General features: G+C 43.2%; 5 protein-coding genes across 9 annotated transcripts; 3 read left to right on the top strand and 2 right to left on the bottom strand.

Moving 5' to 3' along the window:
• Nucleotides 1-2,402: 2,402 nt before the first annotated feature.
• On the top strand, nucleotides 2,403-43,391 carry ctbp2a (C-terminal binding protein 2a). The gene is given in 10 exon segments (XM_018749465.2): nucleotides 2,403-4,018; nucleotides 4,020-4,482; nucleotides 29,108-29,262; nucleotides 32,909-33,053; nucleotides 33,239-33,445; nucleotides 35,988-36,202; nucleotides 37,042-37,172; nucleotides 39,120-39,247; nucleotides 40,749-40,860; nucleotides 42,740-43,391. Coding segments are annotated over 10 exon segments (3,252 nt in total). The 5' UTR covers nucleotides 2,403-2,503; the 3' UTR covers nucleotides 42,921-43,391.
• Nucleotides 43,392-48,103: 4,712 nt separating this feature from the next.
• Nucleotides 48,104-69,193, bottom strand: zranb1b (zinc finger, RAN-binding domain containing 1b). Of its 4 annotated transcripts, none has more exons than XM_018749562.2 (10): nucleotides 69,125-69,193; nucleotides 65,896-66,783; nucleotides 59,890-60,077; nucleotides 58,766-58,919; nucleotides 57,430-57,501; nucleotides 55,700-55,898; nucleotides 55,485-55,605; nucleotides 53,509-53,638; nucleotides 50,747-50,976; nucleotides 48,104-48,626 (listed from the first exon to the last, which is right to left on the bottom strand). In XM_018749562.2, the coding sequence occupies exons 2-10, from the start codon at nucleotides 66,725-66,727 to the stop codon at nucleotides 48,408-48,410; spliced, it is 2,145 nt and encodes a 714-aa protein (XP_018605078.1). In that variant the 5' UTR covers nucleotides 66,728-66,783; nucleotides 69,125-69,193; the 3' UTR covers nucleotides 48,104-48,407. The 4 variants fall into 4 exon arrangements, 3 of the variants coding, with proteins under 3 accessions (XP_018605078.1, XP_018605077.1, XP_018605079.1); XM_018749561.2 differs by having other exon boundaries at nucleotides 68,966-69,186; XM_018749563.2 differs by lacking the exon at nucleotides 69,125-69,193 and adding an exon at nucleotides 68,795-68,841.
• A 2,039-nt stretch (nucleotides 69,194-71,232) lies between these two features.
• On the bottom strand, nucleotides 71,233-80,187 carry abraxas2 (abraxas 2, BRISC complex subunit). Its single transcript, XM_018749397.2, has 9 exons — nucleotides 80,082-80,187; nucleotides 76,054-76,144; nucleotides 75,608-75,644; nucleotides 75,139-75,205; nucleotides 74,730-74,920; nucleotides 73,874-73,993; nucleotides 72,534-72,618; nucleotides 72,082-72,196; nucleotides 71,233-71,953 (listed from the first exon to the last, which is right to left on the bottom strand). The coding sequence occupies exons 1-9, from the start codon at nucleotides 80,151-80,153 to the stop codon at nucleotides 71,505-71,507; spliced, it is 1,227 nt and encodes a 408-aa protein (XP_018604913.1). The 5' UTR covers nucleotides 80,154-80,187; the 3' UTR covers nucleotides 71,233-71,504.
• Nucleotides 80,188-80,455: 268 nt separating this feature from the next.
• eef1akmt2 (EEF1A lysine methyltransferase 2) lies at nucleotides 80,456-89,022 on the top strand. The gene is made up of 6 exons (XM_018749389.2): nucleotides 80,456-80,584; nucleotides 81,707-81,772; nucleotides 82,923-83,037; nucleotides 84,522-84,629; nucleotides 87,067-87,283; nucleotides 87,614-89,022. Exons 1-6 carry the CDS (start codon nucleotides 80,514-80,516, stop codon nucleotides 87,709-87,711), a joined length of 675 nt encoding a protein of 224 aa, XP_018604905.1. The 5' UTR covers nucleotides 80,456-80,513; the 3' UTR covers nucleotides 87,712-89,022.
• Nucleotides 89,023-90,099: 1,077 nt separating this feature from the next.
• On the top strand, nucleotides 90,100-120,488 carry LOC108932888 (protein FAM53B-like). 2 transcript variants are annotated; one of them, XM_018749589.2, is made up of 5 exons: nucleotides 90,100-90,298; nucleotides 101,762-102,011; nucleotides 103,587-103,641; nucleotides 106,761-107,503; nucleotides 119,416-120,488. In XM_018749589.2, the coding sequence occupies exons 2-5, from the start codon at nucleotides 101,931-101,933 to the stop codon at nucleotides 119,752-119,754; spliced, it is 1,218 nt and encodes a 405-aa protein (XP_018605105.1). In that variant the 5' UTR covers nucleotides 90,100-90,298; nucleotides 101,762-101,930; the 3' UTR covers nucleotides 119,755-120,488. The 2 variants fall into 2 exon arrangements, with proteins under 2 accessions (XP_018605105.1, XP_018605106.1); XM_018749590.2 differs by lacking the exon at nucleotides 101,762-102,011 and having other exon boundaries at nucleotides 119,416-120,487.
• The last annotated feature ends 23,691 nt before the right edge of the window (nucleotides 120,489-144,179 follow it).

The raw sequence follows: 144,179 nt of genomic DNA on the forward strand, positions 1-144,179 counted from the left end.
TATTACTGGGAGTGTCGTGTACAAGGTCCTGTTTTCACTTATATCTCCAATACAGAAACAAAGTTTCTGAGCTTTCCCAAAGTGCAGGTCAAAGTACAACAGATTCCTGTGTCTATATGATATTTATCAATTAATTATCATAATTAATTTACCAAAACCTCAATTCCTGTGGTCTTTTCCATGCTTCACGTTGGCTGAGAATCATGAAAACTAGGCTGTTGGAAATCATTAATCCCCAGTCTTCCATCTGTTCTATTTCCTCTTTCCAGTATGGTTTAAAAAGTTTAAAATATTCTTTTCTTTTGCGTGGTCATGGAATTTATATTAGCCTGTTTAGAGGAACAGTCCAGTGACGTGTGGTTTAAGAGGAGATTAATAATAAAAGGGTTAAAAGATTGTAATCACGAGAAAAGCTTAAGTGACGTCAGCGAAGGTGAGGTTTCTTTAGTTGCTTGCACTGCCATTAGCTGCAGAGCACCGTGGTGCCATAATGGTTTGCTACTAGTTACACGACCATCTGTGCAGACAAGCTTCAGCTGCAAAGCAACTGCACAGATCTAATTTTTGGCTCGCGTCTGGACAAATAAAATGTTTGTGGTGATATACAGCTAACCTTACCCACATACCACCATGAATATGCATATTTTTATTTTTATGCTGTCGCTCTGTCACTATGGTGGTTCAGCCCATTATCCATACTCTGTAACACATTTCCTCTAGTGCTGGTGCTTATTGCTTCATCAGCTGTGTTTCTCTTTCTTTGGAAGTCTTCCCTAAAGCCTTTTAGGAGATGTAATTTCATTTTCACACTTTTTAAATCTCATAATCATAAAAATGAAAATGAGAAACTGTTGCTCTCATCTGTAGATTTATACCCCTGGCTGGCATCAGCAGACTCTCTCTCCTCCTCCCTCTCTCACTCTCTCACTCACTCTGTTTTTTCAATCAACTAAATTTTCCTGGAAATATTATCCCCTCTCAAAAAGTCAGTGACACAAAATGAGAGGACATATGAAAATCCAACATGTCTTACTTTTGTTACCTTGGTACACCAATCCACAATACAACTGCAGTTTAACCAGTTGTCAACCTTATCAACTTTAAAGTTATAACTTTATATTGCAAGTCAATACATGTAGGACTTGTGAGGTGCAGCAGTGTCAGTAGGAACCTGGAGCTGTGGACACGGTGAACATCTCCATATTGTCATTGCCCTGCTGTCTTTACAACTGTTCTTATAAATAAATGACAAGGGACACCCACCAAAGGCTATTAGGTGTCATGAAAGGCTATGAGTTAGTAGCACTCTCCCAAAAAGAGGTCCCTCATGTCAAAATCTTAAGATGAAGAGAGGTAGGGAGCCATGTATGCAAGGGAGGTTTTGCACAAAATCCAGATTACCACTTTGTTAGCTGTCTTTCATTCAAAGGGGGGATTTGGGTGGGGGGATTCTGGGTGGCAGCAGATGAACTGACCATGTTGGAACAAAGAGGTTTATAGTAAACACAGACAACAAATCTGCAACACATTTAAGGGTTCTGCAAGTAAACATATATATATTTCATTAATTTTGTGACAACAGTAGTGTTTTTCTGAACATTTATTAACACACGGAGGTTATAGCATCAGCAATACACTCAATACAATGCAATAGCAGGAGAACAGTTCATTGGCGCTGTGCTGTGGTGAAATGGTCTTCACATCTTGTAGATTAGTGCCCAATCATAGTGGATTTGTCATTTTTCAACGTAAGGGAGTCACATGGCCTACTTGAATTTTTCGACCTAACATGCCCCCTTCGGCCTGTATATCTCTCCTGCTTTAATGATAGTTTTGACTCGGCAGCACTGGCGATTTGCTCCAGGTAAGAAACATGCTTTGTTTAAATAACAAGGAAGGGGGCTGTCCTCTGTCAGATGGCTCGAGGGGGTGGTGCATTACTGATGCCCTTTATCTAGCTCAAGTGATGTCATGGGGCAGTGGAATTAAGCGTTTTTTTTAGACATTAATCTGTTATTGCAATTGCGAGAGCGCGTAAAATGTCCAGAGAAGGAAAGGATAAACTCTTTGGATTATACCAAACCCCCACCTCTCCCCCAGTTCCCCTCCTCCTTCCATTTTTGCCCCCTCCCTCTCCTTTCCTGTATGTCTCTGCTGCACCATGCAAGCACAGATCCCATCTTTCGGATACAATGGAGTGGTAAGGCTGGCTTCACGAGGTGTGTTCTGTGTCAGTGTTTGTGGTGTCCCATTTCTTTCCTCACCTACTTGTATTTCCAGTGATTAATTATTCAGGGTTCGTCGGCTTATAAGGGGGGCACTTGATAATGGTACCTCAAGAAAAGGGAATAAAAAATTAGAGCCGGAGAACAGGTGAAAAACGATATCTCGTGCTTTGCCTTCCCCCCTTCCCATTCTTCTGATGTTAAGTGTAACTGAAGACTTGTAAGAGAACACCCTGCGTTTTTTTCTTCTTTAAAGCTGTCCTCTCATTTTCTCTCCAATGCTTGTTTCCAGCAAGCAGTTGGGTATCGGCCGCTCTCAGAGCTGGGACACACTCGGATGTAATGAGGGGCAGTGGGACAGGGAGAACAGCTACGAACACCACGCCAGGATTGCGGGGAGAAGGAATTCATTGACATACGGGGGTGACAGTGGAGGGTGGTATGAGCTGCCACCCCCCGGGATCCGTCCCTCTGACCTGGACTTGAAACGGGAGCCATACACCTACCAGGGCCCCTTCTATGACCAGGGCTACCCTGAGAAGCTTGAGCAGCGCCCCTTGCGGAAGAGCTCTGTGCCAGAGCTGACCAGCCAGTACGACAGACAAGCTATGGCTGCCCGGGGATCCATTCCGCCACAGGACTACTACCAGCATGATGCCACTCTGGCTGCCCGACCACCAGAGGACCCCCGAGGCTATTACCGGGGGGAGTCTCACCTCCTTAGCAGATCAGCTCCACATTATGGGATTCCCAGTGGGAACCGGCCCCCATGGGATCAGGGCCAGTGCCGACCCCCTCCGCCAGCTCCTACCCCGGCTGCACCTCTTCCTCCCCCTATGGCTCATGAAATGAGTCGTATTTACAAGGATCCCACAGCTGGCAAGATGATAACAGATGGCCAGAGAATACCCGGCAGAGATGTGTCTCCAGGACGTTATGGAGTTGAGCCACCTTCACCCAGGTATGCAGCTGAGCCACCGCATCTCTCTACTCGCTCGGTTTACAATGACATCAATGGCCGCCCTATGATGCCCCGGCAGGCCTCGGCTACTTGCCTGGTGGTAGACCCAGTATCTCAGGGAATTGATGGGACAGCAACCCGCGGAATGGTACTGCGCCAGGAGGGTCCTGCTGCTTACGCTCCAGTGGTGTCACCGAAAGTACCCTACGATCCCAGCTACGATTCCAGTGCCTCTGTTGCTGCCCCAGCTAGTACACCCATGTCTGCTGGGTTGCCTCACCCCCAACCCCAACCCCAATTGCAACCACAGCTGCAACTACAACCTCAGCCTCACCCTCTACCTCAGACTCAGCCTCTGCCTCCACTTCAACCTCAACCTCAACCTCAACCTCTGCCACCACCTCAGCCACAGGCAGTGGCAGTGGCACCACCACAAACACCTCTGCCTGTGGACCCAAGAAAAACGGCAGACCCGGAGTTCTTGGCATTCCTTCGTGGAGAGGGCATCTCTGAGAGCACCATCACCTCACTGCTCCAGCAGGGTTTTGACTCCACCAGTATGCTGGCCGTCATGGAGGAGAATGATGTGCGATCTGTGGCACCAAACCTGGGCCAGGCCCGTGTGCTGTCTCGGGTAGCCCTCAGCTGCAAACGTCCTCCTGAGACCCCTATCAGCGGGCAGCAGAGTGTGGCTCGTGCACGTTCCAACAGCTTCAGCCACCGCAATGACCTGTACCTTCAGCAACAGAACCTAGACCCTGGTGTCATGCAGCAACCCACCAACACCCTGCAATCTATTTCACCCAGGATGGGGGAGGTAATCGGCAGAAGACCCGAATAGTGCTCCTTCTCAACATCTCCTGGAGACAACTGCCTACCCTGGGGCCCCCTTGCCCGGAGGACCACCTATTGGCTCAGGAAGTTATGGGAGTCCAATGCCCCATACTCGTCCAATGTCAGCATATGCTGGCCAGCCTGGCCTCACTATCCCTCCCATGCCAACCATACCAGTCATTCCAGCTCAGTCGTTGACCTCCATGCCTGCTCCTCCCCCAAAGGCATATTCTACTAACTACACAGTACCCATGGAGCTGATGAAGAGAGATCGGAGCTTACCGCCAATGTCCCCCATGCACAGCTCTCACCACAGCCCCCAGGTGCTGCGTAAGAGTGGACCCCAGGTGGAGAATGCCCTGATACCCGCAGGCGTCATCCCACAGAACATCCCCAACCAGAAGCTTACCCGGCGCACTGGGCCTCCCGTCATTGTGTCAACCATGGCGTCACCTGATTCAAGTAAATTTACAAATTACCCTCCTCTAACTCACCCTCTCCCTTAGCTACTATTTCATAGCCTTTGTTTTATTTGAATGCTTTATTGCATCTGTGAACTTCTCCTCCCCGTTAAGCTCTTTATTTTCTCTGATCAATAAACCGTGAGACAGAAAGTACAAAAAACTTTTATGTGGCATAAGTAATTTCTTGAAATGCAATGAATAGACCATCAGGTAGAGTTATACTGTTATGCTGTTGAAGTTGTGGAAAATTCTTTCTTAAAAATTACCTTTGCTGAATGTTCTCCCGTGTGCATTATGGAAAGTAATTTCTTGCTCTGCAGATCAGCACAGAACAGTATGATCATACAGAACAGCAAGGTAATATCAGGAGTCTATAGGAGGATATGGGACCTGTTGAACTGAAATTCATTCCTTTTTCTTTTGTAACAGCATACTTTGGCTGATCTTAATATTTCTATTCAGACAACTTTTTTTTTTTTTTTTTTTTTTTTTTTTTTGTGAAGCACCCTTCCTCAGAAGGCTACTTCAGACCACTTAGCATGAGATTAAGTGCAGCAGTATGAAGAATTTCAACAAGTAGCACTGGTAATCAGTAATTAGTTTATTACATATTCTAGGATTTTTTTTCATTTGAGGTAATGATTCTGCAAACTGAGCTGATGTTTAAATGAACGGTGCAGAGTATTTTGTGTTTGAATGTGTTTGTTCTTTCTTTTTTATATGAATTATGCTTGCGTGTTTTTTTTTTTGTGGCTCTTCCAATTAGTTTACCCAGGCTGCTTGCTCTCTGATTTAAATTCTCGTAGACTGAGTGAAATCTGGGTTTACCGTTCATCTGGTACTAATGTAACATCTGCTCATTCAGCTAAATGCTTCGGGAAGAGTGGCATTGTTTTGGAAATGGTTGACTTCCACTCAGCTTCACTCCGAATGACCTTTGGAACGCGTTTGCGCTGAGCAAATTCCCCCAGGCACTTTGTGTTATTTTTGTCAACCAAACGTTAACGCAGCAGTGTTCTCCAAGCCCTCTTTGTGGGGGCAGCTCCTGTGTCTTGTACGATGTCAGTTTATCGCAGTTCATCTTTATTTGTAGTGAATGTCAGAAGATGCGGAATCTGGGAATTGGCACCACCGTGCTAAATTAAAGGGTCGATCCCTGTCATTGTCAATCAGATATCCCGGACTCTCTTAGCTTACAATTACATTTGAAGGACAGCCTGCCTTTTACTTGCCATCCATTGAAATGAATATTTGACCGCCATCTCAATTATGTCCACTTCCTTTTAGCTGCCTTTCTGTCATAGAGCCACTTCTGCACAATGTTTTAGAGAGAATGAAACGTTGACACTTGCCAGCATTGCAGATGCACTGCAGCTTGTCAGTTGCTTAATCCAGACATATAACTAGGCATTAAATAATAATAATAATAATAATAATAATAATAACTATTTTTGTTAATATTATTATTTTTTATGTTACATGTTTTTAGGACTATACTATATTATGGATTTTTACAGAGATGACATGGGAAAATCTTAATAAGCAGGATGTAATTTTTACTATGCCACAACTGAATACATCCTAATTTTCAGATTTGAAAAAAGCTGTAGTATATTAACATGGATATAGGGGCTTTCATGATGTAGTGATTTCATATGGGGGAATAGCAAGCAAATGAGAATTTTGGGCCCGAGGATCCAGTCAGATGCTAATGGGTTCAAGTGGCTGTCTCATACTCTGGAAGAGAGTGGCTGTGGATTGCATTAAACAAATTTCCTCCCTTGACAAGCCTGCATGATGTCAGACACATTGCAAAAGCCTTGAAGAGAATTTTAAAGGTACCATCTTTAGCGCTGCCTCCTCCTCATATCCGTTGCGAATCTCAGGCCATCCAAACTGATTTACCTGAAGTTAAACATTTTTCTTCTACCACAACAGGCACATTTGCATGTGCTGACGTTTTGTTGCCCCAGTCATTTTATCTGTTAATGGACAGCCCGCAAAGCTGATCTGAGAGCATATTCCTTAATTGTGTGTTGCTAGGCAACCTGGGTTTTGGTTGTAATCACAGAAAGATTATCTTCTTATTCAACTAACAGGAAAAGGTTTTTCAGAAGAGGGAACCTGTGGAAATTGCTTTAAATTTGCATTTATGTTTTGTTTAATAGAGACAGTCTTGGCATAAGCTTTGTGAAACAAATAATAATATTGCTGCACAAGGTGAAAACACATTTATCTTTGAAAACTTCATTGAGATTGTTATTCATTGTAAAAATGTTGATGAAGCTTATGTGTCTGTGAAACAGTTATCCGTTTGCTTAAAGATATCTACAAATTATACTGAGTCATTAATGTTCAGTTCATTAATAACTGATTGAAGTCTAAACATTTTCATCAAGTGATGCAGTGAATATTTTAAGCCCTGAGCCCTCATTGCATGTTGCAGATACTTGCAGCCATATTATTGTACAGGATAAAAGATGATAATGTTGACAAGGTAAATATTGCTCATTTACAAGGACAAATTCATCATGTCCAAGAAAAGAGATTAATGGACTCATAAGAGTATATTAGTATTTCATAAGAGAATATTAGCTGGTAGTAAAATGATGGGAGGGCTCAAACTCCTCTCCACATCTCCCAACCCCGGGTTGGCTAATGCTGTAAGCAGCTCATTAGTAATGCCATTACGTGGCCCAGTCAGACCTTTTGGCCACAGTTAGTCCCATCCTGCTTCACAGAGAACGAAAACACCATGGCTACAGATACATCCAGAAGCCGCCGCGGGAGTGGTACAGGTCAGTATCTTGTGATGACACCCTGACTGTATCTGCCCAACATGCCTAAGGGAGTCTAATAGTGTTGGTAGATTATTATCCATGAACTGTGATAAGGTCAGCCTGGGGATTAGCCGCCATGGCTGTAGTAGGCCTCTCAGGCCGTAAATATCCTGGAGAATTGTAGCGGTTGCACCTTGCCGTGGTCCACAGCGTTTGCAAGTTGGCGGGAGTTAGGGCTGAGGAGTTGTGCACTGCCTCCTACATCAACGACAGAATCTGTGGGAGGGGCCGGATGTTTAATCCTCTCATTTTCACAGACACTGAAAGAGCAGATCACTTTCTTGGGAAGGAACATATTGCTGAGCATGACTATTGCATAACCCTCCATCCCCAGAAGGCGGTGTTTATGACATGTTTATGTTCATACTCACTCCTCTGAGTTTGTGCAGTATCCTTCAGGATCTTGGTTCTCAGGTCGTGGTCTGGTTTTTGTCCTTGGTTGCTCATTCATCATCATAAAAGCCATGAATGTATATTTTGATCTGGATACTGCAGAAAAAGTCTTCGGACATTCGCTTGTTTGTATGTATTGATCGGCTTATCCTATCATTTTACCATACATGGTGGGACAGTAGGGGCAGTACTTGTGTACCTGAAAGCATTTATTCTTCTTTTGAAAGGGCTTTCAAGGTTAAGAAGGAGTCTCTGCCTGTTTGTGCTGAATTACTTGTGTAATTTTTTGAATACTACATTATTTTGCATTGGGGGGTGCAGTGGTGCAGCGGGTTTGGCTGGGACCTGCTCTCTGGTGGGTCTGGGGTTCGAGTCCTGTTTGAGGTGCCTTGCCACGGACTGGCATCCCATCCTCCGTGTGTCCTCTCCCCCTCCAGCCTTGTGCCCTGCGTTGCCGGGTTAGGCTTCGGTTTGCTGCGACCCTGCTTGGGACAAGCGGTTTCAGCTACCCAGCCATTATTTTGCTAGTTTATAAGCCAACACATACATTACAGGTGTGTGCACATAAGAGACCAAAAGTAAGAGAGATTTGTGTGCTTGTCAGCTTGCATATATGAGAGTGCAGTGGTGGGCTGGTTGCTGATTGGAGTGGGCGTAGAAAACGACAGGACCTGCTGGCTGACTAGGTGGTTAGTGGGTGGATGCTAGGCAGTGTGAGGGCGTACGATGTGGTAACCGGTTGGTGGAGGGGTTGAGCATGTGAAGGTCCAGATGTTATGTTTTCCTGCCACTCCCCATCCATGCTGATGACCGTGTAGGCAGCCAGATCAGCCTGCCTTTGCTAGTGGTTTTTCAAATTTGAGACTATGAGAAGAGCCCTTCCATCCTGCCATATCATATTATAGGTATTACACTGTAGTCTCCCATCCTGCTGGGGACATGAAAGAACTCCATATTATGAGAAATCTGACTCTTCTGCTAGCTTGTCACTTTGCCAGCTGTCATAGTGAATTTCCCCCCACCCCTCATATCGGCCAAAGTCCTGTGTGAGCGAAGTGAAAGGGGTGAGGGGCATCCCAGCTGGTGAAACCTGACCAGGGAGGAGATTAATGCAGGAAAATCCCAGCTGCCATCTGTAGAGGCGCAAGTAGCGCCTCCCTATTGGCTGCTCGCTCACAAGAACAACCCTGCACCACCCCATAATCCCCCCTGAAATGAATGAACTGCATAATCTTCATTCCAGCACCATGCACACAAGTGAACGGTCCACAGTCAGATATTTCATCCGAGCAAGTAATCCCATGGATGTCTTTTCATTCTCATTGTTTTGCACATGGAAAAAAAAAAAAAGTCTGAAATTTTATAAGAAATGCTTTGGAAGCCAGTTGATCATAGGTTTAAAAACAAGGACTTTTATATTGTTCGCTTAATGTACAACATAAAACAAAATCTCGTATTATTTTACAGAATTTTTCCTTTGCATGTCTCTGTAAACTTTAGCAGACATGTCCTCCTCCCTTGTTAATCTCCCCAAATCATTCCTGGGTTTAATATTCAGATTAAAGGCTTTGCAATGCAAGTCAGCTCAGAAATGGGGAAAAGTCAATGACTAAAACCACCAGAGAGCATGCAAGAGCGCTTAGCATTTGCGTAGTGGTCTTACTTCAACTAGGGCAACCCCCCCTGCCATATAGCCATTGCTTTTCCTGTAATAGTTTGTGGTTAGCATCATTCATGTTTAACACTTTGGTGAGTCCAGAAAAAAAAAAAAAAAAAAACTTCTTCTGGTGGTGTGGCTTCTTGTAGCTGTTGTGTTGTAATCAAAGGACCAGGGCTCAAATCCCTGGTCCTGTTGTATTACCCTTATTTGCTTTATACATAATTGCACCCATACAAATTGCGAAGCAAGTTTATTTGTGTAAAAATGTAAACATTGCAAACTTCATATATATATATATATATATATATATAAAGTTTACAATGTTACATGTACAATGTGTGTATATATTATATATATATATATATAGGCTCTGGTTCACTGCCACTCTGCTTGGGACCCATTTATATACAGTACTGTGCAAAAGTCTTAGGAACTTAGATGTTTCACAAAAATATTTGTTTTAGATGGTTGTTTAATGTCTTCTGCATTAGTATAAATGGGAAAGAGCGTATTTTAGATGTCCAAGCAATCCTTTTGCAAAAAATTACAGTATTACAGTAAGGGTTTTGTATGTCATTAAAGAAAGAAAGGGAATACACACACACTGAGTGAGACCGCTTGTCCTAAGCGGGGTTACAGCGAACCAGAGCCTAACCCAGCAACACAGGGTGCAAGGCTGGATGGGGAGGGGATACACCCAGGATGGGACACCAGTCCATCGCAAGGCACTCCAAGCAGGACTCGACCCCCAGACCCGCCAGAGAGTGGGACCCGGCCAAGCCCACCATGCCCCTGCTCAGGACAAGTGGTTTTTGACGATGGGAGGTTACTAAGCTTTGTAGGAAGTTTATTAATTAAGAGCATTATTTTTTGAAGCATTCTCACTTTATAGCTTTTTTCCCCAACCAAGTGCCTAAAAGTTTTCCACAGTGGTGTGTATATATATATATATTGTAGCATCCTCCGATGGAGTTACTGGAGACAGGTTTGGGAGTGAAGGTAACAGGAACATGCTCTTTATTTACAGTGGACATGTCTTTTGATGGCAGTCTTCACAAAGACGCTACAGACAATACAAGCAATCTTGGTGAGTCCCCCTAAGTCACTCTCAGCCCCACTACCACGCAGGTTAGGGGGCCACCCCTAGAACTCCCCCGAATTCGTCTTGTGACAAACTGCTCATGAACAATAAAACAACCAATCAAACAGAACACAAAACTATGTATAGCAAGAAAAACTAATGACAACTGTTTACATTGAGTTACATCAGCTCCTCTCAGTGCCATTACAATATATAGTACAATATATAGCGCGCCTATACCACTCGCTGTGCGCCTGTATGTTTGAACATGGGTTCAGTACCTCCTCAATCTGTATGGAGTTCTCGTCACATTTATAGTGGCATCTTTCCACAGTTGGAAGTAGTGTATTTCAAGTGTACTGATAAATTGTCTGTAACATGCATGCGTGCGTGCGTGTGTGTGAGATTGCCCTGTGATGCACTGGCGTGTTAAGGGGGTACTCTGCCTTGTGCCTTGTGTTTCCAGGACATGTTCACCACCTTAATGAATGAATGAATCAATCAAGGAATCAATCAATGAATTAGTGAATTTTGTTGGCTCCTCCTGACAGAATTTGGTTCTCTGTAGTGTCAGTATCACATAAATGAACTTTTTCAATGGCAGTGTATTGACACCAGCAAAAAATATTTTTTAAAGAAAGAGCAAATCCTTTGAGAACTGCAAAATCCTACAGATGAGTTACCATGAGTGGAGGGTGCGGTGGCGCAGTGGGTTGGACCACAGTCCTGCTGTCCGGTGGGTCTGGGGTTCGAGTCCCGCTTGGGGTGCTTTGCGACGGACTAGCGTCCCGTCCTGGGTGTGTTCCCTCCTCCTCTGGCCTTACGCCCCTGTGTTCCCGGGTAGGCTCCGGTTCCCCGTGACCCCGTATGGGACAAGCGGTTCTGAAAGTGTGTGTGTGTGTGTGTGAGTTACCATGAATGATTCTTGTGCTGAACTCGCTGGTGCCCAGTTGCTATGCTGAAGCGGATGAGCTATGCTTAGCTTCTGTTAAAATTCTTCCCTGCTTTGTGACCAAGGATGCTTTTATATTTTTATTTTATATATTTCTTAGTTATTTAATTGAACAGGACAAGGTGACAATAGCATATAGGTAGACAGTACACTGAGAAAAGATGCCCACATACATAGAGTGTGGCCTCAGGGTCAAAAAGCAACAATAAATCATTGTTATGATCATAGAGCACTTTCTAATAACTTTTAGAAGGGTGTCCAGATATTACAGAATTCATAACAATTGACATGCAAGTCAAATGTTAATTTTTCAAGTGGGAGATATTTAAACACTTTACAGAGGGAACTTCTGGAGTAGTCCACAACATTAAAATACATTTCTTTTCCAAATATTTAAGAATGAACATTCTATGTACCATTAATAACATCATCAAGAAAGGAATTTGGATTCTGATTAAACAAAAGAGGAGCTGGAGAGAATTTTATAACCTGAAAATCTACTGTAGTAGGATATCAACTTTAGTACAGGTGGGGACTGATGTTTCAGAGTTAGTCCCATAAAACAGTAAATTATCACCATGTAGAGAAATGCAATGGTCCTCTTCATCTACCCTAATACCGGATATGTCTTGATTGCTCCTCATAGTTTCTGCCAAAAGTTCAGTCATAAGTGTGAATTGTCGAGGGGGGGGGCAGCCTTGTCAGCACCCTCTTCCAACAGAGAAAGTGTCTGACGGAAAACCATTTGTGTTAACTTGCGCCAAAGGCTTCGAATATAAAAGCTTCATTAGGTTAGTAAAGTTATTACCCATTTTAAGTGTATCCAAGAAAGAAAATATGAAACTCCATTTTACTCTGTCAAACGCCTTTTTGGCACCAAGCGAGATCATTAGTGCCAGTTCTAGCTTTCCATCAATGAAGTTCACAATATTTAAGGCACCAAATACGTTATCAGACCTGAACCTGGCTTTCGTGAAACTAGTCTGATTGGGTTTAATCATGTTTGGGAGCACAGTCTCAAGCCAAAGTCTTGCTTACGATTTTAAGATCTGCATTCAGCAAACTGATCGGATGAAAGGAGAAACATTTTAATGTATTTTTCTCTGTGTTTAAAATTAGACTAATAGAAGCTGAATTCCAAGAGTGAGAGATAAGGCCCTCTTTGAGCATTTTATTAACTTCTGGCATAAGTAAAGGGTATAATCTGGGCCAGAATTCAACAGGAACACCATCAGGGCCTGGTGCCTTACCAGAAGGCATAGACTGAATAGTGTCCTAGATCTCTTCACTAGTAAATGGTGCATTTAGGAAAGAATGGTCCTCATCTGAGACATAGGCAGTTATTAACTTTCTAAGTATGATTGTATTTCAGTCATTGCTCCTGATGGGAGTAAAAGGACCTATGATATTCTTTAAAAGTGTTATTAATTGCCAATGGGTCATTTGTACCTAGGCCTGGCTGTGTACATACGGCCTTAATCGGCTTCTCATTTTGTTGTGATTTTAGCTGATAGTCCATAAGACAATTAGCGTTATTCCCAAGTTCGTAGTAACCCTGTTTCTTAAAGAGCAGAATCTTTTTTATATGATTTGTATAAACCAACTGGTATCTGACCTTTGCCTTAGTTAGTTGGTTCCAGCACTCCTGGGTTGGTAATTGTTTTTGTTCTTGCTTTAGATGCATCATTTCTAAATAATTTTTTTTTAAAATTTTCCTTCTACCGTAGTTTTTTTTTTTTTTTTTCTTTTTTCTGATACGAGGGTTTGGAAATGATTATACCCTGTAGTGTGACTTTAGCTGCATCCCATACACTAGTAGCTTAGGTTGTAGGCTGCTGGTTATCTTGATGATACAGGTCCTTACCTTCACTAGCCACCCTACAAAAAGGTTCGCTATCCAGAAGAGTGGAATTCAGTCTCCATTGTTTCATTGTAGAAAATATAGACTCGCCTGAAATAAGAATTATGGTGGTTGCAATAGAATGTGCACTCCTTAATGTCGGGGTCCAATTCTCTGAAAGTATTAATCAAACCTTGACTGGCGCTCATATTCTTGAGATTATCAGAGGACTTGAGATTTGACACAGAACACATTGATGATTTATCTAAATTTCTGTCGAATTTACAATTAAAATTTCTGGCCAATCAAGAAAAACCTTTCCAATACTTGTTAAATAATAACACTATATGGGATATGAATTGTGGGGAGTCCACGTTTAAGGAAAGTGAGTCAGAAATTAAAATTAACATGCTCTCTGGGTCCTGTTGTTAATAACTGAGAATAAAAGAGATATTCTTGTTAATTAGAGTTACGGTACCTCTTATGTTAGAGCTAAAAGAAGAAAATTAAACTTGACCAACCCAGTCTGTTTTCAGTTTAAAATGCTGTTGGGCAAAGATGGGTTTCTTGCTGTAAAGCAATTGCTACTTTTTTCTTTTTTAAGAATGTTAAAACCTTCCTTCTCTTAAATGCATGACCCATGCCCTTGACATTCCAGTTAATGACTTTAAGTGGACAACTTGTGTGATCGTCTTGCACAGTAACAGTGTAGCCCCTGTAGTACCATCTCCCATATGGATTAAAAGAACACAGTCAGAAGTCTGCGACCCAGTGTGATAGTTAAAACAAAAAATTCTAATTTATTTATTTATTTATTTTTTTTAAATGAAAAAACTCTAACCCCAGAGACTGACAAGCACCCCCCTCCTCACTTCCCCTCCAACCTATAGATCACCACATGCTCATTGTGTGTAGGCTGGAGATGCCACCGTCTTCTTCCTGTATCCCAACACCTCCATAGATTAAATGAGACTGAAACAGTCCCCATACAGAAACTTAGAACACAAGTTAACATACCTTAAAACCCAATGAAACAAAGAAAACTTAAATGGAGCTTCGTTTTGATAAGTCTTCTTCAGTTTCCCAAAGAAGCCAGAAAAGCGTTTTCCTTGTCTGTGTGGTTAAAAAGACGTATCTTTCCTTCATGGACACATCTGAGCCAGGAAAGCTTAATGCTTATGTTTTTTATTCTTCTGTCCTCATTCACATTTTTTCCGTTATTGAAACAATGGAAAGTGAGGTCTACAGAATTTTTTTCTGATCTTTGTTCACTTATACTCCACTTGGTCGCTCACTTTTTTTATTATGCACATCAGCATAGTTAGCACTCATTCTTAGTAGTCAACAAAGCATCTCTGCAGCAAACAGTAAACCTCTTCCACACTCCAGTATATACTCAAGGCAGTACTAAGCCTGTGGTGTAGGTTGTTTTTTACTGTATATACTGTATTAAGTAATTGATGGATTTCACCTCAAGTGATGCCAAACTTTGTTTGTGCTGCTGATGTCATCATTTCAGTGTGATGCTTCATATGATGCACTATTGACCTTGATTAGCATTTGTGCCAGTTATACTTTTTTTTTAGCGGACACTTTTCTCCAAAGAAACTTCCACTGAACTCTATGTAGTGTTATCAGCCCACACACCTTATTCACTAAGGTGACTTACACTGCTAGATGAACTACTTGCAAAGGGTCACTCAGCCATACATCACTGGAACGAACACACACACACACACACACACACACACACACACACACACACACACACACACACACACACACACACACACACACACACACACACACACACACACACACACACACACACACACACACACACACACACACAGTGGGTGAACCTGAACAGCATGTCTTTAGACTGTGGGAGGAAACCCATATACACACAGGGAGAAGATGCAAACTGCACACAGACTGAGCAGGGATCGAACCCACATCATCTCACACCACCAAGGAGCTGTGAGAGAGCAGCACTACTCACTGTGCCACCATACAGCTCTGTGATTATATGCTTTGTAGCATATTGAATTACGCAAAAGTTGGATTTTTATGCAACTATAATTGTTTGGTATTGGCTATGCTTATTTTGTCTTTAGGGTGTTTTCTATTATTTCCCATCAATTGTCTAAGAATTCAACTCCCTGATGAGTGTCTCTTTTTTTAATGAGGGGGATTGGAACTTGGTGTCTCTGGAGAGTAGATTATGAAGGGGGATAAAAACAGTTTTTCCACAAAGGGAAACTTGTAAATGAATAATAAATATGGAATTGTATGGGGAAAAGTGTTTTTTGCCACACACGTACCATGTTACCAAAACCATAGAAAATACAAGCACTTTGTCATTAGAAACAGATGTGCTGCAATAACCCACTTTTCCTTGAATTGTGTTTTTCTGTGTTTTGCTCTCGTTTTATTTGGGCCCAGGCAGTCAGAATTCATTAGGCACAATGGTAGCTTACAGCACTTGGTAATAGCTGATGCACACAACTTTCTAACAAAAAAATCTGTGCTAGCTTCTCAGTTAGGCAAAAAGTATTCTTAGTGCTCTACACCATACAAATGCACCGTGCATTGAGCACTGAAAGCAATGGAAAAAGACTAACATTCATGTGGTTCATTTTCACCCTGCAGCCTTTTTTCTGGAGCTCAAAAATAAAAAAAAAAAAAGAAAATCACATTTTTAAATTGAGATCCAGCTCCAGTCTACATTTTCCTCCCTGCCTTTAATTCTGAATTTGAGCAACGCCCTTTTTCGGACATAAATACATTTTGCACTGAAAAAAAAAATGTTCCTGCAAGCTTTTGCTCTTCAACATTTATCTTTGTCACACTGAAAACTAATCATAAACCGTTTTAAAACCATAATAACTCCTGTATTGTGTACCAGGGTGCCTGTTGTATTGAGGATACTGAATTTAATTTGTCATATATGTGATATGTTAAAATCGCTCCATTATAGTGGACTTATAAACATGACAGGGAACATGTGACTGTCACGGAAAACAAATGCATCATTTGTGACCCTGCCTTCATTTATACTTGTTTAGTCCTTTACCAGAATGGAATGCATTAAGTTTTTATGTCTTGCTCCATCTCTGTTTTTTTAGCACCTGTGCCATGTATAGGCTGCAGCGGTGACATTCCTTGTCTTTGAGTCACTGTTGTCCAGGTGTCGGCAGCGTAACATACTGTACTGTTCACCTCTCTTTACAGCAGGGGGGTGGCCCATCTGTTTGCTGAGTGTTTCTGTGATATCACCTGCAGAGCTTGTTTGCTTTTATTATGATAAAATAGCCAGAGTGTACAGCTGCGCTTAAGCAACTGTCTTTGATGCAGTAATTCTATCCCTGGATCTCTGCTGCGACTACAGAGCCTGGTGTGTGAAAAGGGGCCACCTGTGTTGTGTGAGATGGGTGGAACAGAGCAAGTGGGTCTGGGGTTTGTAGTCCAGGACTGTGGTCTGTTGGATGGGGGTGGGGAGGACATACTGCTGGTTTGTGTCACACGCTTTATGTGGCCAGATGGCTCATGACATGTAGTCGATTTGGGCTCGGGAGAATGGTGTTGGACCAGGGGAATAAGGAGTGTGTGTGTGTGTGTGTGTGTGTGTGTGTGTGTGTGAGTGAGAGAGAGAGAGATGGAGCGGGTTGGAAGAGGTGTTTTGGGAGTTTGCCCATAAGGATGAGAACCTCTCTAAGAGATCTCATTTCTGTACCACTTTCTCTGCCTCTTTCCCCATTCATCTGCTTTCTCCCTCTCGAATGCTGTGACCAAAAAAATTTTTCCGAATGGAAAGAACCAAGAGGGAACTGTGGTTTATAACCACACTGTGATTTGAGGCTGCAAACCACTTCCTTCTCTTTGGCCCGTGGGCCATGGAAGAGGAGTTAGGGGCTGGGTGGTGAGGAGGTATACTGAGCATTTATACCTGAAAAGCAGGACGCAGTGCCATGCCCTCACCTGTCCTGCATGGAGACTCCTTCATCCTAAGCCAATAACAGATGCCACGTATTAGTCACCAGTGCCTTCCCATTTGCATTTCATGGCCCGGTAGTGCTGACACCCTTTCCTCTAACTGTAGAAGAAACTGGGAGGTACAACAAAGAAGCCAGTCAGAAGCCCCTAGGTTGTGTTATCAGACCTGTGAGGGATGCCATGTAAACACACCCTGGGCTCTATTTACCCTCTGCTACTTCCCACTGGAGTTAGCACAGAAACAGTGGGTATGTGTTCCTGGGATGAGATAAAATGGATTTTCTTCAGTCTTTTCTAGGCACGGCCCTCTATTTCGGGTCCCGATTAAACAAAAAAAACAAAAAAAAGTAGAAGAAGAATACTGCTGGGTTGGCACAGAAGTGAAGGGATTTGGTGTAGCCTTGGGGGCATGTTGAGGTCAGAAACAAACCTGGCTTAGACTGTTTTGCCCCCCCGGAGCAACCTGGGGGTGATTCAGATCTTTATATAAGCATTGTTTTGAAAGTTCTGCATTCAACACCTGGAGATGTACACAAACCTATCATTCGGGAGGTCACTGTGTGGGGAACCAGCTCAATAGAATCACTCAGGGATCTGTGCGCACCAGTTAAAACATAACAAAACTTGGTTGCTTTCGGCTTCCCGTTTACCAAATGTGTATTATTCAGTTGACTTGAGCTGAATGAATGGGTGTTTCACATCGCCTTCGACAATCCTTAACATTTTTACGTGAGCCTGGTTTTCTCATATTTTGCAGATCAAAAATATGAAGAATTTAATGGATGAAGTCAGCTTTTTTCTATGTATATTCAACTTCAGTTACAAAAGCAGAATAATCAGAAGGCCACAAGCTAGAGCTGCAATCTGCACATAAAACTTTTAGAGTGTAGTTGATTGTGGAGGCTTCCTGAATCAAGAAATTTGATATATGAGAAGTGTATTTCAGCACTGCACATTCAGTGTCTGTATTTTCTGTCTCTAAGAATGGCTGATTTTTTTTTCTGTAACAGTGTGTCCAATGTTTTGTTATGAAAGCTTCGGATAACTGGTATACAGTGTGTGTTTGTATAAATATACAAGGAGAGATGTACCTGTAGGTACACCTCCATTAGAGCTGACAAAAATCTCTTGTTGACTAAAAAAAGCACCATTCTAAAATTTGCATTCTTTCTTTTTGTCCTGAAATCCTACCTTCAATTTTTTCAGACTCTGTTGTTAATAATGTCTCTGCTTATCGACAGTGTGCACTTCATAGTTTTAATTGTGCTCAGTAATAAACCATAATACTTGTAATAAAAGCAGTTAGTTAAAAATGAGCTATTTTGGTATGTACATTAAATAGGGGCTTTGAACCTTAGACGTGTATGTGAATTAGATCTACAAGCGTTACATACAAGGCATTGTGGTGGGTGATGACATGAGCAACACCAAGTAGTATTCGTTCTCAGCGAATCATTGTAACTGCCCTTTTTTTTTTTCACCAGGAATGAGTTATAAACGTACCTTTTGTGTGTCCAGCGTAGCTCATTAGTTGTGTTGACTCTGTTCAGCATTGAAAATAACACTGAAGTTCTTCTATAGTTTCATGGGGTAGTTTTAGGTTTTATTTAGGATATGAGTCAAAAGTCAAAGTCATCTTTATTGTCATTCTACCTATAGGTGAGTTACACATACAGGAGAACAAAATTCCATTTCTCTTTTGACCTCTGTGCCACACAAAACCTATAGTGCAGTTTGTAAAAAAGATAAATACAACAGACAAGTTCAGAAACAAGACAAGACAGTGCAGTACACAAGCCAGAGTTTGGCAACAATGTATACAACATATAATATACAGAATGGTACAAAAAGATTTACGTAAAATATAAATATAATATAAATACTAAAAAAGGCTACACGGGACATATTATTTAACTGTAAACTAGAACAATTAAACATTGAAGACTAGAGACACTAGACAGCTAGTTACAGTCATTCTGAGGCAGTGAAGTGATAGCAAATGATAAAAGTAGACAACACAGGTTTATTGTCATAATCAGTACACCAGTTAGATGGGACATCTTCTCTCAAGGTTGGGATTGAAAGGTGGATGGGTTGAGTTGGTTTGGGCTCAGTTGGGCTGGGTTGGGTTGTGTCTCATTGTGCTGAGTTGGGTTGGGTTCGGTTACGTTTTGTTTAGTTGGATAGTGTTGCATTGCATTGAGTTGGGTTGGGGTTGGGATATGTTGGGCTCAGCTGGGCTGGGTTGGGTTGTGTCTCATTGTGCTGAGTTGGGTTGGGTTCGGTTGCATTTTGTTGGCTTGGGTAGTGTTGCATTGCATTGAGCTGGGTAGTGTTGCATTGGGCTGATTTGAGTTGAGTTTGGATGCTTTGGGTTTGTTTCAACTGGGCTGAGTTGGGTTGGGCTGGTGTGATGGGGCAGGTTAAAGGACATCAGGCAAAATTAAATCTACAGAGTGACTTGCATACCACATCCCATCAGGGTGTTAGCTGTTCATTTTGCTGTACAATAGCTGTTATCACGGGTAATTAGGCATCATGGTGTAAGAGAACCCTGTTGTTTATCCCTCTTGCCTGTCACACAGTCATCAGAGCACGTGGAAAGTGACTGGGGGGAGATGTTAGTCTCCCTCAGTTGAGACGTGGGAACTTGCAGCACAGTCATGGTTGATTATGAGGAAGTGGTCTCCATTCTGCCATAAAAATTTAAATTTAAAAATGGCTTTTGTCCCAGTCTTCCACATTAGATCATTAAAACTCCACATGTTAGTTGTGTTTCTCTTCTAACTGTAAGAATCCCTGCTGTATAGCTACTGTTGTAACGGGAAGATTGCAATATTTAATTGCGTGTATGTATGCAAGAGCCTCTGTTGTGATATTCTCTAGTATTTCTCTCAGAGGTTGTACGTGGGGAATACCAGACTCAAACAATCGCAGCAGTGTTTGTTCTTCTTGTAAATGAGAGCTTTGTTTGAAGAAAGCCTTGTAAAATATCCTAAAGAAGGAACAGGGGTGGGATATTTCTTTTGGAGCGAGAGGAAACAGAAAGGGGAATTGGAGTGTAACAGAGAGAGAGAGAGAGAAAGAGTCAGCGAGCGAGAAAAGGGGAGGAAAAGGGAGGCTGGGGGGTGGGCTGGCGTTCTTAAAAAGCTGTGGTCAGATCTCAAATTTAAAAAAGAGAGAGAGGGGAGGAAAAAAATAGAGAGCGAGGAGGGAAAATGCACCGCAGCGAAGCAAACGGCAAAGCGTTGTGCGGCAGCCAGGAGTGCCATCACGCACGCTGAGACCACCACTCGCTAGGGCACTTTTATTTATTTTATTATATTTTTTCTCATGGGTTCTCACTCGACCTCCCTTTCCTGAACCTCTGCTTCTCTTCCCTCGTGCCGCGCAAAAGACTGAAGGAGAACGGCCGCAGTCTATGCTGTCGCTGGAGCCAAGTGAAGAGAAAGGCTGAAAGACGTGTATATTTTTTTTAATTTTAATTGTATTTTTTTCCCACTGAAGTCGGGCTGAGGGGGACCATTGCCGCAGGAGGGTTTGCCATTTTTCCCAGGACATTAAAACAAGGAGAACAAAAGCCCCCCTCCTGACCTGTTTCCCTCCACACATGGGGGTCCGTGGGCTTTTTTCGTTCTTGTCCTCCTCCTCATCCTCCTCCTCCTCCTCCTCCTCACAGGGGTATTCCGTCTAAAGATGGTGCTGCCGGGGGCAACGCACGAGCTCGATTGGAGACATCTTCTCTAGCCAACCGGAGCGAGACTGAGGGCAAGAGAAGAGCACCGAGGGGGAGGGAGGGAGTGGGGGGGGGCATAGTGACATAGGGGGTGGGGGATACCCTCAGGATATACTCTGAGAATCTTCTTTTCTCCTCTTTTTTCCTTTTTATTGTCTTTTTTGGCTGCCATGTGTAGTCCTTAATCAGAAGAATGTGGAGACAAAATTTTCCAGGCAAGGAGCACGTTTCCTGTTTTCTGTTCTGTTTGTCTAATAAAGTGTGGCATGCGGGGGGTGGGGGGGTGGAGGGGCTCTGACAGCTCAATTTTTTTCTGAATAGAAGGATTTGGGGCTGGCAGGCGGGTAGGTGGGGAGCTGTCGAGTGGATAAGTGGTTGAAATACTTTTTTAATGCACTTGCAGCTCTACGGCAAAAGCTTTACTGTGAGGTTGGCAAGTAGCCCCCCGCCGCACCTCACCCCCCCCGTGTAAAGTTTGAGCACTGTAACATAGGCAACGCAGATTAACGGGAATTACAGCCGCTGTCCATCGCTGCTGTGGACGCATGCTTTTGTTCCTGCCCCCCGATAGCGTGCGGGAGATGGGGCCACGCTGGGTACGCACAAAGGCCGCCATTTACTGCACAGTTCTCTAATTTTCTTGGCAGGGGAGCTATTGGTGTGTCAGGCAGCTGGGTGGTGACAGGGGTGGGGCAGACGCAGGGAAGACAGGACGCCTTTGTGTTCTGCTGGGGAGGGGGGGATGGGGGGGGGCACTAGGGTTGGTGATGATGGGGTGGGAGAAGGAATGGGGTGTTGTGTGTAGTGGGGTGGAGGCCACCAACAAAAGGAGCTTGTACTTCTTATTGTGTTTTTATTGTGGCAAGTACTGTTCTTTATTTGGCAGAGCTTAAGTGTGTGTGCGTGTGTGTGAGAGAGAGAGAGCGAGAGAGAGAGAGAGAAAAGTTAACCTTCACTGTGTTCTGGACAGTTTAAAGTGTGGGCTGATTTCCAGGAAAACTAAGTGGAAACTCTTGAAGTCAGACACCTTCTTAACTCCCAGATCTGCATGTTGTGGCCCTCTGTTGTGACTGGCTTGATGCAATTGCTTCTGGCACCCAGCCAAGCTCGCGTGCGCACGTGTCTGCGAGCGTGACCACATGTCAGCCTGCGGGCTGCTGCCTTTCTTCCCGGAACCTTCACTCTGTGTTTCAAACCCGATCGGACCAGCAGCGCCAGGGGCAACATCATCCTTTGACTGTGGCTTCCGTAGCTTGGGTGTTGCCAGGCAACCGGAGCCAGCTGTTGATCGCCAGCCTGAGCTCTCCCCTCTCCGGCTCTAGGCCGCCTGTTGGCTGGAGTAAAGAAAACAGTTTTGACAAAACCTCCATTTCGACCGCTGCAGAGCGTGACATCACTGTGCGGTGGAAATATTTCACCATTCCCCCCCCCCACTTCCTTTTGTTTTTCAGAGTTTTATTGTTGGCTGGGCCACGAGACTATCACGGACACTGCATAATTGACTGTGGTTGGGGGGCGTGATAGGGTGTTCTAAAATCAGGATTTCTTTTTCTGCTGTCTTGTTGTGCCAGGCATGGGTGTCGAGTATAAAATTAAGTATTGGGGGTAGGGGCAGAATGTAATAAGTGATCATTTTTCAGCCTCAGTTTCAAAATCCCACATTTCTGCACCCACGCAGTCCATGATGACACTAAAAGAAAAGGATGAATTACTCAATATTGTTTTGGAATATCATCCCATAATGATACAGGATGAAATTATGCAGTTTTTCCCAACCTGGTTCCAATTCAAGCATTTTATAAATATTATAACTGTTTATTTATTTATATTAAGACCCATCTTTGAGATTTAATTTAGCATTCCATGATCCTAATCAAGCTTCCTTGATCAGACTTGATCAATCTTGATCAAAAACAGGAGGCTGCCAGGACCCCATGGGCTTTGATCATTATGCAAATTAGAAATTCAGTAGGGTTTGTCACACTTCATAGGTGCTGTAAGGTAGTTTTTACCAGTAAAGCACCATTTTCGAATAGTTCATTCGTAGCTCTTTGTTACTACAGTATTCACTTGCATGTGGTAGTTCCAGCAAAATATCCACATGCTGATCACCACTAGCTGGGAAGTATTACTTCCAGTATTACTTAATTGTCAAGGTTTGTTTTTCTCAACATTCTAAAAACTGTTATTGAATATTAACCTTATTATTATTATTATTATTATTATTACTTTTGGGACAAGCGGTTTCAGACAATGTGTGTGTGTGTGTGTATTTAAATACAGCAGGGTATTCTTGTTGCAGTAATCTTAGGGTTAATACCTTTCTCAAGGGAACTGGATGTACATCTAGTAGGAGCTGGATGCAACAGTTCAGTTAGGTATCCAAGAGATGAAAACAGTTCCTAGTTTTGTTTCCTCATTTTTAATTGTCTTTGTTGAATCGTTAAATAAAATAACTAATTTACCACTCAGCCCAAGATAAAATTTTATTTGAAAAGTGATCTGGATTTTTCCAGTGTGGAGAAAAAAAGGTATGGGGTGGAAAAATAAGAAACATTCCAGTAATAAGCCAACATGAGCAGCTCTGCGAGTGTAATGATACTGCTGAAGAGCACGTCAACTCTCCAGACTCTTCGAGGGAAGGATGCATGGAAGGGCTACACAACAACAGCTGGCCCAGGTCTTCTTTAGTCCACCTTTTTTTTTCTCCAAGCAGAGCAGTGGGCAGTGTAGCACCGTTACACCAGTGCATTGAATTAGCAGAGTTTGAGCCACAGCAATTGCCCCTTACCCATCAACACATCTCTGAAGAAATCATATTGACTCAGTATGTCAGTGAGCAGTGGTACATTTCTGAGCCATATCTAACTGGTGGCATTGTACTGAGTATCCAGTTAATCAAAACTGGAAGCCAGGGAGGTATTTATTGAATCTACTTTTACATACCTTGAGTTGTATGTGGCTTTGGAGAAAAATTAATAACAGTGACTATTTCACCAAGCAACACGGCTACTGCATAGCAAGGGCAGCAGGGGACATAGTGATTATAGCTGTCACCTTTGGACTTGAAAGATGAAGGTTTCAATCCCATGTCCTACTGTAATGCCCTTGATGAAGGGGCCTTGATCACTTTCCCTGAATTGCTTTAGTAAATATGACCAAGTTATATACATAGGTAAATAATTGCACATAGCGTGGTGTCTTTAGAGAAAAATATCCTCAAAATTATTAAATGCAAGTACAGCCCCCGTTAGCCAGCTAACTTTGATGAGCGTGGTAGTTGAAGTGGACTTTCCAAAAAGACGTATAGTAAAAGGAAAGGATTAAAATCTAATCCCATGCACAAAACTACAAGACAAGGCTCTTCTCTGTGAAGTGAGGAAGTTATCATAGAGAGCTTGTGTGTAGCTCTATCTTCCACATCCTGGAGGCAGCTTTCGGGTCAGGTCAGGTGGCCTACTTTGGAAATGGCAAGAGGGTGTAGGAGTTATTCCCAGGCTCTCGGATTTGTCAGAACCAGGAATGCTGATGGTATAAGTGACACAAGCCAGACACTCAGAAATTCAGGAAGAGCGTTTTAAATTCTTCTGCACATGTGGCAGCATCTGTGTGGTAGGTTTCGTCTGCCGGTCTTCAGACTGCAGCCAACCGCAGGGTGAACAATTGCCAGCTTCTCACAGCTATGCCAGCATGTCCACCATGTCCGCATCGTGAGGCCTGACAAATCTGCCGTGGTGACGTCGATCACCAGCTGTCTGATCTTATTTTCAGTGTGCTTGTGTGGAGTGGGGGCAAACGTCTAAGAATCAGGAACCAGTTTGTTCCTCAGTAGGAGCACAGCCAGAAATCCATTAACCTTGCTGCCAGAGAGCTGCAGTTGAATAGAAGCTCGAGCAAACGAACCGCAGACCCACACAATCCTGCCTTTGCACGGTACTGATATCTCAATCATTGGCTTTGGGAGGAAAGGAATCACTCGGTCACCTTTTGTTAAGTGTGCAGTGTTATTGCGAGGCCACAATGTGACATATACCTTAAGCTTGCGACTCATAGAGAGGAATCATGTGACCTAAGTGGGCCCTGGAACAGGACATTTGATTTGCTCAAAGAGCTTTCTCGAGAATGGAGCCATGCCTCAGGCTTTAGTGTCACCTTCTGATGGTCCTTCATCCACAACCTCGGCTGCACACTAACCAGTTAGTTCTGTTTCCAGTGAACGTGAGGGTTGATCACCTGGAACTGAGAGACAGGCAGCCCAGCCAGCCTGTCCTTGGTAATGGGTGTCCAAGCCCAACGATGGGCACAAGTCCTAGAAGCTTTCACTCACAGATGCGTTCTAGTATCACTGGTTCCTCTCTGGCTTTACTTCTCCAGTTTTTTCTTTCTACCTTGTCCTTAAAAAAAAAAAAAATTATAAGCATTCTGGATACCATGACACATACTGTTCAGAATTTAAAGGTATGTTTTAATTGCACAACATGTGAAAGTAAGGATTAGCATGCATTGCAGCAACCATGCCTTCAAAACTGTAAATGGAAAGGTCAAAACCTTTGAGGGTTTTTTTTTTTAACTGTTCGCTGTTGAGGAGGCTAATTAACCTGCTTCAGTAAGTTATCCAGCCACTTACTGTAAGTGGTTGCAGATGTGAAACTGTGCGTTATGTAGTCCCTGTGGGTGAAAGAGTTTCCTGAGCAACTAAAATGATTTAAGTTAAAGACATCTTTGTTATTGCAAAAGGTGAAAAAGGGTGAGATATCTCCATCAGTGATCTCCATGACAACAGACAGGAGGCAGAGAGCGTATCATGGAGCACATTCACCCTTCGACTGAAGAGACAAAATTTTTCTTTTCCTCTCTTTTTGTTATCTGCTGCGTCTGTCGCTCACCTGTCACTTCGCCTTTCGTTCTGTAATGTTTCACACATTTTAACCCGGCAACCACATTTCCCTCACCCTTCTCATCATGTATGTTTAAAATTTCCAGTAAAACGAGTGATCTCATTTTGCGAGATACCCATCAACGTTATCCCCAAAGGTATGTGCAGATTGTTCTTTGCCTGGTTTACTTGGATCAATGCCCAAAAGTGCCCATCAGTGAGCTCTCTCCACTTAGAGGTCTTGCCATGTCTCTTCTGTTTACTCAAGGAGTCCATTCTTCTCTGTTCCCCTCTGTCTGCTGTTGTTCACTTAGCACTTCTCTTCTCCACCGCATCTGTTTTCTCACCTTCTTCACCACTAATCCTTTTGTTCCCCTGCATACGTTCTCTTTCGTCCCTGTTTCCTCTCCGTCCCGTTTCGCATCCCATGGAAACAAGGATAGACACTTTGAATCCAGTCTTGCTGTTTAAGATCGACTTCTTGCCCTATCCTGGTATTCATTGTCTTTCTACATCCTACGCTCAAGTCTTTGTCCTATTTCAGCATCCTCTTGTTCCCCTCTGAGGTGCCTCTTTGGACCCACGTCTTCTCTTTGTCCACTCCCAACTCTGTCTCCCATCAGCATTAGCAGTAGGAGGGTAGCATGATCCATGTAAACCAAGGTGCTGTCTTGCATTGGTATAAATCAGTGCAACAAGCAGCTGAAACTGCAGTCTTTAACTTGGCAGATGCTTTTCTCCAAAGCGACTTCCATTGAACTCTATGTAGTGTTATCAGCCCACGCACGTTATTCACTGTGGTGACTTACACTGCTAGATACGCTACCTACACTGGATCACTCATCCATACATCAGTGGAACACACTCTCTCTGTCACTCACACACTATGGGTGAACTTGAACATGTCTTTGGACTGTAGGAGGAAACCAGAGCACCTGGAGTAAACCCACGCAGACACAGGGAGAACATGCAAACTCCACACAGACTGAGCGGGGATCAAACTCATGTCCTCTCGTACCACCCAGGCACTGTGAGACAGCAGCGCTACTCGCTGTGCCACCATGCCACCCATAACTCTGACACTGTATGTGATGTAATGCACTGTGGTGGTAAAGCTCATCAATCAGACTGGAACCCGAATATTGACAGCCTCTTACTAAAACATCATGAGATGGTGATAGACTCGAAGAGTGGTATTAAGTGCTAGATTCAGCCGGCGGAGCACTTTGGGGGTCTGGTTTCAGTCCAAAAGTTTGATCCACTAATGTACTGTACATGAAGCCTCTTCCTCTTCTTCTGCCCCTCGTTGCATTAATCTACAGGCTTTGCTTTGTTAGGCATGTATGGCTATTAGAAACTAGTCAGCTGGCACATTTCTCTGTTTTTGCTTCAGTGTCCGGGTTCACGGTGGTTCGGGAGAAGGGGAGTGGTCATAGAGGTTGCTGACCTTTTACTTTCACAGGCCTGCATCAGGCAAAGCGAGCTACCTGGACTACAGAACTTACATGATGGTTAAGAGAAAACAAGTAAAAAATGTTCTCACTTCATGGAGGATATGTATTCCTGAAAATCCCTTCATAAGGTGCATTTTCAAACTGAGATTTCATTCCAAATGGTTTCAGCTGTAAAATTCTTTACACATTCATGAGTTTCAAAATTGGCACAAATTTATGCTAAATCCCTTTAAGATGGACAAAATTACTTACAACAGCTAACAATACTTATCATAACAAACATTGCAAGGCAGTTCCCCTCTGTTAATTACTGTATAATATTGTATTGCTGTTTGCCTGTTGACATTCCACTTTTTCTGAGCTATTTTGTACCGTACACTTAATAAATGCTCATGTACAGAACATACATGCATATTCTACTTAATGTTTATGAATTAACTCAACCTTTAATGAAAAAGAAAACAGAAGATTAAAGACAAAAAGAATCAATGAAAACAATCCATATGAGTTCACATTCACCGAAAAAGTTGACATGGTGTCTCATTGCCCCTGGGCCGTGGAATTGGACATTTGTTCAAATCATTCTTAGTCTGTCTTTGACTTAGTCTGTGTCTTAGTCCTTGTTTGCATAGGTTTCTTCCCAAAGACATGTGATTGATCCAGATTGGTGATTCTAAATGCCCTGTTGTTTACTGTAGCGTATCTTGCATTGTAGGTTACCTTGGATGAAGGTGTCCAGTTTTTACTAGTTAATAATCATTGTAAGTTGCTTTATAGAAAAGTTACTGCTGCATGAATAAGTTTATAAATTTGGTCCTCATAAAAGAGAAAACACCTCATAACTTGAAGCAGAGGTATTAAATTAAACTACTTGTAGAAAAAAATTAATTTTACACTTACACATCTGCAGTGGCTCGCTAGTTGGTATATATTCTAAATATCTGTCTATTGAGTATTAATGTTTCTTTTCTTTTTAAAGTTTAATATAACAGTACCTTTTGCTTATTACTTATTGCTTGTGCTTGTTTGTTTGTTATCAAATTCCCTCCCTGTGCAAAAAAGTGTTGGTTTTTCTGTGTAATGATCTGTGCATCCAGTCTCACCGTTATTGAAGATAGATGTTTTAGCTGTTACTTGTATTTACATGGGAGAAACCAGATTTACTGTAAGTGTCTGGACGTTTGAGAAGAGTGTGTCTGGGAATGTTAGCTCGAGCAATTTTTCCCTCCACTTTGGTAATGCGGCTGAGTGTTAGGATGCGACATAGAGCAGGGGATACACGGTTGCCTGGTAACAACAGGTTGTGGGAGTGCATGTGTGTGTGCAAGAGTGGTCATCCTGGGCCACCGGCCACCTTTCGAAGAGGACGTACAGGCTGAGCTCCAAGAAAGTCCATCTTTTGTCTGTGGATGGTGTTATAGTTTGTAGTGTGGATAGGATCATCTTTTTCTTACATGTAACTGGTTGAACCTTATGATCCTTGATCACAGTCCATCACTGCTGTCCATGTCCCTCTTATTGTTCACCTCCTGAGACTGGTGTTTGTTTCCATCTGGAAGGTGAATCTGCTGAGCTATACTGTATGCCACATTCCTTGTTCTGGGCAAAAAGCCACAATCAGCAGACATGTCTTTGGAATAATATTGTAAGTGATAATACGGGCTAGACATTGGAAGTGCTACTGATTAATTTGTGCAAATGATTGGTTTCTTTCTTCCCTAATATGTTTGGTAATGTAGCCCTATACGTTTTTTAACTGAGCAAGTTGCTCTCTCCCTCCTTCTGCCCACCACAGGCATCCGGCCCCAGATCATGAACGGGCCTATGCACCCGCGACCCCTTGTGGCTCTACTGGATGGGCGCGACTGCACCGTGGAGATGCCCATCCTCAAAGACTTGGCCACAGTGGCCTTCTGTGACGCGCAGTCAACCCAGGAGATCCACGAGAAGGTAGGTGCCGCTTCTTCACTCTCTGTGTGTCAAGAGCCCATAGTTCCACTATAATATATGTATCATCTAATGAGCGGTACGGTGGAACAGCGAGTAGTACTGCTGTCTTCCAGTGCCTGGGTGGTGCAAGTAGATGTGCGTTCGATCTTCGCTCAGTCTGTGTGGAGTTTGCTTGTTTTTCCTGTGTCTGTGTGGGTTTACTCCAGGTGCTCTGGTTTCCTCCCACAGTCCAAAGACATGCTGTTCACCCATAGTGTGTGAGTGACAGAAGGAGTGTGTTCCACTAATGTATGGATGAGCAACCCATTGTAAGTAGTGTATCTAGCATGTAAGTCACCTTGGTGAATAAGGTGTGTGGGTTGATAACACTACATAGAGTTCATTAGAAGTCACTTTGGTCAAAAGCGTCTGCAAAATAAATTTAAATAATAGAGTGAGCACCCAGACAAAACATTATTTCGGAGGTCATCAGAGATTACCTGAAACACACGTATTTGCTCACCCTGAGTCATGGCTGAAACTATGGATCGGTGATATTCTCTCGTATTTTTGAACATTTTATTTATTTAATCATCATTCATTATAAGTATCCATTTATCCAGCTTAATGTCTTTGCTGCCTAGAGCCTACCCTGGAAAGAGGGCACAAAACAGGGTGCAGCCTGCAGCCTGCATGGGGGACCAGTCCATTTTTGAAGAATATTTCTTTTGAATAATGCACGAAAAAAATCAAACAGGCAGAGATCATAACCTCTGTGAACCCTATGCATCTTTGGCCCAAGAAAGCATTTCGGCTCTCAGATTAACTCATTACTTTACCACAGTGGCATCTGGAGATTGTAGAAGCTGCACTTTCTGTGGTCCGCCTAGATTTGCATAGCCGAACCCATTAAAACACAGCGAAACCCAGTCATTAGGGATGTATCAAAATGAAGAAAACTTAAAAATTTATAGTTGCCTTCCCATTTTATATTTCACCTCCCTCCATGCCACTCTCTCTTTAACACGAAACTAATATTAAAGAATATTGGCTTTTATTCTCTTTGCAGTAAAAATAAAGTGGGCTCATTACAGTTTGATTTCAAAGAACAGCTTGCCTTTATCACCTGCATTGTTCTAATAGAGAGGTGCATAATGTGAGGGGAATGTAATTACAGTCCGCTAGCTTGTATTCGTTCTTTATTGCTTTTTATTCGGCAGCCGAGCTGCTCTGAATATATGACAAGAACTCTGAATGCGAGCGATGGTATCATTACAGAAACAGCTCTGATTCCTTTGCCTTATGAAAATACAACCTATGCAGAGCAGCATTTGCATAAAATAATTCTGTCTGAGACCTTGCACTGCATGGCTCTGTGTGTGTGTGTGTGTGTGTGTGTGTTTAACAGGATTGTGTCATGGAATGGTACAGCTAATTTAAATTCCTGTATTCCGCCATTTATGGAAATGCTAGTGGGTGGTGGGTTTGCTGTACTTAAGGGAGGGCTTTTGGATCTCCTTTCAGTCAACAATGCTTCAAAACACATCCAGATGGGCCTAAAAATTGCCTCCCTTGAAGCCTATCAGAAGAGGTTACCTTGAGGCTTTGAGGTTAGGAGCTGCCTAACCTGAGCTCACCAGGTGTGCCTGGTCTTACTGCTGCTGATTACCGCAGTAAAGAAACCGGAAATGACTTTTTACAAGAGGGATGCAAGATCCTTGGCACAGAAGCCTTGCCAGAAGATGCTCTCATCTGTGCTCTGTAGCATGATGGGTTGGACCTAATGCACCCCCTGTGAAGGTGGGGCAGTGAGCCGCTACTCCACTGGGGCCTTATGACATTTGCACAGAGTCCCAGCAGACTCTGAAATACCTGCATTCCGTTGGCCCCTTGCGATCCAAGCACCAACACTTGCTAGTAGTGATGATGATCAGAATTCCACTGTTACAGATCCTTGCAGACTGCTAGAGCAGATCTGTAGGGGCACCTGAGACATCAACAAACAGCGGATAAAATGTAAATGTGGTGAAATTAACATTCGCGAGAACTGTAGGTCTTTTCCTCTTGTTCCGCCTTTTATAAGTTGCTTGTTATTCAAATCCATCTAATCTGAGCCCAAAACCGTTCTCCTGACGCCTGGCGCAGAGAGCAACCCACACAAAGCAGTCTGCATAAATGCATGAATTAAAAGCTCCAGTTGTCTGTCGAACTGACTGAAGACACGGTGGAGGTTGTACTGTAATCAGGGGTAATGAGTTTCTGTGAGGTGGTGGGGAAGGGGTGGCAAGGAGGACAGGGTTCTCACTTCAACCTGGTACAGCGGTGTAAATGCCACTGTTGTAGCCTCACCAGCCAGTTGCACGGGACTAAATGAGCACACCGGAGAGATGAGTTCACACCACAAAGTCCAGCTTTCAGCCAGTGATGCCTGGGGATATGGCTCTCGCTAGTGGGGTTAACAGTGGTGACGATTCTACAGTCCCCACACCGACACCTGGAAAGAGCCCACAAACATCGCAGGAGTAATTGATTTTATTCTGGGAGGGGGATGGCAGTAATCTTTCACTGGGCCCAGAAGTCCTAGCTAGTCTGGAAGAGGTGAGTTTTCAGACCCTTTGTCAGCACCGAGGCCAGGAGAGGTAAGGGATTAGACCCAAGTGGGGGTGCGTTCGTAGGGACAGGGGAAAAACAGAGGTCGTGAACAGGTGTGGGTCTTCGAGGCGCGGACGTCGTTTCCAGGGCAGAGCAAAACTCAGTAACCGGGAGAGCAAGCAGGCGTCAGAAACCAGGAGAGTCAAAAACACAAAACAGGGAACTCGGGACAGGGATAAGAACACTAAATGTCACAAAGCCATGTGGGGAGGCATTTGCAAGATTCCACACCCAGTACCAGGATGGCACTGCCTTTATACCTGACCGGGCTGATTGGTACCAGGTGTTGCCATTGTGCTCTCGGGTGTGGGCGTGACACCCTTTTTAAATGTGGACAGAGATTCAGCAGTTCTGAGGGGGAGGGGGGAGGTTGTTCCACCACAACGGAGCCAAAACCGAGAACCTCAGCGCTTTACCTTTCATGCGTTGGGACCACCAAGCGGGCAGATGCGGAAGAGCATAGCGGTCTGGTTAGGGTGTAGCTTTATCATTGCTTCGGGAAAAAAAGCCTCATGTTTTCCATTAAAGTTGATGTGCCGTTCGGAAACGATTCATCTCCCAAAACATTTCCTTGCGTTAGTCATTGTTCACACAAAGGACGCTTAGCCAGTAACTCCCGCCTTTGGCGATAAATGGGCAAAATGAAATTAATGTGCTGGTCGAGCTTTTACCTCGAGTTAGGGATTCCAGGGCCTCGTCAGTGATAAAATCTTTATGGAAATTCACAACTAATCTGGCAGACACAGCTAATACAGTTAGCTGGAGGTGAATATAAAGCTATTATTTACTCTGAGTGCTTGATGAGACTTGGTAGCATGTGGGTTTCTTGATCCCCATCAGTCTGCTGTATGGCTTTCGCTATTAGTGTTCAGCACTATGTGAACACAGCTGGAATTTGATTGTTTTAATATCTCCAAAGCCTGTGTGCTCTAAGATGTTGTGAAGCTCTTTTTGGAGAACAGATTGAGGTTTTGGGATTGTTCAGTGGTAACCAGACGTCCTGTGTCTCCCCCAGGTGCTGAACGAGGCTGTGGGTGCCATGATGTACCACACCATCACCCTGACCCGCGAGGACCTGGAGAAGTTCAAGGCCCTGAGGATCATCATTCGTATCGGCAGCGGCTATGACAACATCGACATCAAGGCCGCCGGCGAGCTGGGTAGGAGGACTAATATCTGCTGGATGATCAAGCAGAGTTGTTGGGCAAGGGTAGAGGTGGTATAAGGGGGCACATGGCAGGGATCCTTTAGAGTGTTCTAGTTTACTGTGCCATTTATCTTTTAAGGACTATTGGGAAGGAGCTTGTTGTGTTTACGTAATCTTCACCCCCCCGCTCTGTCAAAGGGATCGCCGTGTGTAACATCCCCTCAGCAGCAGTGGAGGAGACGGCCGACTCCACAATGTGCCACATACTCAACCTGTACCGACGGAACACCTGGCTGTACCAGGCGTTGCGGGAGGGAACACGTGTGCAAAGTGTGGAGCAGATTCGCGAGGTGGCATCTGGAGCAGCCCGCATCCGTGGGGAGACCCTAGGCCTCATAGGCTTTGGTGAGGACAGCTTTGAGACCGATGACCCACACACCGGGGGTGTCCGAACAAAAGCACAGCTCCTCATGTGTACGAGCAGAACAATGAGAACTCAGTAGGTAGCAGGGGTATAACAAAGGGTATTTAACATTATAATAAACACTGTATTTCTTCATGATCAACTATTCAAGTACATAAGATTCGCAGTACCTGGCTGCTCATTATCTTCTTCATTCTGGCGGTAAGGGCGTATTTCATTTTTTCCACGTGCTTTCTGCATTTTTCTACATTTTATTGAATAAATAATCACTTAGTGGAATCTTTTTATGTACGGTTTGTCACTTTAAGTTAGATTTACCGCATCCTGATTTATAAAACCATAATTGGATAACACTGTGCGCTAAGGTGCTTCATTCCCATACATATCATATCATAAGATGGCAGTTTTCTCTTTTGATGTTCAGGTAACACCTGTTTTTGTTGTGTTTTGATGGAAATGCATTCGTATAAATAGCATGGATAATTAATCACTAACTAGACTAATTAAGTTGGGAGAAGGAGTTAGCATGAAAACGAGCAGACACATGGCCCTTTAGGAATTGAGTTGATGCATTCTCGCTCTTGTCCTTTCCCTCTCTTTTCTTCTCCATCAGTATATTAAAGTAATCTTTTTTTTTTTAAATTTAATTTTTTTCCACCCCTCTCTCTTTGCTAATGCTTTTCGCAATGTGCGGCTGCCCATCTTTCTGATGATGTCTTTCCTGTTTTTCTTTTTCGGTTTTACGTTCCCCTTTTTGAAAAAAAAAAAAAAAAAGCATACCTCTTTATTTCAAATAAAAACACTTTCATTAAAAGTCAGTGTGCTTTCTCTCTCACACTGAGCCTCAGCCCCCCGGCAACAGAAATACTAGTGGTTTTGCAAAACAATAATAACTATTATTGAAGTGTTAAAATGGACATGTGGGCGGAGAGTTGTCAGATGGACCCTGCTAAAAAACCAGATTAAACTGGTTTTATCAAAAACACGTTAGAGGGCAGCAGATGCCTTTGGCTTGCAGTTACTCGTGACATTTGTCCACCCCGTATTTGCTTTTTCCCTCCTTGCATTGTTCTAACATGCAGATCAAGGACTTGAGAGATCATGCATTTGCAAAGATTAATCAGCGCAATCCTAAAGATCCAATAAGATCTTCTCGTGAGCATACTGTATACCTATAGTTAAATTATTATTATTATTATTATTATTATTATTATTATTAAAATGTGTTGGCATCAACCTTCCTTTCTGCTTTCCGTCGATATATCTCGTATGAGACAGCCAGCTAAGCTCCACTGGTGTAGTGTATCCATATCCTCAGTCGCTCCTACTTAAAACTCCACTTATCTGCAGCATGTTGCTGAAGCTGTCAACAGGAAAACAGGAGCACTGTGTGAGGGGATTGGGTGTGCGTCGGAATGGTGTGTAAACAGTACGGCTGAGGTTCTTGAAACCCCCGAAAAAAACATTTCACTTGCTGCCAAGTAGAAAAAAACATCCACGCGTCTGGAGAAGCATAGAGCGAGACTGAAATTGCTTTTTCCCCTGAATTGACTCTCTCTCACAGGAACCTGTCAAGCTGAATTGACATCATGGTTTCACTGAATTTTTTTCCTCTGATTTTTGCCGGTCTGAGACTAGTTACGTGCGCAGAGATCACTGATCTCTCTCTGACAGATCTGGGAATTTGATGAGTAATTGATTGTCTGCGCTGAGCAGAATCCATCAGCCCTGCTGTAACTCCAGCCAATTCTTTCTTACTGACACCTTGCTGCTCTTAAGCCCCTAAAGCTGCAGTTATACACTCCAGAACTGTAGATACATTTGCACCTCGCCTTACTAACACAGCTGGGACCAAAAGTCTGTTCATAACTCAGAATTGTTTGATAATCCACCCAACATGTCAGAATCAATAAAATCTTAAAAATATAGCTTAATCCCTTTATTTATTCACAGGTTTTGTTAAAAGCATCAGATAGAGCTATAGTGAATTTAAAATGCAATGTAAGACTACATATTTATTTTTTCATACAATGGTAGGCTTCTAACAGACGTGGAGCTCTGTTTCTTTGGTGGACGGTATCTGTAAAAGTCTTGGATATAGCTATACTGCATAAAAATAAATTGGATGAAATTGCATGAGTACAGTTCTGAGAGGCTGAGCTCCCAAGCCCCTCAGCGCCGTTTTAGTTTCTATTCTCATCCAAATCAGAAACACATGACATCTTCACTCCTCAGCATAGAAATTTTAGGAAATTAAACGAGGAAGAAAATGCAATGGAAAATGAATAAAACGGGAAATGTTGGTATTCTCAAAAAATTCGTAAATCGGATCATAACACGGATACAAGTACAATTGTTATAGCTGTTGAGCCGAGCATCATAAAAATTTACCGACAGCTGGGTTAGGTTGGGCTATGTTCTGCCTCCAGAATGCTGTAGGGTGCAGTGAGTGTGATTTCTGACTTTGAATCCCCAGTAGTGCCCTGGGGCCATACTAAGGCTCGATCTTTCTGTCCGCGCCAGGTCGTTCTGGGCAGGCGGTTGCCGTACGGGCTAAGGTGTTTGGCTTCAACGTGATCTTCTACGACCCATACCTGCAGGATGGGCTTGAGCGCTCGCTGGGCGTTCAACGCGTCTACACCCTACAGGACCTGCTCTACCAGAGTGACTGTGTGTCACTGCACTGCAACCTCAATGAACACAACCACCACCTGATCAACGACTTCACCATCAAGCAGGTAAGGAATCAGGGTGGCGGACTGAGGGCCACCTTTACTCACGATTCTTTACCCCACATCTGCTCCAGAAATTTTCTGGAACTTGTTGCACTCACAGGCCTCCAGTCTACCTCCACCTAGCTTGACCACCAGGAAGCAATGTTCTGACACACTTAATCCTCAGGATTCTTGTGGCTGATTTCCCAACTCTTACCTGAGTCATGTAAGACAACCAGAATAAGGGCATCTCCTTGTAAACCTTCTCTCTATTCTGCTAGTTAAGCCTCAGAATTGTGGTTGTAAATTAAACCAGTTTAAATGTTCATTGCAGTGGAAAGTTTTGGAAGTGACTGTAGGTCTCTGGGTCTAAAGCCAAGCTTTCGGACGAGCAAATAAGATGTATTGCCATCCCCAGAGCTTTCTGGATCCTACGGTTCCGTTAAATGTAGAATTAAGGATTTGCTTTCGTCTATCTTGAAACACTTCTGTTTACCAGGATCCTGTAGCACCTCTGCCTTATTACAGAATGTTGGAGATGCAGGATATATTTTCAGCATGTGTTTGTGACACTAGAAACATATTTAATTTTTCCCTTGTTCCACTCTGTAAGAGATTTTTTCTATACCTGACCTGCTTAAACTTGCATTTATTTTTCAAGTTGGACATTTAATTGGTTTAGATATAGTACCACTCTAGTAGTATGACAGATCAGCAGGGTCTCACCAGAGGCCTTCAAACAAGATTTTAATTCTTCATGTCCAAACGGTGGTACTTGAACAGGGGCAGCTTACCCTGTATTTCTAGCTCCCTGATCCCCTTTCCAGCACACAGTGTTTCAGGACATGTCCCTCTTCCCTCAGATGCGGCAAGGGGCCTTCCTGGTGAACACAGCACGAGGCGGCCTGGTGGACGAGAAGGCCCTAGCCCAGGCTCTGAAGGAAGGCCGGATACGGGGAGCGGCCCTCGACGTACACGAGTCAGAGCCATTCAGGTGGGAACCAACAGCCTTCCATCATGAGTTGGGTTTCTGCTGCTCCGACCCTCCAAAATTACAGTCATGGGCAGAATAAAGCCCATATAAATGCTCAGAACAAACTGGTAGTACACCAGCTCTTAGTATTACAAAACAGTCTCATTACGAATTGTTTTGAATACAAAATATAAAAATGTCAATTTATTTATTTATTTATTTATTTATTTATTTTATTTTTTTTTTTTTTTAAATCTGGGGGGCGCGGTGGGGCAGTGGGTTGGACTGGGTCCTGCTCGCGGGTGGGTTTGGGGTTCGAGTCCCGCTTGGGGTGCCTTGCGACAGACTGATGCCCTGTCCTGGGTGTGTCCCCTCCCCCTCCGGCCTTACGTCCTGTGTTGCCAGGTTAGGCTCTGGCTCCCCGTGACCCCGTGTGGGACAAGCTGTTCGGACAATGATGTGACATGACATCTGCATTGTCAACCTTTTTTGTGACGTAGTGAAAGTAACGTGTGAGTGAAGCACAAAACAAACAGATTTCCGGCGTCAGTTACGTTCATGAACTGAGGAGCCAATGTACTATATTGAGTTGACAGACCTGCAGTGGTTTTTCTTTTTCCATTACCCTTGAATTTTTACCCAGTAAAACCGCTTTTGTAGCCCCTCTGTGAGGTGAGATTATAGATTTGCTTTGACTGATGTGAGACCGAAACTGTAGCAGCAGCTGGCAAGCACAGAAATCTTCCGCCAGCAGTGAGAACAGCAGGCAAGCGGGCCATCGTCCGCCTTTTGCTACTGTTTTATATCTGTTCCTGAGGTTCAAATGGCATGGGCAACCAAGTCTGGTGAGGAGAAGGTTGAGGAAGACACAATGCAATAAAAAAAAAATTGTTTTAGATATAGGTACATAGTGCTGGCACCTCACAGTGTCTGGGTGCTGCGAGAGAAGGGTGCTCTGGTTTCCTCCCACAGTTCAAAGACAAGCGGTTCAGGTGGACTGATCGCTCTAAATTGCCCTGAGTGTGTCAGCGGGTGTGTGTGGCTACCCAGCAATGTGCTGGCATCCCATTTGGGATGTACCCCCCCAGTCTTGTGCTCAGTGCTTACAGGAAAGGTTTTGGTTCACCATGATCCTGCTCAGGCTAAGTGGTTACTGACACTGGATGTATAAATATAGATGTCATCCTGTTTTTAGTACAACGTAGTAGCATATTTAGGTACCTAATTTGAAAATAATGTTAAGTCAAGGAGACCCTTCAAAAAATGACATCGTGTCCAGTGTGGACCCCATCCAGCCTTGTGTCCTATATCTATAGATCTATACAGACCAGAAGGAAAAGTAAAAGAAAGACACAATGAAAAATAAGATCTGAATTTATAAATAAGTTCTTTTTAAGCTATTTTTTTATGATACACCATATGTGACATTACGTAGATACAAATTTATACTTTAAAAACTGAAAATGGACTGACAACTCATTAAGGGAACAAATAAATACTATTTACAGAACAGACCAACAGTTTCAAAGACATGGGGCAGCATTTTTTAAAATAAAATGATGATGATGATGATTATTATTATTATTATTATTATTATTATCTTTGCCAAGGGGGAGTATGGTGGTGGAGCAGGTTTGGCCGGAGCCTGCTCTGTGGTGGATCTGGGGTTCGGGTCCTGCTTGGGGTGCCTTGTGGCGGGCTGGCGTTCCATCCGGGGTGTGTCTCCTCCCCCTCCAGCCTTATGCCCTGTGTTGCCGGGTCAGGCTCCGGCTCGCCGCAACCCTGCTCAGGACAAGTGGTTGTAGATATTTTGTTTGTGACCTTTGCCAAGATTACATTTTCCCATTTTTTCTGCAAAACTGGACACCTCAGACGATTGCCTTAGGTTCGCCTAATTATAACACCAACCCCGCGTCTTCTATGTTTTTCTTCCCTCTTGCTCCTTCTCTCTCTTTCTCCTCTTCAAAGTTTTTCCCAGGGCCCTCTGAAGGATGCGCCCAACCTCATCTGTACCCCACACACAGCCTGGTACAGCGAGCAGGCCTCCCTGGAGATGAGAGAGGCGGCAGCCACTGAGGTCCGGAGAGCAATCACAGGTGGGCTGATGGGGGGTTCACCTCGATGCTGATGGGTCAGGATGGCATCAGGCCTGTACCCAGAACATTCCTGTTCAAAGTCATGCAAGTACACGACTGTGTGTACTGTTTTACTGCAGTGTAGTTTTCACCGAAAGGTATTCATGCTAAAATCACTAGCTGCAGGTAGTGTAGTGGTTAGAGCTGCTGTGGATCCGAGGGTTGTGGGTTTGAATCCCACATCCAGCTGTAGTACCCTTAAGCAGGGTACTTATCCTAAACTGCTCCACTAAAATTGCCCATCTGGAAAAGTAGCTGTAGGCACTTGAGTGTTGTAAGTCGTTTTGGAAAAAAGTGTCAGCTAAAGAAATAAATGTAAATTAATAAAATTGCATATCTAATATACAAAATGAGAAAATAAGCTGTCGGTCACAAAAATATAAAGGTAAATAATGATTTAAAAACTTGACATATGCCATTAAAAACAATTATACCTTCATGACCAGTTTGTTCTACAGAACATGAATGATGTTCATGTCATTTGGTGCAAAAAATGCTGTTTATATCACTATAAAATTGAAGCTCTTTATTCCCGTCTAAGCAGCATTTTTGTACACCTCACATTTTCACGTTTATTCGTTTAGCTTTTTTCCAATGCGGCAATGTTAAGCTACTTACAGTGATTTACCCATTTTTATAGCTGGGTAATTTTTATAGAAGCAACTGAGGATAAGTACCGGGATCAGGGGTATTACAGCAGGAGGTGGGATTGAAACCTGAGTCTTTTGAGTCCAAGGCAACAGCTCCAACCGCCACATCACCTGCTGCCCCATATAAAATTATATATTTTAAAAAATCTAACACACATTAATCTGAGCCAGAAAGGGTGTGAAATGTTTGATACCAGGTCACATGTCCATTTCACTAAGTAAACAGTGGAGAGAATATGTGTCTTTTGTTTCCATACCAAAGAATTGAAGTCAAACGTCAAAAGAGCAGTGAGGTTTTTTTGTACGGAATTTTTAATTTGAGACTTTTTTTTGGGGTGGCACAGCGAGTAGTGCTGGTGCTGTGAGAGGATGTGGGTTCGATCCTTGCTCAGTCTGTGTTGAGTTTGCATGTTCTCCCCATGTCTGTGTGGGCTTCCTCCAGGTGCTCTGGTTGTGGGAGGAAACCAGAGCACCTGGAAGAAGCCCACTGTTCAGGTTCACCTATAGTGTGTGAGTGACAGAGAGAGAGTGTGTTCCACTGATGTATAGATGAGTGACCCAGTGTAAGTGGTGTATCTAGCAGTGTAAGTCACCTCGGTGAATAAGGTGGGTGGGCTGATAACACTACACAGAGTTCATTGGAAGTCGCTTTGGAGAAAAGTGTCTGCTAAATGAATAAATGTAAATGAGTCCAGTTTATGTTGTTCAGGCTCAGTTTAGTTCTCTTCTGTGCGTTCAGTGCACTTTTTCCTTTCTTTCAGTTACATGGTTTTTTCAAATGTCCCTTTGTGTCATTTCTGTTTGGCATCCAGGTCGCATCCCTGACAGCCTAAGAAACTGTGTCAATAAAGAGTTCTTCGTCACCACCACCCCCTGGTCAGTAATGGACCAGCAAGTTCACCCAGAGCTCAATGGGGCCTACAGGTGAGATGGGCGACATACGTGTCCCGTCGCACATATTCGCTCTTCACAAGGAACGGGGCTGTGAAATTTTTTTACTGTGAATTCAGTGAATGTATTTCAAGGCACAATGTCTATGTTCATACAGTATTTTGAAGAACTGGGAGGTGGGGGGGGGGGGGGGGTCCATTGAAAAAGGGATTTGGCTTAAGGCCACGGGAACTAATGCCTCGGCTACAGCTTTCGATACCTCGGCCACATCCATCACCAACTGGCTTATTAAAGCCAGAACCCGCAGCGTGATTTTCTATCAACTCTAGATGAATATTTTGTTTCCCATAATCACGGCCGTCTTCTCTTCCCTTCAGAGCTGTGGCTGCTATTATTTTTCCATCTCACACATCCCGAGAGAAACGGACGCTATGATGGTCTCTGTTCCTCCTTGTTGACGTTAGGCAGTCTTGATCTCCTCGGTTTCCCGTCCCCAGTGCCTCAAACGGACTGACTGCTTCTCTCACACAGCAGAGCCAACCAAAGCATGCAGGCCATAGCAACTGGGGGTCTCCAAGACAAATTAAATACCTAAATCAGAACCAGGTAAATACTTTGGCCCTTATCCAGGTGGAGCAGAGCTCTTTCGTTGTCTGTCTTTATTGCTGCACTGCTGACCCAACTGCCCTCGACTTCCCCACCCTCAACACCCCCCCCCCCCACTACCCCTCCAACACATGGCACCAACCCCACCTACACCAGCCAATCGGAGAAACAGGCAGCAGGTAGTGCAGCGGTTAGACGGTTAGAGCATCACCCTGCAGATGAAGGACCCAGGTTTTAATCCCACTCCCTGGTGTAGTACTCTTACCCAGTATCGATGTGGAAAAACCCTGCCGTGTAAAGGTTCAAATCACCGTAAGCGGTTTCTTGCACAAGCCTGCACCATACGAATGTAGCAGCTGAATACTAAATAAATAAATGAATAAATAAATCTGAAACACGCAGAGAGAGGACAATAATTCAACGGCAGCAGACTGCGTGTCTTTACGTTGCATCACCGATTCGGTTCTTTGAAATCGCTGCCACGTCCCAGCGCTCGCGGGTCTGACCCCTGCCGCGCCGGACCTGCGGACCTTCCGACACGCGCGACGAAGCTGGACGCAGGCCGGAGGCGCAAGACGCCACGAATCCGCGTCTCTGAGACGAGCTGCTTGCGTCCTCGTGAGCACGGAAAGGCTGATTTCTTCTCGATTACGCGCGCGCTTCGGCTGCAGCGTTGGCTGCAGGCGAACGGATGTGCGTTCGTGTGTGTTCTGCTGTCCTGTCGAGTGCTTGTGTGCTCAGTGCCCAGTTAAGATCGCGAAGACGTGCCGGAGATGGCGACGTCCTCGCCGACGCTGAGATGCTTTAAGTCCGAAAACCGTTCTCCGTGCACGGTGTTGCAGCCCGATGCTTCTCCTTCGTAGTCGAAGTGTTGCAAGGGGTCCGGAGCTGAACGCAGGTTATATAACGAACGCGCTGATGAAACTCTTCTCTGCTGCCAAATTCGAATGGCATCTTTGCGCGGAGTCTACGCTGCAGACAGCAATTACAGCATCCTCAAGCGGCAGAGCCGGTGCCAAGATCTCTTAGTACTCTCGCTGTTTAATGCAAGTAGGCCGGAGAAGCATGGAAATGTTATTAAACGTGTGAAAGCGTTCTCGTGTGATACGTACAGGCGAGTCCCGGACCGAGCGCTGGAATGTAACGCGATCTTCTGCAAATGGCAGGTCTGTTCGGGACTCTCTGCAGGGTGCCGATTGGCCCCCGTGCCCATCGCTCGGGAAGTGGGCGGTCCCTGATTGGGTGTCCTGAAAGACCAGCCTTCCGCCGTGAGTGATGCCCGAGTGACCGGTGTCCTTCTCTGCAGGTACCCTCCGGGTGTGGTGGGCGTGGCACCAGGAGGGATCCCCGGGACGATGGAGGGCATGATGCCAGGGGGGCTGCCCATCGCCCACACCCTGCCCGCCGGCACACACCCCTCACAGACGCCCTCGCCCAACCAGCCCGCCAAGCACGGCGACACCAGAGAGCACCTGACCGAGCAATAGCACTAGACCAGGAGCGTTCATACCGACACTCGACCGGGACCAAGGGGCCGTGAACCGTAGCCCCTCTGCCTCTCAGCACTGGGAACCGCAACATGTTCCACGGATTTGTACTCTTCGTTTTGTTACGTTTTATTCCTCCCTTTTTTTGATTCAGTGTTTTTTCTTTTTTTTTTTTTTTTCTGGAAATATCCCGTTTTTCTCGGACCTGTCGACAGCGCCCGGGCGAGCAAGGCTGCTGCGTGATTCGCTGGGATACTGCCCCGCCCACTGCCCGCCTTGTGGGAGGGCCTTGCTTCCTGCCCCCCCCCCCCCCCCCCCACACCACATTGGAGTGCTCAGAAGAACAATGACATCATTCCTTTCTGACCACGCCCCCATTTCCAGCTTCTGCTCCGCCCCCAACCCCCCCACCCACCTTCAGTTCAGTTTCGCATCTGTGTTTTCCCCCTTTATTTTGTACATTTTATTCACCGAAACCCCAAAGTGAATGTCTGTCTCTTGTTTTTCAGTGTGGGAAAAAAAAAAAAAAAAAACTAAAAAAAGATTATTAAATGAAAATAATTATATATATATATATATATATATATATATATATTTATCAAACAACACAAAAAAGGAAAAGAAGATTGCTCCCAGCGCCGCAATCTACAGCGTGAACTTTAACCCTTTCCTGGACACATTCGTTTGCCATTGATAATCAGCAGGAGGTTGCAAGAAACACCGCCATCTAGGACCTGTAATGAAACGCTGAGCTCAGAAAACACATATTTTAGATGAGATTGCTGTCGGGAAAAATAGTCTGCTGCATTCTGAAAAAAGAACTCGTTTTGTATAATGTTTTTTTTTTTTTTTAACCGTTTTATTTTGTTGATTCTGACACTGAAGAAAGAGCAGCTTGGGCCTTTTGGGGCTTCTTTGGAGACTCTTCATTCACTGTGATTTTACAGTGGAGGCGGGAGGGGCGTTGTGGAAATGTTGAACTGGTCTGGAAGCAGCCCGGTAACAAGGAAGATCGGGGCACACGATCACGCACGATCCGAAATATGCCCATCCCTCCGCGGTAAATTTGGCAGCCCCTTACCATAGTGGGAGTGCCAAGATCCAGAGAACAAGTCTGAAACCTAGGGGGCTGTGCGGGATCCGAACTGGAAGGGACACTGGTCTGCTGCGGGGCATTCTGCCTCTCTCTCTCTCTCTCTCTCTCTCTCTCTCTCTCTCACACACACACACACACACACACACACACCCCCCCCCCAACTGACATGAGCAGAATGTGCACTAGGCGGGGAATCCATTGAAACCCTTGGAGAACACGCAGACTCCGCAAAGAGAGCTGAGTTTACCACCCTGGATCTGCAAGGCCTCGCTGATCCGAAACATTTTCGTCACATGTGGTCAGAGTGCGAAAATGCAATTCGGTATCATCTACGGAATTTGCGACCTCGTATGCTGTATTTCCTTCAGTGTTGCGTTTCATTCTGGTGACAGTGTGTGTATTTCACGATTGTCGGCAAAGGATGTCTTTTTGTTCAAAAGACCAAAGTATAAACCTTTTTCCAAGGAGCTTGCGGAGCAGGAAAGTCATAGCTTTTCATCAACTTTCGAGCATCTGTATTCTATATTTGGGATATTCTTGGCCTAGTTTTTTTTTTTTTTTCTTCCAAAGTAGGTTAAAAAGATAAACGTAGGAGTTCTAGTATGTTGCTTTTGATGTTTGATTATTTTTTCCATATATCACTCTTCTTCGGAAATATTTCAACCTGTTAGACAGGAAAGAGTTAAAGTTCATTTCTTAACTGACTCAGGAAAACGCCTTTTTTGCAGAAATTCCCCCCCCCCCCCCCCCCGAAAAAAATTTAGTCCGCAAAAGAAAAAAAAAAAAAAAGTCTCAATATTTTTTTCCTCCCCACCTCCTCTGTCTTGTGGTATTTTTACATAACAAAAAATCCTATATTTTTTTGGTGTTCATTTTTTTCTTCCCCTTTTCCCCCCAGAGTCACGTTAGATTTGTGTCACCTACTTAAATGTTCTTATGACCATAGTCTTTTTTTTTTTTTTTTTTTTTTTCCGTGAGCCGCCCTTTCTTTCTGTTCTCATCACCCATGTGAAGGTCTTGGAGGCACTGTGTGCTCCTGAGCAATAGCAAACCCGTCTAGAGTCCCAGTGATAGCGAACTGAAGGCCGCCAGTGGTTTGTTTGGTTTTTAGTGTGAGTATTTGTATTTGTTTCTTGTACAAGGTGAACATTTAGCAATTGGTGCAGTTCCAATAAAAATACAGCTCTGAAATTGTATTCGCTGCTTTATCGGTGTCTTTGTGCCGCTTCTATGCTCTGGCTTTGTCTTCAAACGCATAAGGATCGTAGGAGCTTTTGCTCATATGCGTCGGCTCTGACTTTAAAATTGAGAGTCTCTTCAATGTAGCTTTCTGCGTGTGCCATGTCACGGTCATTACGCATACTCTTGAACATAGCTCTGATGTTGCTTTAGGTGTCTCATTTATGACTCAACCAGCAGAGGAAATATCATTAGGGTGATGACTAGGTGACCTTATGGCATTTCATTTATATTTGGTTATGAATATTTCCCACAAGAGGGCGCTGTTTCGCAGGAGTTCAGGTGTGAGAGTTATAAATTTTAAGTTGTGTTGTAAAGACATGTTGGAGAAAAATAATTAACAGGTAAGTAATAAATTCATACTGTGTGTCATGTTTTTCTCAGTTATATGTATTTTTTTAAAAACACAGCATAGCACTTAAGGACAGATTTGCCACCTAATGATGGCCAGTTAAGTAAAAATCCTCCTCCTGCTGTATTACCCTTGATTCATGAATTGCTGCAGTAAAAAATTACCCTGCTAAATTTATAAATGGGAAATTAATTGCAAGTTGTGCTGCAAAATCATGTCTGAGAAAATAATTAACAGGTAACAAATTCATATTGTATAATGTTTTAGTCATAGTTTAAAAAAATAGGATATCAATTAAGGATAGATTTGTCACCTGAAGATTATTAAGTAATTTTGTATAGTGTGTGAGTGACAGAGAGAGTGTGTTCCACTGCTGTATGGATGAGTGACCCAGTGTAAGTAGTGCATCTAGCGGTGTAGGTCACCATGGTGAATAAGGTGTGTGGGCTGATAACACTACGTAGAGTTCATTGGAAGTTGCTTTGGAGAAAAGCATCTGCTAAATAAATAAATGTAATTGTAATGTAAATCCAAATCTCACTCTGGGTAAAATCTGTTGCTCTAAAAGAACATGTCAGATAAGCAACAAAACAAATGCCTCCTCATTCAGTGTACAATGTACATTTTACCCATTTACACTGAAAGTTACAATAGAATAGCAGAAGTGCTTTGCTCAAGAGCTTCAACGGCAGGGCCCTTCCAATCACTCTAACATGTTACACCTGCTGCCAAGGTTGCGGTATAAATACTTTCACATATATGTACAAACTCATGAAATGTACAATAAATGTACTTTTGCTTTTATGAGTACATTTATTACATATTTTCATATACTTTTTTTTCTCTTTTAGCTTCTATAATACCCTCTTCCACTTGTTTCCATTACTCTGGTTGTTTGCATGCTCATGTGGTACATATGCACACTATTTATTCCTTTTAAATTCATTGATTCAGCTGATGCTTTTGTCAAAGCGACTTACAATGTTAACCTACTTACAATTATTTAACCATTTATACAGGTAGGTAATTTTACTGGAGCAATTTAGAGTAAGTAAAAGGTTAAGAGTACTGGGGGTGAGATTCAAACCTGCTTTCAGCTGCCCATTTTTACTAACAACTTGTTCTGATCAGGGTGGTGGTGGTGTGGATCCTATCCCAGAATCACTGGGGAGAAGCCTGGGGATGTACACGCTGGACAGGACGCAGGTCTATCATAGAGCGGCCACACAGAGTATTTATATACTTTTAAAACATGGTAACATTGAATCATTTCATTTTCATTTAACTTTGACTGTGCCAGACATAACAATTGCTGCACGGATTTCCATCGTTCTGTAATATTTTTAATAATGAATAAAATTTACATCACATTTTCTAATATCATTAAATCACGGTTTGAACCATACTCAGTGTAGCGGATACTTTTATGAACTTAAGATTCAGAAACAGGCTTTTCTGCTGCATAAAAAGCAGTAAATAAGTAAGTGCTGAGTATGATGGAAAATGGACACACAAATCACCGCATTTTCAGTCCTTTCTTTGAGAGAAATAAAAACAGTGAACACACTTTAAATATGACTTCTCCTATTTTTCCTTTGGTTGAACGTTTGTCATTCAAAGATCAGAATCATTAAAATGCAAAACAAATGAATTTTACTAAATAGTGCAAAATTATTCAAAAAAGTGTAATTTCACTACATGCCAGAAATAAAACCAAACACAGAACAGCGTTGAAGACATGACAGAGAACAAGTGATTATAATTTAATATCAATGCATTATTTGTAATCCCCCCCACACACACACACACACACACACACACACACACACACACACACACACACACACAGAGGAAGCACCAAAATGAAATTTCACACTGAGGTACCAAACTCACGCACAAATAACTTAAAACTTCTTCAAATCAACACCATATTCTGTGCAACGAAAAATTCTTCAGTGTTGAAATCCTGACAAAAGCCACAACAAGACAAAACAAATTAAATGTAGTTGAAGCTTAAAGTGATGCACTAAGAATAAATAAAATAATAATTATAGTAAAATCTTAACCAGTTTGCAAAACAAAGGGTTAAACTGTTGGAAGTGTTGCTAAATGACACTGAATCTTTTGCACATAAATCTTTTCTAGTCAGGCCTGTGTGTGTGTGTTTGTGTGTGTGTGTGTGTGTGTGTGTGTGTGTGTGTGTGTGTACGTACAGACGTGTATGTATATACTGTATATGTACATGTATGTATATATGTGTGTATATATCTATGCACACAGATTTCATATATAAAGTTGCTTTATAAATGTGCAATAATAGCATTAAAAGTAACCATATTAAACATTTTTCCTCTTACACTGAGGAGTCTTTGATCTGAAGATGTGGTGTTGGTTTTTTTCTCCCCCTATAAAAATGGAAGCCAATTCAAGCTCCAAAACAAAGTGAAAAATGTGCTTTTTTAGCCTGTAATAAATCAATAAAAATGTCTCTTTTTCTGTCAGCGCTGGTTTCTTTTTTTTTTTTTTTTTTCCTGTGGAGGGACAACTTCAGCCAACCACATGCGTCGTTTTTACTGAAGGGGGTTTACATTCAGGATGGGACCTCCCGGGTGGGATGCTTTCTGAACCGGGAGCTGCGTTCTCGGAGGCAGAGGAGTCCAGCCCATTCGTCTTGTTGGCCTCCAGCTCCTCGGCGCCCCCTGTTGGGCATTTCAGGGCAGCGGGAGGCCATCTTTCCCTCGTCAAAAGGACCAAATAAAGCGATGAAAAGGTAGCGCTGTGAAGCAATCGCACCGCGTTCTCACTCGTCGTCCTCCTCCTCTTCTTCCTCGCCGTCGGAGAGCGCGGCGCACGGCCGAATCTGCCGGTAGCCGTCCAGCCACTTGTCCACCATCTGCGCCACCAGTGGGTGGTTCCGCCGGCGCGAGCTCTTCTGCAGCGCCACCAACACGCCGCCCTCCGTCACGCGGCAGTCCAGCCACTCCCGCAGCAGCCTCTCCTGCTGCTCCTCGTTCCCCATCTGGAAGGAGGGGGAGTGAACCTGCTGTTGGACCCATGACGACAGGAAATGCCCAGAAAGTTCGGACTCGGTTGCTCGGTCTGACATTTTTACGCAAATGGAAAGTTCTGGCCATTTGAAAAATAATTCGAGGTGGGAGGAACTGTAGTGGTTAGAACTGCTGCCTTGCAATCAATGGACACAGGTTTGAATCCCACCTCCTGCCTCAATCGAGGTACTTAACCTGAATTGATACAGAAAAAATGACCCAGCTGTATAAATGGATAAAATATCACGAGTAGCTTAATCTATAAATAAAAATAACATTGTCACCTTGAACAAAGGCATCAGCCTAATGAATCGGTTTTTTTAAGGATACAACAGTAGGGCATCCTGCTAGGGCTTGGTGATCATCAACTTATAGCAGGGTTCCGTTCTGATGACCTCGCCATAATTCATCTTCATCATAAATTGCAAATCTCCTTGTAATGCACTAGATCATTACATAAACAAAAAGTATATACTGTGTGTGTTTAACAGGGTGGCGCAGTGGGTTGGACTGGGTCCTGCTCTCCGGTGGGTCTGGGGTTTGAGTCCCCCTCCAGCCTTATGCCCTGTGTTGCCGGTTTAGGCTCCGGCTCCCCGCGACCCCGTATAGGATAAGCGGTTCATACTGTGTGTGTGTGTGTGTTTATATATATATAAACATGAATGCTATGTTGTATAAGAGGCTTTTTTATATTCTTTCACTAATGTCACACAAGGGGGGCACAGTGGTGCAGCAGGTTTGGCCAGGTCCCACTTTCTGGCAGGTCTGGGGTTCGAGTCCTGCTTGGGGTGCCTTGTGACGGACTGGAGTCCCGTCTTGGGTGTGTCCCCTCCGCATCCCCCTTCAGCCTTGTGCCCTGTGTTGCTGGAGCCTGCTTGGGACAAGCGGTTTTAGGCAGGGCGTGTGTGTAATTTCACACTTTAAAATAATACTAATACAGAATAATAACAAGAGCACATTGTAATTATAACTGAATAAAATTTGATTATAATTCAAAAACACACACACACACACACACACACACACTGTGTGAAACCACTTGTCCCAAGCGGGGTCGTGGTGAACCACAGCCTAACCCAGCAACACCGGGCGCAAGGCTGGAGGGGGAGGGGACACACCCAGGACGGGACGCCAGTCCACCACAAGGCACCCCAAGCAGGACTCGAGCTCCCAGCCCCACCAGAAAGTGGGACCTGGTCAAACCTGCTGCGCCACCGTGGCCCCCAATTCAAAAATAGAATTTAATTAATTATCATTACAATAAGCTTGATGGGAGAGCTGTCAAAAGTCATATATGTCATAAACTGGGGACCACCTGCACCTCTTCTTTTACAATCTAGTAAAAAAAAAATCCAGCTGTGCGAAAGGACAGATTTGATAAAAAATAAAGTTATTAAAGTTACTTCTGATGAGCACATATGCTAAATAAAAAAACGGACAAAAACAGAACAGCGAAGCCCTTTCGCTCTTTGTCCTTGTGCTCGTAATGTGTCATCTTTGCTTGTGTTATACTGTATTTTATTATTCTGTATAATACTTTGTAACTCCGGTGCTATTTCTGTGTGACACTTCAATACCACGTTCACCCCGTGCAGCTCGAGCAAACCTCACGGTTGTGTGTGCGCCACAATGAGAGCCCTGCTATTTTCAGCTAGATGCTGACCTGCTTTACAAAGCCGCAGTCAGGGCCCTGGTCCCCACCTATCTGTGTTGTACCATCTATTGGCGTGACAAGAATGCGGTGCGAGTTCCTAAGAAAAGCCTTTGGTATCAGCTTGCAGAGCATGTGATGCAGATCTTTGGAGCTGTTAGGAGATCAGGAGAGAGGTGAGGCTGAAAGACATGTTTTGAGACCTTTCCTGAATGAACAAGGGGATTCAGCAGTTCTGAGGGAGCTAGTGAAGAACAGCGAATAAAAGGCTTACCTTCGATTTCTCCAAAGTTGAAGTATTGAAAAGAACACTGAGGTTTCCAGGTTCTAGTCCTGGTTCTATCTGCATGGTCACTGACAGAGCGCTGAGACTCAACCTTACAAGCCCTGACCAGTTTGACTGGAGGACCACCGCGATTCCCACCATGTGACATGCCGCACCTCCACCGCTGACAGAAAGTGCACGTGCAGCAGCTTCCTGTCGCTGTCCACCAGGGGCAGGAAGGTGACGGTCACGTCGTCATCCGTGTTGAAGTTGGCGCCGGCGCCGCGGTCGTCATAGCCGTCGTTCTCCATGGCCACCAACGCGGAGAAGTGGCCCCGCGTGTAGCCGAGGGCAATGGGGCTCTTCCAGCAGAAGCTCTGCTCCCACAGCAAAGGCAAGTAGACGCCTTGGAAAGAGAGGGGCGTTATGGGGTAAAGGAACCTTTAACAGAATTCAAATGGTGAATCCTGTGATGATCCAGCTCCTCGACTTAAATCCATCCATCATCTGCAATAACTCTAAGGCAATCAGCGCCAGCCTTAGGTCAGCTGAACCTATTTGACCCGGCGGAGCCATGCAGCCACAGGGGGTCCTGCACAAGGGTTGGCACCACCAGCTTTGAAGAATAAAGAACTCCCTTCAGAGGAGGTTCGAGGTGGGGAGGAGGGTACGGATATTTTTTTTTTGTTTATATACAGTGGTGCTTGAAAGTTTGAGAACCCTTTAGAATTTTCTCTATTTATGCATAAATATGACCTAAAGCATGATCGGATTTTCCCTCAAGTCCTAAAACTCGATAAAGAGAACCCAATTAAACTAAATGAGACAAGAACATTACACTCGTTCATTTCTTTACTGAGGAAAGTGATCCAATGTTACAAATCAATATGATTATGTTTTAGGTCGTATTTATAGAGGAAATTCTAAAGAGCTCACAAACTTTCAAGCACCACTATAAATAAAGAAAATCATAAATATAGATCGGTTTTATGAAAGAACGTGGATTTGATTCCTTGCTCGGCCGGTGTGGAGTTTGCATGTTTTTCCTGTGTCTGTGTGGGGTTCCCCAGGTGCTCTGGTTTCTTCCCACAGTCCAGAGACATGCAGTTCAACTGAACTGGCGACTCTAAATTGTCCTTAGTATGTGAATGGATGAATGGCCATCCTGCGATGCACTGGAATCCCGTCCAGGATGTACTTCCCTCCCTCGCACCCAGTGCTTTTGAGATAGGCTCCGGTTCACCGTGACCCTGCTCAAAACAAGCAGTTCCTGACTCTGGATGGATGGATAAATATAGATATCTTTCCGTTTACAAAGCCGCAGTTGGGGCCCTGGTCCCCACCTATCTATGTTGTACCATCTATTGGCGTGACGAGAATGCGGTGCGAGTTCCTAAGAAAAGCCTTTGGTATCAGCATACAAGATAACAGTATATATTTTAGGTACTTAATAATCTGAATAATCTTAAATCCAAGAGACCCCTCAAAAATGGGCCGGCCAGCATGCAATGCAGGGTTGTGGTGGTGCGGCGCCTATCCCGGAACCATACACTTCATACAAATGAAGTGTGGCATGAGACAGGGAACATTGTGGACAGGGCAAGATGACCTTTCTTAAATTCTATATACAAATCCCCAAATTTGCTCAAAGTCACTAGGTGTTATTAATTTCTTTTTATTAAAAAAAAAAAAACACACCCCTACCATCTACCCAAAATTGTGTTAGGTGGATGGGCAATATTTCACCTTGTCACCCCGTCCCAGAAAGAGCGAACAACGAGCCCATTATTCCCAGGCTCGGTCCGTGCCTGGCAACACACATCGCTGCCCTATTTTCACTAATCCTGCCTGCGAAGCTCAGCTACATGCGTCCCGCTCGGGCAACATGTGCAGCGAATCATTTCTCCATTAGCGTGGCGTTAGGCCATCCGATCGCTGCGGAGACGATCCAGTGGGCTGCATTCGCTCCCCCCCCTGCAAATTGCTCCCAGACTGTTTTTACAACATCTTTACCACACATGTCTATGATTACTAACATATGTTAAAAAAAAAGTTACTTGGAACAGTCAACCAGGTTTTCTCTAGAGATTTCAGTCTGTTTGCACAGTTGTGTCATTTTTCTTTGCGCAATCAAGGAAGGCCCATTTCTAATGGCTTCTTGCCTGCTCTCTAAACATTATTTTAATACAATTATACCGTAGTTATCATATTAAATTTGCAGGCTTGTGCAACGGTGTTGTGAAAAGAAAGTAAAACGACTTTTGAATTGCACTGTTTGTGTTTGAGAAAATGAAAATTTTACTGGAACCGTTCTCCCTACTCATTGGGAAGTGGCGATCCAAGAACAACAGTGGGGAGCACAGGACTCTCCCCTGGAGCCGGAGATCAGAGAAACCCCAGCTGAACTGCAACGGAGGTGATTTACGACCTGCTTCAGTGTACTGCCCAGGCCTTCGGAAAGTGAAACACAGCAATGGACAGGTCCAGCGTCCATTTCCCACAACTCGTCAGGTGTATCCCATCCAAAAATGCTGGAGCATCACCCACATGAACCAGTAGCATGAACCAAACAGTGAAAAACACTTGTAGAACAAAACCAGACACTGGACTCCTCGGGAGAGGTGGGCAACCACCGGTACTTGGACCCCCAGAGATTCATTTTTTCCCCCATTTCTTATTCTGGGAGTTTATTTGTTTTCTTCTCCTCACTTGCCAAATGGCTGATTTCATATCACTACATTAAGAAACTTTCCCATGATCTGGATTTGGCTTCCTTTCTAATGTCAGTTACATGCATGTGATCTGTTAGACATCGGCATAAAAAAAAAGAAATGTGCAATTTCACATCGCTTCCTGAACTCAAGGAAATAACTGAAATGTGTCCTTACAAAACGAAGCGGACCAAACACCGTCCCACTTTCAATATCTAGTCGCTCACCTTGGAAACGCGTGTATCCGAGTGTCTCGCCACGGAAACTCTTGTAGTACTTCACTCCGTAAACTATGATGGGTCTTCGAAGAATGTGTGCAAGGACAAAAATATGAGTCTGCTCCAGACTCGCCCCAGGCTGTGCAGAAAAGAAGGGCGACAGAACATTTCAGCTCATATATACTGCGTGTGTGTGTGTGTGTGTACATGCATACTGTATACATATATACATACACATACACACATACATATATATATATATATATATATATATACATACATAAACCTTGCAGAGATCAGTGTAGTATTTAAAAACATCCTTTGTGAAAAAGAAACAGGATAGTTAGATTTTTATTTATCGACTATAAGCAGATCCCTGGCAAACGGCATTTTATAAATGTAAATTAAGCAAAAGGAAAGGATGCCCAGATTTCACTGGACTCCTTGAATCCACTAAATCTTCTCTGGAACAAAAACTCAGGCAGAGCAAATACAGGAAACACAGTAACATCTCGGTGAAAAAAAAAAAAAAAAAAAAAAATCACGCTGAAACATGCAAACATTTCAAACTTCTATGAGATTATACCGTAAATGCCAAGCTTGGCAAGGGCCACGGCTGCTGTTAGGGCTAAAATAAAGATGTACTGTATGCGAGTCAATATGCTCCTAAATATGGAAGTGTTTGCTAAGATTTACGCGCAACAGCCATGAAAACTACATTTTACCCTGTATGTGATTGATTCTGAAGTAACCTGCTTTAGACGTTGGTCCTGAACTTTCAGAAATCCACCAAATCATCTATGGTTCTTAACACTATTTGGCAAAAGTCTTTGAGTCCTTCTGAAGACAGTCTACAGTAAGTAATAAATGGATTAGGGACTTAACCTAAGACTGGCAACACTTGGAAAGGACATCAGGCACCACTTAAGTAAAAACAATGTTTAATATTGTTCTGTTATATTGCGTTATTCATTTACTCCAATGTTATAACTTAATAACAAACAAAATGTAAAATTATAATGTAAATTATAATCACTTAAAGGGCCAGCGAGGCAAACGTGGTGGTTAGAGCTGTCACCCTCCTGTTGAAGGACTGGGGTTCAAATCCTTTCTCACTTCAGTGTACTTGCCCTGAACTGATACAGTAAAAAGTACCCAGCTGGAGAAATAGATAAATCAGTGTAATTAGCTTACTCTGCGGGTGGCACGGTAGCACAGCAGTACAGCAAGTAGTGCTGCTGTCTCACAGCACCTAGGTGGTGTGAGAGGACATGGATTTGATCCCTGCTCATCCTGTGCAGAGTTTGTATGTTCTTCCCATGTCTGTGTGGATTTCCTCCGGGTGCTCCGGTTTCCTCCCACAGTCTAAAGACATGTTTTTCAGGTTCACCCATAGTGCGTGAGTGACAGAGAGTGTGTTCCGCTGATGTATGGATGAGTGACCCATTGTAAGTATTGTATCTAGCAGTATAAGTCACCTTGGTGAATAAGGTGTGTGGGCTGATAGCACTACATAGAATTCACTGGAAGTTGCTTGGGAGAAAAGTGTCAGTTGAATAATGGTTAATAAAAATGAAGATTCAGCTTTGACTGCCAGCAACTCTGACAAACATTTTAACGGAAAAGGTTTCTCTTGTTACCCGTGACGCAGGTTTACAGTATCTCGTCTTTGGAAAGCTGTAAATTCAAAACACTCAGTTACTCACCAATACCCTTTTCTATCCATCTCTTCTATAATTTCACTTGTCTTATTAAAAAAAAAGCAACTACAAGAATCCATCTGCACGTTTCCTGCTGTTAAATGATTTTAATGGATTTTCGCTATAATATAAACAGTTGTAAATGGATTTTTAAATGGATTCACTGTCACAGTATTTAGTATATCGCTGTTACACTGTACATCTGGATGTGAGTGCAGGCATCTGATGATCAGGCCACTGCCTCTGCAGTCTATGGATAGCGGGATGCAACGGAGGGCTGTGTACCTGACTTGCCAGCGAGAGGATCGAGGCCCAGTCCTCCTGCCACTGTTCCTCCCGCAGGGAGAAGTGCAGGCCAAAGCTCTGCGAATAGCAGGACTCCCACTCCTTCCAGCGAGTGTAGAACCTGGGACCAGCGAATGTGTGTCAGGGAGACGTGGCTGTGCGAGATTTACAGATGACACCCGCAACCCGTCAAACCCATGGAGATGCCTCCGTACCAGTGTGAGCAGTCATGCAGGCTGTCGTGAAGCGTCTTGCGCAGGACCGAGTCCTTGTCGTAGATCCCCCATGTGGCCTGCAGCACTGAGTCGAGGAGGCAGTCGCCCGCCGTACGGTTCCACAGCGCATATAGCCGGCTCTCCAGCCGCGTTCCCAGCTCGAGGGACCAGTTGATGATAGGTGACTCCTCCTCCAGCTCTGCAGGCAGATGGCATGGTGAGCACAGGACACAAATGACTAAATCCTCGTTTTCATTCATCGCCTTCATTACATAAACCGGAACATTCCTTTGTGACCTCTTTTGTGCGGCTAAATGGGCCACAGGACACATTCAGCATTTAGACCACTGATGACGGAACATAACCGTTTTCCTCGTGCTTCTCAATTAGAGCAACAGCGAAACTCAACATGAACAGAGCACAAGTACTTGAGCCCTCAGAAGGAAGATACAGAACAGCAAACGCCTTTCAGAGCTTATAGTCAGTCCCGTAGTTCTCACGTCTTTATGGCTTTTGTAATTGACCAATGCAAACAAATACACAAGGGGAAGCAGGTGGCGTAGTGGTTAGAGGTGCTGCCTCCTACATGAAGGACCATGGTTCAACCTCCACCTCCCTCTGTCATTCAGAACTGCTGAATCCTTCTGAACTTTCAAGGCTCTGAAAATATCCTTTTAAGACTACTTTTCAGATCATCTATCTACTCCATATTTACACCAGTTTGTATAACTGGTCACAACTACCGTTGTATTCCTTGTCAATTCTATATGCTGCTAGTCATGTAATGTTATTGCTGATGTAACCAGTTTAAAAATGTTGTATTCTCTACTAATTCTATATGCAGCTACCCGTGTAATGTATGGTGGTTTAAATGGTGACATCACACATAGTGATCACACTTCGAGAATTGTGTGTATGCATCTAAATCTGGAAGTGAAATTCACTTTTGTTCAGTCTGAGTTGTACAGTGCTGGGGAGAAAGGTGGCTGCTAAATTAATAAAAGTAAATGTAAAAGTACTTGGCCTAAATGGTTCCAGTAAAAATTACCCAAGTTTTCAAATGGGTAAATCAAAATAGCTTCATGTGCAAAGTCACTTTGCAGAAAAATGTCCACTAAATAAACAAAAGTAAAATAAATGGGTCTCAGGGGGGCACGGTGGGTTGGACCAGGTCCTGCTCTCCGGTGGGTCTGGGGTTCAAGTCCCACTTGGGGTGCCTTCCGATGGATGGGCGTCCCATCCTGGGTGTATCCCCTCCCCCTCCAGCCTTACACCCTGAGTTGCTGGGTTAGGTTCCGGTTCCCCGTACCGGACAAGCGGTTCTGAACGTGTGTGTGTGTGTGTGTGTGTGTGTGTGTGTGTGTGTGTGTGTGTGTGTGTGTGTAAATGGGTCTCCGTGAAGCTGGTAGTGTAGTTGTTGGAGACATCAGCTAATAATCATTAAACCCTGATTTGAAATGCTACCCTTGAGCAAGGTACTTACCGTGAAATGATAAAGTAAATATGACACAGCTGTATAAATGTATAAATAAATCTGTGCAATAATACAGCATAATAATCTGCATAAATAAATAAAGCTGTATACATAAATCATTTTAAGTAGCTTGATTTACAAACATAACATTCTAAACCACCTTAAACACAAGCATCAAATAAATGGTTAATTATGGATAATATTTATCTGAAAAATCCCACTGTATTTGTTCCTACATAGCATTTCAGAGGTTTACCTTTCTGCACATCTCGATCGAGGACCTCGTCAAACAGCTTCTCTTGAACAGAAGGTGGTAAGTCCTCGATGTCTGCAAAGGAAACAACCCCGGTGACTTCCACTAGAGTAAAAGACACGGGTTTGGAAGCAACACCCATATGAAGCACTAAAATGCTGTGCATTTTACTTTCCTAAGTGCAATGAGATCAGGCGAGAAATGTCAGGAACGTCAAGTGCTTACACTTACTCCCTTTAATGTTCTCCAGAATAAAGTAAAAGACGTAAATGAAAGATGTAAAGCAGGGCTGTGGAGTCGGTATACAAAACCTTCGACTCCGACTCCAACTCCACAGCACTGCTCTTGTAGGTGCATTTTTTTTGGAACCAGTAAAACTACTGATTTTTGCATCACATACTTTTTCACCATCTTGATGTTCTACAACACACTGACACAGATATTTCCCATCTGCTGTGACTGTAAAGTGTTCAAAAACTGTCGACTTTGTTAAAAATTATTTTTGCCATGGAAGAGGATACAGTAAGTAAAACAACATTTATAATTCTATATGAAACGGGACTATTTGTCGACTTCTGCTGTCTAGCCTAGGCCCAAAAGTTGCACATTATTTTAGGGGTCGACTCATCCGGCGAATCTAGGCCCGATCCTATATTATACCTCTAATTTTTGGGGGTCGACTTATACGCCAGATCGACCTATACGGCGGCATATACGGCACATTTAGTCGGAGTTGATACATATTTACCCAAACTCAAACGCGGTAACCCAACAACAGCTTCCGACTCCAACTTCACGACTCCGACTCCACAGCACTGACGTAAAGCGTTGCACGTATTTTGTTACTTGAAGGCCACCACTGAGAGAGACAATCTGTTCACACTCTTCCGATGAATACAACACAACAACTGCTGCACTTAAAGCAATGTCACAGGTAAAATTTTCTCAAGGGCGCAGCTGAAGTGCTGCTGTGACAGAAGCTACTTGCTGTGAAGAGCGGCCGAAGATGCCGGTGGCTCTTCTAGGGGCCTCACGTAAACGCACATCAAGAAACAGAAAGCTCCTACGGTGGCCTGTGGTCAAGCCTGGCAAGCAAAGAGAGACAGATCAAATATTCTGGGTAACCCAGCATGGTCGTTTACCTCGTGACAGGGCTGCGGATAAAAACCTCTGACCCTGGAGGTCCAGCAACATCTGCTGAGTTATTCGAAAACCGAATGTAAAGCAACTTATTCCAACTGCACCTACTGCCTCCATTCACGCGAGTGATATTGTTGGAACGAAAGACTTACTCCCAAGGTGAAGGTGCTCTGGGGAAACAGTGGTGATGCGGTCTTACCTGCAGGTAGCGTGAACGTGACCAGGTCCGTGAGGAAGTAGCAGGCGAAGTCGCCCTTGCGCTTGTGCAGGGAGGCAGCCACCTCGCGGCGGATCTGCTCTGTCAGCTCCAGGCACACCATGGCTGGGATGCACTTGGCAGCCTGCCGGGATACCTGCGTGCGACACGGTGACAGCAACATGCCACATGGGCAATGCAGTCTTGGGGTTTCCAGAGTCCCTGCAATCCGAGGACACGGTTTTTACAACGCTTACCGGACAATAAGATAACGACCGGATGATTAATCATATTTACTGCCGCTCTCAGGGTCGCCTTAAGAAGCTTGCATGGGCTTTTCGTTCTGCCTTATGATGCACTGATGCACAAGTTCCATTAGAGTTATGGCCCAGCATTTTATGCAGCAACCTCTTTTGAAAGAAAGTGTAATTCTTCCCGCAAACTGTAATCTCCACCCAGAGTCGGCGTAATGACTCCTTTCCTTTTCATTACGATTATCTTAATTGTGTTGCTCTATCCCAATTAGACAGAGATGCTGAATGAAAAAGACTCCCGAGTTAGTTGTGATAATTCAGTTTTGTGATTAATTTAGATGCGGTATTAAATAAGGTCTTCGAAAGAAATCACGATTCAAGCAACTGCTTTGAAATGGTCTTCTGTTCTAATCTTATCAGAGTTTAACAGCTGGAAGCGTTTGCTTTGCAGGTACCTGTACGTGTGTTTGGCTTATATCTGCAGTAATGTGTCAGAAGGGGCAGCAAAGCTTCCACAGCATCATCAGCCCATCTCCACACTGTGGCGTTTGGAAAACAACCTATTCCTGACCTGTAATCTCAACAGTTGTAGAAAACTCAATCAGGGTTTTTCTTTGGTCAAATGCTCATGCTTTAAAAAAAAAAAAATCAAACTCTTGTGTGGTTCTCTATTTTTCTCATGGCAGGCTGTTGTCTTAGTGGGATTTGTACCTGAGCACCACTGGAATCAATCATTACCCCGACTAAACTGATCAAGTGGTCCTTCCCTCTTGTAGTCCATTTAAAGTGAATATGTAAAAGGTGGAAGGTTTTCGCCGAATTTTTTCCCTCTCCCCGTTTCATTTTTCTTCACCCCCCAACCTCTGCCCTCACCTCTGTGAGCAGGACTCCCAGCATGTCTTGCCTCTGGAAACGGATGGCCAGGTGCACCAGAGTGAAACCCTCATCGAAGGCCGAGGGCCGGTTCAGGAGGCGTGCCTCGTCGGCCGTCAGCTGCCGGGCGATGTCCCCCCCGGATGACTTGTAGGCCTCCACGGCAGCCAGGTCACCCTGCACCACGCCTGTAGCCCAGGGACGATCAATGAGCCATGAAGCTGCAGAGCCTTGTCAACAACAATTCGAAGGCAGGTCATAAATGCACCCCACCACCCCGTTCTATGCACTCCTGGGCCCGGTGGCCCAAACTACCCTTCGTTCTTCATTCTAAACAAAAAGTAGAGAAGGTGGTGGAGCAGTGGTCAGGGGCTTGAAGGACCCACGTTTGAACCCCACCCTGACTGTAGTACCCTTGAGCAAGGTACTAGATTGTGCATTTTATAAAAGTATCAGGGACAAAGCATGATAAATTAATATTTGGTAAGACTCGTAAAGAACATTAAACCCCACTTAACTGAGCACTTATTCTGCTCAGTTCAGCTGCAGCATTTCCTTATTCTAATGTCATTAAGCTTTTCTATTACATAACTCGAAGGGCCGGCCAATACTGCGTGCCTTCGATTAAATGAATGAGGTCAAAACCCCTGTCCTATTGTGGCACTCTTGAGCAAGGTACTTACCCTGAAATGATACTGTAAACATTTCTGCCATATAAACAGAAAAATCTCAAAAAAATCTTAAGTCACACTGGAGAAGAGACTAAGTTAAAGCAATGAGAAATAATAAAAATGGTTAAAAGAGAACACAGAGCAGCACAAATACACCCCACCATGGGGACCTTTCTGCCACTTTAATGACCCTTTTTCAAAACCCAACTCTTCTTTAGACTGTTCCTGGGATAAAATCCAGTATAATATAACTTTGTCAAAAAGTTACTGCTGCCTTGACCGTGAGCCGGAATTGTTCATTCAACATTAAACAAAAGTAGTGTAAGCGTAAAGCCATTACTTGAGCAGAGTTTCTTAAGGTTCATTAGGTCTTAAACTGGGGTTTCAATACACTGGGCTGTTTTCCTACGGGGGGAATGTAATAAAAGTGATTTATTGTGTCACTACCCATAGTAAATAGTGAAAAGAACTCAAAATGGCACAATGAGGGGAACTGCTCACTTCCGAAGGCCCCTGCCAAACTATTTCTGGAACATGCAGGAACCTACTACGCTGTGACACCATTTTGCCCACCCCGTCAACTAAGGACAAGTGCAGGGGCATCACAATGATTCTCTTTCAGTCCCCGAGCACCAAAGGACACAGATACGCAGACGGACGGAGACGGGCGCAAGAGCGCTGTTCTCGGCAAGCCAGGGATATGGAAAATGCCCTCTTTGTGCCCTCAGTAACCTTTTCCTAGGAACCGCCAATACTGTCATGTGATTGGTGCAAACGGGATGTACATTCAGGGCCGTGATCGAATAATGTGGGAGGGTGACGAATACATTCACTTTTGCCCAATCACAGCTTTCTATCCTTTGAACAGACATTCCATGCACAAATCTTCTACTGCTCTTGTAGGCAACTGAAAAGAAAAATATACAACTGTCTCATTCACTCTGAAACACAAAAAACTTTTTTTTTTCCCCCAAAACAGAAATACATTTACATTACATTTATATTTATTCATGTAGCAGACACTTTTCTCCAAAGCGATGTACATCTCATAGAAAACACAATTATTACATTACATTAACAGAAAGAGAGACATAGTTGTATATGTGTGATTCTAAAGTACAGTTAGTTTGTTTCTTTCCACCATACAAACCAACGTTCATCACACGAGTAGCTGCATAAAACTTTATCAGAACATCCACGATTCCTGATCACTTTCCTACTAATATTTCGAGATATATAAAACCTTTTATTATGCTACAAACATTTGTACATAAATACAAATATCTGACCGTTTTGCACATTAAATGTGCGCAGAAATTGTGCCCATACACTATTCCTGATTATCCTGCCTTGTTCCTCCGCTGCAAAGGTACGCGATGCGACAGAGCAGTGCTTTTTAACAAGCATGACCATGAACAGATTTCTCCTGGGAATTACTGCTCTCCAACATCATGATTTTTAGACATGGCGCCCCAGCCACATCATCACTCATAAATGACTCGCAAAACAGACAGACCCAGTTAAGGATTCATTAAACCGAAAATACGTACTCGTGTCTAAAACTGTAAAGATGCCTTGCTCAGAAACGCCTGCTAAGCAATGTACTATCGCTTAAACCAGCTGTGTTCAGTCAGGCTGGAGGCAAAAAGTGAAATGAGCCACAGTGTCTGTAATGTTGCACATCACTCGTTTTCACTTCTGCTCTTGGAAGATTGCTTTGTATGCTCGTTTTTGTTTGACCTGATTATTAAATCAAGCACGCTGGTGCAGTGTGTTTCAAATGATTAATTTATTAAACTGATCAGAATAGCTGGTAGTGTAGTGGTTAGAGCTACTCCCTTTAGAGTCAAAGCTCACAGATTTGATCCCCACCTCTGACTGTAGTACCTGTGAGCAAGGTACTTACCCTGACCTGGTGATCAGGATTAGTTTCTCCTGAATTTCGTGCAATGAACATCGGTGCATAAAGTGGAAAGAAACAAACCAGGTTCGCTTAAGAATCAGATGTCTGCAAATATGTCTCTCTTTCTCCTAATATAATGCAAAAATTGTATTTTTTCTGAGATGTACGCCGCTTTGGAGAAAAGCATCCGCTAAATGAATAAACGTAAATCTAATATGAATTGCTCCAGTAAAATTATCCAGCTGTATAAAGGGTGAATAATTGTAAACTTCACATTGTAAGTGGCTTTGGAGAAAAGTGTCAGATAAATGTCATGTAATTTCTGAAGATACAAAAAAACTAAACTTTCCAATTCTTTTTCGTTTGTAGTGGAGCGAAGTCCACTTTTGTTTATCCTCCGAACCAGCGAATGGCAGAGAAGAGCGCCCGGGAAGAAAATCGATGCGGGACCACCTTGATTCAACTCACTTTCACAGTGTTTACAATTCGTGTCTGATGTCGGTGAATATCTGTGTTCAAAAGCAAGAAGAGAAATGTGGCATGTTTACGGAGTGAACCGGTCAACAATTACATATATAGCAGTTTAAATTTAAGTTTGCGGAGAGAATCTTTATTTCCGATCGTTTAATATCAGTTTTAATATTGCTCAAAGCTGACAAAAATATTAAAAGTCTTATGGAGTATCTTTACCTGTTATATAACAAGAGACGCCCATAATGCTTTTACTAAACGTGACTTACAGGTAAAAGTAACTTTGGGTTACAAACAAATGCAGCTAGGAATGGAGTTTTTGTCCCGGTGGTGTTAATAAGTTTTGATTTAAAAACAGAAAATGTTTAGTTGAGGGATCGACCATCTTTAATTTGTACATAAATCAAAGCATTTTGCTAGAGAAGTACCCTTAATATATTTTTTATTCACTTGACACTTTCCTTCAAAAAACTTATGTTGTTAAGCTACCGACAATTAGTTGTAAATTTATGCAGCTGGGTAGCATTTTTGCTAGCATAAATCAGGATACACACCTTCCTCAACAGCACGAGATGAGACTCGAACCTATAACCTGTAGCTCCAAACACAACAGAGCTAACCACGCCACTATCAGCTACCCCTCTCAGCACAAACTCATTAAATAAATTTTTTTAAAAAATAAATATATAATTAAGTAAATACTTACAAGGTTGCCCAATTTTCCCCATTAATATTAAAAATTTAGTGGTAATTGTATACTGTGCAGTTTTGCTTAGAGTTGATGGGACAGCTGGTAGTGTAGTGGTTAGTGCTACTGCCTTTGGTCCCCCCAGGTTGCAGGTTTGAGCCTCACCTCCAGCTGTAGTACCCTTGAGCAAGGTGCTTACCCTAAATTGCTCCAGTAAAATTCCCCAGATGTATAAATGGGTAAATAAGTGTAACCTTAACATTGTATGCTGCTGTAGAGAAAAGCATCAGCTAAATGTAAATTTCACTAACACTTAAAATCAAACGTTACTGGCACAGATCCAAACCTGAACAAACTCTCAATTTTCACCGAGCGTAACGGCGCAGCGAATTCTCGGCTAATGCGTTTTGTTAACTAGTTCACACAACAGCCAAATCCCAACAAATAAACCAAGCTGCACACACAGGGGTCCGAGTGGACCGAGTGTGACAAGCACAAGCCTGTATGTATTCATTCCTCTACTTTCAAACTAATAAATACAAAGCAGGCAGGCTTTGTACTGTAGTGCAGAGTTCATTCCATAGCCGTCACATTTATGAGAACAAATAAAAAGTCCCTTTATACTGTTGAACAGCAGCAGGAAAAAAAAAACCCATTTGTATTAAGGATTTAAGAGGATGGGAATTTTTTTATGACAAAAGCAGAAGCTCAACAAAATATTTCATGAGGCAGGAGGAAACCTCGTGAGCTCAGTACTGTGTGGAACAGAAAGGAGTAAAATCACAGCAAGAACAAGGAAAACTACACATTGAAGTCCTTTTATCCCCCTGGATCCAATGTCCTTCTACAGGGGAAAAGCTGATGGGGTCTGCACATATAGGCAAATAAGGATGGCCAAGTTCACCACACACACACACACACACACACACACACACACACACACACACGGATGGATGGATGGATAAGGTCACCACAGGTATGATCACTTAGCACTTTGTAGTGACTTCCAGAGGGCTGCCCAGATATAGATAGATAGATAGATAGATAGATAGAATCTTGCTCCAAAAAACAGCAAGTCAAAGGTTCAACAGCAGCCTTTTATTTCTGTCTGGCTTCTGTTGGTTATTTTTACCACTACCGGCCTTCTCCTTTGCCGGAGGAGAGCAGTCTCTGGGCTACAGGAGGGCAGCACGCGGCACTCGCGCTCATCTCTGCCCACACCCCTTCGCTCCCATCCCTCGCAAGGCAAACCAGGACGGCATTCAGTCCACATCAGATCAGGCGTCCTTCTTTCTTCTCGGCCTGAGATGTATCCCACATGATTTACATAATTCACTCCTCTGCACTTCATCTCCCCTGTGCTGGACCTGGCAGGTCACAATATTTACAGGTTGTCCAAACAAAGAAATTCAGAACCGCTCAAATACGTTTCGTCGCGATTGCGTACTTTCTAATAATTATTTCAAGAAAAAAATGATTTTTTAAAAAAATTATTTATTACAGTTATATCCAATGTTTTCACAGAATGCAACCCATTAATGAACGTAGGGATTTATGTATTACTAACCTTTTGTTGATTTTGATTTCATGGTAAATGTGATGTTACTCACCCCAGATGTGTTTAAAAGCCTAGGATTCGGTGTATAATCACATTACGGCTCGAAGCTCTTTGTCCTAATGCTGATTTCCAACAAAATCCACTGTAAAACAGGGAGCCAGCCCTGTGCCGTGCCCCTCTATGATCATGCAAACATCGACATCCCGCTGAACGCGACTGCAACAGTTGGATTTAAGCACTGAAGCTGACTTGATTAAATAAACAAATGAAGGCAGTGAAAAGCATGATGGGAGTGTGCGATTCTTACTACTGAAATGCTCACCGCACCGCACCGCCTCCGGGAGCTTCTGAGCCATCGTACCCAACTTTACACTGTCAGCTCAAGTTACCAGGGGAGGGGGTTGCAGAACAAAGTGCTGCACGTCTTATTGGTGGGGGTGGTTAATGCTGTCTAAAATGCTGCCCGCATCGAAACGGCGAAAGAAACTGATCACAACCAAAGGACTTCTGTCTTCTTGAAAGAGCTCTGAAGTGACTGACAGGCACCCAAAGGGCTTTAAGGAAAAGCCAGAAACTGCTGATGGGGACGAGGGAAAACGTGCAAACGCGCAGCACGTTTGAAATCATTTATGATACAAGACAATGAAAGTCCAGACGGCGCTGCGTCGGTTCATGTGGTTTAGGGTTGGGGAGAAGAGCGTTTTTCATTTCTCACCTGCGCAGGCGTTGAGGAACAGCCAGTCCGTCTTCCTCATCCTGTTCTTGATCTGCTTGAGCCTTTTAAAGTCCGCCTCGAGATCTTCCGTACTGCCACCGGCGTCGGCCGCCAGCTCAATCCTCTGGAAGTCCATTGCCACCTCGGTCTCCCTCCTGGAGGACGGTGGAGACGAGTGCCTCTCGGTTCCACTACAGCGTGCACGGTCCTGCTCGTTGACAGTAGAGTCCGGGCTCACAGGCTCGGTTCCGCCCCCCGCTTCCGTGCTGCCGGGTTCGGGTAGGTCGCACACAGAGCACCTGCGGGCCCCTGGCCAGTTCTTGTAGGTGCAGGTGGTGCACACCCATGGGTGGATGTGTACGCCGGGCTTGTTTCGGTCATTGTACGCCTCGCAGGGGTCTGCAGAGGGCACCGGCAACGGAAGACAGGGTTGTGCAGAACCTGGCGACTGCAGAGCCTCAACGGGGCTGCGGGCCCGCTGGCGCTGGCTCAGGCACTGGGTGCAACGGATGGCGCGCGGCCAGTTCAGGTAGGTGCACATGTGGCAGGACCACTTGCTGGCTGCCTCCCCCACCCCGCTGCCGCCATCGTCCTCCGGTTTAACACGTGGGCGTGCACTCGAATCCGGGCAGATAAGCAGGCCTCCTCCCCCCTGGCCGCTAGACGGGTCCCAGTTGCGCCCTAGGCCTAGCCCCGATCTGCTCTTGAAAGGGTCCTCGGTGATTATGGCACCGCTGGGCTTGGCCGCCCGGCACATGGTGCACTTGATGGCCGACGGCCAGTTCTCGTAGGTGCAGTACTCACAGGCCCACTTCAGTCCCAGCTCCGTCATCCTGGATGACTCAGCTGGGTTCTCCGGCTCCTTTCGCCAGGAGATCAGGCACCGCGCTGTTCAAACAAACACATGCATATTCATACCAATAAACACACATACTCATGAAGTTACTGCTTCGCTTAGTAAAAGAGCTTAGGTCTTTCCAGTTAACAAATACACAAATGTAATCCTGCCATGTGCAATCAGAGACTTTATCAAAGCAAGACATGCACGTACAAAATATTTCACTGGGTTAAAGGTATTGACACTTCAGTTGCCCTTTTGAACCCTTTGAAATTATGACACTTCTGAAGATCGGAGAATGAAGTTTTGTCGGAGACACCTATCCTGAGAGATGGGGGGGGGGGGACACAGGACAGGTGATAAACTGACAAATCAAACACAAATACTAAATGTCCAACTGAACAAACTGTCGTGAATTAAATAAATCCTCCGAGGCTGGATGCAAATGGCCTGCTGCAGATGGACTATTCAGACCAAGCAATGAGGCTCTTCTGTTTTGATTATCAAATCAATCTCCTATTATTTGAATCTCTGAGCATACAACCAGACACACAAAGCACTGCAAACAATGCTCTTTGTTTTTTTACACACAAGAACGAGTAGGAGGATAATGGAACAGCCACTAGAATCGTGCACTTAAGGCCGTTTCCAGTTTGGCCTTATCCAAAGTTTCTGAGATTAAATTCTACAGACTCAAGGGTCGAGAAAACATTCCTTCTTTTCCAGCAGATACTCCTTTGTTTGCGATGCAAACTCGTCCATAAACTACAAGAATAAGCCTAGTGATCGTAACAGAAGTGACCTCGGTACGACTGTATACATGTCAGATAGAGTATTTCAAGATCAATTTTCTCAATAATACATAGCTTGTAATGTCATCCCGTACTATTATTATTTTTTGCTTTGGTGCGACTTTGATCCGAACGGCAGCTACACATTTACATTCCTTTGTACTTTTAATGGATTTATTCAAGGAAACCATAAACAGAGCATCAGTATGAGGGAGCAGGGCTTGAACCCGCAATCTCCCGGTTACTCTCCCAAGTCCTTCACTTACTAATTATGTTGGCGCTTTTCTCAAAAGCAACTTACAGTGTTAAACTACAAAGAACTATTTACTTGTTTATACAGCTGGGTAATTTTACCGGAGCAATTTCGGCTAAGTACCTTGCTCTAGGGTACTACAGCTGGAGGTGGGTTTTGAACTTATGGATCCAAAGGCAGCAGCTCCAACCACTACACTACCAGCTGTAGTAATACACTATTAGTATTATTATTATTATTATTATTATTATTATTATTGTTGTTGTTATTATTGTAAATTATTTTCATTACTACTGATGATGCTACACCCTTACCACTAATGGCACTTGTATTTTCGACATGTAAAACTATATATATTATTTATACTGATCCGTTACTGCTGTTGATTATTATTATCATCATTATTATTATTATTATTATTATAAATTATTTTCATTACTACTGATGATGATACACTCTTACCACTAATGGCACTTGTGTTTTTGAAATGTAAGACTATATATATATTATTTATACTGATCCGTTACTGCTCTGCTGTTTATTATTATTATTATTATTATTATTATTATTATTGTAAATTATTTTCATTACTACTGATGATGATACACTCTTACCACTAATGGCACTTGTGTTTTCAAAATGTAAAACTATACATATTATTTATACTGATCCGTTGCTGTTGATTATTATTATTATTATTATTATTATTTCTAGATCGCCACTGAGTGTTACTATTACTGACACTTTACCTTAGACCGCTGATGTGAGGGTTGGATCGTGGACGTAAGTCGGTGTTATTATTGAAGGCGGCAGTATGTGAGTGTGTGTCTGTGTGTGTCAGTGATGCGTTCTGAGCGGACGCCTCCCCGATCGTGCGTACGACACGACCCGACCCGAGCCCTCCCGTCCCGTGCCGTCCGTAACACTGTAGCGCATGAGCCGGCGCTGCTGTCACCTCATGAGCCTCATCATGTCACACTGACGATCCACCCGTTACTGCGCTCCTCGGGCCCTTACCTCGTACCGTGTTTACAGTCGGGTGCACGGGACTCGGGCTTCCACTACCCCCCAGTCAGCCCACCCTCGGCTGCCCCGCCCCTCCCCTCCTCACCCCGAGTTTTTTACAGCCACCACCCCCTCCCACACACACACTCTCACACACACACACTCCCGATCGCGATCCCAAACCTGCCCATTTTATTTCCAAGCTCTTCCCCTTGGCCACATCCTTCGCGATCCTCACTGCGGGCCCAACGACTGTCAGCGCTCGCCTTGGCAACAGTCCCCCTCCTTCGACCTCTTCCTTACACATTTCCCAAAAAAATTATAATCCCTTCAGCATCGTACCGTTCCGTCTGTGTCTTTAATGGCGCCGGACGGCGAGCGCAGAGAAGCCAAACAAACCTCTAGCGAGGTCCTTGGCAATGGGGGGAGTGGGCGGGTCCACGGCAACCACCTGGATCAGCCGGCAAAGCTGATTGGCTAATTAGAGGCGCACAGAAAGAAACACCCAATGAGACGGCACGTCGCTATTGACCAATAGCGACAATCTTGCGTACGCTGTCACACCAACTTTAGCTCTATGTGAACCACAGGTGTGCTGCTACACGATGTTCTAAGTGCTAAAACTGTAACAAGATATTTAACTGTACAACCGTTAAGAAAAAGAGCTATGAGGTTTTGTGTATAAAAAAAGAAATTGTAAAACAATGAAAAGTGACACAAGGATTTAAGGTTACTTTATTATCCCCCCTCCCCCAAACAGTTCAGTTTTCAGGCTGAGGTGAAATGTCTGGTAAAAAGTTAATCCACTATCGCCCGAGCTTCTGTTACAGATGTTCAAAGTCAAGCCGGGTAAAGTGGGGAGAGACTTTGTGCTTTTTTTTGATAAAGCAGGAGCCCCAAGAGCATCCACACACACACAATCATCATTCTGCCATTTAGAGTAACACCAGAGGAAAAAAAATAAATAAATACAGCATTGCTCAAAAAAAAAAAAAAAAAAAAAAAAAAAAAAAAAAAACATTTTCAGTTTCCACACATGAAAGACACTGATTATTCATCGTAGGATTACTTGATCGCTTGAACTGTATCTCAAGACCAAGTGTCTATCTGATCTATATATATACTGCTTTAACAGTAAGTTGTTCACCATTACTAAAATGTAAGACTTCCAGAATATCATGAAACAGAAGAAATGGAAAGTTCAAGACATTGTATTGTTTTAAATGTTTAATGAAGTAAAGCTGTTCATTTCCCCCCCCCCCCCACTTCAACTACCGTTTTTGTACTCAAGTAGCTGACCAGTATCTATAGACTGTATAGACGTAGACTGTACGTATTAATAAAGTATGCTTTTCACTTGGTTGGTGCACATGGTCATGTACATTCAGCACCCACCAGTCTGTTTTTTCTTCACTAAATCCCTTACTGTTGTCTTGGCACCTCACGCCACAACAAATCTTTTCCTTTGTGGCTGACCATCCATTTCCAGAATTTGGTGATAACTATAAAAACACAAAGGCACCAAAACTGTAATAATATGTCATTTGGAGTCACTTGCTTGAATACTAGTCTCCACTTAAGCCATCAAAGTTTTTCTTTTTTTATACTATACTATTGAAAGCCCCCATCACCAGCCTGCCTCAGAGTTCAAAAGTATCCCTTTCACACCAATACCATCCATGTCAGTAGTAGTAAACGAGAGTAAGCAAAAGTGCTAATACAAGCAGGGCTATTACTTTCTTTTTAAGCATTAAATCGCAGCATATGGACAGACTGCTGCCTAGCTTCCTGCCAGCAAGCTACACAGACCTTGTTTCTGCAAATCCCAGCAAGGGCCACTAGGCAGCCTGTGCTGCTGAAAATGGTAAAAGCTAACTAGTTTTTGGCACAACTAAACCGGACTGGCAAAGTACAATAAGGAAATTGCAGCAAAGAGCATAAAACGAGTGATAAATTTGCAAAAAAAAAAAAAAAACAAAAAGAAAAATTTACAATGTACCATGGTAAGCACCACCATGTTATTTCCTAGTAATAAAAATAAAATAAGCACCCTTTATTGCAGCAGAGTGGAACTTTCATCTGAATTTACTTTGTTAAAGACTCAGGCAGCCACACATTCAATAATACTATATGACTGTTAAAGGAATAAAATCTAATGACAGTCCTTAGTCAAGTGTCAGACGTGCAACCTAATGCAATATATATGTATATACATATATACATACATACATTTAATTTTCATGATTAGACAGTAAAAACAAAATATTGTTTTATGACACTATGTTAACTTTTTAAAGGCCTCAGAAAATGCATTTCCCTTTCACCTTTAAATAAATGTTAAAACAAGGCAAGAATAGTGCAAGAGGTAATGGTACAACTCAGTGACCTCACCTGATAGTAGTTTCCTTGGTATTGACCAACCGTATACCACACATGTACACATTGCAGGTTTCCTCCACCATCTCAAGACTTCTCCAGTATAACATGTAATTTCTTTTTCAACATTCTCATTTCACCAAGGAAAACTGTCTCTGAGAATGACCACTAGTAATCTGGACATTCTAATGGAGGTCAAAACCGTGACAAAACAAAACATCCTACAAACAAACGGGAGGCCCATGGACACACGCCTTTCGTTGTGAAGGCTGAGATGCCTCCATCTCCTCTACTCATATGGATGACTTTCTCTTCAGCTTTACTGGAGAGCACAGCTCTGCCAGGTCTAGGAGTTCTGTGAGCCTCGGGCATCACCATCGGGTCTGAGGAATGCAGCCCGACCCTGAGAGAGCAACTCTGTGGGTTCGCTCTCCAGGTTGTCATACACACTGTAATCCTCCCCATCAGCCTCCTCAGACTCTCCGTCCTCCCGGCCCGTAGCCCTCCTTTCCAGGTCACTGGAGCTGGACCCGTCCCCTGGTGTTGGGTTGGGTTGAGCTGGCCGTCCTGGAGAGCCGACAGCCTGAGGCCTTGGGAGGAGTGCTGCTGGAGGCCCAGCGCGGGGGACCATGTCCGAATATGGCAGAGGCATGTCTGGGGTGTCGGGTCTCTCCTTGCCTACTTGCTCTGGATTGGAGTTATGCAAGTGTAGCCCACACACTGGAAAAGGATCCGAGTTCTCCACAACAGCCACACTCACCTCCGCTGATGCAGCTGCTGCTAGTTCCTCAAGTCCTGAGTAAGAGATCAAAATGCTGTTTTTAATTTTAGTGCTACACATTCTCAAACAAGTGTTTCAACTACCTCTATAGACAGAAGAAAAATCCACACTTGAACTGGAAAAACAGCAACCAAAGACTTACTTTTCTCTTCTGCACTCTTGCGTTTCCTGAGAGCTATTTCCTGTTTGAGATGGGTCACTTCCTCCTGGATTTTCTCCTTAATGCGTTCACTCTTCTCCACCTCAATACACACAGCCTATGGTGGTTGAGACCAATGAAACTACCTCAAAGGGAACTAATGACTAGTTCTGACAGTGTCCAAAGGCCACAGTATTGAGATGTGACAGTAAAACTTACTGGAGATCTTTTCATAGCAAAAATTCACAAAAGTTCTCCAAAAGAAAGCAGTAATAACTTCTAACCAAATAATAAAGCAGTTAATGATTTACCAAAGTGAACAGTGAAATGGAATTAAATTCTGGAGCTATCATGTTGCCTGATAACCAGCAAGTAAGTCATCTTAACTTTTTTATTCACACTGCAGAAAAGATAAAATTATGGGTTTGTATGCCACTAAGTGATTTAGAATATACCTGAACTTTTTCTTGCAGGGCACTGTAAACTTGGAAGATTGTTCTGATATCCTTCATTACTCCATCCTTGTCAAAGAACTCAGCCCTGGAAAGAAATTCTGGCATTAACCTTACTTTCTCTGGATACTTCAAGGGACAAAGGACATTACTTGAACAAGTTATTTTTACAGTGCAACCTTCTTTCACACTTAACGCCCCTGAAAATCGCAAAAATGTTTTCTATCATCCTTCCCAAAAGAACTTCATGCCCCTAAAACTTAATGAAGAACTGTGTGCATTAATAGGTTTTTAAAACACACCATGACTGTGAAATAAATTTGTATTATTTTGGGATTTAACACAACCTTAAGTACCAATGAATAAGTCAGAGAAAGCAAAAGTTATATCATACATTTATATTGATTTAAATTTGAACTTTGAAAATTCAAATTTTGGAATAATTCTGAAGTATCCTCCACAGATAAAAATATTCGAAATATCCCTGCCTGTTGTTGGGAAACCTATCTCACTGCAATTAAAATGGAAAATGTACACTTGGCTTTGGGTGTCATTTTACCAACATTAACATTTGTTACACCAGACATATACATTTCTAAAACTAGACTGTCACATATTAGCCTGAGAATTTTCTTTCCAGTCATAATTATTTGGTCTGGACACAAACTTCTCAAGTCAGCAGTGCACTTTCACTTTAACTTGGGGAATGTTTATATTATAAGGCTGCAAAGTAGCAGTGAGCTGGTAACACCTTTCTGTGAATCAAAATGCCTGGCTCTGATTATCCTGCAAGTGCCGAGAAACCTCAGTTAGACATGTACATCCCACAAAGGAGACTCTTTTGAGTCATAAAATGTTTCATGAGAGAAGGTGAACATCCAGTGGAAATGTGACTGCAAATAAAACTACAGCAAAAGGATTCTTGTACTCTAAACATACTATTCAATTCTACATAGGTAGAAGTGACAGAACCCAAGCCTCAAAGCAGTTTTTGATGAGAATGTGCATGCAGTGAGACCAGGCTGTAGGGCTGGGACTGTGAAAGCAATCAGAGGACCACAGGGCAATGAGACTGGTTGCAGCAGAACATGATCCATAAAGCGTAGAATGTATTCTCCATAACCTATGTCTGCACTTTAGCCACCTGTTTATGAAATCATCCAACAACACATGTGCTTTTTTGGGAACACATATCCTGCTCCTACAGAAGACAAAAAAAAAAAAAAAAACCCAAAATAAACCAATCTCTTTCTCATTTTTAGCTTTCTGTAAATCTTGCTGGCATCTAAACAGAAATGAATAACTTTTACTGCTGTCTTTTCAGTAGACGTGTGGCTGCTCACCCTTGCTCCTTTATCACCTTGGCATAGTTCAGCGAAGTGTTTGGTACGGATGACACCTTGTACTCCTGCTGACTGGTATTGCCAAGATTAGGGATGGTGAGTGAAACCCTCTGGTTGTACCTGTCGGGGGGCACAGACCACAAGTAAAGCTTGGTTTGAGAGTCCTTGGAGGTGACAAGCTTTGGGGACTCTGCTAATGTGTCTGACAGTGCTCACAGTATGAGTAACAGGAAAAGGTTGTATGCTGTACTTCTGCACTGTGGAAATTGAGAAAAAAACAGATGCTGAGGAGGACAACAGATATCGTACACAGATAATAGTAATTCTACATAAAAACTATTTTATGCATGCCCAAATACAAATAGAAAGGTTGGATGCTCAACAAACAGATCTTGGATGAAATTAGACAGGCCACAGAAAGAGCCAAAATAACATGGATACACAATGTACCATTTAATGTGTGAGGTATTTCAGGCTTGATAATCATAGGGATTAAAATGGAAAAAAATCCCTCCTCCCAAAGCAGTGTAGCCTTGCCTTCATTATTATAAGCAATAAATAGTAAACATGAAAAAACAATAGGAAAAATGCCAAAATATATTCCGCTGAGCTCTATGTTATAGGTGTTTGCTGCTGAGCTTGAATTAAAAAATATCCCATTTAAAAATGAGGGCAGCACTTCCACTCATTGAGTAATCTTCCTGGCTAACAAATTCTGTGCTGAAAAAGAGAAATCAGGACACTGCACCAAACTGGTACAACTGAGAAGCCGAGCTTCACACAGAAACTGAGCTGAACAAAAACAAAAGGAGTCCACAGTCACCCCACACCTTAGCACTGCAGCAGTTATCGCTACCTTTTGTTGGGTCTGAAGAGCACATACTCGAGTGCGTGCGTCGAGTTGTTAGCGGTGGAGATGAAGCTGAAGAGGAGGAAGAGGAGGTCGGGCACGCCCAAGATCTGGGTCAGCTGCTTGTGGATGGTTTGCTCCCTGAACGACATTTGCTGCTGTGTGTTTCTTCGGAACCGGTACCAACCGATGACATTCTGCAGGGAATCACATGTGGTTTTATCCTGCTGAATCTCCAATGTCCCCAGTGAAACTTCCTCTGCTTCATTTACATAGTTTTACTGTACAGAAGTTGACTGGCTATTTATCCCACGTATTAAAAAAAAAATAATGTAAAGCAGAAACACCGAAAGTCTTTGACCTGTGAGCCCCCCCCAACCCCACTGGGTCATCTCTAGAGACCACGAAGACTTACTTTTCTTCGGTCTTTGAGAATTTGGTTGAGATTCCCTTCACTGACTTTACCTGTATAATCATAAAAGCTGAAACAAAGGACACAATTTGATTATTCACTGTACGCAGCTCATACATTGGTAATCTACCCTTGAATTACTGGGATGTCTGATATCCAGCTACGGCTAATTTAATTCTTTAATTACTTCCAAAATGTTTATGAGCACAAAACTGAGGCTCCAAATTACAGGCATATCAAAAACTATGGCTTAATTTATTACAAAGAATAGTTCACTGAGCAGTTTTATTTTTAAAGCTTGAAAATATATAAGACAATTCACCAAAGCAATGTGCCAAATAATCAAAACAGCACCAAAGGAGAAAACTGCCAGACTCATTATGATACAGTGTTTGTGGTTAACAAAAAAAGCCTCAGAAAAGGTTGTTGAGTTTTATAATATAGTAGTTGTTATATTACATATGTATCTTACCTAAATAAATGTGCACAAGGTTCATGGTTATGGACTTCTGGAGGACAAAAAAATACATGTTTGTAAGATACCATATGAAGCATGGTTAAAACATAAATTCAGCATTTTTTCTTTCTGTACATAGTAGCTTTGGGCATTGAAGGGGTTTGAGTATTGCATACTTCAATCTCAAAGTTACTAGCTAAATTAGGAATACTATGGAAAACATGAACACAGATAAGAATTGTGTCTCCAAAACAATTAATATTCATAAGCAATTTCAGAAGATCAAAAAGGTTAAGACACCCTGTTAAAGAAACATATGTACTTCTCCACTAGAGATGCTAACTCAAGAAAACACATCTTTTAACAAACCATGTTAATGACCATTTGAAAATTAATTAATCGCTTTTTTAAATTTAATTTAGCCTCAATTATGTTTTAAACACCTTAGCCCAATTTCTTACCTACTACTTGAAGGAATTCTGTGCTGCTGATCTGTGAGTCGCTGATACTGAAGGATTCCTCTTCCCTCACCTCACCCAAAAGGAAGCCTTCCTGTAAGAAAGTAACAACAGTTACTTAATGATCCATATAAAAGCACAAAAGGCTACAGTGAACCCCAATATATAAACCTTGAAACGGAGGATTTCTGATGCTATTTGGTTCTAATCAGCAAAACCACTCGCTAACATTTACAACTGAATAAAACAACACCCTACTATTTCTAATAATGTATGCATTTTCCTAAAAGGCTGACAGATGTCTAATCATATTGTTGACAGATTTTAACAACTTGAACAGAAGCAAACACCAAGAAACACTGAAAGCCAATAGCCTATAATTGCCAGAGAAACATTTCCTATAAGGGACACACATCATCAAATATTTCTCAGGCCATGGCAGATGATTTGAACATAAGACTGTAAGGTAGATGTCACTCACACTGCATCACTCCTCTGTCTGAGAAGAGCTGACCAAAAATTTGTTTTTAGGTGATGTTCCTTTACAGAAACATTAAAATGTACAAGTTACCCAAACTTACACTAAAAATCTGATTACTACACACACACATAATAAACCAAAAATCTTTAGACAGATTTCTCTACTGCTGTTTTAAGAACTGGGACATTTTTATAAACCATTTCATGAAACAATGTTGAATCAACATTATCTGGATTTTAAAAAAAAGATATTTACATAAGGTTTCAAAGCATTAAATCAAAGTTACTTGAGAATTTGGTCTCCACGACAATGAACTTGCACTCTGTACTGTACAAGGTCTTCTGTGTACAGCAGACTTACTGAAAATGTTAAAATAAGACTGTGTATCATGCTAACCTACAGTTTATCTACAAGTTACGAGAGGGAAAAGGGAAACCTCTTCACAGTATCTCATTACACTGATATGCCTTTAGTGCAGCTCATCAACAGAGATTCTCCAAGCAAGGAGTCTGAACACATCAGGAATAATAAAGGAAGCCAGTGCAATGGCTCCTTTATATTTACATATGTTTTTATTTAATTCCCACTTTTCTCTAAAGCAACTTACAATGTTAAGCCACCGGCCTCATCCGGAATGGCGACGAGTCTGCCTATAGACAGGAGGTCCAAGAGCTGGCTGTCTGGTGCAGTCATAACAACCTGGAGCTGAACACGCTCAAAACAGTGGAGATGATCGTAGACTTCAGGAGAAACACCTCAGCATTATCCCCATTCACCATCATGAACAGCACTGTGGCAACAATGGAGTCATTCAGGTTCCTGGGCACCACCATCTCACAGGACCTGAAGTGGGAGCCCCACATAGACTCCATTGTGAAGAAGGCCCAGCAGAGGTTGTACTTCCTTCGTCAGCTGAGGAAGTTCAACCTGCCACAGGAGCTACTGCTGCAATTCTACTCTGCAGTCATTGAGTCCGTCCTCTGCACCTCTATAACTGTCTGGTTCGGCTCAGCTACGAAGTCAGACATCAGAAGACTGCAGCGGATAGTTTGGACTGCTGGAAGAATCATCGGCACATCCCCCCCAGCTCTCCAAGAACTGCACTCGTCCAGAGTCAGTAAAAGGGCAAGCAAAATCATTCTAGACCCCTCACATCCAGGCCACTTCCTCTTCGAACCCTTGCCATCTGGCCGGCGCTACAGAGCACTGTGCACCAGGACAGCCAGGCATAAGAAAAGTTTCTTTCCTCAGGCCATCTACTTCATGAACACCTAAATCTCTCCCCTAGAGAGTAAACCGTGCAATACATAATGCTATTTATATTTATAACTATTTATCACATTTCTCTTACACTCCCTTGCATTTGTATCTAGCGACTATTTTTGTACTATTTTTGTATATTGGGTACTTTATATTTTTTAAATATTTTTTATCCCTTGCTCACATACTCTATCTTCTCATCTGTGTCTTGTCACTGTCATTCTGTCTGTGCTGTGGTAGTTCCTGTCACCAAGACAAATTCCTTGTATGTGCGAACATACTTGGCAATAAAGCTCGTTCTGATTCTCACCATGATTTACCGGTTTATAGGGCCGAGTCATTTTTACTGCAGCAGTAAGCATAACTGTATCAGTGACCAGTCATTTAATGTTTAAGATAACTTATTTATGTGAAAAATTGAAACTTTTATACAAGTGGATGTTTTACTGGAACCATGCAGGACTGGTGTCTCACTTCTGGGACGTGAAATAGCAACCTTCATGTTACAAGTCCAAATCATTAATTCCTGTCTATCTGCCCATCTTAAGCATTGGGAATGAAAGTCATTGTGGACAAGACACTCTTTTGTAGAAAATCATATCAGAGGTCTGTGGTTATAAACAAGGAGCATTCTACACATCTATGCTACGTCCACTACGTCCACCAATTCAGGGTAAGTATCTTGTTCAAGGGTACTACAGCTGGAAGTGAGACACAAATCTGCGATCTTTGGGTCCAAAGGCAGCAGTTCTAAGCACTATGGTACCCGTTACCCATGAAAGAACTATGACAGAAAAACAGGTGCTACACATTTGAGTTGGAAGTATCGTGGAGTTTCATGGTGTAATGATAAGTACTGTGGACTATGAATCAAGATACCCAAGTTCAAATCTCAGTGTGACCTCCTTCAGTCAGCATCTCCCTTGTCAAAAGCAGACCCGTTTTCATCTAGAAAAACGTCTAAGATTGTGGACACGGTTGTGTTCGTCGGTCATCTTAAATTTGGAGGTAGTGGGTTGCAACGTGATCAGGGCCATGAATTTGGGTTTAGAACCCCCACTCTAGATGCAGCATACTTTAGCAATATATTTACCTAGAACTGAAAGCATTTCAAATAAATATGTCTGCCTCCAAAGCACACTTTGTGAAATAATGTTGCAGATGTTTTATGTGATGCAGACCACAGAGCTGCTGCCTTGGACTCAACAGAACAACATTTAACATCCATAGAGGCCACGGCAGTGGAAACAATAAAGATGACAGGAGCATAAAACCCTCCCAAAGAAAATTGTTACAACATCTTGATAGATACAGTATCAATGTTTGGCTATATCACCTCTATGGTACACATGCCATACATAAAATATAAAACCTTCAGACTTTAAACTTCCATCACCTCACAATGAGGATATCCTGGATGCTCTAAAGGAATGTAGTCAACAGTCTGTATAACTTCTTGGTTTATGCAAATTAGCTGAAATTTAAAGGAACTTAATCACTTAAACAGCTTTTCACAAGAACTCAGGTGACTGGATTAAAATCATTTTCAGTATTCTAAATACCTAAACACATTAGAAAGGGTAACAAAAAAGTATCAAAAAAAGTGCTTCAAAACAAAAGTACAAGTTATTTCTAAGCAATACTCTGACAGCAAATACAGCACATTTTATGTACTGATCTTTATTAAGTGTACATGAAAAAAGCAAAAAATAAAGTTGTAGTTTGGTTAATACATCATGATCATGATATTTGCAAAAATGAAAAAGGAAACTTTGCTTTTTGGGAAGAAAGTGGGGGAGTCAGTCATATCCTGAAAGATCAAAAAATATCACAGACTTGTCTAATATAATTACAAACGAAAGCACCATACTCACTCTGACATACCAAAGTAATGCATTAGCAAATATTAAAAAACAGGAAAACTTATATTTGTGTGGAGAAGGTTCCTGCAAGCTCCTCACTAACCACTATAAATAAATTTCGCTTATTATTATTTGAATTATAAAAGATACTACTTAAACACTATAATCTATACATGAAATGACGGTTAAAATTTTGTAAAAAAAAAAAAAAAAAAAAAAAAAAAAAAATTACAAATGAAGGAAAATTATTCAACCTTTTGTAAATTTATTGAGGCCGGGAGTGAGTGACTGTGACTGACTCTGTCTCTCTGACTCTGATACTCAGGACCTATACTCCACATTTAAAGCTACATTTCAAAAAACTAATCAGAAAAATGCAGCAGTTCAGCACAGTGTTTCTTAATTCGACCGTCGCTGGAAGTACTTACATGATCGGAGTTGCTGTTCGCGCTGTGATAACAGACAGAACTGAAAGTATATCCCGAAATGGAAGCCGCCATAATGGAAGCAACCCCACCTATCCCACAACCTCCCGCGGTGTCACAGACGCTCTGTGTCACAACTTCCTGTACGGTTCAATGCATTCTGGGAAATGCAGGTTTTTTTTTTCTTTTTTTTTTTAAATACGGAAGGTAAAACAGCGACAAAAATGTATGCTTCACAATGCAATATTTAATTATTTAATAAACTTAATAATGTTTTATATTTGGGAAACTTAAATGGATAACTCACTGCATTTTTGTGTTTCACAGAGATTGAAACATCTACTTGATGCCATGGCATGGACCATGCATGGACAACTTCCTGTGACTTCAGCTCCCATCAGCATGGACTCTGGGGAGTTCTAAAGCAGTGTAGACATGTCCAAACCTGGACAAGATGCGCGCTTACAGGAAGACTTCTCACCTTCACAGCTAGGGACGAAAGAGTAGTAAGTAAAATATGGATTAACTATGTGGAATCCGTAGCCGGAATCTCGGGTACGGTTCGTTCGGGAGGAGGGGCAGTCAGTCACTCACTGCACGTGGACGCAGCCGGAAAAAAAACTGCACAACCGCAACGCGGTTCACTCAATAACAGTAACCGCTATCCTGGGTAGCGGTGGTCCGGGACCTATCCCCCGGAGGGGCTACGCAGGTTCATCCTAGGATGCTAGTCGACAGTATTGCATCTAAACACACACTTTCACTGTCATCATATGTTGTCACGCGGTATCTCACGGGGAAAGGGAGAGCACGCGACTCTATACGGACTGAACCGGATCCGATCGGGGGGTCGATGAGGCATCAGCACGCTACCCGTTGCGACACCATAAGCCTAATCGCGTATGATACAAGACCGGAGTTTGCACTCAGAAATACGTAGATTGTTGTAGTGTTTCCCATGGAACCCTCGAACCCCCCCCCCGAATGTCCCAGTGGGAGACTAAGCATAATTAACGTGACAGCCAATCAGAAAGGAACACAGGATCACGTACAGAAATTGACACCACCCAACTAGTATTTACAATACAGTGGCCCTCCTCTGCGCCGTTACAGCCTAATAAACTTTTTAATGAGAAATAGCATGTCATTACTCATAAAAATAAAGAAGAAACGAAAATAAATTAATGTAAATGTAACCAAAAACGTTGAAAAAGTATTTTGCACTTGGCAGTTGCGAGGGTTAATCATGACGAGAGAACAGAATGCTGGGAAGCCATGGTGTCTCTGCCTAGGGTGTGTTGAGAGTTTCCAAAAAAATAATAAAAAAAAAAACATTTTATTTCCAAAATTCGTTTTAGGATTCAAAAATATAAATAATTATCAGTTTTCCCATGTAAAAAGTCTGCCTAGCTAGGTCCAATACTCTTAAGGAGACTGCGCTGTACTGGAAATTAGTCACAAGGTTTCATCTCCTGATCATTTAATACAAGGATTCACAAGTTTAGTGTCAAAAAGTCAGAGATATTTTGTTCTTGTTCATGATTGTAAGTAAACAAGTACTTTATTTCAGTAGTGTTTGTATCTGTGTGTTTGTCTGTCTAAAAACAGCCTTCTCTCTGATGCTACAGTTGGGATGATGCTTACCAGAGAGAGCTGGATACCTTCAGAGACATTGGGGATGTTGGTGAGATATGGTAAAACATATAAATAAATTTCTTCATTTAGCTAACCCTTTTCTCCAAAGCAACTTACAATGTTAAGGATATAGTTTTTACAAGCTTACAACTATTTACCCATTTATACTGCTGGATAACTTTACTGGAGCAATTTTAGGGTAAGTACCTTGCTGAAGTATAATACAGCCAACGGTGGGGATTGAACCTGCGACCTTTGGATCCAAAGGCAGTAGCTGTAACCACTACACTACCAGCTGTCCCATAAATAAATCAATAAATCAGTTGATCAGCGCATACATTACTACAGTAGAGTGGAGTGACTTCGGAAAGGATGATGAAAAGCACACAAAAGTAGAACTGCTTAATAGAATGGAATTAAAAGCATCACCAGCTGGCTCTTTTGCATGTGAAGTACCCAAGTTGAAATCCCACCTTCTGCTATAGTACCCTTGTTCAAGGTACTTACCATGAACTGTTCCAGTAAAAATTACCCAGCTGTATAAATAAGTAAATAACTAAAGTAGCTTCACATTATAAGTCACTTTGGAGAATAGTGTCAGCTTAATTAAAGAAAATGTGGGTGTGAAAGTCTGCAGTGGCTGGAGTGCATTCTGGTAGGGTATCTTACTTAGCCCACACACACACATTGGCTGAAACCGCTTGGCCCAAGCAGGGTCACGGCAAGCCGGAGTCTAACCCGGCAACACAGGGCGTGAGGCTGGAGGGAGCGGGGACACACCTAGGACGGGACGCCAGTCCATCACAAGGCACCCCACGCAGGACTCGAACCCCAGACCTGCCAGAGAGCAGGACCCGCCCCCACGACCCCCTCCTACTTAGCCTTGTGCTTATATTTATCCTGTGCTTCTGGGGTAGGGTCTGGACAGCCATGTCCCTGAATTGAACAAGAATACGGAAAGGGAATGACTGACATGACTGAAATGTGACTGTGTTATTTTGGGCAAGTGATTGTGGTGTGGGTAGAGCTGCCGCCATTAGATCTAAAGGTCACAGGTCTGAATCCTACCTACTTCTTGAGTACCCTTGAGTAAGGTGCTTCCCCTAAATTAACCTATATAAATGGGTAAATAATTATAGGTAGCTTTACATTGCAAGTTGCTTGGGAGAAAAGTTTCAGCTAAATGAATAAATGTAAATGTTGCCACAGGTTTGGCGAGGAGAGCATGGCTCGTGTGCTCAGGTGGCTGGACAAGAAGAGCATCCCCACAGATTCTGCTGTGCTGGACATCGGAACCGGGAACGGGCTCTTCCTCATCAGACTGGTGTGTATTTAACATGGCTCCCTGGTAACAGCCTTGGAATCTAAAGCAGACTGTCTTAATCTTTAATAACCGCAGAGGTGCCAATAGATCTGTTTAAGTTGCCCTTCTAAGTGATATTTGGGCACTGTGGTGAGACGGGTAGTCATCCGGGGCGGATCAAACTGTTGGACTGAAACCAGACCCCCAAAGTGCTCCGCCGGCTGAATCCAGCACTTAACACCACTCTTCGAGTCTATCACCATCTCATGATGTTTTAGTAAGAGGTTGTCAATATTCGGGTTGTAATCTGATTGATGAGCTTTCCCACCACAGTGCATTACATCACATACAGTGTCAGAGTTATGGGTGGCATGGTGGCACAGCGAGTAGCACTGCTGTCTCACAGTGCCTGGGTGGTGTGGGAGGTCGTGGGTTTGATCCCCGCTCAGTGTGTGTGGAGTTTGCATGTTCTCCCCATGCCTGTGTGGGTTTCCTCTGGGTGCTTCACTTTCCTCCCACAGTCCAAAAACATGCTGTTCAGGTTCCCCCATAGTGTGTGAGTGACACAGAGAGAGAGTGTGTTCCATAGCTCTATGGATGAGTGATCTGTTGTAAGTAGTGTATCTAGCAGTGTAAGTCACCTTGGTGAACAAGGTGTGTGGGCTGATAACACTATGTAGAGTTCATTAGAAGTCACTTTGGAGAAAAGTGTCTGCTAAATAAATAATTGTACCTCATATTTCTTGGGCTGGCACTATGGACATGGGTTTGAATCTTAACTCAGATCTGTGTATGATGTGATGTAGCATAGTAGTTAGAGCTGCTGCCTTTGGACCCAAAAGCTGCAGGTTTGAATCCCACCTCTAGCCCTAGTACTTTTGAGTAAGGTTGTTTCCCTACATTGCTCTAGTAAAATTACCTAGCTGTATAAATGGGTAAATAATTATAACTATCTTGACATTGTAAGTCACTGGAGGAAAATGTCAGCAAAATGAATAAATGCAGATTCACATACTTTTTGTTTCATACAGGCCACTTTTTCAACTTCCATTTGTCTCTTCATTGTTAGCTATAAGTGGAGTTAGGAGAACCAGGATGCTGTGCTCTCCGGAAATAAAGATGAACAATGGAATCAGACACAGAAGGTCATGCAGCACTTAAGGGTATGGACTTGTAACCGGAATATTGATGGTTCAAGCTCCACTCTCGGCTGCTCACATAGTTTCCTTGACCAAGATATTTACCCAGAACTTCTCCAATAAAATAGGCAGCTGTGTAAACAGACCGGAAAACCTAAACAGTTTTTTTTCCCTTATGAAAGCATCACTTAAGCAACTATTTAATTTGTCCTTCAGCTGTCTGCAAGGGATATTTTGTGCTGTGAGTGTTTAGATTATAATTGTAATGCATTGTTGCTGGAAGTTAACATGTACAATGTGGTAATATGGATTATGTGTTTCTGTAGTAGCCCTCATTTAGTTTTTTGTATTTGTAATTCTTTACAGGCTGAACATGGATTCACGAATCTCACAGGGATAGATTATTCTGCAGCTTCCGTAGAGCTTGCAAAGTGCATACTGGAGAAAGAAGGCCTATCTGGTATAAGGGTTAAGGTAGGATATTTTCCTTATGGTGAATGGAAAAAGAGCCATGTACCTGTGTACTGCAAATATATAATTTGTCCGTATCATTCACCACTACTGAGTCCACTACAGTTACAGATGGAGTTCAAGAACGGCACTCAAGCTGAAGCAAATGATGCAGTTCTACAGGTTACCTGTTAGGGGCGCTATTGCTCTGTATTGTCTGAGTAAACAGTCATTACCTTGATTTATTAGTTGAATCCATTCTCCAAAGGCAGACATGACATTTATATACAAATATTATAAATTAGAATTAATATACCAAATTGATAGATAGCTATGTTTCATTATTTGGGGGTTGTGGAAATTTAAATAACTTGAAATGCTGAAATATGATAACTAATACAATAACAGACACACACAGACTGAAACCGCTTGTCCTGAGTGGGGTCGCGGCGAGCCGAACCCTAACCTGCCAGCGCAGGGCATAGGGCCGGGGGGGAGGGGATACACCCAGGACGGGACGCCAGTCTGTCACAAGGCACCCCAAACGAGACTCGAACCCAGACCCACCAGAGAGCAGGCACAGGCCAGGCCCGCTGCATCACCACGCACTGCCCCCCGACCCAATACAATAAAATATTAAATATTTGTTGTCTTTCAGAAGAGTTCGAGAAGTCTTAAGATTTAAACTGCTATGTTTGCAAATAATTTATAAGTTGTATGCAAAAAGTGGTATAAGGCAAAAGGCACTGCAGGCTGCAGTAATAATCCACGCTATTTTATTGGTTATTAGTACATTACTTACTAATTTAGTTTTGTATTTCTGAGAAATACCCGGTTTCTTTAACCTGACAATGGGAAAGAGACTCACTGTAAATGTATTCAGGCAAGACCGAACATAGGATTTTTTAACTCTCTGCCTGAAGGACTCTAAGTGACCAGTGACACAGCTGAGTTTTCAGCAGTTTGTGCCATCTGGCCCTGGGCTCACAGCCCTTAGGAATCTCTGGCCTGTGGAAGGGAGTACCAGGGAGGTGCTAAAAGTAATAAGGGTTAGGCTTTCTTTAAAAAAAAAAAAAGGAGGAGACAAAGAAACAGACCACTTTCTTCGTTGCCTTTGTATGTGTTTCTTACTCACGCGCTTGGCCGCATACTTAGTCTGCACTGTGTGTGCACTCACGGCCCAAGCACTCCTGTTTGTCAGTGCTTGTCCCACGCCAGCGGCAGATCAGATGTCTTGGCTTGGCAGGTGGCATGGCGGAGAAGTCAATATTGACCCTGGTTTGGCCACTGGCCCAGTCACCAGTGCGCTGCATTTTGCCCCTTCCCCTGGCCAAGGACTGCCTTGTGCACCCTCCTGGTGGCCCTACTCACAGTCTAAGCGTGAGTGAATCATACATGGTCATTCAAAACATCAAAACTGATGAAAAATGGTCTGTTATATAACCATCTGTCCTTTATCGCTAATCACTTTTCTAAAGAGGACTGCAGTTGTGTGTTTATATGGAGCAAGAGTAGATGCACCCTAGATAGGATGCCTGCTTACTGAAAATAGTTCAAATAATACAGCAGCAAAGCACAATACTTTTTTCATAACTTGTTTTATGACGTGAAATTGTCACTGCCTTTCAGAGCTCTTTTTACAGTGTATAATACCATGTATGGTACCATGAAAGGCCCCTTCACTGGGAGCAGCAGGGATGTGGCAAAGGGTCAGCAAGGAAGAAGTCTGGTTTCAGATGACAAGGTTTTCCCTTAAGGCAGCAACTTTGAAAAGCCCCAGACATACAGCCATGCAAATGTTTCTTTCCAACATACTGGCGATCATAAATGAGACATAAACAATGACAGCCTTGTTTCATGAAACAGTATTGAAATCTCATTTGGAAAAAAAAAAAGTTGAAATTTCGTTGAAATTATGCACAGAACGGTCACAGGAGAGAGTGCTTCCCACTATCACTCCTGAAAATGTTGCAAGTGGCCATGCAGTACAGCAAGGAATAGTTATGACAGGTGGGCTGAAATGTAAGAACATTTTCACACCAGTTCCAAGTTTTTTTATGTTATAAAAATGAGTTACAGTACTATAAAAATCTTTAAATACTACAGTGTTTATAATGTCTGTATGTTTAAATACAGTTTGTGCCTAACAGATCTGATGTGTAATCCCTGTGTATATTCATTTTAAGCATGAAACCCTTGATAATACCCACCACAGGGTATTATTTTAAGGAGCAACTTTATATAATCAATATAGTGTGCTGGCTGTGATTGTTGTAATAATATAATTTTGGCCTGCACCTGTAGTACTCATGAACAGTTTGTTGATGAAATGCCCTTTACTGCCTTGCACTTTGCCTTATCAGTAAAGTGAATCGAGGCCCACAGAGCAATTATTTTTTCCTCATCTTTATTTTTCTCCACTGTAAGTCACTTCTTTTCCTCTTTGACGGTGCAATTGCAGGAGATGGACTTCCTCAGCTGTCCGGATGAGTTCAGCGGTTTCAACTTGTGCATCGACAAGGGCACATTTGATGCCATCACCCTGAATGCAGATGGCGCAGCAGACTGCGAGGCACGTTACACAACCGCTCTACGAGGTGCTCTTCGAGTCGGGGGACTCTTTGTCATCACCTCATGCAACTGGACCAAGGAGCAGCTGTTGAACATATTCAGCCATGGTGAGCAGCTTTGTGGGTAGCACAAGGTTATGGGATGGCAGGATGATTGGTGATTAAAAATCTGAGCAGGACCCCCAGTGCTTAACCTTGATTATTATTGTCGTTGTTGTTGATATTAATTCACTTAGATGACAGTTATTTTAAATCACTTTGGAAACCTTCCATAAACTGCAAAAATAGCAGTTGGTAAGATGTTTCCTATGACTTGAAAACACATTACATTTGGACAGACTATAAATTGCGATGTGGTTTTGTAGGGCTGTGGAACACCAGATTCCATAAGGTCAGGTGGCATCACCTTTTGAACCTCCTTTGACCACTTCTCTGCAGGGTTCAGGTTCCATGAAGAGCTGCCAACACCCCGCTTCCAGTTTGGTGGCAAGACAGGCAACGCTGTCACTGTGCTCATCTTCGAGCGAATCCCTTGAGTTCCGCCTTCATGAATAAGCTTGTTTTATTTTCCTTTTTTTTACGAATGTGAGGGAAGATAGCACTGTCATTTTTTTGTGTTGGGAAAAAATTGAAAAGTGTATGTTCTGATGTTTTTGGGAATCAAGACAGTAGGTGGGGTTGTTGACTAGCCTGCAAATTTCAAATTTTTCTGAAGACTGGAATGTATTTACTGTAGGTTTCTGCCAGAACATGTATAGGTGTATTTCTTTACTGTAAAATAAATCAAAGGAAAAAATTACTGTAGAGATGCTGGGTGATTGTGTTAAATAACATTTCACTGTTGTAAATATAATTACAAGAGGGAAAAACCTTATTTATTTGCATTAATGTCAGTAAGGTCTTTAACCTTTTTAATACACGCATCAACTTATTTCACAAACTGCTTCTGTATAATACTCTATTTTGTATGGAAAATGTGTATTTATATAGCTATTGACTATCTCTTCAACACTTCACATGTAGTATTTAATAATGCATTATGTTTTAACAGCAGTCTCTAAACATCTCTGCACCATAGATCCATTTAGGGTACATGCTGTTCATAACCCTTGAAGTGCACAGTAATTTGGAACATTGGTTTACTAAGGTAAGGCTCTCCTGGGTAGCAATCTAGATTTGAGAGTTTGCTTCTTTATACTGTTTACATGAAGCACCCACATCATCTCAACTAATGGAGAAGTAGATTTGTGTAGTGCAGTTTGAGACATGTATGATAGAAAAATTGCCTGACTGTACAAAAAGGATGTATGCCTTAAATTTGTCATAAAATGTCAAACACCTCAAAAAAAGCAATGATCATATCAATGATCTCATATTCATAACTGCTTTGGTAAAAATGGGTGTTTCTTGGTTCCACCCATACTTAGATGCTGAAATAAATGATGTAGTAAATAACATTTATAACAATGTATACTTGATTTATATCCCTTTTTTTATAACTTAAAGTATGAAATGCCAAAATTTACAACTACACCAGACTGTGACTGAAATATTGAATTGATATTTGGTTATTTATATTGTTACAAGGCTGAGTATTTAGTTCCTCTTTCTCTAGGTTGCAAAACTGTAAATGCAGAACTCAATTTTTGGTTTCAAGGGCGATACATCAAATATTTATATTTTTCTTTCTGTATCCAAGGAAACTGTCAGTGATGTCTTAATACAATTTTCGCCTACTGATTAAATTACTTAGGCAAGTAGCCATGTGGTTTTCCAGGCTGGGAAGTGGTGTGGAAATGGGGAAAATTCCTCTCAGCCACATTTCAGCCACTCATGAAGTTTTGAAACTGCACGGCAAAATGCTACAAGTCTGTCTTTGTATACCTGATAAATGTTTTATGTTATAAATACCTTCATTCATTTACAGTTTGACTTATTGATTAGTTTTGCATAAAGAGATGTAGTTGCATTAAGTCACTAATTAAGGTAAAATAGATCATAATACAATGGAATATATATTATCACTGTGTAAAAACAGTTATACTCTTCCTACAGCTGTTTTTTTAAAATGTCTGTGTAATTATGTAATAAAAATACTTTTTAAAAAGTCTTTAAACTTTAAGTACTGGTTTTGGGGATTGGTTCTGTCCCCAAACTGCGGGTCTACTCCACTTTACAGTACTGTATGGGGATTGGTTCTGTCCCCAAACTGCAGGTCTACTCCACTTTACAGTACTGTATGGGGATTGGTTCTTTCCCCAAACTGCAGGTCTACTCCACTTTACAGTACTGGGGGTTCTGTCCCCAAACTGCAGGTCTACTCCACTTTACAGTACTGTGTACGAGGATTGGTTCTGTCCCCAAACTGCAGGTCTACTCCACTTTACAGTACTGTATGGGGATTGGTTCTGTCCCCAGACTGCAGGTCTACTCCACTTTGCAGTACTGTATGGGGATTGGTTCTGTCCCCAAACTGCAGGTCTACTCCACTTTACAGTACTGGGGGTTCTGTCCCCAAACTGCAGGTCTACTCCACTTTAAAGTACTGTATGAGGGATCGGGTCTGTCCCCAAACCGTAGGTCGACTACACTTTAAAGTACTGTAACGGAGTTGGTTCAGTCCTCGTCCAGTACAACACTGTAATTTTGCTCCACTTTAAAGTCCTCTGGGACAGAATACAGTGTGTGAAAGGGTGGGGGTGTGTCGTCGATTGTGAAATGTCATGCGGTTTATTTTCCAGCTTTATTTGCGTGGCATTGTAACTTAATGGATTTTTTTTTTTCAATAATCAAATCGCACAGTTCCGACAAGTTTTAAAAAGCACCCGTCTGCTGTAGGAAAGCGTGGGAGTTTTACCTCTCTCCCCCTCTGTCCGACACAAATGGTTCGGCTGCGTGCGGATATTGTTACCGAAGGTGTTTCGGTTTGCGGTCCGCTGCTCGCGCTCAGCTGGTCTCACGCATGAGCCGCACCGCACGAGACGCGCAGCGGTGCGCCGGACGGACGGTCCGATTGCGCTCGCGAGGGGTCGCGGCTGGGGGGCGGGGGTAAGGCAGCGGCTGGTCGTCGAGTCGCGGATCGCGGAAAGATGACTTAAGCCACGCGCTCGCGCTGCTGGCCAGGTAAGACGGCGCTGAAATCAAAGGGACTGCACTCGATGCGATGGGGGACAGAAGTGACAGATACAAGTTATTGATGATCAAAAAGTAATGTTTCCTAAAAGACCGCATGCTCCGTGTTTTCATTGCAGCTGATCTGTTCTACATCATGTTCCTTAAGTTAATCTTTTCTGTGACTGCGTTCATGCCGCTGTCTGTGTCACTAACTAGTTCACTGGAAGGAACTAACCAGCAGATATGGCGTGCAGGGCATGCATGATGTTCATGCATGATGAATATGAACATAATTCATATTCATTATTATATTCATTATTCATATTTAGGATATGTTATGGTTCTTCACCAAATACCAGAAACCTTTTTTTTTTTTTTTCTTTTTTTAAAGATTCACACATTCATATAAGCTGAATGATTTGACCTTAAAGGAGAACATAAGTTGTGTTTTCTTAGTTAAACATCATGGTCAGAAATCTGAGGTTCAGCAGATCATTGAAGAAAGCACTTTCAGCCTTGTGATGCAGCACTACTGTCCCAAGTCATATTCTTTTTTTTTTTTTGTCTTGAATAATGGTTGCATTTTGAATCAGTGTGTGTGTGCGAGTGCGTGTGCTTTCACTAACACATCCATTAAGGCTACGCAGTGTGCCACAGCGGCGTGGCCGTGGTGCACGAGCACAGCTGGGCCACGGAGGAGTTGATGCCGAGATCATTGGCTTTGTTGCTGAGCTATGCACGGCTCCTGGGACAAAAGCATTCCTGTGCTCCAGCCTCTCGCTGACTGGCTGTGCAAACAAGGCGACTGAGAACTTAACTCTGCGTCTCGCCTTTGTTGGTCTCCGCAGGTCTTCTCGCTTTCCTCCGCACATATACTTGCTTAGTATTACTGCTCATTAAGTGGGGCGCGTCTTCTGCCTTGACATGTTCATCCGGTATATTTTCCGTTGTTGCAATTATCCGACAGATTTCTCATCTCCTTATAATGTGTTAATATTCTCCAAGCACCTTGTTTTGGTCTAAACTTAAAAATTTTTGTTTTAAACCATTTTCACTCCACCACCACTGGCACGGATCACGATAGAAGGACCGCAGACCCGTAAGACCACACAAGTGGCAAAGCTCCAAATTATGTATTAATCCACTGAAGCCGTGTTGTTCTGTTTCAGCAATCACTACAATGTTTGATTTCACATTATAATATAGTGAAATAACTGAAACGGCACTAATGCCATGTGGAGGGGGCTGGGGGTTTGCATCATAAGGTGAAGTCGGTGGGTGACGTTGTGTTGCCCTGGCCCACATTGCTGTTGACGGTCGATTGTGCACCTTGTCCAGGTCTGGCCCGCACTTCTGGGTTTCCGTGTTACGGCCTGCGATTGCCAGCGTATCCAAGACGGCTTTGAACCTTGGGCTTGACGTGAAGTAGGCAGGCGGCCAAGTTCACGGAGATTTTTGTGGGCACTTGCAACACTTGTTCAAATATCCTGTGGGGAGATGGCAAGTTTGTGTTAGTTTCTGCAAGCCTTGTATTAGGAAATGTTACAAGGTGATATTGTTATGAGCATTTACTTATTTATTTGCTTGGCTATGTTAACCAACCAACCAATGGCAACAACCGCTTATCCCGAGCGGGGTCGTGGCAAGCTGGAGCCTATCCCGGAAACACAGTGTGCAAGGCTGAAGGGGGCGGGGACACAACCAGGACGGGACACCAGTCCATCGCAAGGCACCCTAAGCAGGACTCGAACCCTGGGCCCGCCACACAGCAGACACTGGCCAAACCTGCTGCACCTCGGTTATGTCTTCTATATTAAATAATTTACAGTAATAATTTTACATAAATGGTGAAAAAAGCGTAAATAAAATGTGTTGTCTTAGGGTCAGTGGGTTGTATGTGGTTAAGGCACCACCTTACAATCTCAAGGCTGATGACACGAATACCATTCCTACTGCAGTACCTTTGAGAAAGGTTCTTACCTCAAATTGTTAAAGGAAAAAATAGCATATGTTAAGTAAATGTTTATATAACAGAAATAAGCATTAGCTGAGTGAGTATTAAAAACAGAACTGCACATCTTTATAAAGATGGACATTTTGAGGGAATAAATACTGTAAAGTGCAATGCTCTAGGATACAACAGCAGAACCTTTTCCGCAACTCTCTTTGGCAGCCTTTGTTTTACAAAACGGTCTTCTTAACCACTATGCAACCTGCTGCCTGTGATGCGGATGGCTGGGTGGCACAGTTGGTAGCAGCTTCCAATGAACTCTATGTAGTGTTATCAGGCCACACACCTTATTCAGCAAGGTGACTTACACTGCTGGATACACTACTTACACTGGGTCGCTCATCCATACATCAGTGGAACACACTCTCTCTGTCACTCACACACTATGAGTGACTTAGAGTCACTAGTCTACCTAAATAGCATGTCTTTGGACTGTGAGAGGAAACCAGAGCACCCAGAGGAAACCCACAGAGACATGGGGAGAACATGCAAAGTCCACACAGACTGAGCGGGGATCGAACCCCTGTCCTCTCGCACCACCCAGGCGCTGTGAGAAAGCAGCACTACTCACTGTGCCACCATGCCACCCATGTACGTATTTTACTGTAGTGTATCTCGCACTGTAACACGAAACACTACTTAATAATCGTCATTTTGGAGAAAATACTCTGCTAAATTAATAAACATGAATGATATCACTGAAAGGAACTGTCACAGTTGCTTGTTCTGATCCACTCAGCAGCAGCTCTTGTTCTGGACAGAGCAACCACCCTGTTTTAACAAGTCATGTTTTATAACCTCCCAGAGGGATCATCTACTTGCCGAACCCTGTTTTTCCACATAGGTGCTGGTGCAGCATGTGAGCACTTAGTCAGAAACTGTAATCTTGGTGACCCGTGCAGACAGAAGTAGGAAACTGGTTTTCGCTTCATCATGGAGATGCGCACAGCCTCTGTGTGCTTATCTTAGAGACAAGGGAGGAACTGGAGAACAACTGTTCCACTGCTGCCATTTCTCTCTGATCCATATCCATGTTGGCCTCTCATTTAACACGTAAGAATGTCTTTCCTGTCCCCTTTTCTCTAGAAAACACATTCTTTGAGCTGTGAGTGCAAGAAGGCATTCATATTTTTTCCATCCAGCACTTTTCTCTTGAGCAACTTATATAGCTGGGTAATTTTTTAGAGTAAGTATTATAATCAAGAGTCCTACAGCTAGAGGTGGGATTCAAACCTACAACCTTCTGCTCCAAAGGCAGCAATTCTACCCACCATGTTACCAGCTCGCTCCTTTTCTTTTGCTTTTATTACCTCCCTACAGTTCTTGAATGTTTTCCTTTCGTTAATACTTAATGTCTTAGTTAATATCTTGCCCTTTAATTAAGTTGCAGTGTAAGTCCCATATTACAAAATAAAATTTAGGATCTTTGATTTAATGGAAACAAAATTACTGTTGCACTGGTGCATGGGAGGAAATGGTTCAAGTACTGGAGCTGATGCTGCAGGTGGTGTCATCTTTAGATCCCCTGGCTTTATACTGGAAGGACCCGGGTTTGAATCCCACTTCCTTCTGTACGCTTGAACAAGGTTCTTACCTTGAATTACTCCCTTGAAATCCTAATACTGTACATCGATGGGTAAATAATTTAAGTAACTTGTAAGTCAATTTTGAGAAAAGTGTCAGCTAAACGAATATATATGAAACACATATTTTAGAGGGAATTTGGAGTTCTGCACATTTTTAGTTTATGAGTTGCCATGCTGCTGTATTTTTAAGTTGTGTGCTGCGCTCTGAAGTGACCAGATTGCCAAGGGTCGGGACTGATCCTTAAGGGGTGCGTTTAAACATCACGCTTGCAGATGGTCTCACATGACCAGGTTATTAGCAGGCATTCTGACCACCGAGCACCACCTCGGATAACTGCTCTCCATTTTTCCTGGCAGCTTACGGGGGGAGGGGGAGCTGGGAGGTTCACGGAAACTTTGCAAAATCATACTGAGAATGAGGTCTTTATAGATATGTAAATATTTCGGTCACCTCCTAGAAGACGTTGAGCTCAGTTAAGGCTTGCTCCAGTTTCGGGACGCAGGTATTGTGTGTAATGAGCGAGTGTCCATGTCCCAGGAGGGTAATTTTAAGAGTTGTTTTCGAAAGCGCGCTCGAGCGCTTCCCCATGTGTTTTAAGATGCCTAGATGTTACTGGGCCTTTTGTGTTTATGGTAAATGGCCCCGTCGGGTGCTATTCTGTGTGGACAGCTGTGTTGCGGTGAAAAAGTGGTAGTGCCGCCTCACCCCAAAGCTCCCCCTCCCAAAGCTCATGCTTCTCAGGCCCGAGCGCCACGCAGATCCCCGAAAAGCGATTGTTGACCACGGTCGTCTCAGCCTCTCAGCTCGCATAATGGGCTTTCGTTTCCCCTGAGCCCCTCAGTAATAACTGATTTGCCTTTGCTTTGGGTTGAAGTGGCAAATCAGCAATGAATTCAGGGTCATTTTTTAAGGGCACAGTTTTTTTTTTTTTTTTTTTCTAGGGAATGTCTAGTTCCCTCATTTCCATGATCAAGGCCCACAAATTTGACTGGCCCCTGAATGCCTCAAGTTGCTTTCCGCATGCCATGCCATCTGTGCTCCATCCTCTTGCTGAATATGCTTCATAAAGGGGTCACTGTTATGGGGCTATAGCCCCATTTCCAAGGCCTGTGATTAATTCCTATAATTTTATGTTATCCGAAACATAATAAAAAATAAACGAACATTTTGCCGACCTTTCAGAAATGAAATAAATCCCTGAAATACTGCAAAGCTCAAAGACCACCAGCCAAGTTTCCCTTTTTAATGCCAACTTTTTTCTCTTTTAAAGCACTGCTCCTGCAGCTTGAATAAAGTATCATCGGAGGACCTGCTGTAGGTCTGTTGACCAAGGTACTTGCACTGAATTGATACAGTAAAAATTACCCTGATGTGTAAATGGGTAAATAATTGTAAGTCGCTTAGTATGCAAAACTTGACATTATATGTCGCCTTGGAGAAAAGCCTCAGCTAAATGAATATAATCATAATTTTTTATTATTTGACCATATTACTAATAATACACACACATTTTCAGAACCGCTTGTCCCATACGGGGTCACGGGGAACTGGAGCCTACCCAGTAACGCAGGGCAAAGGCCAGAGGGGGAGAGGACACACCCAGGACAGGACACCAGTCCGCCGAAAGGCACCCCAAGCGGGACTCGAACCCCAGACCCCCCGAAAAGCAGGACCCGGTCCAACCCACTGCGCCACCACACCCCCTACTACTAATAATAATAATTATTATTATTAGTAATAGTAGAAGTAGTAATAATAATATGGCTGAATAATAAGTCATAATGAGCTGGGGTAGCTGGTAGTGTAGTGCTTAAAAGCTACTGCCTATGGATTCAAAGGTTGCAGGTTCAGTTTTCACCTTCAACTGTAATACCCTTGAGCAAGGCACTTACCCTAAATTGATGTGGTAAAATGTACCCAGCTGTATAAATGGGTAAATAATTGTAACCTTAATGCTGTAAGATCCCTTTGGAGAAAAATGTCAGCTAAATTAATAAACTTCAGTAATAACAGGGGTTAGCAGTTGGTTTGTGTGCAGCTGTCTTCAGGGCTGCTCACTGAGGGTGGGGTGCAGGAGCTCATCCGCTGATTCCACGAGACAGGTCTCACAGAGAGCTGAGAGAGTTTACGGAAAGGGCACGCTGCGTGACTAACAGGGCGGATGAGTAAGGAAAAACACACGGCATTGGGGATTAAAAGCACCATGCGCTGTGCCAGGCTTGCGCTTGATCGCACCCCGTGAAAAGGGGTCTTCTGAATCTCAGATCTTGAGCCACAGGGCTCAGATGTGATGTATCCATTTGGATTTATGTGCTGATAATGCCCCAGAAACAGATGCTAGGGGTAAGCAGAGAAGCCACAAATGGGTCTTGGGTAATTAGTTAGGGTATCTGGTGCCTACAGAGGCCACATTTGAATTATTATGGACATCTGGGGATTTTGCCCATCATGTGTACTGTACTCTTACTGTACTTTACTGTTACATATCCTCAGATCCTTTCACTTATTGTGCAACGCTCTTCCTGAGGGACTTTGAGCCTGGCTTAGTCATTACGTGTCTTTTCACACATAAACCGAAGTGGTCGTCGATGCACGAACAGCGTTCGCTTCCAGTCTCAAGCGAGTTGCCTGCCTCATCATATTTTTTATGCTGTGAAATATGTTGCAAGCAAATCGGTTGGTGGGTTGCAGGAATAGTTAGAAGTTCTGGCTTTCCGGGCTTTGCTGTTTGCACACGAGCAGCTTTTGGTGTGTTGAGAGCAGCCGTTCGGGACTGAAGAGGCATCCTAGGAGAAGAAGGTGGGGTGAAGATGTGCCATTTGGCTGGTGTTTCCCATTGGTTTCCCAGTTTTAGCACACAATGGAAGTGCGTAAAGGCAGCAGGGAAACTCCAACCCAGTGAAAAAAAAATCCTGCTGGTTTTATTTTATGCAACGCTGCTATTTTTGCGTTTTACACCCAGATATAATCCGGCCAAAGGCTTGTGAAAACAGGAGATTTATGATGATAATTACGACAAAATGTAAGCAAAGCAGGATGGTCCCATTCGCAACAGAGGCTGAAAGCTGATTGAGGTGGTTTTGTGCAATCCACCATAACCTTGGGAGGCACGGGAAAACAGCACGCTTCGTCCTGAGATAGGCCTCTTTGTGTCACGGTGACTGAAATGGTGATAAAGGAGCTATTAGTCTTTAAAAAGCATTTAGAGATGTGAGAAATGTGAAAATGGGATATGGGAAAAGTTTCTTGTCACTCCCCGATAGGGGAACAGCTCAGCAAACAAATAAAGGAATGAGTTCAGTGTCTGGTTGGGTCAAGTTTTTTTTTTTTTTTTTTTTTGTGCCCAGTGGTTGCAGTTTCCATAGAATAAGTTGTTACTGGAGCGGAGTAAGGGGGCGCGGTGGCGCAGTGGGTTGGACCGGGTCCTGCTCTCTGGTGGGTCTGGGGTTTGAGTCCTGCTTGGGGTGCCTTGTGATGGACTGGCGTCCTGTCCTGGGTGTCCACTTCCCCTCCAGCCTTATGCCCTGAGTGGCTGGGTTAGGCTCTGGTTCCCTGCGACGCCATATAGGACAAGCGGTTCAGAAAGTAAGTGTGTGTGCGTGTGGAGTGGAGTACAGGTGAGAAACTTGAGGAGTCGGGGGTAAGGTGTGGTCTGCACATGGGTCAGGACCTCCCTGTTCCTCCGTGCTGAGAAGGACGCAGAACTCAACTGGGTCAGCTCCCATTCCGGGGAGCTCATCCAAGTGCAGATAGCTTCGGGTCACTTTGAGCCTTTTTCCACATAGAACCATAAGCAGACGTTGATCTGAAGGCCTTTTGTACCTCAGTGTTATTTTATTTAACAGATAACGCTGATGCTGGAGCTACTTGTTCAAGGTCACCTAAGCGACACCGTCTGACTCCTGTGTTTGTTTCATGATGTGCTCCCATTAATAGAGACTGTAAGAGGCTGGTTAGCTATAAGCATATAATCAGATCATATATACAGTATATTATCATATAATCATGTGTATAAATATGATTTGCAGCATACAGGATACATACACACACTAATATTGTGAAAATGCGAAGAATTACACTGAAACAGAATATTAGAATATGAGTTGGAATATGTCAAACTTTGGGTCCTGCCTTTGTTCTAAGGATCCTTTAAAGAATTACAATGGGGAATGTGTATATACATAACAGTACGTCATTTTATACAACGTGGCTACTTCATCAGTGGACCCTTTTCTGATTTCGCTCATCCGCTGAGGTTTGAAGAAAATTTGATTCTGAGAAAGCAGTCCTGGTTTTACCAAAGGTCTTCTGGTTTTACACTGCTGTATTTCAAGCGTGCAGTCAAAATAAATGAACTCGGCCCTGGGATATCCGGCATGTGTGAGAACAGCCTTCAGCAAGGCCGTTTTCATAGTCGACGGTTTGTACATCTTTCGTTTACACGGCTGAAAACTTGGTGAACGAATCGAAGTTTCGTGCCTTTACAAAGAGCCCAATAACATGTACCTCTCCGGGGGATTACTTCACAATGTGCAGTTGGTATAGTTCCCCAGCCACCCTGCCATCTGTTGCTGTAAGATTTGCAGAACAACAAGAAATGGGAAAGAGGGTCACTTTCCCAGATTGGTCTTCTAAAAACCTTAATGTGCTGCCCTTGAGGGGAGGGTGAGAACTATGGATGCTGCAAAGCACTTTGGGAATGAGTGTGTTGGCAGGAACTAACCTGAACCCACCACAAGTTGTTGTAACAGTCTCCTCGACCAAAGCTTAAGGGGCTCCCATCAGTGGGATACGTCACTTGCCATCATGCGGTAACCCGATCCAAACGGTACAACACCCCCGATACTCAGAAAACTATGAGGGGCCCCACAGAAAGCAGCCTTTTCATTTGCCTGAACCAATTCCAGTTATTTTTTTTTTTTTTTAATGTGGATGCCCTCGAGAAAAGACGGTCGAATTCTGTGAGGGAGGATTGCATAAACCCTGTATGATCCTGATGTCGGCAAGGAGAGAACTGGGCGCGATTACAATCGGGATGGCAGTATCCCTGCGGAGCTCTAGAAACAATGAGCAAATTCACTGGCTTTCTGTGGAGGGGAACGTGGAATTATCGACACATTGGGTGGGGATCCATACAGACAGTCCTTAGTCCTTGTTTTTATTCTCATGTATCATGATGATAAGGACCCATATAAGCCCTTTCTAATTTAAGGTATTCTTAAAGACTTCTTATTATGTTAGCAATACCTCTTTTCTCTCTGTTATAGGGTGTGTTTACAGTGCACTTTGAAATTCTCTTTAAGAGTTTAATCTGGAGTTTGGAAGCAAATTGGAAGTTGTATTTCCCAGAGTGATTTATCATTTCAGAAATGGTCTAATTCAGATTTTACTTTCATGCAAATGGAGCCTTTACATTTATTCACAGACTTATGTCCAAAGATATGGCCGTATGCCATTTACCAAATTCCCTGTTAGCAATTCACCATCATACTGGGTGGTCCCAGAACCCTGGACCAGGAAAACAAATGACACTCGAGTGTTTGAAGTTAACATGAGAAGCACTAAACAAAACAGCTGGAAGCAGGATCATGATTTCACGCAGTGAATGGAGGCAACTGGACCATTTATAACACACTTTTGACAGTTTTTTTTTCTTTTGGTAGGATGTGCAGTGCTTGGTCACTCGCCTGCAATGTATAACAGCAGTAAATCACTGTCTATAGAGCAGAAAACTGAGATTTCACATATGCGAGAGTGGGTGTTAACATGTCATTACTCTGCCTTTTTGTCTTGTCACCACATTTAGGCCAGAGTGTAAACACAACCCAGTGTTTGCGGAATGTGAGAAACACCTGAGTCATCCGTTGACATCAATGGAGCGTAGTACGGGGCCAAAAAAAAAGGGTGTTAGATTTGATTGAAAATTAATTTATGAAAAAAATGTATTTAATTATAATTAATTGTGAAGGTAATTTATGTTGGGCGGGGGCACGGTGGATTTGGCCGGGTCCTGCTCTCTGGCGGGTCCGGGGTTCGAGTCCTGCTTGGGGTGCCTTGCAACGTCCTGGGTCTGTCCCCTCCCCCGCCAGCCTTGCTCCCTGTGTTACCGAGTAAGGCTCCGGCTTGCCGCAACCCCGCTCGGGACAAGCAGTTGTAGATGTTGGTTGGTTGGTTTTTTTTATGATTTTCGAGTTGGCGTGTCTGAGCTTTCTGTTTTCTGTCCTCTGAGTCATGATTTTTAAAGTCATTCGAGGTTACAGAACTGAGAACCGGCCATTATCATAATGGAAATTAATAAAATGTCTTGGTCAGTTTCTCAGATGGATTATATTCACAGCACATCAGATCAGATTTTTACCATGACTTAGCTGTCACGCTGTTCTGATCCAGTCTGATTCTCCATGACACACATAGCACTGTCTCCCGTGGCTTCCATCCTCAGTTGTGTCATCCTTCCCGATGTGGGGTGTCGTCCTGCTGGCCAGTAGCAGTTAACTCAGCCTCGGGAAGCTTGTCCTACTCCTTTGACCTCAAAGTGATAAATGTAAGTAATGAGAGTCATATGCGCGTCGCTGGCTGCCGACCGACACCGGCCAGGACACTGGCCGGCTCTATTCTCCCGACCCGCGGATGCGCCTGGCTCCTGCTCCTCGTGGACAGCCACTGGGGTCTTGTGATCCATTCCTGATGTCACTTCTTTGTTTTCCCACGGTGTTTCATCTTCAGCACAATGCGCCTTTGTCCTGGAGGACACCAGCGCGAGGGCTAGGTTACCCCTCTCTCTTTCTGTCTCCTTCTCCCTCTCCTTCTCTTTCTCTTTCTCTCCATGCATTGTCCTGTCTCCTGTTCTCTCACTCAATTATTCACTCACTCTCCTCTTTCTAGTTCTTTCTTTCCCCTGCACTTCTTTTAATTGCTCTCGTTTCTTTAGACCTGCTCTCCATTTCTTGCTTTGAGCAGATGTTTCCTCGAGACTCTGTTAGGAGATGCTTCGGTGAATGAACCCGTTTAGAGCTGGAAGAGATCCAAACACTTCAGTCAGAAGAATAGCATTTATTTATTTATTTATTTATTTATTTATTTATTTATTTGCTTGCTTGCTTGCTTGTTTGTTGTCTTATTTATTTATATGAAGACAGCAGATCCTGCAGATTAAAAGCCAAACCTTAATCAGCTGATTTACAGTTCATGGCGCCCACACAAGTGAGGGGGGGGAGCCGAGATGTTTGGATAACCGCATGTCGCAGCTCTTCCAACCTTTCCGGAGGGTTCTGTGAACTCAGTTTGACTTCTCCCGGTGCTATGTGTGCCCTGCTCCAGGGAAACTGATTGCTAAATCTGATCATGTTGATGCATCAGCCCTGAAATGCATAAATCACATTCAGTCAACTGCAGTATAAATGCAAGTGTGGTTAGCAGATGCTTTGGCAAAAAGTAAATATAAGGATGTTTTCCCTATGCTGAAGTGCACTTACGGTTGTAGGTCGTGTAGGTGGTTAACGATGCAAGCTTGTAAATTGCCATCTTGGGGGGGTCCTGTTATGCTTTGGATGAGGTAAAAAATATGGCTTACTACAGTAAAATGTACAGCTCAACAAATAGGTTAAAGTTGCTTTGGATGAACCATAACCATAATGGCAATGGTGGCATAAAAATAATGAGAAAAAAAGCTTTTTGCTTATGAATTATTATCGTCGTTATTGTTGTTGCTGGTTTTTTAAGTCACCTGTGCCTTTCAGTCAATAGGGTCTCGTGACAGCTCACTGTGAAACCCCCCCACTCCACGCCAAGCTGCCAGATTGGCCACCGGCCTGTAGGGTGGGAGAACAAATACCCTCAGAAAGCTTATAGCCTGTCTCTTTGTGTGTGCACAGGGCTCGGAGGAGGTGTGAAAAGCATTCCAGGAGGTCCCGAGGGCAACCGGCCGACGGGCAGCCGGCAACGTGTCCTGTCGTCCTACGCGCCCTACGTAGCAGTAATAAATATGGCTCTCAGGGGCCTTAGTATGCACTGGAACGCGCGGGGCCTGGGCTGTGTGTTACCATGGTGATCCTTTACTCTAAGACACTGGAAAAGAAGAAGGGTGTTGATGATGTAACATCCAGGCAGTCACACTTGGAGCTGGTAAGAATGATTGATCCGGTAACAACTTTTTTCCCTAAGGGGAAAAAGAATAATTGCCATTGTTTATAAGGTCAATGGAGATATCCCATAAGAAACGTGTCTCTTACAATTAAGACCTTGTGAGCATAATTACATCATGAGTCAAACTTGGTCTCAGCTGCAGTTCTGAATATTGTGTCTTGGCACTTGCTACATAGGCCTTTGTGTAAACATGCACTCTCTCCGAAACAGTAACTCAAAATCTATTAGTTTAGTTTATGACAGTAGTTCATGACAGATGTCGGGGGGAGAGGGAGGTTGCTGTTTAACATGGAGCCTCCAGATTATCCGCGAAAGAGATCCCAGTCTCATCCAAACAAGTTTCTCTATGTGGAATTTGCTGGAAGGACAACAAGAACTCCTCCTGTCACTGCCATAAAAGCAATGTGTCATCTAGTACCACTTCCATGATGGTGAAAGTAGGACACAGCAGTGTTATAAGGGTGTGTCAGACATTATTTTGCTGAATAAATGACAATCTGTAATCTTCGGCATCTTTCAATGGCTGGTTATGGATTAGCCCAAATCCTCTGAGTCTCGTTTCTATCGGAAAAGACAAACTCATGGAAATGCAGAGTCAAAGATCAGACAGCCATGAAGTTAAAACAGAAAAAAATAAAACGAATTTGTTAGACAAAGCAAGCTGTCCCCCACAACAATGCAAAATGGCACAGCTTCTGCTGTGCTCTTTGGACCCAAAATGTGGGCGATGGGGCTCTTTCAGGGCTGGAAAAGGAATGCAGAGGCACCCATCAGTGAGGGAGAAACTGTCATCTTTAAACTGTCATGTATTGTCTGAAGTAATTGTACCTTCTAATAGATCAGGTTATCGTAACACAGTCCCGGAGGGTCGAGTTCCTTAGGATTTTGTTACAGCCGAGCAGTGAGCCACCTGCTTCAACTTACTGTCCTGATTGAAACCATATAAATGCCTTTCTGAGATCTTGGATGTGTTTGGAGACCTGCAAAACCTGCTGGAACCGGCCCTCTCGCTCTGAAGCTGGAAATCCCTGTTAGCGACTGACTTTCTTTGCTCTTTCCTCCTTTATTCCATTAAATGTGGGGTTGAGCACAAACCAGGAGGGAGAGGCTTGGAACATCACTTTGAAATATTGCGTTTCCACACAAACCGCAGTTGTACTGATGCAAACGTGTCAAGTTATGCTTTGTGACATCTTTCCTGCAATGTGCTCTCGTGGTTTCTCTGTACCAGAGAAACTTGTGTTGTTTCATATTACTGCCAAATCACCGCTGAGACATTTTTGTAGCAACCCAAGAATTTCTTGCCCTCATACAACAAAGTATATACCTAATTTCTGTGCGCGTGTGTGTGTGTATACACACACTGCTTTATATACATATACAGTATACACACAGCAGTGTATGTATATACTGTATATACAGTATGTATGTATATATTTTTTAAGTCTAAAGCACTTAGTTGCCAAAAAGGCTATAAATATTATAAAAATTGCTTTCACACAAGCAGTTTTTAGACCGGGAATGGTGGCTAACAGGCATGTTGTTTGTCCACAGTGTGAGCCGCGGACCATGAGCAGAGGGACGGCACTCTTCTCGTGCAGCACTGTAGGTAAGCATCTAGTAACCCAAGTAAGACCAAACACAGCTAGGAATGCGGTAAAGTCAAAAAATCTGGTTGTTTAGAAACATATAGCTCTGCTGTTTTTAGGAGGGGGGATTTAAAAGCAAAATATTTCAAACATTTCTGTTGTTAGTGTTCTGATTAAGGTAATTAGACAATCCTCATGTCAACATATAAGACGATGGCTCACTTCCTGCCCCTCTCAATAACATACTAACAGACTGCAGCTGGTTTTATGCTCTTTACCCCCAAGAACTCTTTGCCATAGGATGTTTGTCACCGCTTGCAGCAGCCGAACCTCAGGAGATGTCACGCTCATCGGGACTTTCCGTTGACAGATGGGCTTGACAGGAGTGCAGTCATTTCAGCTGATCCCCTCCAAACCTTTCAGCTGTAACTTGGGATAAACATGTCTGACACCTTGGGGTCTGTTGTCAATTTGGACGTTAATAATGTAGGCTGCTGTTATGCTGTCATCATGTGACTGATGGGCATGGAGGGGATGCTGTAATTAACCCAGAAAGTTTAGGCTTCTTCATGTCTTTAGTGAAAGTACAGTTAACCTATTGTTTTGCGAACGTAAATGACTTTGACCCATCAAGCAACAAATGTGATTTAGGGAACGGATTTGTTTTCCCTTTCCTTTTCGTCATTGCTTTTGTGCCCGATCATATCTCGGTGCCAGTAAATATCCAGATTTGCCCTATAAAGATCAAAGATGCATTGTTCATTTGTTCTGAAACAGTGAATTCTCGTTTCAGAAACAATAAAGCAATAGTAGGAGTGGACAAAAAACTTGGAAGGCCATGCTTGGTTGAAATACTGTGAGGCACATGCAGACCCATGAGATATCAATAGCGTTTTGTGCTAGCCAAAGAGTAGGCTCTTGCTTTCCGATACCCTGGCTAGCTCTTCTGCACCAGTTCTGTGATGGTAGGTGTTATTGAGAGTGCTGGAATCAAGTTATGAACATTGTTGGGATTTCCAGAAGAAGATTTCTGAAATTCATTAGGGTGGACCATGCTATTGGCATTTCCAGCCCATTCAGGTAACCTCACAAGAACTTAGGAACGAATTAAATTAAATTGCACCACCATGAATAGCTTGCAAAGAGTGGCACTATCTTCTGGGAAACGCCTAACTCCTTAGAGATGGACTATGTGGAGAGCTATGACCAGATAGCTGGTATTAATGTAGGGGAGAGCTGATTTCCATGATTGGGCTATCGTGGTGCCAAAGGCTGATAATGTCAGATCATTGGCACTCTGCCTGTTTCTACTTATGAAACAGCTCTGGCTTTCAGACATAGCACTGACTATTTCAGTCATCTAGAATTCTGAGTTTGCTGTAAAAAGGTGAAACGCAACAAAGTCAAATAAACGTCACAGAGGAGACATTTTACGTCCTCTGAGCAGTTTGGGGACGTTACATCTTAGTTAAATTTTTTTCATTTAGCTGATGCTGTTCTCCAGAGTGAATTACCATAAGAAGCTACCTGTAGTGATTTACCAGTTTATACAGGTAGAGGTATACAAGGTAACTTTGACTGAGAAAATTCAGAGTAAGTACCTTGCTCAGGGGAACTCTAGGAGAATGTGGAATGTGAACCTGCAACCTCTAAGTCTAAATGCAGCAGCTCTTACCACTGTGCTCCCTGCTGCTCCCAGCACTTGATACTGTATTTAGGCTGGAAGGCCTCCTCCTCTCTGATGCATGACGGGAGTAGTCCCTCACTGCTCTGTTGCCGGTGTTTTGTGCTGTACTTCTGTGAATAATCTCTAAGGCATTAATTTGAGCTAGGCTACTGCTAACGGGTAGCCGACCCCATGTGGGATGTTGTTGCCCCATGTAGTGTCGAAGGGATGGTTTTACGGCTTTCCACGTTGCCTTGTATGGCTGAAGGTGGTATGATGGTCATTTGCTTCATGATGACATGTCATGCAACGGTAGTCTCAAGGACTCAGCTGTCCTTGACCCAAGCTCTCCAGAAGTCCCAGCTGCTGCAGATGCTGCCAGGTGGGTCAGGCCCTTCAGATCGTAGAATGCTACGGCTAATCGGGACCTGACATTTCTGGATTTTATGCTACTTCACTTTCACTGTACTTCACAGTTAAGAAGGCATTTATTTGCTGGGTCACCTCAAATTGGCCCTGTTTCCTCTCTGTTATTGTTTTGGTTTGTCTTATTTTGGATCCAAGATGTCACAACCTCCTTTCTGCAGTGCAAATGTAGATACAAAAGTACGCTTACAGCAAATGCGCCTGATAGATTTTGCAACAAACTCTAGCATTGGCATTTAAAACATTTATACCTCTGAACAATTGTTTTTTTTATGTTTTCGAAGATTAGGATGTATTTCAAATCTGTAGTAATTTTAGCTACCATAATAAATCAATTACTTTACAAGACAATTTTTTTCAGTGGTAAGGAATGTTGCAAAATGCCCTGTGGATGACTATGATGTATAATGTAGGGAGAGCTGGTAGTATAGTGGTTAGAGTTGCTGCCTTTGGCTCTTGAGGTTGCAGGTTTGGTCTTCATCTCTGGCTGTAGTACCCTTGAGCAAGGTACTTACCCTAAACTTACTAGGGGTGGCACAGCAAGTAGTGTTGCTATCTCACAGTGCCTGGGTAGTGCAAGAGGACATGGGTTTGATCTCTGTGGAGTCTGCATGTTCTCCCTGTGTCTGTTTGGGTTTCCCTCCACAGTCCAAAATTAGGCTGTTTGGGTCCCCCCATAGTGTGTGAGTGACACAGAGAGAGTGTGTTCCACTGACATATGGATGAGTGACTCATTATAAGTAGTGTATCTAGCAGTGTAAGTCACCTGAGTGAATAAGGTGATTGGGCTGATACCCCTACATAGAGTTTATTGGAAGTTGCCTTAGAGAAAAGCATCTGCTAAATAAATAAATGTAAATTGCTCCAGTAAAATTACCCAGCTGTATAAATGGGTAAATAATTATAACCTTAACACTATAAGTTGCTTTGGAGAAAAGTGTCAGCTAAAGGAATAAATGTAATGTCATCTAATGACTTCTGTGTGTGTGTGTGTGTGTGTGTGTGTGTGTGTGTGTGTGTGTGTGTGTGTGTGTGTGTGTCTCATAGAGGCTGACGGATGGCACAATCTCAGCCGGAGTTGTGGTCTTCAGCAGGAGCCAGCAAGTGGTGGCTTTGACAGTCTGTGGGGGGTGCTGCCCACAACATGCCACAGGGGCCGCTTATGGGCTGGGGAGGTGGACTCCACTAGCGTGCCCATCACTAGTCTGATTCAGGGCTTGAGCCTGAGCGACCCCAGGGCTACTTCCTCCCCAGTTCCTGCCTCTTCTACCTCCCCTTCGGCCGCACCCCCTAGCAAGCGTCAGTGCCGCTCGTTGTCCTTCTCAGCGTGGCGCCCTCAAGGCTCACGAGTGTGGACTGCCGTGGAGAAGAGGCGCTGCCACAGTGGGGGGAGTGCGCCACGTAGCTCCGGGGGACCATCTCCAGGAGGAGGCCTGCCCACTATGCAACGAAGCTCCAGCTTCAGTCTACCTGCTCGCTCCAATGCCCTGCCCGCAGGCTTTGAGCTGCCCAGCTTCTCCTTCTCCTTCACTGGCACCGTGGATCCAGTGCCACGGCCTCTCTCTTTGTCCCATGAACTTATTGCTAGTCCCTCGGAACCTTGCCGTCCCTTGGCCGCCAGTTCCCCGGAATCAACACCGGAGTTTGTGCGGCGCCAGGGTCCCGGGGGTCTGGCCCGCAGCCACTCGCAGCCTTGCGTCCTGAACGACAAGAAAGTCGGCGTGAAGCGCAGGAGGCCAGGCCAAGGCAAGGAGCAAAGGCCTTCACTGGACCTGGCCAAGATGACACAGGTAAATGTACCATGTCCCTATAAATAAGGGAATGTTTTGATGAAGTTTCAGAGAAAGCTTTACTTTAAATCAAAATAAATACACAGGCATGTTGTTTGTAATTCAGTGAGGAAGATTATTATTTTACTCATTACCTAAAGTCATTAGAGAGTTATATTGCATGAGCACAAAGCCAGACCACCCTGTGGTTGACTGGTGTCCCACCCAGTGTGCTTACCGCCATGCGCTTTTCGTGTGCCGGCATCAACGGGGAATGTGTAAGTGCTTGGTGATGAAGGAAGAGAGTTTGAGACAGTTGAAGTGCAAAGTCAGGAGGGTAAGAGAGGATCCTCCAAGTCTATTTGTTTTACACTCACATTCTGACAGTTTCCCTCTTTTCAACAACAGAAGAGAAGTTCCACCTGTGTAAAACCTTGCATCTTGAAAGCATCCCGGCTCCACATGTTATCTGGGTCAAGCTTGACAAAGTCACCATTGATCAGCCCTTGGTGCCAATTTTCAGACATCAGTCCCCTGTCTGACCTGTCAAATGGCTCCTAAGTGATAATCGGTTTCAGAACATGATGGGTCACCATTTTCTTTTTGACCCTAAAGATCAAAAGTCACCTTGACATATAAAACCTTGCTATGCTATTTCTCCTTGATGCCTTGGAATTAAATGGTGCTAATCTTGGCTTTCTAGGTCACTGCTTAGGACAATGGAGCACCATGTCGGGCAGTCTACACACATGGGAAAGTAGGGAAATATTCCAATGGTTTCCTGAATTGTCCTTTAGATGCGGTACATAAGCATTGCCTTTGTAGACGTCATTCTTTGGAAAGGAGCTCTATAGCATTTACAGATTTAGGTAATACTTGCAGTAGGTATGGAGCAGTGGGGAGTGTAGTTATCAGAGCCATTGCTCTGCAGTAAAAAGACTTGAGTTCGATTTCTCACAACTGCTGTGGTATCTCTGAGAAACATACCCTGCACTGATACAGTAAAAATGACCCAGTTGTATGAATGGGCAAAGAATAGTAAATAGCTAGGGGTGCGGTGGTGCAGGTCCTGCTCTCTGGTGGGTCTGGGGTTCGAGTCCCGCTTGGGGTGCCTTGCGACAGACTGGTGTCCCGTCCTGGGTGTGTCCCCTCCCCCTCCGGCCTTACGCCCTGTGTTACCGGGTAGGCTCCGGTTCCCCGTGACCCCGTATGGGACAAGCGGTTCTGAAAAAAAAAAAAATAAAAAAAAAAAAAAATATCTATAGAGAGAATATCATTATCTGTAATTGCACAGCACATGGAAAAGCAGAACATTAACTTGCATGTTTTAAGGATCAGCTGTTTTGTTTCTGGTTCCCATAGTACAGAGAGTGGTCAGTATAGTGTCTCTCCTTTCGGGATTCACAAGTCTCTTCCAAAAGAAAAGGTCTACACCAGTGTGTTTCCAACATGAACATCTCCTTCCTTGCCAAATTGTTCCTGTGTATTTGCCCAACATGATGCTCTGTGCTTTTTGGGCCCCTTTATTTGACTTAGTCTGGTTCCTAACTTGTGACTCTGGGTTTTGGTTCAAGTGGTTAATAAATATTATCATTCAGCCTTTTTCATTAGATATTAGCCCTTTGCTGTCATGTGCCAATAGAAGATTTTCAAAACTGAGCTTATTTCTTTCATTTTGCACAAGTTCTCACAGGTTACACGTGGTCATGCTATCAAGAATTTGAGCGTGTCACGCACGAATCTCCCATTCGTTTGGTTCATGCAAGTGGTTTTGTTTTGGTTAGAAATGGTCGATAGCGCTCAGTGTTGTAAACAAAGTCAGGTCATGCGAGTCAAATCAGTGGTTTTTTGACTGCTTCGCAAGAGCGAAGCCCATAAACCGCCTGCCTGTGTTAACTCCCACTCGCTCGCTCTTTCATCCGCTGACTCACTCGCAACATGAGCTGAAGGTGAAAAGAAGAGTCTTAACTTGAACTTCATTATTCTTGGGTTAATCATATACTTTAATTGCACAAAGGTTCGTGTAAGAGACCGTTTGCGTGGTAAGGACACATGAGTAACTTGACGGAATGCCTAACCAGCACGATTGCAATGAATTGCTTACCTGTCAAAGCGGCTGTTAGCAACGGCTGACCTCCCCTGCCTTTTTCCGTGAAAGGAGATATCGGCCTCTTTCCTTAAGTTTGTAAACCAGGTGATGTCCTAAATGGCCCTTTATCTGTTCAGTCCTGCGTAGACAGGCAGACACACATACACACTACCATTTCTCAGCCTTTTTGTATAATGTCTTACAAGAGCCCTTCTACTGGACTCCGGTAACCTTCCATGCTGTTTTTCACACATTGTCTCGCATTGTTCTGGAAAGGTTTTATTTCACTTTAGTGTTCGCATCTGCTCTTGTTAGTTTGAATATTGGAAATGATTTTATGCATGCTCTTTGATATTATTTCTTGCAGTATTGTGAAATGCAATATCATTAATTCTTTTCTACTAACTCCAGTTTAAAAACAAGTCTGCAAAAAACTTTCTATAAGCCATCATCTGGACTGGTTTTCCAGTACAAGGTGTGCAGTCAAGAAGGCTTTAAGCTGGTGTCTCATAACATTAGCTGAGTTATAAACTGAATTTTGCATTGTTATGATTTGGTGTTCATGTGTGAATGATTATGTGTGTGGCTACCATCTGATATACTTGTGTCCCAACCAGAGTGTACCCTGCATAGCTTATCCTATTCTTCCAGGATAGACCATAGACCACCACAAGTCTGCATGGAACATGTAGTTATCGACAGCAAATGAGTCAGTGGGAACAGCACTAGTTAGGGTGTTGTGTCAGCAATTTAATTGAGCCCTTCCCAAAACCATGAAACACAATGCTGATCAAACCAAAGTGCAGCTGAGATCCTTATTAGAACAGCATGGGCCAGTGCAAACAGCTGTCCTAAAGGCATATTGTGAACAAGGAGGTCTAGACTAGCAATGGTGCAGTTCAGAGGCAGTGGACAAGTGTGCCGTGACTACATGATGACAGGGCTTCTGTTTGGTAAACACGTCTCCTGTGTAAGAGTTTTTTATTCCACCAGGGACATAGAGCAGCGTGGCATGAATTTTGTGGATGTCTCTCAGCTTAGCTGGGTCAAGACGTTCTCAGGATTCTGTCTAGGTGTCCACAGTGTAGGGAGTATGGGAGAACTCATTGTACAAGTCAAAAGTTTGGGTATGCCTGGGTAATACTTTTATGGGATGAACTAGACAGAAGAGTGAACACAAAGCAACTCAAACATGTCCTACATCTCTGGGAGATCCTGCAGAAGAGCTAGGAAGACAGGTTGGCTCATTTCCAGATCAGATTTGGGAGCCAAATGTGTTGTGAAAAAAAAAAAACAACTTGTTTCCATCAGGTGTACTCAAACTTTTGACTGATGTCATACTATGCCATATATACCTATACCATGCCAGGTGTCCATAGTATACAGTAGTGCTTGAAAGTTTATGAACCCTTTAGAATTTTCTCTATTTCTGCATAAATATGGCCAAAACATGGTCAGATTTTCATGCAAGTTGTAAAATTAAAGAGAATCCAATTAAACAAATTATACAAAAATATTCCGCTTGTTCATTTATTTATTGAGGAAAATGATCCAATGTTACATATGTGTGGCAAAAATATGTGAACCTTTGTTTTTAGTAACTGTTGCTACTCACTTGTGCAGCAATAACTGCAACTAAATGTTTCCGGTAACTGTTCATCAGTCCTGCACATCAGCTTGGAGGAATTTCAGACAATTCCTCCTTAGAGAACAGCTTCAACTCTAGGAAGTTGGTGGGGTTCCTCGCATGAATTGCCCGCTTCAGGTCTTTCCACAACATTTATGTAGGATTAAGGTCAGGATTTTAACCTGGCTATTTTAAAATATTGACTTTCTTCTGCTTTAACCATTCCTTGGTAGAGGAACTTGTGTTTAGAGGCGTTGTCTTGTTGCATGACCCACTTTCTTTTGAGTTTCAGTTCACGGACGGATACACTGACATTCTCCTGTAGATTTTGCTGGTGCAATTCAGAATTCATAGTTCCATCCATGATAGGAAGCCGTCCTGGTCCAGAGGTAGCAAGGCAGGCCCAAATCATGATGCTGAGTGATACATGATACATGAGGCCACCACCACCATGTTTCATAGATATAAGGTTCTTATGGTGGAATGCAGTGTTTGCCTTTTGCTAAACATAACGGTTCTCATTCAAGCCAAAAAGTTCTATTTTTCTCTCATCCATCAACAGAACGTTCTTCCAGTATCCTTCTAGCTTATCCACATGGTCTTTAGCAAACTATAGATGGGCAGCAATGTTCTTTGTGAGCCCTTCCATGCACATTATTGTTGTTCAGTGTTTTGTTATTCATGGTAGACTCATGAACACTGACATTAGCCAATGCAAGAAAGGCCTTTAGTTCCTAAGACGGTACCTTTGGTTTCTTTGTGACCTCCCAGACTATTACACACCTTGCTCTTGGTGTGACCTTTGTTAGTCAACTACTTCTGGGGAGTGTGACAGTGGTGTAGAATTCCCTCCATTTGAGCACAGTTTGCCTGACAGTGGACTGGTGGAGTCCAAATTCTATAGAAATGGTTTTGTAATGTTTTTCAACCTGGTGAGCATCAACAACTTTTTATCTGAAGTCCTTAGAAATCTCTTTTGTTTAAGCTATGACACACTTCCACAAAGCTGTGTTGTGACAACCAGACTCTTCTAGTGCAGCCCCAAATTTATGTTCTTGAAATAAGGCAAGGCATTCCCTGCTCATACCTGATTTTCATCCCATTGACTGAAACACCTGACTCTAATTTCCCCTTCAAATGAACTGATAATCCTAGAGGTTCACATACTTTTGCCACACACAGGTATGTAACATCGGATCATTTTTCTCAATAAATAAATGAACAAGTATGATGTTTTTGTCTCATTTCTTTAATTGGGTTCTCTTTATCGAGTTTCAGGACTTGCATGAAAATTTGATCATGTTTTAGGTCATATTTACACAGAAATAGAGAAAATTCGAAAGGGTTCACAAACTTTCAAACACCACTGTAGGTTTGTACTTGGGCAATGTTGCTGGTGATTTGATCACTACAGATGACAATTACCTGGTTTTACTAAATTAGAAATTAAGCTAAGTCAAGATTGCTAGTTTTTGTTTATTTGTTCATATTTAGTTGTAGTTCATTAGTGTATTGCAGCCTACCTTTTGCTCATTGACAAAGTGATGGACTCGGCATGTTAGAAATTGTGAAGAGGGGTGTAAGATTTTAGGATAAACGTAGTAGAGATCGATGTCCCCTTAATTTACACAGCTGGTGAATCATTGCCCGGTTATTAATAGTTCCTTACTGGCTTAACTTCAAGGTCACAAAACAGGGTCCAGCCCCCCCTACACCCCTCACTTGCACCATTCCTGGGATGGTGGACGTCTTACACATAGCTGATCTGCGTTCCTTGGGCGGGGTGTTGGAGGGAATAGCATACCCAGCAGTGAGGCTCTGATCCCTGTCCCAGTGGGATGGCTGCATGTCTCAAATGTGGATAACTCACACCTCATTACTGCATACTCCTGAAGAAGTGCCCAGAGCAGAGCACATTTTAAGGGAGCTACTTTATTGCCCTGGACCCTGAAGATAATGATTTACAATTTGTACTTCAAAATAATTTCAAAAAGACGCTTAAAGCAGTTTATCATAGATGAGGGCCAAAGTGTAGTATGTTATTGATAATAAATTTTAAGCATCGGGTGAGGTGACAGGACATCCAAATAATGGCTGCGCTAAACAACAACAACAAACAACGTTGTTATTATTATTATATAATTCAATTTATTTTTATAGAGCACTCTCCTCATGCAGTGACACAGAGCGCTTTAACACAGACATAAGGCAAGAAAAAAAATACATCAGAACAAAAAAACAAAGACAGTTGACTACAGACTATTGTAATGCATTGCTTTTTTAGAGCTATAGGGATGCCTACTGCCCATGGAGGAAAGAAACAAAAACCTCTGGGGGTCCAAGGGCCAGTGGCTGCCCACCCGTCCTGGACCCCTCCTGGGAATTCTAGATTAAGTAAGACTACTCAGATAGTTTAATAAGTAAGTAAGTAATAATGGCATTGTTGCTATACATACATACACACACACACACACACACACACACACACACACACACACATTTTCGGAACCACTTGTCCCATACGGGGTCGCGGGGAACCAGAGCCTACCCGGCAACTCAGGGCGTAAGGCCGGAGGGGGAGGGGACACACCAAGGACGGGACGCCAGTCCGCCGCAAGGCACCCCAAGCGGGACTCAAACCCCAGACCCACCAGAGAGGAGGACCCGGTCCAACCCACTGCGCCACCGCACCCCCCACATATATATTTATTTATATGTATATACTATATATTCCCCACTCGCCCCTTTTTGCAGGCGGGCTTACTCCTTCAAGTTCGGGTCCTCTGCCAGAGGCCTGGGAGCTTGAGGGTTATGTGCAGTATTACCACGGGGACCACTGTTGCCTTCACCTTCCACATCTTTTCTAGCTCCTCTCTCAGTCCTTGGTATTTCTATAGTATCTTAATTTCCCAGTTCAGCAAGGTACATCTCGTCCATCATGGCAGTTGATCATCATCTTCATTCGGCATGGTTTGCATCTGTGGCGAGCCGGCAGGCCTCCTCAGGTCTTATTGTGTGGAGATAATGCTTAACAAATAGAAATAGTTAGTAATTTATATCTTCAACAAGTAAATTTAATATGCTTTGGTATAGAGGTGGGAAAAACAATGAGTGTTGAATATGATGAAATGATGAAATGAAGAATGAGTGATGAATGCCTGAGTAAACATGTAAGTCTGGATTTGAAGACTGAGACAGACGGGCTTCTGACAGTAACTGGTAGGCTATTCCGCAGTTTAGGTGCTCTATAACTGAAGGCACAATCTCCTACTGAGGTCTTATTGATCACAGGTACTTTAAGGTAACCTGCATCCAATGAACAGAGATATCGTCCTCGGATATAAAAATCAACAATCTTACAAAGGTAAGCCAGAGCAATGCCTTGTACTGCCCTATAGGTCAAAAGTAGGATATTGTACATAACATAATAACCCTTTTTCCAATGATGCATTTTTCCAACGTGACTTACAGTTTTAGGTAAGTTATTCTTATGCTCTCAACAAAGTAATGCATAGTGCTGAACAATGGAGCACAAATTATAGTCAAATTAGTGACAATAAAAGAAAGAAAAGTTAAAATAATCACAGGAGACAGACTGATAATGTGTTATTCTGAAGTAAGCCATGTGGCAGGTGAAGAATGGAAAACAAAAAAACTCCTAGGCCGAGGAGCCACGGCCAGAGGCTTCCAGGGTATCAGAGTCCATTTCCCTGGTGGAAGTCACTGAGGTAGTTGGAAAGCTCCACAGTGGCAAAGCGCTGGGGGTGGATAAGATTTGCCCGGAACTGTTTAAGGCCCTGGATGTTGTGGGGCTGTCATGGCTGACACCCCTCTGCAGTGTTGCATGGACCTCGGGGACAGTGCCTTTGGATTGGCAAACTGGGGTGATGGTCCCTATCTTTAAGAAAGGCAACCAAAGAGTGTGTGCCAACTACCAGGGTATCACACTTCTCAGCCTCCCTGGGAAAGTCTGTACCAGAGAACTGGAAAGAAGGCTCCAGCCAATAGTTGCACCTCAGACTGAAGAGGAACAATGCAGTTTCCGTCTTGGCTGTGGAACAGTGTACCAGCTTTTCACCCTTTCAGAGATAATTGAGGGGGCATGGGAGTTCAGTAATCCAGTCTACATGTGTTTTGTGGACTTGGAGAAGGCCTACAACCGTGGTCCCTGAGAAATTCTGTAGGAGGTGCTTCAGGAGTGTGGGATGCCGGGGCCACTACTGTGGGCCATTCGGTCTCTGTGCAACGTGGGACTCTGCCAAGATTATGCCATGTCTCCACTCCTATTTGTGATTTTCATAGACAGGATATCAAGGCACACCCGAGGTCAGGAGGGCATTCTGTGTGGGTGCCAGAAGGTGACGTCTCTGCTTTTTGCAGATGATGTTGTCTTTTTGGCACGGTCACATGGATGCCTCCAGCACGCACTGGAACATTTTGCAAACGAGTGTGAAGCAGCTGGTATGAGGATCAGCACCTCCAAGTTTGAGTCCATGGTTCTCTCACGGAAAAGGATAGCATGTCCCCTTCAGGTAAGGGGTGAGAACTTGCCCCAGGTGGAGGAGTTTAAGTCTCTTGGGGTTTTGTTCACGAGTGAGAGCAGAAGGGAGCGTGAGATTGGCTGCAGGCTGGGAGCAGCGGCAGCAGTAATGCGGTCACTGTACCGGACTGTAGTGGTGAAGAGGGAGCTGAGCCATAAGGCAAAGCTCTCTATTTACCAGTCAGGCTACATCTCTACCCTCACCTATGGTCATGAACTCTGGATAACGACCAAAAGAATAAGATCACAGATACAAGCAGCTGAAATTAGTTTTCTCCGCATGGCGGTGGGACTCACTCTCTGTGATAGAGTGAGGAAGAATTCAGAGTAGAGCCGCTAGTCCTCCGCATTGAGAGGAGCCAGTTGATGTGGTTCGGGCATCTGGTAAGATTGCCCCCTGGGCACCTCCCTTTGGATGTACACCAGGCGCGGTCAACTGGGACGAGGTCCCAAGGTCAGCCCAGGACCTGCTGGAGAGATTATATCTCCCAGTTGGCTTTAGAGCAGCTGGGGATCCCCCGGGTTGAGCTGGAGGAAGTTGCGAGGGACAGGGGCAGCAAGCTTCTCTGCTCTTCTTATTGCCAATGCGATTCTAGCTGGACAAGCGGTCTGAAAAATGGATGCTTAAAAGTAATTGAAGGTACTACAATAGGAATAAGATTCATACCTAGGATTTTCTCCTTGCTTGGCAAAGACCCTAGCCACTATGTCACCTGCTGCTCCAAATTGACTGAGCTACAACCCAGCATGAATCTTTGCCCTTGTGAACCTGATCTGGCTACCTGTAATCTAAAGAATTATATGCAATTCCTATAGAGCAGAGATGGTAAATTCTGGCAAAAAAAGGCCCATATGTTGTTACGGTTTTAAGTAAAGCTCAACTTTTAATTTTTTCACTGGCATGATTATTTGATTTCTAAATCATTGTACGTGGTTTTTCAGGTATGAATTGAGTGTTTATCATCAAATTCATCAGAAAACTCCAGGGGCTGCAGCCCTCAAGCATGTGTATTGTTTTTCTTTTAGCTTAAACAGAAATGCGCAGCCTTGTTTTATAAGTAATGAATCCCTTTCTGTTTTTGCTGAGTGTTTGTGTGTATTTGATTGTGGGAACATGGCTGAGGGGTTCTGCCCTGACAGCTGCCCTACCTACCCATCTGGAACAAAGCCTGCCGGTTTGCTGTAGCACAGAACAGATGCCCATGTGTAGGGAAACAAAAGAAAGCAAGAATCTACATAATCTCTAGAGGATTGTGGTGAGGGTCTTGTTTTTATCATGATTTTTAGCCTTGAAGGCTACAATGTGAATCATATTTTGCAAGCTGCCTTGCATGATTGGGGGTAATTTTACTTTGGAAGTGGACAAACTTTCCCTAGATTTGAGTCTATTGGACTAAATTCAGCTGTAATCTTGTGATCAGTATGGGGCAACTGGAGGTGTAATGTTTAGGGACACCTGGTATACCGGCTAGTATACCTTTGAACAAGGTGTTTGACCTAAATTGCTTCATTAAAATGTATTTTTCTTATTATATAGAACTACTTATGGTTTAGCTTACTTCAGGTACCTTGGAATCAGGATATATACCAAGCCTTACCACCTTCATGTACATGCTTTGGCTGTATGCTCATGCTATTAACTATTATTCCACTGACGCTTCTGTTCAAGGTGACTTACAATGTTAGGTTTGTACAGTAAGCTTTGGCACATTTACCCATTTATACAGCTGGGTAGTTTTTACTGCAGCAGTTCAAGGTATCTTGATCCAGGGTATTGCAACATGAGCGGGGATTTGAACCAAGGTTCTTGAATTCTAAGCTGAGGTCTTTAAACAGGACTCTATATACTGCCTCTTACAAATTTACGTGTACATTTACATTTATTCATTTAGCAGATGCTTTTCTCCAAAGTGACATACATCTCATTAAAAAAAATAATTTTTCACTGAACATTTACTCTGTGCTTATTAGAAAACTAGGTAGCTTGTGCCATGTTCATCCTTAGTTGTATGAGTGTATATTGACAGGGAGAAGATCTTCAAAATGGGAGAAACAAGTCAACTTTGAGTTATTGGACTTATTTCAAAAGCAGCAGATTTCATGCTCCTCTGGGCTGAAAACATATTTCCCCTTTCAGCGTTTGGTTTAACTGGGTGGGGCAGGAAAATGCTTCGGTTTGTAGCTGCCGGAACATTCCTGAGTTCAGCTGTTGGCTGTAGAGTCACCGTACCAAAATTTCCTATTTATGTGAAATATCACTACCTAGGTGGTTTGTTTTTTTTTTTTTTTCTGGCCTAGCCAGGCTACTGCATGCATGAAGGAGATGACATCCTATTGGGTTCATGGCACTACACCATGCACTTTGCTGTAAATGTGCTCCATGTGGTTAGCTAAACCGCTACAGCACTGACAGTGTTCCTTGTTGCACACACCTTCCACTCTCCATGAAAGGGGGACGAAAGGAGTCCTCCTCATATGAACAAAGTCCTAGCATCCTTCTGACACTGAACTTCATGTGTTTGACCCTGGCAATGCTCTACACCCCCCATGTTAAGTGCCCATTAGCTAGTGTGGTACAGCTAGTCCTGTACGGTAGCTCGATGTACAGCTTCTCTGAGTACAAATGTGTCCTGTGCAAAGCCCTGTTCATGTATAAAATGAAGTAAATGGCAATAAATGGGATAGAAATCCAAAATCCTATAGCCAAATGACTGCTGGTTCAATTACTGGACCTTGCAGTTCTGTGTTGAAGGATATGTCACCTTCATGCTATGTAAACCAATTTGGAGAAAATAATTAGAAGAATTGGTAGAGGTTCATTACATGTTTAAGATTTCTAATTTGAAACTTTGTTGTTGTTCATTCCTCTAAATAGTTGCATATACTGTATTTAGCTGTTTAACTGCTGTATAGTTTGTAGTGTTCTGTTTTGTTCAATGCAAGTCCTAATAGGCACCACATATAATTACACATGAAATAGCTATAGATTCTAGATGCACTTACTTATCATTATATAAACTTATATCTTATTTTAATAGCCAATAGAGTGAAAAGCCTGTGCTGTCAGATACGTTATTATTTAAATCTATAATAAGTGTGGTGATATAGATAAATGTTTACAAGTTTACAAGTAGTTTTTATTGTCATTCCTCCATACAGGTTGTGTACAGTGGAACGAAATGTCGTTTCTTCAGAAACCATGGTGCAAGACAGAACATAGCATAAGACAATGAATAAGTAAATAAATAAATAAATAAATACACAAGATAGGATGCGGGTATGGCTGTGAGCTGTAGGCAGTTGTGGAGTAGTGTAGTGCTGAGTTAATTGGTCAACAGAGCCAGTTGAGTGTTGGGAGGTAGCTGGGTGTTGAGAAGTCTAACTGCCTCGGGGAAGAAACTGTCTCATCTGTCCTATGTGTTTTGATATTACTGTTGAGACACAGCGAAGAAAAACAGTGCATTTGCAAAATGTGGTTAGAAATGGAAAGGAATTCACTGGAACCAGATTATAAGTTCTGTGGAAGGGACCGTGTATCGTCAAGTTCGTCAGCTAAACATTACTGAAGATTAAATATGTACATTGGTCTTCCTGTAGTTTGTCTGTTTTTCACTTTGAGCTGCTTCAAGTGGCAAGAGTTTAAACCAAACCAACTAAATCACTCTTTCTTTTCCCAGAAACTTCGCAATTTCCAGAGCCTCAGCTGCCCCGGGTTCGCTGGGTCAGGCAGCTACCAGTCAGGCCGTGACCTGAACTCCTATGGCAATGCTGGCCCATTTGAGACTGATTTTGCCTCTGCATGTGGCCTGGGGGCAGAGCCTGAGCAGAAGACAAGCAAGGGTGGAGAGAACATGGATGACTTCTCAAGCGAGGAGTTGGACAGTGATTCTACAGGATCAGTGGGGACAACAAATGGAGAAGACAGTGATGTGACCTGGCAGGGGTCACATGACACCAAAAAAGATGCCAGTCAGCTGGGTGGTGAGCTGGACATTGAGCAGATTGAGAGGAACTGAGAAGATGTTCTTCAAAGGCAAGGACAGCAGATGGTGTTAAGAAAGCGAGGGAATGTGGATGGCTAGGAAATAAGACATTGAAAAAGAAAGTTGGATTAAGGGAATACAACAATGTGGCAGGGAAGTCTTGGGCCAGCTGGGCACAGTGACTTGCAGCTGTCAGGGAACTATGGATTGCAGAGACACTGAAAAAGAGGCCTGGTAATGAATGTTCCAGGATATTTAATTTTTTTAATCCCTGTGTCTACTCTGGTACAGTGTCCTTAGTTTGGGGGCAGGTGCTGAGTGGGATGATAGGGCAGTGTCTGGTTCACTGGTTTGCAGAGGAGATGAGGGTGAAAGGAGTTCTCAGTAGCATGTTTTCCAAACCTCTCCACTAGCCTGATGGTCCCTATGTATTCATCATAGAGGAAATAAACAAGAGGTTTGTACAAATTAATTTTAACGGGGGCCTTATTGAAGCACCCTATGACTCATCCTCCATAGTACAGGGGTAAATGATGACCTGAAGGAGAGAGCTTTGAGAGTAATACACTCTTACTTGAGTCCTCCCTCATCTCCATATATACACATTGACAACCGTGTCACACTATTGCTAAAACAAGGGGCTTCATGTCTGCAAAGTAAAATAACAGGGAATTTGCTCTACTGAATGATCTAGGTCTTGAAAAATTGTGCTTCAAGCATTAATTTGCCTTTTTACAGTTTTTAATATACAAATATTTCTATTTGAATAAACACTGAATTTTTATTTTATGGTTCTAATATCAATATATATTTTTCTAAATTGGATTTTTAAGAGCAAACTGAATGGAAAAAAAACAGGAATAAGAGACTACTATTTCTGTTAACAACAGATGACAAATAAATGTGCATACGGTCACAAGTGTCCTGTTGATTTGATTGGAATTGTGCGAGAAAATGAAAAAGCAAAGGGATCAAGAGGTCAAATGAATAATTTTATGAAACATAGTGTTATTTAAATAGATCAAATTACAGGCAACTTCAGTATGCCTCAGTAAATGAAAATTTATTGTGGGAGCTGTTTTATTCTGCACAACTGATAGTTTAAGTGGAATTTCCCCTTGGTTTTACAGAAACACATTTGATTGTGCTGATTTAATTTGCATCAGTTTGTGTGAAGAGAGAATGACAGTGAACACATGGTTGAGAAGGGGAAGTTTTGGGGAACAAGCATACATTTTCCACCACAAATGGGAAATCTAAAATGGGCCTGTCATGATGTGTTGTGTCCTCAACCGCTCACACTGAAAGCATTTTGGAAAAAAATTGGAGATTATCAAGACCTCCTTTTCTGTGAACTTCCCTTTGCTGCCAGAGGCCAAGCTCAGGGTCTTTTCTGCTTTGATTTACTGCGGGGGTCTTAGGTCACTGTTTATACTCTTTTTCATGTCAGTCATACCTCACCTTTGTCTAAGGTACACTGCAGTTTTGCACAGCAGGATTTGCAGGCACGGTCAACCTACTCATGCACCACAAAGGAGTAATTGGCTTTTGTTTGAGTTTTGGGTCGCTGTGGGACCCGCTAGGTCGGCATCTTTTTCACGTCCACTTTGTGTGGTGAAGCCCACCACATGTTGAGGTCTAAAGGCCTTTCTTGTTCAAGGAACTTTTTGTACCTTCCCTAACATTGTATATATAATGAGTGCGAACACAAATGACAGAGCTGACACAGTGAACCTAAGAGGAGAGCTAGCCTCTCAGTGCTCTGCTGATGAAGTAGGATTAAGGACTAACACTCCAAATCCTTGTGTTTTAATAGGAGCGGGAAACTTTTGTTGGCTTTATAATGGTAGGCAGTGGACATTCCACCCAATGTCCTGAGGGAATTTTTAACACATCTAAAAAGAGAATGTTGATCAATTTACTGTGGATTTCAACCTTCAAGCTACATGAAGAGACTCGCTTGGTTTGCTAAGTCTGAATTTTGTAATAAGTACTGTGGTAATAATACTGGAATCTGTCATAAAAATGGAATTTCAATTCGAGATGGAAAGGAGACAAAATTCTGCATCAGCTGTGAAAAATTCTGAAGTGGAGATGAGAAATGTCTTCTTTGGTTTCCTTTTTCTTGGTTAGTGACAAGACTGGAACGAAAGATGCTACCAGTATAAATCCTCCAGACCATTTTTTTTTCCCACTTCATATTCAACATTTCTTATACAGGCTAGCTGCTGGCTGGGTATAGGCCAGTTCAGATGCATTGGCAGTAACCACCTTGGGCAGGGCTGTGGTTTCCAGATGTGTTCTGGCAATGTGGTTACCATCTTTGGAGCAGTTCCCAACAGCTACCTTGCAGGTCTGTGGGACAAGCCATAACAACTGACCAGAGTTCTGTCAGAGACCTTGGGTTGTCATGCACTGATATGTCTGAAGGCAAAGACAAGGCATGATTGGTTGCACAAAATAAAAATGTGGTTCAGTGGATATTGATAAGCACGTATGTGGTGGAACTGATTGGCCAGCTCACATGTCCACAGGTCCTCTTGAGGGAAAAAGTCCAATCAGTCTTTGCTCATTCTGCAAGTATGAAATCTGTAAATCTGGCCGGTGAATCAGATCACATAATGGCAGGGTTGAGTGACACAAAGGAGTACTTGACTGGAGGCGTGTTGTTAATGCTTGGATTACAGGTTACTAGGTGTGAATCTCAGCCCTGAATCACTTATTTTCATTGGAAGTGGGTGCACCACACCCAGAATGGCTGAGCCCAGCAGGGTGAATTGCCTAACCCCACGCTTTTAAAAGTCAGCCTGACCTTTGACTGCTTGGCCACCTGGGAAAGGGCAGACCTGTCATCGAGGAGTGATGTCATGGAAAAGTGTGCTCTTCATTTGATATGTGTTGTTACCTGTTGTTAGACTCCAGGTAAGTGGTTGGCTTGACATTTAGTTATTTATTCATTTGAGTGAAACTTGTCTCCAAAGCATCAGAACTTAGCTAACACAATGCAACTTTAAATTCAAGATGGATGGATGGATGGATGGATGGATGGATGGATGTGCTATCGAGTAGAATCTGACTCGTAGTCACCGCTTGCTTGGTTTCCATGAGAAGGGGCAGAACAAAAGTGGTTTGCCCCAGCCTTCTTCCATTTATATCTTGGGGTGCAAATATGGACTGAATCTGTAAATTCCACACACCTTGAATTGGATTCAAACCTAACTCCCACTTAACAGCTCAGGACCTGTGAGGTATCAGCATTACCTCCTGTGCCACTATGTCCCATAGTGTGCACTATGCTGCACTGACCTCCTTATAATCATTCACTCTTCTTTACACCACACCAGTGTAACATACACATAGGCACACACAATGGGAAATTTACAGTGAACAGTTCACCTAAAACTCAGCTTTCCACCCGGGGATACCCAACACAAATGGAAAGCTCACAGAAGTGCAAACTCCATGCAGACCAAGCAGAGATCAGACCAAAGTCAATTTTTTCATTCCATTATTAAGTCATCATTATGGCCCTTGCAATAACATCCATTTATACAGCTGGGCAATTTTTACAGGAGTTTAGGGTAAGTACCCTGGTTGTGGGTACTACAGCAGGAGGTAGGATTCAAACCTCAGCTCTTTAAGTGCAAAGTTGTTGTCACACCCATGACTTCGTGCCTGACGACCGCACCTGCGGTGAATCAGGGAGACAGGATATAAACGAGTTGCTCTGGCACACCTGACTGCAGAACCTCACTCTGAGAAACTGCAGTACCAGTGTTGGTGATTCAGAACTACTTCTCCTTGCTGTCCCCAACCTTTTCCCATTCCTTACCTGTACCCTGTTTCCACGTTCTGCGTTTTTCGACCCTTGGCTCCGTCTACTTGACCACGTTTCTTATCTTTTCCCACGAATGAAGTCTGTGCATCGACCGAACCTCACCTGTCCCTGACTACGCTTTTTGCCGACTCCTTGTCTGATCCAGGGTTACAAGCACCTGCACGTGGGTCTGTCACATCTGTCTCCTGCTAAAACAGTTGTAGCTCTAACCACTGTGCCGCCTTTGTTAAGCTTTAGTAGGGCAATTCCCAAACTTGCTGAATCTAAGCTCCCCATGGAGGGGGGTGTCTATCAAAATATCCAGCCTCCTCTTCCCTGGCACAATCTTTAGTGCAGAAATTCCAGAAACCACTCCTTCTCTTTTTTTTTTTTTTTTTTAAAAGAACTTTCCAAACACTATTGTTACAGCTGCATTTCAGTGGGAGGACAGGTGAAAGAAAAGATAGCCCCATTTCATCATTGAAAACCAGAAACCTGTTTCCACATCTCATTTCCTAACACAACGGGAAAGTATCGGAGAGCCTGCTGGTGGGATAGGACCACCCTCCCCTGGAGGCTGGAAAGGGACTCTATGTAGTCTGTCCCTCTCACTCCTCACATCCTGTCTGGCAGGAAGTACAGGAAGGGACAGCATGGAGATGAAAAGCTGAAACAGTGTAGGACTGGCTCTCAGCAAGGTGTCAACTCCCTGGTGGTCTATAAATAGAGTGTTGTCAGTGATAAATGTGGAAACGGATGGGAGGCGGCTGCTAAGCTACGTTTAGCTGTGGTAGCCATGCTACACGTGCGTAAACATTGGTGTGTTTTCAGCGAAAGCCAAATGAGTCAGCAGGAGTTTATTTGAAGGAACACAAAGTCTGAAGGGTTCGAGTTTACCTTAATTTAGAAATTAATTTAAGATGGCCTGTTAAAATGGAAAGATGAATAAGGTGACTGGTCAGGGTTACCTACATCAGTTAACATATATACTTTTGTGGGCAGTTTTGTTGGCTGCTTTTACTTGGTAGGTTAAAATAAAGCACATTATGTGCATTTTGTCCCTTTTTTTTTGCTTTACCTAATAAAACAAAGAGGGACGGTTTGTTTATTCAGTGATACTATATACTGGCCGGCCAGTCATGATACCAGCACTACATGTAGACTGAAGCTGATGAATGTCTGCCATGGCGGACAAGACATGCCTTTGTGAATTGGGACATCAAGTTATTAGTACTCAGCAACAGTGTTACTAATAGCTCTAAATTGAATAAATTTTTTTTTTTTTTGGATGTAGAATGCCCAGGAGGGGTGGGCATCCACTGGCATTTGGGCCTTCCTAGGTTTTATCCCCATTGCATTTTGCTTGGGAGTTTTTTTCTTTCCACCATAGCTGGTAGGCATACTTATAGCTTTAATAATTGCTTATTGTAGTAATTTAATATATAACTAACTATCTATTTGTCTTATCTCTTTGTTCAATGCTCTGTGTCAGAAAGGCATTCTATAAAAATATATTGAATTCAATTAAACATACAAGAGTTTTGTTGTTTTTGGTCACCTACAGTCAGAGAAGTGGTACCTGAATTGACTTTGGGGTGCAGAGGCACTGTTCTTTGATGTGGGGACTAAGACTGTAATATGAAGAAAATTAAATCCCCGATTTTACTGTAGTACCCTTGATCCAGGTGGTTACCCTTAACTGCTCCAGTAAAAAAATTACCCAGCTGTTCAAATAAATCATTTTAAGTGTACAAATGTAACTTTATAAGTTGCTTTGATGAAAGATACACACACACACTTTCTGAACCACTTGTCCCATACAGGGTCACGGGGAGCCAGAGCCTAACTCGGCAACTCAGGGCGTAAGGCTGGAGGGGGAGGGGACACACCCAGGAGGGGATGCCAGTCTGTCACAAGGCACCCCAAGCGGGACTTGAACCCCAGACCCACTGGAGAGCAGGACCTGGTCCAACCCACTGTGCCACTGCACCCCCCTTGATGAAAGATACCAAGAACTAAATGTCATGTGTACAGTAGCCTCTTACACTATCTCTGTGTGGTCATTTCTTCTTTTCAAGCACATCCACAGCACTTAATTTTGTCTACATTAAATTTACATTTACGTTTATTCATTTAACAGACACTTTTCTCCAACGCATTGTACATCTCTTAGAAAATATAATGTGTATGGTCCCTTTTGCTTGTTTCGAGTGACTGAAGTATTTCAAGTATCATGACACAGAGGGCAGACAACTGGCTCTGGAGCTGCAGCAGATCCATCCCATTAGTGACCAGTTTTGCCATATTAGTCACTGGAAGCTCTGCCAGGCAGAGTGTGGGAACATAAAGCTGGAGGGAGTCGGGGCACTGCTGTTTGTAAATGTTTGTCTGGCCATGTACCGGTCACAGCAGCTCCCCTCTGCCCAGTTGGACCCGGAGAGTGCCGCTGATGGGACCGATGTCAGCCAAGTGCCACAGCATAATCTCACCAGTCTTTGTTGGATTTACCTCCTTGTGGGCATTTTTCACCACTAAGCCTTTCCCCTGTTAGAACTGCCTGCTTTCAGTAAGTTTTCTTAGCTGTATCAGTGCAGATTTTCCATCTGCCTTTGGAGACCTCATTGACATAAAATAGTTGAAGGCAATGGGTCTCAATGACAAAGTGCCAGACTTCAGGGGTCCTCAGTCCATCCCTGTTTTCAGTCTCAACACCGCTGCTAAAGTTTTGTTCGACGTAGGAGATGCAGTGAACAGATTACCTTTATATTCAGCAAAGGCTCATTGCATTTTTCTGTGAGATGTGCATCGCTTTGGAAAAAGTGTCTGCTAAATAAAAAAAAAAAAAAAAAAAATATAAAGGTAAGGACTTAGATTAAAAAAGCCTCTGTAATGGTTGCTCATTTGGACTTTCTCTCTTCGTTAAGCAATGATCTAAGGGCAGAGATGACTCCATACAGGGCTATAAAAGCAGGGGAGCTGTCTTTATGGCTTACTTTGTTGATACATGGCTTTTTAGGGGTTGCCATAAAGAGGTCAACTGGCTGGAAAATGAAACTGAGCAAAGGAGTGGTGCACTGTCGGGCGGTTCTGTGACTTTCATAATGAATTTCTTCTGAGATGTTCTAAAGATCTAGAGCCAATTTTAGTTTACTATTTGCAATATCTGAAATTTAATACTGTCATCTTCAACTTCCTATAGAAATGGAAAAGTTTGTCATCATTTTTGGAACAGTTTTAATCTGGATGCCACTAAAATTTGATTTTCTTTCCCTATCAATAACAGCGGAAGATAAGTGGAATGAAGAGCCATGACATGGCCAAATGATAAAGCTTAATGGTACTTTGCAAGTGAAACAGTTTATTTAAATGCTTGAATAACTGTAAAATCAAAAGTTTGACTCAAATTTAGTTGTAATATTATTATATCATCATCATCTCTGGAACACCTAGTCTTTCATTATATTGAAACAGCACATATTGAAACAGATTAATAAAAGGGTTCGTGGCCATGTGGTGTTGCTTTATGATCCTGCAAGTTTTGATAGTATTACAAAAAACAAGGGGTTCAGAGTCACCCATGTATGTGATAATGATCACATTTCATTTAGCAGCATATTGATTGGAAACTTATTCGAATCTGCTCATAAAACACTCCACATCTATCCATTTCCTCTGCTGTTCTGTGCATAAAATTAAATGTTGCATCATACTGAAAGTATGGTTATGTGGATCTGAAAGGGAAGCAGAGATTTTACAGGATTGCTTATCACATGAATTTAATCTGCCTCATAAGTAAGACAGTTTTATTGCACTTTGAAAAAAATCACATTAAAGAGTTTGCTTTTCACTTCAGGCATTTGCGTGGGAAAATCTACCAGAAGTGCATCCGTTTTCTGTAAAGAAGTGTCGGCCCTATTGTGTCACTTAAGCTGCAGCATTTTCATATCTGGTTTTTATTGTTTGCATTTTTGCTTTTATACTGAAATAGGGGGGTGCGGTGGCGCAGTGGGTTGGACCACAGTCCTGCTGTCCGGTGGGTCTGGGGTTCAAGTCCCGCTTGGGGTGCCTTGCGACGGACTGGCGTCCCGTCCTGGGTGTGTCCCCTCCCCCTCCGGCCTTACGCCCCTGTGTTCCCGGGTAGGCTCCGGTTCCCCGTGACCCCGTATGGGACAAGCGGTTCTGAAAATGTGTGTGTGTGTGTGTGTGTGTGTGTGTGTGTACTGAAATAGACTTCCAAAGGGCACACTGCAATCCAAAATACTATGACATTAAACAGAAAAAGTAATAGTCAAAGCTTGTCACATTTCATAACCTATGAATAACGCATATCTGCACTTTTTTTCTTGTCCTGTATTCTTTAACCACAACAAATATGCAAATGATGAAAGCTGTGTGAATAGTTTTTCGGTCATGTAGGCAGCAGTCTAGTCATAACTTGCGCTGTGGTTTTGTAATGTGTGTCTGAGAGATTAATGTGAATAAACACCAGCCGTCTCTCGCAATGTGTTCCCAGTAACCTGGATTCACACACATTCCTGGTTTCTAAGATGCACAGTTTCACTTGGGTGGCAGCTTCAAATATGGGCTAGTGGCCTCACTGCCTTTTGGTTATCCTTGTACTTGTGTGTGTGTACGTGTGTGTATTGACACCTACAAAGAAGTGTGTGTGTGTGTTAGGGCAAAGAATGTACAGCAACCCTGCACTGCACGCACGTGCGATCTTGCAGGGGCAGGAAGTGGGAGTGAGCCAGAGGCTTTGAACCTGATGCTTGGTGGTGGGTGGAACAGGGTCGGCTTTGTTCCACTGAGGAACTGGCCCTGGGCACACACTGGGCCATGCCCTTCTTCTAAATCTCTACCCTTCCACCCACGTATTCCAGGTAAAGCTCCATGTGACCTTCTGACCTCCTTTCACCGTCTTATTCACAATGGAAAACTCCAGCCAAGGCTTTCTAGGGGTAGGCTGGAGGCAAGGCTCTTCAACCATCATCACCATAGAGCTAAATCTCCCACTTGAGTGAAGGTGTGTTCATTGCTTATACTGTATGGTGAAGCTGTTTCTTCAATGCAGATCAAAGGAAATAATTACATTTACACGTCATTTTTCTCTAAAGCAGCATATAATGTTAAAGTCACAATGATTTACACATTTATATAGCTGGGTTATTTAGTATAAGTACCCTGATCAGGAATACTAGAGCATGTGGGAATTAAACCCAGGTCCTTCAAATCCAAATATAGTAGTTATAACCACTGCACCACCTGCTGTCCTATTTTACTTTTGCTCTACATGTGTCAGCTTGAAGCATAGTGTGATCAGAGAATGACTATGCAACCTCAGGGTCAGTGTGTGTATTATTTTGTGTGTGTAAGAGAGAAAGAGAATGACAGTTAGAGAAGAAGAGAGATCAAGTGTTTCTGCTCAGCAGCTGTGTTCCTTCTGGCTGGGGATCTGACAGCAGGGAAAGCTATAGTTCACACAAACACTTCGATGGCCACCATCGCAGCCCTCACAGGCCTCTGAAGTTCCCAGAACAGCTGCGTGATGTCACTCTCACACACACCCGCAACCATCAGTGTTCACATGTCCCTGTGTATACGTGCAGGTTAAGGTCCATTAGGGCCCGGAGAGTGATTTCCTGTAAAATATTTCTGTACCTAACAGGAAAGTTTTATTTAAAAATGTGGACATTATGGCACTTTTCCCACTTTTCTAGCAGAGGGACTTTTCTACTGCAGAAACATTGCTCTGTATAGATCCGCATTGATCAATCAACAGTGTTTGCCTAGAACCCACTTGCATGAAATCTTTAGTTTTCCAAAAGTGCATAAGGTTGTATTTTTTACACCGCCGTAGAAAGCTTTATTTGCTGCAGAGTTTGTTGAAACTGTGGCTAAACCACAAGCTGGGGACTTTCCTGGACCGCAGAAACCGGTTGGTATTGGAAGCCTCTTAGCAATGCTGTCTGGGAGAACAGATGGACACAAAGCCAGTTCCCAGGCTCATCTGTGTGTATGTTTGAGTGTGTGTCCTGGAATGCTCACTTGTTCACTACAAACTGCTCTGCATTCTTGGTCTCTGAAAGTGACTACGAGACCGACAGCTTGACTGCATTCAGCCGTAGGTGATTAACTGAAAAACACAATATAACCTCTAAGATCTTTTTCAACTTTACTTCACTGGTGCTGTCTCATGCTTTCAACCTGGTGGGTGGGGGCAGGTTTGCTAACCTCAGCTCCAGTACATACCTGATGAGCATCTATGTAGAAGAGGCTTGGGAATCTTTGTTGCTAGCAAAAAGCATACTGGAATTGGTTGTGGTTTGGCGCCAAACACGAAGTACAGTATAACATTATACGAGGAGGTAAAGGAGAAGACAGTAACAATATAGACATGTGTCACTTAACAATGGGGATACACACACATTGTCTGAACCGCTTGTCCCAGACAGGGTTGCAGGGAGCCGGAATCTAACCCAGCAACACAGGATGTAAGGCTGGAGGGGGGACACCCAGGATGGGACGCCAGTCCATCACAAGGCACCCCAAGCGAGACTTGAACCCCAGACCCACCAGAAAGCAGGACCCACTCCAGCCCACTGTGCCACCACACACCCCCAATGAGGATATGTTCTCAGAAATGTGTTGTCTGGCGATTTTGTTGTTATGCTAACATCATAGAGTATACTTATACAAGCCTAGATGGTATAGCCTCAATCACAGAGTGTAGTTATACAAACCTAGATGGTATAGCCTCGATCACAGAGTGTAGTTATACAAACCTAGATGGTATAGCCTCGATGCAATCAAGAGACGTGGTAAACACGAGATTTATGACGCTGCTGCCGGTGAAGCACAGCATACTGTTTTACAGTATGCTTTTTTATATGTAGAAAAGTACACTGTAAAATAACTATAAAAAGTACAGTACAGTACAAATACATAAACCAGCAACATAGGTGTTTATTATCATTATCAATTATTATGTACTGTACAAAATTGTAGGGGGTGCGGTGGCGCAGTGGGTTGGACCGGGTCCTCCTCTCTGGTGGGTCTGGGGTTCGGCTCCCACTTGGGGTGCCTTGCGGCGGACTGGCGTCCTGTCCTGGGTGTGTCCCCTCCCCCTCCGGCCTTACACCCTGAGTTGCCGGGTAGGTTCCGGTTCCCCGCGACCCTGTATGGGACAAGCAGTTCAGAAAGTGTGTGTGTGTGTGTGTGTACAAAATTGTATGTGATTTACTTCTATATGAGTGGCAGCGAAGTTGGTTTGTTTACAGTAGCACCACCATGAACACGTGAATAAACATTTTGCGCTACGACATCACTAGTTGATAAGTTTTTTCAGCTCCATTATAATCATATGGCACCACCATCGTATACGTGGTCAGTCATTAAGCGAAACATCGTTAAGCAGCGCATGAGGTGTTCAAGATTTTCAAGTTATACTTGGACCATGTAAGTTCTTGCAAGAATAATGGCTTCAATGAAACAATTAGGAGATGAGTTAAAACAAAAGCACATCCTCTATTCCTTCACTGCTGAGGGGTACGCATCAAGCCAGGTCTGTTTTACCATAGTAAACATTTCAATGATGGCTCACAGAAGGGATAAAATCATCTGTCTAACCCACAGATCTCCTGTCTTGGTGTTGAAAAGCAGTAATGTATGCAGGCTATCATTTTTCCAGATCACTTAAACCCATTGTTCAGTTATTCACATAACTGGACCAGTTTTGTACATTCTTTAACGAGAAGTGGAAAACATGCCCACGCTGAACTCCTCCATGACCAGGAGTGAAGAAATGTTCTCTATTTATCTGTTTATCAAGATACCTGCTGAGGAACAAGTATGATGTAGCAGTTATCTGCCACTGGTGAGTCTGCCCATCTCTCTTGGGAGTGGGTGCAATGGTGGAGAGGACTGGTGGGTAGACATACACAGGAAGGGCAGAGCAGTCGCTACTCATTCACACAACCCACGTCTGTAAACATCTGCAAACAAGCGGCTTGCGCACTCTGATGCTATCGACTCCGCCATTACCAAAGTGATGGTAGAAAGGAGGAAAACGTCTACTAAACACAGAGTCACTGACTGAACTACAATGAGTTAATTGAGGTAATTACAATTACAATATAAAATACCAGTCAAAAGTTTGAGTACGCCCGGGCAACACGTGTATGGGATGAACTGGACAGGAGTGAAAGCAAAGCAACCCACAAGTGTCCCACATTGCTAGGAGTTAGTGAAGAAGAGCTGAGAGGTCAAGTCAGTTTATTTCTTGATTAAATTTGTTAACTGGATGCCTCATGCAAACAAACTGGTTTTCAGCATATCTTTTCACAATTTTCTTACTGAATACATTTTTTTTCTTTGACTGTTTTGCTGTACACCTTTCAGGTATGTACGATCATTTCTTTGCTCAAAGAATTTCAAAACCCATGTCCATCAGGTCCAAACCTCTCTTTCTTGATGATTCTGTGCTTTTTTTTGTCAATGCTCTCTTTTCTCGATAGTGCACTTCTGGGCTTCTGCAAAGACACGATCATTCTTACATTGCTACAGATTTCCCGCAACAATCTGTTCAATGACAGAACCATTGCGAGGGGACTGAGGGGGGATTTTTCAAAGACAAAATTCCATTGTTTTGTGTCAAATACGGCAGGGTTCAAGGTTGCTCTTAATGCTGGCAAAGCAACACCCAAACTAGAAAGCAAACAAAATGCTGGAATGCTTATTCAGACCAAAAACTGATGTAATCTTTTCTTTTCCAAATGGCTCATCGCTGTTGTTTTGGTTGACGTTGATGACCATAAATAAAAGGGGTGGATATGTTGAGAATACAATGTGACTTGTCAAGTGCAAAACCAGACGCTTCGTTGAGGTGTTTATATTTGACGTATCACACCGTTGTTGCTTCAGTTCTATTGTTTACCAAGAATTAAAAAAAGATGGGGCTTAAGGAAGTTTAATGAAACGACTTCAACGGCCAAAGCTCATTTGAAATGTTGTTGACCAAAGATGACTGTCTGGGGAAGGGCACTGAGGGTTTGCCAGTAGTTATAGAGAGGGTTTGATATCACAAGGGGAATAGAGACAGCTTGTGCTACAGACATTTTTCAGATTTGTTTCATGATGAATACTACTAGTTGGTAAGGTGGTCGTTACAGTTCAGTTTCACACACACACACACACACACTGACTGAAACTGCTTGTCCCGAGGAGGGTTGCGGTAAGCCGGAGCCTAAGCCAGCAGCACAGGGCGCAGGGGACACATCCAGGATGAGACACCAGTCTGCCGCAAGTCACCCCAAGCAGGACTTGAACCCCAGACCCACCAGAGAGCAGGCAAAGGCCAAACCTCCTGCACCCCCCCCCCCCCCCCCCCCCCCCAGTTCAGTTTGGGCGGTCATTACTTTTACATGCTGTAAAGTACTGTCAACACATAAGGAGAGCCAACATCAAGCCCATGAACATCTTAAAATTTCATTGTTGCTGCTTCTAATTTGCCATTATTTATTTAGCAAATGTTTTTCTCCAAAGCAAGCTCCAAGGAACTATATATAGTGTTATGAGCCCACACACCTTATTCACCAAGGTGACTTACACTGCTAGATACACTACTTACAATGGGTCACTCATTCATACATCAGTGGAACGCACTCTCTGTCACTAACACACTATAAGTGAACATGAACAGCATGTCTTTGGACTGTGGGAGGAAACCAGAGCACCCACACAGAGACTGAGAGAACATGGTGCTGTCAGACAGCAGCGCTTTTCGCTGTGCTGCCGTGCCACCCACTACTGTGTACTGTTAGGATTGGCATGTTTTTACTTCACATGGCTGAGAATTAATGAATAAGCAGAATGGAGAATTTCGTATTAGTCATAAGAGTACTCTTGCATCCGGTGGCCTTTCCAAGGTGAAGGCGGGTGGCACCTGTAGGAGGAAGTCCTGTCAAAACCTGTGTGTTTAACCCCACCCCCCTTCAGTTTACTGGCCTATTTGTCTTTGTCATGTGATGGTGAAAAGGGATGAGAGCTACTCATGCTGGCACATTGTGACCAGTGTTTGATAAGGTCTGTCTTCAGCTTGATGAATATCTAGTACCATCAGTCACCAAAGTCAAACATAGTATTTTCAGTTCAGGCTGTGATGGTTTTTTTACAGCCTACAGTAAAATAATGTGTGCACTTTTTAACTGAAATTATGACAGGATTTATTATCTCAGTACTCAAATATCTCGGTACTCAAGTTCAACACGTAGTGTAACAGATTACACATTAACCCTTTCTCCATTTTAAACACATGGGTATTCATTGAAGAAATTCACGTTAAGCACCCCCTTGAATGGTCAAAAGCACAGCTGCCATTTTAGGATTTGGATTTGCAAGCTTTTGGTCAGAGCCCTTATGAGAGTCCTTCTGTTTTTCTCTTCTTGAGCATTTAAAAAATATACTAATTTAATTTCTAACTTGTTGCGACGGACTGGCGTCCCGTCCTGGGTGTGTCCCCTCCCCCTCCGGCCTTATGCCCTGTGTTGCCGGGTTGGCTCCGGTTCCCCGTGACCCCGTATGGGACAAGCGGTTCTGAAATGAAAATGAAATTTCTAACTTGAACTCTAATACAGTAAATGTTATCTTTTTTGTGAGCTGTTGCATGATTATTACACAACAGGGATTCAAATTATCTTTGATTATATTATGTGGATTTATAAATGTGATACTTGTGATAATGTAATTGCAGGTAGGTGAGTGTGTGTGTCATGTGCGGCTACCCTGCAGTGGACTAGCGTCCCATCCACAGTGTACCCCCCTCAGCCGGTTCACAGCAGCCCTGCTCAGGACAAGCAGTTGTTGAAATTGGATGGATGGATGGAGGCTGAGCTTTACCTAAAAATACAAAAAAAAAACAAAAAAAAACAAGGCTCTTCCAGCAGGCCTGAGGCAGTGTTTTCAGACTACCCCTGTTTCACTGCATTCCCAGGGATACACACACACACACACACACACACACACAGAAACTGCTTGTCCCCAGCAGGGTCATGGTGAGCCAGAGCCAAACCCAGCAGCACAAGGTGCAAGACTGGAGGGGGAGGGGACACTCCCAGGACTGGACACCAGTCTGTCGCAAGGCACCCCAAGCAGGGCTCAAACCCCAGACCCACCAGAGAACAGGCCATGGCCAAACTCGCTGCACCACCGCATCCCCCTTCCCAGGAGTATTTTAGGGTAAATCAATGTTTGGCATGGATAATGACTGATAAGGGACTAAGTCATCAACTATATTGTAACAAAGGTAAAACATGGCTTGGAATATTCTTCATGCTTTGTCAAAACAAAGAATGCTTCATTAGAAAGAAGGAAGGTTACTTAGGAAAGAGTCTATTTGAAAAATACATACCTGATGAGCATCTATGTAGAAGAGGCTTGGGAATCTTTGTTGCTAGCGAAAAGCATACTGGAATTGGTTGTGGTTTGGCTCCAAACACGAAGTACAGTATAACATTATACAAGAAGGTAAAGGAGAAGACAATAACAATACAGACATGCTTTGTTTAACGGCGAGGATACGTTTTGAGAAATGCGTCATTAGGCAATTTTGTCATTGTGCGAACATTATAGAGTGTACTTATACAAACCTACATAGTATAGCCTCAATCACAGAGTGTACTTATACAAACCTAGATGATATAGCCTCGATGCAGTCAAAAGACATGGTCAACACAAGATTTATGACGTTGCTGCCGGCGTAACACAACATTTTTTTAGAAGTAGAAAGAGTGCACTGTAAAATAACAATAAAAAGTACAGTATAGTAAATGCATAAACCAGTAACATAGGTGTTTATTATCATTATCAAATATTATGTATTGTACATAATTTTATGTTTTCTACTTTTATATGACTTGGAGTGCAGTATGTTTGTTTACACCAGCACGACCACTAACATGTGAGTAACACGGTGCACTATGATGTTATGACATCGCTAGTCAATAAGAATTTTTCAGCTCCATTATAATCTTATGGGACCACCATCATATATGCAATCAGTCTTCGAGTGAAATGTCATTAAGCAGTATATGACCATTTGCAAGTAATAAATAAACAACAGAAGGACTGCAGATAATGCAGACTGTGTGTTGAGACACCACCATCAAGATACCTTTGACCTCTGACTTTTTGCATCAACACTGAACCCTGATCTACCTGTTCTGAGCAGCATGCAGGTTGGCTCTGACAAGGTAATCCTAGGTTGCATTCAATAATAAGCAGTATCATTCTTGCAATTTTCTTTGAAAACCACAAGCTAAATGCAGATCTAGCAAGAGAAAATGCCAGAGGCTGTCGTGGGAGGGAGGAGACCTGAATGCATAGGCAGAGCCCACAATGATCGGAGCCAGGATGGGGAGAGAAAAACCTGTTTATGTGCTCAGCTTACAATTTATTTTTTTAAAATTAGACTTCTCACTAACATCTTGGAAAAGTCGCTGTGATTAAGTGCAACGCACCACAGCCATATCAGAAGAAAATGACCAGGTCAGTAACCAGAAGTGTAAGCTGTGGCGAAACAATGGCTAAGTTTATTTTGTCCTGTCCAGTTCAAGTATCTGGTTTCAGACCTCCAGTCAAGGCCTGTTTCTTCTTTTCCAGGGCAACCCTCAGCGTCTCCACCATCTCACCGCTCACTGTCGCAGTCTAAAGGAACACAACCTTCGAGAGCGAGAGAGCGCACATTCCTTCCCTACTCCGGCTAAATAAAGACTCGGGAGCGATTGATTCATGATGTGGGGGTAAAGGAAAGGGGTTCAAGTGGGAGGAGGGTGCTCGGAGAACTCCGTGAGTTTAAGCGGGAGTCTGCTGTTTTTGCCATCATCCTCCCCTCTAGCTTTTTCTGCGGCTGGGTATTATTAAAAACAAGGAAACCATAAAAAAAAAACTGAAGCGCAAAGTGGAAAAGTGAAGAATAACAGGACAGCTGCAGCTAGACAAACACGGCTGCTTCCACCCAAAGGGGAGGGATGTTTGCTCCCTGAAACAAGGCCTCGCTGCGGTTTTAACATGCTGTAATTGGCTTTTGCAAAGCACCAGTCTGCTGCCTCAGGCCTCCTGCTTGAGCTTTTGTGCGATTTTCCCTCTCTTCTTGTGACATATCCTGCACAGGCCTTGAGTTACAGTCTTCTGGAACTGGAGTGCAGGGTGTAAGCAAACGAAAAGACGTCCGGTCCAGGAACGACACGTGAGACCCGGCCAACAAACTTAATGAAGGGGACTTACGATGGATACCAGTGGAATCGCTTCTCTTTCAGAGGTTAAAACCAATTTGTTCCATTTCTTCTTTTTTAACCCATTTTTATCTCTCCTCTGTGCATCCTGTTTTCTTGGAACTTCCATCTGCCAAAAAAACCACCCACAGAAAAACTAAAACTCATGTCATATGGCTTTCTCTTTTAATTGCCTTCTCCCATGCACCACATTAAAACAGGGGACAAGACAGGAATAAAAAAGCACATGTGTAACAGCATGAGTTTAGTATACGTCTCCACTTCGCTGATGTAAACAGAGCTAATGGTATGATTTACAAGTGTTCTCCGTCCACATGGCAAACTCTCATATGCGGAAATGTCGGTTTGTTTTTCACACAGGCAACACATCCATTGAATTCAAGGATTTGTTATGGATTTTTTCCCCACTGCATTGGAGGATTCCAAAAAAACACCCAGTGACCAATGCTGACAAGTAAATGCATGAGACTATAAACGTTTAAATAAAGGATTTCTTTCTTTTTCCTTTCCTTGTCATCAGAGTTGAAGTGCTGCGCCTTGCTGCCACGGTCATGTTATGTCTCTGCTCATTCATACAGAGTAGGACCTCAGTGTAAGACTTTGACCTTGGATTTGGCCTTCTGCGCATGTCTTTCTTTTGCCCTCTTTGGGCGAAAAAGTCATTGCATCTAACAGACATCATCAACCTCTGGAATTTGTTCAAGTTATGTTTAATGTTCTCAGAGCTACATGTTTACATTTCATAATAGAATTAATACTTTGCACAGTATTGCTTTGACATTCATTTCCTTTTTTAAATCTTAATAACATCGTTTCCTGATCACATTTGTTTTTAATCTGTTTTTGGCCTTTTGTAATAACTCGTGACTGAGCAAACCATTGCTACTGACTAGACACATGAGTGGAGAGGTGCTGTGGTGTGTGCGGTGACCAGAGTAGACTGAGGCACTCCCAGATTGATGGGTTATTGGGGGGCGTGTGCTTTGGGGGTGTGAGCTTGTCATCTACATGGCTGGGGGCACTCCGACGTGCACCTGGAGAGCAAACTACTCAGTCGGCCAGCCATCTGGGAAACAGAGCCATGTTCCACAGAAAGGCACGCCACTGAAGGGGCTCACTCTGGGGACCAAAGCCAGGTTAAATAGAAAGCAAAATGGGAACTGGTTAATAATTAAAAACATAGGTTAATAGGCGTGGAATAGAGCTGCTGATTTTGGCAGAGATCCCTGCATTGATGCCGAACACCGCTGAATGATGAGGGAAGATGAGTCGGTGCCAAATGTAACCCGATCACTACAGAAACAACAAACACTGGATGATGCTCACTTGTCTGGCTGTCTGGCAGGGCCTTTTATTCTGGCAACCACAGTAGTAAAAGGATTATACAAATATCCCCACTGAATATCAGCATTGCAAATGAAGGTGTTGTTTGTTGGCAGAATGCAAGCTTATTGTGAACTTGCTGGAAATAAATCATACTCTCCACCCCTCCCTTGAACCCACAAGGGTTGACTTCGCTCTTGCTAACCTTTCCGTTCAGGTTAACATGCTTCTGAATAGCTAATGGGTGACAGAAGGGAAATGTGCTGTTCTTTTCCATGATACCTTTTTGGCAGATTTACTTTAAACAGGCAGAACGATGATGGGCACTGAGACTCCCCCCCCCGCAGCCAAACATGACATCACACATCCAGGGCTGTCTCTACAAGTTTACCGTCTGTTTGTGCTGATAATCCTCCAGCTGTATGAGAGCCAGGGTCCAAATGTGACTCAGCCACACTAGGCGCACAGATGCCCCTCTCTCTTTGTGTTAAGGAAGCTACTGTTAAGATCATTGGGGTTAGCTGGTTGTAAGCGGAGGCTAAGGCATGCCTTGTTTTCACAGCAGGATTTTCATGTGACTCATGACAGCTCTGCTGAGTCATGTTCTTCCAGAACTACATTCTCTGTCACTCCGTTTCAGCCTCTTGAGATACAGACACTCCTCGACTTATGCAAATCAACTGTTCTTCTACCGCTTACGTAAGTCAAAATCTAAGTATGTCGGATTCCCCCTCTACACCATTCAGCATAATAGCATTAATAATTTTTCCATCTCAGTTATTGCACCTTGAAGTTTCTTCGTTATTCTTCTTGTTTTCATGCTAGCTGTTCTTTTCACGTGCTCCTTCATATGTGCAGCATCCTTCACTATCGTATTCATAGTCGATACGGCTAAACCTGGTTCCCGTGCTATAGATGATCGTCTTTGTCCATCTTTATACTTCCTTATTATTTTCAATTTCATCTCCAACTCTATTGCTGTGCGCTTGTGAGATGGTTCTTGTTTTCCTTCAGGTGCATGTTTACCACCAGGCATTATGAATAATGAAATGGGTAAAAAATATGCGAAAAAAAGCATGACACGAAGGAGAGGAGATGTGTTCAGGGCTCAAAACATAGGCGAACTTGGAAGAGGCAGCTGCCTGCCTTCCTGCTTACGTTGACTTGCACTTATATTTCACATTTTTTGTGTAAAATTGAAGTGCTATCTGTAAATAATGTGTATGCGGGGAATTTTTTTATGTAAATCTGGATTTACGTAAGTCAAATTTACATAAATAGAGGGATGTCTGTATATGACACTCGCGCTTTATTTTAGCTGATGCTTTTCTCCAGGGTGCCTTACAAAATGCAGTTTGTGTACTATGCCGCTTTCAATAATTTACTGTTTGAATTCAGGGTAAGTACCATGCGTGAGAGAACTACAGTAGGATCTGAACCTAGGTATGTTCATTACAAGGCATGTGTAGGTACCCCAGTTAAAGTACATCAGGTATTGTACAATATACTTCTCTTGCACTGTGATTGGAACCAAACTCCATGGTGGTTTTCTGCTGCTGTGCAAACATCTCTGGAGAGGACAGCATTTCCCTTGACCACATTTGCCACTATGGGTGAACCTGAACAGCATGTCTTTGGACTGTGGGAGGAAACCCACCCAGACACAGGTAGAACATGCAAACTCCACACAGACTGAGCAGGGATTGAACCAATGTCCTCTCACACCACCCAGGTGCTGTGAGACAGCAGCACTACTCGCTGTGCTACTATGCTGCCTATTGATTATCTTGTTGACTGATTACATCTCATGCACTTCAAACTTTTCCTGGTACAGTTTTTATTATCAACCATTATTTAGCTGACACCTTTCTCCAAAGCAACTATTTGTATACAGTCCAGCTACTTGTATGGGTATCTGTGCTGGTCCTGAATTTTTACTGGAGCAAATCAAGTTAAGTATGTTGGTCAAGGGTACTACAGGAGGAGAGGGACTTGAGCCTTGGTCTTCTGAGTGTAATGCAGCAGCTGTAAATCCCTTCCCTTTGGTTGTTTTACCGTTGTTTCCAGTCATAATGATTCTGATAAACAGTTGGAAGCTGCACTGTGAGGTTTTATCATTTCAAGTCAAACAGCTGAGGTTCACAGTGACATCTTTGTAAAACCCTTAAATCTTAAACAGATTAGCTCAGGTCCATGAAGATAACAGCATTTAGACAATTTCATTTTCTAAGAACTCTTCTTGCATGTATACGATGTGCAGAAGAAACAAAGCAGTACTGTATATCTAGGCCATCGTACAAACTCAAGGGTTTGTGCGTGACAACATTGCGGTGACGGAAGAGGACACCACCATGCAGACGCTAAGCACCCATGCAGCTTGAGTACAATTCAAACATTATACACAGAGGTGCCATCAGAAACACCCAAGGAGTCAAGTTTCCTGCTGCAGGGCTTATATCTGTTTGTTTTTGTTTCCAAACAGGTTCTGAAAGTAATTCTCGATGTGCTAGCTGGGAATATGGTGTGTTAAAGGTGCAATTTTGAGTTAGTTGAGAAAGGATTCACTTTACAGGACTAATGTTGGTCAAGGGAAAACACCAATATTATGCCTTGCGCTTTGTGCTTCAACCCATGGCCCCCAGTCATGTGTGGGGAAGATAATTTATCATGCAAATGAAGAAAATCTGCAAATGGTCTAATTTGGTGGTTAGAACGGTTGTCTTGTATTTCAAGATCCCAAGTTTGAGTCCCACCTCCTATTGTAGCACATTTGAGCAAGATACTTATTCTAAATTGCTTCAGTAAAGTTTACACAGCTGTATAGAATGGTAAATAACTGTAAGTAGCATTACATCAGCTGGATGATGTCAATTGGAAAAAAGCATCAGCTAAATATATAAATAATATGATACCATTCTGGATGCTGCAGTGTAACAAAAGGTTTAAAGGAAGGCAACTACACTAAAGCACAGCCAGCTATAAAGAAACTAAACTTGGGGTTTCCTTTAAGCCACACCGCTAACCTTATCTAGGTTACCAACCTGACTCTGTATCTGAAATTTTACTCAAGGTTTACGTGTTTGCCTCCAATACTCTCCTTCTGTTAATGTAATGCACTTGTTATATTGTTCTTGAAGACGTACCGTGTCGCTTTGGGGGAAAGTCTATGCTAAGCGAATACATGTAAATGGAGATATAACTGAACATACTGGACAACAGGATAGCCCAGATTCAGAAAGTGGCCCTTTGTTATTTTTGGTGCTCTGACATTTTTGAAAGAGAAGCCACCCATGGAAAAGCTAGCAGTTCCTGTTTCATTTCATGCAGTTGGTCTTCCACTTTGGTCAGCGCTTGCCTTCAGTTTTCTTTCACAATGCTGCAGAGATGAGAAGGGCTCTTAATGTTCCCTCGATTTGAAGGCTGCAAAGCTATGATAGCACCTTGCAGATGATACAACTGGGGAACTCAAAAAGTAGACTGGACGTGCATGGAAAATTTTACTTTCTATTGACTGAGGCACCGATCCTGATTTTCATCATCTCCAGCTTGAAAAAACTAACTCACCTTTCCCCAGGTAAAGGGTGAGATGTCAGATCTCTCAGTGGACATTGGGTAAGAGGAGAGCTTTTCCTTGCATTCAGCATGAATTTGCCAGCATTCTCTTCCCCTTTTGACTTGAGGATTTCTTGAAGGATCTTTCCTTCTTTGCGTGCGGAGGGGATAATTACTTTAGTTAGGCGGAACTGCACAGTTAAGGCTGGCGAGAGCACACAGGAAATCCCTGCTTATCGCGGGTAGTGTGGCCTAGCAGCGCAGAAAATTGGCACATCTATGCATGTGCATGTACAGGGCTTGGGTTGGGCGGCCATGCTCTGTGGTGGGACAGAGGGGTGCACTCTTGCCAGCGATGCAGGGAAATGGAGATGATAAATGAACAGCAGACGGAAAACAAATCAAACCCCACCCCAGTTAATTAGCTTACATCATAAACCTAGAACAGATTGCTTTCTGCCGAGTCCCCCCACCCCGATATACGATGTCTGCTTCAGGGGTCACATGCAGTATGTTTCAGGACTTAAATACCTCCTGGGTTTTCTTTACCAGCTTTCCTTTTGAACTGCATGAGAGAAATAACAAAACAAATGCACAGCATATGATGATGGCCTAGCATGATAACAGAAATGAAAAGTCTTGTGCCTGTCTGAGGACCATACAAGAACTGGTGCTCCAAGAAGCATAATGCCATTCATCAACCTTGGAAGCAGAACACAAAGAACTTGTATTTTTTTTTGTTTTTTTTTTTTTTTTTTTTGAGGGGGGTTATCATTTCCAGTATGTGTCATTGGCTGCCCTTGTGGAATTGAATGGGGTGCATTGCATGCGTCCTTTTCAGGAACACTGAGAGTAGTCACTTTGTGGCTAGGGTACACCAGATGTAGAGAGTGGCCACATGATGAATGACTGGGAAGAATTTGTATTTCTATTCCTCTCCCCCATTATTCACACAAAAGAGAGCAGCAAGACAACCAAAACTCAGAAACAACACCATAATCTCACTGTATTAAATACAGGCCACACCAACCATTATCATCAAACCACAGACCAGACAAGTCCCTCCTCTCTCCAGAGCCATTGGAGTCTGATGCTTTTAAATTGTTCTTTATTATATGATTGGCCACACCTGGTACTTGTTATTCCCCCTAACAAGCTGCTTTTGTGTGTAGCTGTCAGTCTTGTCGGGCTGGATTTTGCCACATCAGATTCTAGATGATTGTAAATTTTGAGTGTTGAGTTAACATTTGGTTCAGTAATAATACTGTTTACAGCTGGATCAGTGTAAACCTCTATTTATACACCTGAATCTGAGGTTTGGGCATTTTAATTATACATAATAATGAGAAATTTTGAATTTATAAATGAGCATTGCTCTTTATATATGTCACAATGTCATTTACTTTTACATCCTTAATGTATACACCATGAATTACAAAAAAAAAAAAAAATTCTTTAACTCACTAAATTTCATTTCTACTTTGAGACGTGGTGTACTGTAAGAGCACTGTGCATATGATAACCTCTCAAAAAAGAGAACCTGAAACCATGAGGTGGATTTTCAGCTCAGAAGTAATTACCACCTGTACATTTATGTTCCGAAAATGCTTTTTGCATGTGGTCCCTTTTTATGTACAAATCAGGAAATACACACACAGACACACACAACCTTTATACAGTTCCCATGCCTTACCAGCATACCAGGACGGTGGTTAACGACCAGCAGTGCGGTTTAAAGGGTGAAACTATACAGAAATAGCTTCGCTAATAAGTGGAAAAAGCCTTGTGTTTGGGGGGAAGGTAATTGTGTGTGTGATCTTGCCCATTTCACCACTGCCCTGCACACAGTGCTATTACAGCCAGACGAAAATATGGCACGCAGCCACTCAAAAGACCCTTTCCTCCTCTGCTTCAAAGAGGAGCAGCCCCAGCCCTGCATGGCGTGCTGAGACCCCTTTCAGAAGATAAGCACTCGGGGAGAGCGTGGAAACAACACAGGCCTCAGAAACCTTCTCAAGAGGCTGGCAGTGAGTCAATAAGGAGAGCAAACAGGACCAAGTGAAGCAAGGAGTATTTTGCATGTTCTCAAGATACGAAGACGACAAACAACCAGTCATAAGCTCCGATGATCGCTGCTGTAAATATTTACTGCACGGAGCACGCAGGTGTTGGATGTAGTTACACTTCGCTATCTGCTTCAGTTAAGGACTATGGATATATGTTTATTTGTTCCTTTTTTCTTAATATTTTAACTTTCGGGCTGGAACAAAAGTTGGATTCATTTACTTAACTTGAATTTACCAACAGAAATAAGGAGACTTCATTTGGAGCTGCGTTGCTGCACTATGCACACTTTTCCGTGAATGATTATAATATCGAGGGGGGCGCGGGGGCGCGGGGGCGCGGTGGGTTGGGCCGCAGTCCTGCTCTCCAGTGGGTCTGGGGTTCGAGTCCCGCTTGGGGTGCCTTGCGACGGACTG

The sequence above is a fragment of the Scleropages formosus genome, chromosome 4 (assembly GCF_900964775.1).
Source record: "Scleropages formosus chromosome 4, fSclFor1.1, whole genome shotgun sequence".
Lineage (NCBI taxonomy): Eukaryota > Metazoa > Chordata > Actinopteri > Osteoglossiformes > Osteoglossidae > Scleropages > Scleropages formosus.

Bases quoted from the DNA above. Each gene is read 5' to 3' on its own strand.
- zranb1b (XM_018749561.2), bottom strand. From the start codon at position 69,089: ATGTGTAAGGAAGAGGTCGAAGGAGGGGGACTGTTGCCAAGGCGAGCG. The intron at 55,606-55,699 runs GTACGGAGGCAT...CGCTGGTCCCAG, and splicing joins CTGCATGACTGCTCACACTG to GTTCTACACTCGCTGGAAGG. The intron at 48,627-50,746 runs GTGCGGCATGTC...CCCTCCTTCCAG, and splicing joins ACTTTCTGTCAGCGGTGGAG to ATGGGGAACGAGGAGCAGCA.
- abraxas2 (XM_018749397.2), bottom strand. From the start codon at position 80,153: ATGGCGGCTTCCATTTCGGGATATACTTTCAGTTCTGTCTGTTATCAC. The intron at 75,206-75,607 runs GTAAGATACATA...CCTTTGTTTCAG, and splicing joins CCTTGTGCACATTTATTTAG to CTTTTATGATTATACAGGTA. The intron at 73,994-74,729 runs GTAGCGATAACT...GCCCCCCGACAG, and splicing joins CTCTTCAGACCCAACAAAAG to GTACAACCAGAGGGTTTCAC.
- eef1akmt2 (XM_018749389.2), top strand. From the start codon at position 80,514: ATGTCCAAACCTGGACAAGATGCGCGCTTACAGGAAGACTTCTCACCT. The intron at 81,773-82,922 runs GTAAAACATATA...ATGTTGCCACAG, and splicing joins GGGGATGTTGGTGAGATATG to GTTTGGCGAGGAGAGCATGG. The intron at 83,038-84,521 runs GTGTGTATTTAA...AATTCTTTACAG, and splicing joins GGCTCTTCCTCATCAGACTG to GCTGAACATGGATTCACGAA.
- LOC108932888 (XM_018749589.2), top strand. From the start codon at position 101,931: ATGGTGATCCTTTACTCTAAGACACTGGAAAAGAAGAAGGGTGTTGAT. The intron at 102,012-103,586 runs GTAAGAATGATT...GTTTGTCCACAG, and splicing joins GGCAGTCACACTTGGAGCTG to TGTGAGCCGCGGACCATGAG. The intron at 107,504-119,415 runs GTAAATGTACCA...TTCTTTTCCCAG, and splicing joins ACCTGGCCAAGATGACACAG to AAACTTCGCAATTTCCAGAG.